Source organism: Arachis hypogaea, chromosome 9 (genome assembly GCF_003086295.3).
Source record: "Arachis hypogaea cultivar Tifrunner chromosome 9, arahy.Tifrunner.gnm2.J5K5, whole genome shotgun sequence".
NCBI classification, from domain to species: Eukaryota; Viridiplantae; Streptophyta; class Magnoliopsida; order Fabales; family Fabaceae; genus Arachis; species Arachis hypogaea.
Genome location: NC_092044.1, coordinates 117,567,533 through 117,711,711, shown reverse-complemented (window position 1 = coordinate 117,711,711; position 144,179 = coordinate 117,567,533). Strand labels below are relative to the sequence as shown.

Genomic DNA, 144,179 nt, shown 5'->3' with positions numbered 1-144,179 from the left:
CTAATTATTAGACCAATTTAAATTTATTAATAAATTTTGTATTTTATATCAAAGCTTTTAAAAATTTTATTGTATATATTCACGGTTTTTATCACGTTTTAAAATTTTGTCTTTTTTACGCATGGACAAGATTTTAATTAAATATCATTAAATAAAAATTAACTAAGTATTTTTATTTTTTAAATTTTGTATTTTTTACGCATGAACAAAATGTCAATTAAATATCATCAAATAAAGACTAACCAAGTGTTTTTATTATTTTTTTAATACTAGGCTGGATATGTGTAATATTTGTCAAAACTAGCTTCAAATTAAATATGGTTAATGAACATATATACTTTATTATTTTTATTAAAAATTAATTGAATTATTTTCTATGAGACAAAATGAGATAGCTGCTGGTTATTGATTAGCAGGAAGCTTAGAGGAATTTCAAAATAGAATCAGAAATGAAAACAACAGATACACACGTGGCCAGTCCCAAATGGTCCACGTGTCATTGTGTGATGCAAGCCGCTGATTGATTCTCTTACTTGAATGATTGGAATCACAGAGCATGGCCTGCGTGGCTGGCCGCGTGGCACAAAAAGACTAAAATATCCTTGCATTATTTTGGGAGAGTTTGTAAAGATAATGGATTTAGATTATGAGATGGATGGATATAAGTGGGTGAAAGGGTTTCCGTGCATTGAATTGAAACCATATCATTGCATGAATAATTGATACTTCGCTATGACCCTTTGGCCACTCCAAGTTTGTCACCTAAATCACCTTGCTTTTTTTCTTCTCAAATCCCATAAAATAATTCAAATATTAAAGGCTTGTGATATGAATATGATCCTATATTTTTCTAAATATGGGATGGGATGTCAATACTTTAACAAAAATAAAATATGATGTGAGATTCCATGAAGAACATATGTTTCAAAGTGTTTTTCATTTTAAAAATATTTTATTAAAAAAATAAAAATTTAGCTAATATATATCGAAAAGACACAAGTTAAAATTATTATTAATTAAAAAATTTTAAATATTTTATTTTAATAAATGCACAATATTTACATTAAATTTTTTTATATTTTTTATAATAATTTTTTAATTAGTAATTTTAATATGTGTCCTTAATGCACATTAACTAAACCCAAAAAATAATTTACTTTTGAAACATTTGATGAGTCTTATATTTATAATAAAGTTATTAATCTTTATGGCTATCTTTAACATTTTATAAAACTTTCTTTTTTTTTGTTTTTAAGAATTTAAATTCCACATTTAAATTATTATATATTCCAAAAGAGTTAATGAATTTTACTTCCTACAAAAATAATAATAATTTATAATTTGGATTTCTATGAAATTTTTCTTATGTTTTTTACTATTTTTTTTTAAGTAGATGACATGATATTATTGATTTCTATTGTTATTCCTATAGTGCACAGGATTACAATAAAAAAAGATTAAAGCTTCGATTAATCAATCGGTGGATAGATGTTAATTAATAATAAGAGAAAATTCCAATTTTTTTTCAGACATGCTAAATCAATATTTTTTTTCCTCTATTTGTAAAATATACATTTTTTTATATTTTTAAAAAATATCTTCTTTAATCCATTTTAATTTTTTTATGTTAACTAATGTTAACTTTAATTTATCTATTTTTTAAGAAAAATAATTTTTTTTTTATAAAAATATCCTTTAACAAAAATTTTATTTTTTTTTCATTAATTTTACTTACCAAAATATCCTTTAATAAATTATTTTTTTATTGATTAAATTATATTTTTACTAAAATATTTTTTAAAATTAATAATTAAATTATTTTTTTAAGATACCCTTTAATAATTTTTTAATTATTAAATTGTGATTCTACTAAAATTTTTTTAATAATTATTTTTATATCTTACTATTAATTTTTTGATATCAATATATATTATTTTAACATTAAATAAAAAAATCTTATCACTATTAATATGTATAATAATTAATATATATTGATATCAGAAGATAATTTTACCAAATTTTTTTTATTTAACATTAAAACAATATATATTGATATTGAAAAAATTAATATTAAAATATAACCATAATTGTTAACAAAAAATTTGGTAAAATCATAATTTAGTAATTAAAAAATTATTGAAATGTATCTTAGAAAAAAATTTTAATTATTAATTTAAAAAAATTGGTATAAATATAATTTAATCAATAAAAAATAATTTATTAAAAAATATTTTAATAAAAAAATTTAATGACAAAAAAATAAAATTTTTGTTAAAGAATATTTTTAATAAAAAATAATTTATTTTTTCCTAAAATAAATAAAATTAACACAAAAAATTTAAAACAAATTAAAAAAATTAAAAGTTATAAAAAAATATTATTTTAACATCTCTCAAAAAAAACTTCTCTAATAATAATTATATATTTTATCGTATGGTATAATACCTTTTACATAGGTTTCATATATATTATTCTTTATTATATATATAGTTTGTATTATTCATTTTAAGATTCTAGATAGTGAAAAGGTAAAGCATGAATGAGGAATAATATGACGGTGCCGCCGCAATTGCATGCATGAGTTCAAAAAATTCAATTCTGGAAGCTTTCTCCGATCACAAATATGCACCAGCCACCTTCCTCCGCCGACCGTCCGTGTCCATGAATCGACGATAACATTGTGTGGCGGCCATGCCAAATGGCTCCAAATACTTTAACATTACCAAAAGTTGGTCATCCATCACATTTTTAGAATTGAATTTAATTTCGGAATATCTTTGAACATCATATCGACTTATCTTTATTCCTAATTATTCCTAACACCAATTCTGTAAAATAGTATATATATATATATATATATATATATATATATATATATATATATATAGAGGTGAATTCTACCCAATCTCCTCTAAAATAATATGTAAATTACCCTTCATGATATGTCACACTTTAATTAGTCATTATCTTAACTATAGTTGGGTTATTTTGTAATTTATTATTTTAGATGGGTAATTATAAATTTTTTTTAAATATTAAAATTATATTCCGTTAATTGAAGCACGTTCTCACGCAATCTCTTTCTACAGTGCATCATTCCTTAACGGGTCATTGAATTCTCAGCGCCAACTTCATTTTTATCTCTTATCCTTTCACTCAATCCCTTTTTTTGGCCATGACCCATGAATCACTCCTTACCAACATTAATATCATTAATGGTTAGTTCAGTTATTAAATTTTTTTCATTAAAAAATAAATATTTATTTAATTACATGATGGAATATATATTCATATGTAAAATATAATATAATAAAATAAATCTATTAAAAATACTTAAAAATATATTTAAAATCATGAACATATAAATATAATAATAAAATTTGTACTCTAACCAAGTAAACATATTTTTTATCATACATAAATTATTTAAAAAATAAATATATTATTAAAATTAATAATACAAATTTAAAATAATAAAATCCAATTTTTTTACTGTATTTTTATAATATTTTAATTTTTTTAATTTACAATTTATTAGTACTTTATTATTTAATTAATAATTAAACAAATTATTTTTATAAAAAATTATTTTTTGTATTATCTTAGAGAAGAGACCAATATAATAGTTTAAAAAATAACGTAAAAATAAAATTTTAAATAAAAATATTTAATATTAAAATTTTTAAATACTAAAATAATTTGTATAAATATTTAAAAGATAAATATAAATATATGCATAAAATAAATAAAACAGATAAAATGGGAGTACTCATGAGAAATAAATAATTATTTTTGTCTTCTTTATTTATTTTAAACATATATTTCATATTTATATCTTTAATATCTATACAATTTATTTTTGTATTTAAAAATTTTAATATTAACTATTTTTTATTTAAAATATTATTTTTACATTAATTTTTAAATTGTTATATTGGTCTCTTCTTTAAGATTATACAAAAATAATTTTTCATGAAAATAATTTGTTTAATCATTAATTAAATAATAAAATAATAATAAATTAAAAATTAAAAGAATAAAAATATTATAAAAAATACTTGTAAGAAAGTTGAATTTTATCATTTTAAATTTGTTATTAATTTTAATAATTTATATTTTTTAAATAATTTATGTATGATAAAAGATATATTTACTTGTTTAGAGTACAAATTTTATTATTATATTTGTATATTCCTGATTTTAATTATACTTATAAGTACTCTGAATAGATTTATTTTATTATATTATATTTTACATTGAATATATATTCCATATATTATTTTTAATAAAAAAAATTTAATAACCGAACTAAACCATTAATTATGTTGGTAAGGAGTGATCCACGAGATAGCAATGAAGTTGGCGCTAGCTATACTGGGAAGAACGGGAAAGTTACAAGCCATGGGAATTCAAAAAGAGATTGCGTGCAACTAAGTCAGCGCTGTTTATCGGATAGAATTTTAATATTTTAAGAAATTATACAATTACCCATCTAAAATAATAAATTACAAAATAACCTAACTATAGTTAAGATAATAACCAATTAAAGTGTAACACATCATAAAGGGTAACTTACATGTTATGTTATTTTAGAGGGGGTTGGGTAGTATTCATCATATATATTATAAAATAGACGTGCTTATATTTGTGTGACACATTAAAATAGAGATGTACGTACGAATTACTTTTTATAAAGATGTATTTATTTATAGTGACATGATATTGAGATAGAGATATAGAGATATAAAATTATATTTGATAGATGAGATATAAATAAAGATATTATATAGTATATTTTGTATTTATTTTGACAAAAAATACATAGACACTAATAAAAGTCATAATTTTTTATTTTTGTTAATTTTTTATCTCAAATTTTTTTAATGAAAAAATAGAAAAAATTTTACTCTCTTCATCTGAGAGATGTTAAAATAACACTCCTATTTTTTCTATTGATAAATATAAATTTTCCTCCCTTATAAGTTTTAAAATCTCTTCTTTAATCCATTTTAAATTTTTTGTGCTAACTAATATTAACTTTATCTATTTTTCAAGAAAAAATAATTTTTTTTTACAAAAATACTCTTTAGCAAAAATTTTATTTTTTTGTCATTAAATTTTTGTTACTAAAATACCGTTTAATAAATTATTTTTTTATTGATTAAATTGTATTTTTACTAAAATATTTTTTAAAAAAATTTAATAATTAAATTTTTTTAACATACTCTTCAATAATTTTTTAATTATTAAATTATATTTTTACCAAACTTTTTGTTAACAATTATAGTTATATTTTACTATTAATTTTTTATATCAATATATATTATTTTAATATTAAATAAAAATATTTTGATAAGATTATTTTTGGATATTATTATATATCAATTGTTATACATATTAACAGTGATATATTTTTTTATTTAATTTTAAAATAATATATATTGATATCAAAAAATAAATAATAAAATATAAAAATAATTATTAACGATAATTTTGGTAAAATTATAATTTAATAATAAAAAAGTTATTGAAGGGTATCCTATAAAAAATAATTTAATTATTAATTTTTAAAAAAAATATTTTGATAAAAATACAATTTAATCAATAAAAAATAATTTATTAAAGGATATTTTGATAAGTAAAATTTAATGACGAAAAAATAAAATTTTTGTTAAAGGATACTTTTTGTAAAATACAATTTATTTTTTTTTTGAAAAATGAATAAAGTTAACATTAGTTAATAAAAAATTTAAAATAGATTAAAGAAAAAGTTTTTCAAATGTTATAAAAAAGAAAAATGTATATTTTACAAAGAAAAATGTCATTTTAATATTTCTCAAGAGAGAGAAGTAAAAATTGAACTGAAATTTTTTAATTTCATTAACAGTATATTATTCAAAATTTGAACTGAATAATTATAATACATATATGATCAATGAATTATAATTCAAAATCTCAGATGAAATAATTTTTTTATATTCATTTAAGAGGTTATAAATTTAAGTCTTTATATTTTTGGTAAAAAATAAAAATTATAATATATATAGTATAAGGATTTAAATTTTTAAAATTTTAAATTTTATTTTAGAAGATAAAAGATAAAATTTAGAGGATCTAAATTTATAGTATAATATATGCTCCTATATATATAGTTAGTCCTAGGTTTTGTATTATTAATTATGGCTCCACTAATGGAAGTGGTGCATGCCCCAAATGAATCTTTAATTTGTTACGTAGAAGTTTGATTAATTTTGGAAATCTATTGAGTCATATGTGTTCGAAAATTCAATTATTGGGCGGCAAGTCTCTCCTAAGTATCACTTTGTCTTATGCTTCCACGTATTATAAGATGAGATGCAATGGTTAACCACTTAACGTGAAGAACTTTCGTTGTTCTAATTTCTATTTTTTTATCTATAATTATTTTGTTATATATATATATATATATATATATATATATATATATATATATATATATATATTTATTTATTTTTTGTAGAGGAAGAAGTTCCCGTATTGATTGTCTATAATTACATACAGCAGAACACGAATTATTAGCCACCTGAAATTTTAAAATTCAACCATAATAGTTTCTTATTATTTGACAAAATAAAAGGGACATGTTAATTCATACTCATTATATATAATAACATCTATAAGTATACAAATTGCTTATTAGTGGTACTAATAAGTAAAATAACATGCAAATACATGCTTACTATATATATATATATATATATACACACACACACACCCCTTTATATTAGTGCTTGGATAATTTTTGTGATTTGTAATCATCAAATAACCATTAATAATAATTTTAATGGTGTAAAATTTCATCTAATAACTCATTTTTTTTATTGATACATGCTGATTAGAATTTAATAAAATTACTTCTCCCTAATTTTTTTTTAATATCATATTAAAAAATTATTGTTATATTTGAATTTTTGAGAACGAGACTGAATATTTTTATGTCAGAAAATGGTTATTAATTCCTCTTTTATATTAACTTGTCTTTTTAATTATTTAAAAATAATCATAACCTGTATATGTAAAAAATAATCATCAGATTAACTATCCATATAAAATATAATTAAAATATAAAGATATATTAAAAGTATTTAAAATAATATTTGTATTTTTATATAAATATATAATGATTAATTTAATGGTATATATAAACAAAGAGAACAATAGGCTAAAACAAACAATTATATGAAGGAGAATACTCATAACAACCAACCACCAAAAAATAAGGGAAGGAGAAATGAAATTGGAAGTTAGTTATAAAAAATGAGCATCCATAAAAAAAGATGTTAAAGAATGTGAGTATTTTTTATCTGTCATTTTTCTCTTCACTGTTAATTCTTTTTTTTTTATATCATTTTTATGATACTTCTCTTTTATTTATGGACCGGCTTGGGCCATGTACATCTCTATTGTTTACAAGTGTGTTTTTGCGTTTGTTTTCCCAACAAAAGTATTAGAAAAATATGTTCAAATATATTTTTTAATTAAAAAGTAAAAAAATTTTAAAAAAAGTTTCACAAATAATCATAATTTCAAAATAGTTTTTGTAATAATAAAGCTCGTCCAAATAAACTATATCATAAAATCCTGAAATTTAGAAAAGGAAAATAATAGAACATAATGGTTTACTTGCTTATCTGCTCTGTAAATTTGAAAGAAATAAACTAATTAATAATAGTTTAAATTAAAAATGCAGTAATATTTGAAAACAATAGTCAACAAGATTTGTGATCTGTGGATCAGATCTGAGTCTTTGTCTCAGGCTACATCATGCTTGATTATTTAAACTTTGATTATTATGATGAGTATATAGTAAGTATTTTCAAATCACATGGGAACACGAATCCTTTCATTCGTTTATAAATGTTTGCAAGAGGAGGATTATATTTTCAAGTTCTTAGTTAGACCAAAGCTAGAATTGAATATTCGGTGTTTATATTAATTCAAACGTTATTGTTGAGTGATTAATTCAAGTATCCTTTGCGGATAATATATATCCATGATGGAAACTCAGGTGCAGTCGAATTCACGTGAAGTTGATAACTAAAAATCGTTAAATGATTTGATTGATTTGACTAAATTTTCATCTAACGGCTCTCATCTATCAACTTCACGTGAAGCCGACTACACCTGAGTTTTCATGTGTACCAACCAAAAACTTTTCAAAAATCAAAATCATTATCTATACTATCATATCAGAAAAGCAACAATTTAAGTTGATCGAATGATTAAATTTACTTATCTATTTAAATAAAAGTTGAAAAATCAAATTTTAAGAAAAAATTATCTGAATTTTTAGTTGGATTAATTTAAAAGAAGAAAATGATTGTTTTTTAATCAGCAGTGATCACATAAATATAGAAATACTTAAATTACTTATAAAAAATTTTGACGCTTAAATTAATATTAGTCAAATATAAGAATTAGAGTTAAATAATATATATTTAGGATATACTTTTTTATTAATTTGGAAGAAGAATTTTGAGAGAATTCGAATAGAATTTATTTAAATTTAGGCTTGATCTTATCAAATATATGATCTTATCTCTAAACTTAGTTAGAATTAAATGTTAGATTATAAAATAAAATTCCTTTGAAAAGAGTTAATTGAAATGAATTTCTTTAAAATATATTTTTAAATTAATATTTTCATTAAGATGTTTAAAAAATCATGTTAAGATATAAAATAAATTTATCTTGAACAAAATATAAAAGGCAATTTATTTTATCCTCAAACATTTTTATATTGAAAAATATATTTTCTAGAGTACAAACTAATTTATTTTGTTTATTTTAAATGATTTCATGTCTATCCAAACATAAAAGAAACAAACAAATAATTTCTTTATTAAGACGATTCCTATTTTCTGAAAATAATGGAACGTAATCAAACACAAAATTTGAGTTCACTGTTTGGTATAATACTCAAATCTTTCATTTTAAATAAGCATTTGATAAGTCTAGCGCGGTGCAGTCATATAGTAGTAGTATTGTTCTGTGCATTTTGGGTAATTTTTTTGATATGAGGTTGACATGTGAGTTATGCTGAGTTATGGAATATTGGAGAAATATACACGTTTGTGACGGTTTTTAATTTTTTGTTTTATTGGGAAGAAATCGGACCGTCCGATTTCATTGTAGAGAGAGAGGGACACAAATTGGATGGTCCGATTTGTGTGGAGTAGAATTTCGTGGATACTGAAGTCGGACTCAAAATTTTCTGCTAGTACACAAATTGAACCTAGAATTTTTGGTTAGTACACAAATCGAACTCAAGATTTTCTGCCAATACACAAATCAGACTCAAGATTTTCAGTACTTCTAATCGGACGGTCCGATTTGTCTTGCGCAGTCCTCATATCCTGGTAAAACACCATATACCTTTATAATTTTGTTATACACTAACATTCTCTCCGTATTAAAATTAAAAAGTTTGTGCATTTTCAATTAGAAGAAAATACCCAATTTTTTTTTTCTCTTTGATCGTATTGGAAAATGGTCTTCAATTTTTACGGTTGGAAATTCAGCAACAATGACTATACTATATAGTGTATCCACAGGGAAAAGAATAAAAAGAAAAAGGAGATATGAAATTTTATGTGCCGACAAAAAGTTAATATATCTAAATATGATTTGTCTATACAAAATATCTCTTAGATTACCCTTGATTTGTTTTCTCTTCAAGAGTGGAGCACTTTCTGGAGCTCAAATCCTGAAGCACCAATCAACTTAAAATTTAGTGCCTACGACATAGAATCATTTGACATTTGACAATCTCCCAAACGCACTCAAATGTGGTTTAGTTAAATGTCAAGAAGACTATCTCGTCTAAGTGGGAAATTTCATTTGTTCAATGCTCTTGCAAATTGTAAAATTTGTTGTTTTGGGGTTGGGCACACCATGTCCAACTTGCCTATATTAAATTTAAATTAATGTCACGTTGCTAAGTTCAATGCATGTTGCCCGCCTTTTACACTTTGTTGGATATAGAAAAAAAATAACAAAAAAAGAAAATAAAAAAATGAAAGGAAAAAAAAAATTATTTGTATATTATTTGGATGAAAAGAAAATAGAGAGAATTTTTTTTTGGTTTGAATAAAAAAGAAAGTAAAAATAAAAAAATTATAATAGTATAAAATTATATTAATATTTTTATAATAAAATAAAGTATAAATATTTTTATTTATTTATGTTTTATTGTATTTTATAAATATTATAAAATATTATAATTTTATATATTTGATTTAAATTATTTTTCTAATACATAAATAAATAATATTTAAATATGAATATATTATAATAATATATTAAAACTATTAAAACTAAATTTATATTAATTATTATTAATAATAACATAACTATGGGTAATCTTGTAAATACACAAAAAATAATATTTTTTTATTTTCTTGCTTGTAGTGAATAATTTTTTTTTTTTTTTGGTGAGACCCACACAATTATTTTTTTTTTATATCCAAATTCTTTTTTTTCTCTTATTTTTCCTTAAACCAAACATAGTATTAGGATATCATTCTTGTTTCCAATTTTCTTTTATAGCTCTATGCCTTTTTCTACGGCTCATTGTCCTTTCCCTTGTCACTTTCAACTTCAAGTTTCAATTGGGAGAATGCTAGAGTACCAATATTTTTAATATAAAAATGATACATTAATTAATAGACTTAAATAAAAATAATAATGACCTAATACTTTTTTTTGATATTTTAGATTTGAAATCATTAAAAGGGTAACGAGTTTGTTTAACACTTAACAATAGTTTATATTGGTTAAATGAATATGTTCATTGACAATGAAATAGATATATAAAGAAAATAATAAAAAAAAGTGGGTTAAAGTTGAAAGATAAATAAAGAGTAATAATAACAGTTAAAAAAGGAATACATGCGGCTGCTTGGAGTAATCGTTAGTAATTAATAGAGTTGGATAATCAGACAACCAATTGGCTAATGATAACGAATTCTTAATTTAATAGTCTCAAGAATAAAAAACAATACGTCTTTTTCATTATAAAGGACAACTTTATTTATTTTTGAAAGTTGAAAGGACACTATTTATAAAGCTTAGCAACGTCCCTATATACTGTAAAGTATAATTAAAGTTATGCGAGAAACTCAGAATATTCGGGAATTTGGATAAAGTGGAAATTAAATTGGTACACTCATCATAAGCCCAGTAGTCAGGGTCCACAAACTTCTATTTGGGCCAATTAGATTTTATAATCAGCCAAGCTAATCTTGAGAGGATGCCCAAAAACAAAGTTTAAGGTGGTTAAAAAATCATCTTTCCTCCACGTTGACCAAAAATTGCAAGAATCCTTTTCCGTTAGAATTTGTCGCCGGAAGTATATTGGAAATTCCTTGGTACATTCCATAGTTTTCTTGAGTTTACTTTGAAAATTTCAGCTACTTACTCTTTGTTCAAAACCAAATTGTAGAAGAATTCAACTCCTAAATTTCTAGAACAAAATTAATATCTTACAATCCTTTCAAAAGCTATGTTTACTTTAGGATTGAACTCCAAAATTTTAGGATTGCTTTATCTTTTGAACTGGTAGCTTTTTCAAACCATAGGCTACACAACTGTAAATATTTAATTTAAGCAACAACTTTTAACTCCTACCATAAACAATAATAAGTAAAAATCTTTCCTTTAAAATAAATCCCGCCCCAACAAATAAACGGGCAGGCTGGCCGAGAGGGGGATTTGCTTGATGATTACTACAAACTGCCAAGCTCAAAGACACGAGCTGTTCCATCGTATGAAGCTGAAACAAGGTACTTGTTATCAGCAGACACACAAAGAGCATAAATGGCATTTGAATGCCCCCGGAATGTGGTTGTGCATTCACCGGACCGGCTATCCCATAATCTTACATTTCCATCCGAGCATCCAGTGGCCAAATTTGAAGCATCAAGCCACGCCAAACATGTCACTCCACCCTGTTCACATGGTGAGGTTCCTTCTATCAGACATACAGTCAAAGTATAGCTGCAAACAGAGCTTGGTTTGTTCCTAGATATGCGAGTTTGCATTTGCACAAAGCAGAATTCATACAAACCTCATGGTTACAAGTGGAACGGGATAAGGAATGTTCTACATCCCAGATGACAAGTTTTTTATCCAATCCCCCAATTGCAGCCCAGGAATCACTACCACAATTCAATGGAGCAAGTTACTTTATGGTTATATGGCGAGTGACAACATCAACCAGCACATCAGATATTTATAAGATGGAATTATGTCAAAAAAACTGCTTTACTCAGAAACTAAGTCAAGCCACTTTGCTTTGGTTCATGGAATTATTTAATGATCACAGATTTTATTTTATATGTAAACAATAATTCTGTCTAGAGTGAGGTATTGTTCTCTAAACTAATTCCAATCATGCAGCAAAGCACAAACACGGGCCATGAAAGGTTAATAGTACATACCTTGGTGAAAAGCCAACACATTCAATGGACCCTGAATGAGAAATCGGGGTATTAATAACCTGTCAACCACAATACTCATGCTTCTTAGAGAGCTTGCAGAAAACTGAATTTAAATGCTTAAACTCCTTAAACAAAGAATTAAAAATTAATAATTACGAAAAAAAAATGCAGTTGCAGAGACAAACAGAACAATGGATAAATATTGAAAGTGTTTGGGTTTGAGTCATACACAATTACACCATTACTACAGGGCTATTATGCAAGGACATAGGTTTACGAAGAACTATACTTTTACCAAAGCCAAATATAGTTGGATCAAAGATTTTCTAACTCTCATCATCTTGCTAGTTGCTAGGGAAGAGAATCACCAAGCCACATTTCTAATAAATAAATTTCCATGAACAAATCCACCAAATAGTTAAAATCTCATATATCTGAGCATAACACAACATGCCAATCTTGAGCCATACAGGGGATTAGCTAGCAGATAGCTACCAATTGATGTCGAATAGAGCATTGCTTAGACTGACCTTGCTATTGTGAAAACATAATTTCAAGTAAATTAACTAATAATTGTGAGGAACTGCTCTTGCTCAATTCTCTTTGAGAGACCATGTTTTCACAAGCTGGCTCCCATTAGCTGTTGAGAGACCATATGACTCCATGGGCCAACAGTATTCCCTCAAAAGCTTCCTATCCACTCAAATCATTTTAAGTGACATCAGAGATTATCATTCTTTGGATGAAGGTATTTGGAATCAATAATTGGATAAGACGAATTTATGATGAAATTTTACTTTGAGCAACTATTAGCTCAGTGGAGTTAAGTAGCATCTCAAATTTATAAAATTGAAACCACATGAAGAAAGTTTTAAAAACATTACTTTATTATGACATGGCCAAAAGATTTATCTAATTAGTGAGAAATCAAAAACCAAGACAAAGACACAGAAGAAGACAAGTTGAATGATGAAAACAGTGTACGGTTATCAAACACAATGAAACCTAATGATATATACCTTCCCAGTAGAGATATTCACAATATGAGCAGATCCAGATCCATACTTGGAACTGGAATCGGGATTGGCACCGGAACCGGTAAGGGCAAGGGTTGATGATGAACTTATTGACAAGCATGTTAGTCCCTCAGCATGATACGGGTGTCCTGTAAATCATAGTTTACAAGGCTAAGCAAAGATAAAAGCTAAAAGCCAAAGAAGCACGCTGAAGAGAAGACAAAGAGAGGGGGGGGGGGGGGGGGAGGGTTCAGATTTACATACCCCGCACCACATGAATGCTTTCTCCACTTTTTGGATTCCAGATTCTCAAAGTTGCGTCCTCTGAACCGGTACATATTATTTTCCCTAAGGCACCAAGTAAAACAATATTGAAACTTTTAAAACACAGCATAACATTAATATGAACTTATAGAAGAAAATGCGCTAAGAACAAAAGAAGGTCTCACCATCAGGAGTAAAATCACCACAGGTCACACTAGCACCATGACCAACAAACATATTAGCAAAAGCAGCTCTTTCAGCATTCCACATCCAAACAGTGGAATCCTCTGAACCAGCTAAGAGTATGTGTCCTCTCGGATGCCACCTAAGCCACTGAAAGATATCATATCGAATGAATTTTTGTAATAACACAGAATAACAAGCAACAAAAAGAACAACCTCTTTTACCTCAATTCCCCCTCTAGGACCCTCCAGTGTGCCTTTCAGATTTCCCAAAACATCCCATACTTGAACAATTCCACCTAAACATCCCGAAGCAAGAAACTGTCCATCGTGGCTAAAAGCTAAACTAGATACAGAATCCTTATGACCTGTTTAGAATTAACATGAAAAAACAAACTAGACATCAGCACCACAATCTCAAGCTTCACACAAATATGTTTCTAGTGCGATGGAAATACCCTTTAGCTCAGAATACCAAACTTCATCGCCAATATTCCAGAGAAATCCTCTGTCATCTTGACCCCCTGTTGCCACCAATGTTGCATCGCTTGGGCTGCAAGCAGCTGAGTACAACTCCCGAATCTTGTGCTCTGTTGAATCGCTTGGTCTGCATGCAGCTGAGTACAACTCCTCTGCACAGGAATTTAATTAAAATAAATAAAAAAGTGCACACACACACACAATTACCATAAATTGTATACAATAGAATAATCACATTCAAAATCTAGTTAGAAATGTTACCATTATGACGAATGAACGTATGCACAGAATCCTCGACGTCAACTGTGAAATTTTCAGATAATATCATTCAGCAAACACACAAACAAACTTAAATGCAAGGAAATTAGAATTAGGTTCAAGGTAATCAAAGTCAAGAATTCTGCGACACTTGTGGAGATAAGAATTGTAAACTCTTTACGGGTAAAACCACGAACTCAACTTGGGAACTACATTTTTGTATTCTAAAGACATTTTACATTATTGGTTTGTATCAAAATTATTCTAAGTAGTATTTTTCAACTTCTAACCAAAAAATATATAGTGTATAGAGTTCCGCCATTTCTCGTAAGGCCTGATCCTTGAAAAAAATAATTTAAAGTTCATTCTGTGTGTCTTCTTGAATATCATATATAGGGAACTGAGAATGGTTAGTTAGTATATCAATAATAGCAGGTGTGGCGTAAATCAGGGAGAAATTTGTCTAAAAAAAATCATTTAATTTTATTTCAAATTGTAACACATTCTTCTAACCCTAAGATAACTCTAACCAAGTGGTTTTTAAAGTTAAAATGGAAAAATTGCAATGGCGCCGAAAGAGATGATTTAAATGTGATTATTTCATAGTATAAGAACAAATTAGGAGGCAGTTAGTGGTATAAAACGCATTATTGTTAAAGAAGATTGTAGAGTGGGCATGCAAAGCAAAAGTCAATGTTATGGATGGTGAAGCAAACAAGCCATTCTATGAACCTTGTACGGTAGGGGCAGTATAAATGTATAGTGTACAAGTTAACTCGAGAATTCAATAAAGTTGATAAGGCGGAAGGTGATACCGGAATGTTCGGAATCAGAATATTGGTCATCATAAGCATCTGGAAGGTCTTCGTCGTCTATGGAAACTTCATCCAGAATGTCACACTCATCAATGACAAACTCATGGTTGCCATCATCGTCGGCTGCATTCATTTTGTGGCACAATTTGTAAATTGACGACAAGGAGAGACGATGTATGCGTAGTTGTGTATGCACTAGTGCACTACAGAGCCACTGAAGCCACCCACAACATCAAAATTCCAGCATTCTAACCAACACTGCAAAATAAACAATCAAACATTCAAACCTCAGCTGTGGTGTGAGTTCGGTGTGACTGTGCCCTAAACCCCTGATCCAGTAATTGGGTTCAACCGGGCCGGAACGAATGACTTAGCCTTAAATTAAACCTAACCCATTTGAATTAACAGGATCACTCATAAACCAGATTAATTATAGTCCAGACTAACCGGATCTCGTCGATTTTTTCGGACAGAACCGGCCCATTCATCCTTCAAAGATTATTTATTCTTCAAATTAGCCCTCAAATAATTTTTTTACTCATATTAGTCCTGAAAAATAAAATATAAGTCAAATTGGTCATTCCATTCATTAAATGATAATGTGTCACGTTAAGTGCTACGTATCATGATGATATGGTAGGTTAATGCCATGTGTCACGAGATAATTGATTGATGTGTCAGATCAGTAACTTCTAGCACGCCACGCGTCACTTGACATGTAAAAAAGCCCAGACGTAAGTCATTTTCACCCCTAAAATTTTAAAAATTAATCAAATTAGTTTCTATATAAATTTCTTTTATTTTTTTTCATAATATTAAATTTAAAATATTTTTTGATAGTATATTTTTTTTAGACCTTAATAAACAAAATTCTCTTTATAAAAATAATTAAATTATTATAAAGTTATTTTATCATTTGTATTTGGATGGAAACTCAGGTGCAGTTGACTTCACATGAAGTTGATAACCTAGAGTCATTAGATGATTTGACTGATTTGACTAAATTTTCATCTAACGGCCCTTAACTAACAACTTCATGTGAAGTCAACTGTACCTGAGTTTTCACCTTTAAAATTATACATTTTCAAATTATAATTTTTTTATAGTAAAATTTTTTTATTTGAACGAGTTTATCAAATTATTGTTGATTATATATATAAAAATTTAATATTTTAAATTTCACTAAATAATATAGTAGTCATTTTAAAATTTAAATCTTTTAAATTTTTTAAAATTATCATTTTATTATTATTTAATTTATATGGTAGAACTCATTAATTGAAAGTTTGATTTGAGAGATCACTTGTTGAATCTTAATATTTTAATATAGTTTTTTTTTAAATAATTATTATATTTATTTAGTGAGATCTAAAATATTAAAATATTTAAAATAACTACTATATTTAACTAGTTTTAATATTTTAGATTTTACTAAATAAATATAGTAGTTATTTTAAATGTATTAATCTTTTAGATTTCACTAAATAAATATAGTAGTTATTTTTAAAAAAAACTATATTAAAATATTAAGATTCAACAAGTGATTCCACAAATCAATTTTTTAATTGTTGAGTTCTACCTTATAAATTAAATAAGAATAAAAATTATAATTTTAAAAAATTTAAAAGAATTAAATTTTAAAATGACTACTATATTATTTACTGAGATTTAAAATATTAAAATTTTAAATATATAATCAACAATAATTTGATAAACTCGTTTAAATAAAAAAATTTCACTATAAAATAATTACAATTTTAAAATACAAATAACAAAATAACTTTATAATAATTTAATTATTTTTATTATTTGTTGTAAAGAAAATTTTGTTTATTAAGGTCTAAAAAATAATATTAAAATTAGGACTATAAAAAATATTTAAAATTTAATATGATGAAGAAAAAATAAAAGAAATTTATATAAGGACTAATTTTATTAGTTTTTAAAATTTTAGGGATGAAAATGACTTGTGTCTGAATTTTCAAATATTATTTTGATTATAAATAATTTTTTTACATGTCAAGTGATACATGGCATGCTAGGTGTCATTGACCTGACACGTCAACCAATCATCTTGTGACACGTGGTATTAACCTACCACGTCATAATGCCACGTAACACTTAACGTGATATATCACCATCTAACTAACAGAAGGACCAATTTGACTTATGTTTTATTTTTCAAGAACTAATATAACTAAACAAATTATTTGAGGACTAATTTGAAGAATAGATGATCTTTTAGGGACAGAGAAAGTAGTGCTAGATTTTCATATCATGTTTGTGGTTAAAATAGAGGATCGAAAATTATTCTATATATATACACTAAAATCTTCATTTATAAGTTACATATATAAACGAAAAGGGTAAATGAGTCTATTGAAGATGGTAATTTTTCATCTTATTGTTTTGTCGATTTTTAACAAATCGATAGACGATAGTGGTTCGATTCTAATAGTCTGGGAGCAAAATTAATTCTTCTGTATGAGTACCAATTTTTTAGAAATACAACAAAGCGTCTTCGATTAGACAAGTTTTGACAATAAAAAATAAAATAAAATCGTAAAGATTGATAAGTACAATTCAAAAATTAAAATTTTTAAAACAGAACAATCAAATAGATGACAAAAAGAAAAATTTGCTTGAAAAATTAAAAGAAAAGTAATAACAATAATTCAAATTAGGTGCAGAAAAATGAAATGAGCACGAAAGAACAAATAAAGAACACTTGAAGAATAAACTTAATTGAAATGTTAAGTTTTACAGAAAAGAAAATGAATTAAAGAGGAAAGTGGAAGGAATCCTACAGAAAATATAACTCGATTGCAAACTCAGGAAATCGATGAGATGTGAGAATGCGTAGAGTGTTTTTTTTTGTTCTGAATGAAAGTTCCAACCCCTATCCACTAAGATTTCCTAGTATTTATAGGCTAATCTTACATAACTGATCACTAATTCATAATTAATTACAATTTAATTTTGGCATCTTCAAATTTGAAGTACCTTTTCTATTGGTAACCGTTCCTGCTGCATAATTGTTGACATTCTCCATAATTTTCTCGTGCAATAAAAACTATTAACTTCTCACTTCTGCAATTAATTCATTAGCACTTTTCGAAGACCTTACTCAACTCTTCGAATCGAAACCTTCTGTTCGATTTATTTCACTCGATAACATCATAATTGAAATTCATATCAACACCATATTTTTTCCGATTAACACTTATATACTGAAATGTAACATGTTAGGCTTGATAAAAAAGAATGTTGGGCGACTTGTTTATTCAAAGGGACAAAATGCCACATCAAAGCTTTAAATAGAAACATATAATATAAAAGAAGCATGCACATATCGAAAAGAATCACGAATTATTTGACTTTAACTTTTCAATTTGACTATTTTACTCATTGATTATGTTTTATGGCCTGACTTTTAAAAAAGCATTTTACTTTTTTAAAGCAAGAATATCACCGATTTCATAATGAGCTGAAGAAATACAAAAGTAGTGAAATTAAAGAAAATAAATGCCAACAGCAATAAGTGGTAATTATTTATTGAAAATGATGCAATTTCAATTTTAAATAATAAAAGAAAAGATTAAATGTCAAGGATCTAACTGACTAACTGGAAGTTAAATAGAGTTTACAAAGAAGCAGAGAGAAAATAATAATGGAATTATACACAATCAGTTCTACTTCAATGAGATATACCTTAATTAAAAAAAAATCAATTTATATACCTCTAGATTTTGGGATACATAGTTATGAATTGATTTTTTTAATCCAATTATTCCTAGTGAAATGTTTTATTTAACTATTTTAATAATGATGACCCTTGTTTACTGACTATTGCCGGCTAATTTTTTTGGATATTACAATTAGAAGAGTGTAATACATTAATATTACACTAATTTGATGTAATGCATTGATATGGGAGTTTTTAATGTTATAATAAATCGTGACTTACGATTTCAAAAAGATAAAAAAATTTGTGAAAATGAGACTAACGATTTCAAGTAAAACAAATTTTTTTTTTCAGAATTTCTACAACCATAAAATCGTTACTCTCATTTTCTAAGTTGATTTTAGCCATTGATTGTTGATCCAAAGCTTTCTAATTATTGTTCCTCTTCACTCAAATCGTTGGTAACGATTTTAAACAAATCGACACTAAACCAAATCGACACTAAACCAATTATGAGTCCCATAGTTAGGCATTACACACCCAAAACTTCATTTATACGTATTACACAACTGTAATGAACATATCAAAAATAATTAGCGACTATTGCCATAGTTCAGTTGACAAATATTATTTATTAATAGTCTAATTTAATTTCTGATTACGCATTAATAGCCTGGTAATAATAAAACAGACATGTCCAAATTACAATTTATCATTTTCATTAACCAGTCCAATTAGTTATAATCCCAATTTAACCGCATTTATTATGCGTTGTTAGCAAGAACTAGTCTAGGTAAAACATTGAATGCCAGACTCATAAGACTGAGATTAAATAAAAGTAAAATGTGTAAATTGGGCAAGTGTGAAAGATGGTTGTACAAAAAAGATTAAGCTTTGATTGTTTCATCTAAAAGAGAAAAGAAAAATCATCACTTCATCAAAACTGCATTAGATGATACAGATATTGCAACTTGACAAAGTGAACCTCCTATGCACAAATGTAAAATGAATATAATGCAAGTGACTTACATGAAGATGTAATCAGAGGATATGGTACTTCCAAAGGAACCAAAAAGAAAAAGAGAAGGAAAAAATAATAATAATAATACTAATAATAATAATAAAAGTAAAAAAGTGAGGAAAACTTTTATAGTTAAAAAATAAGTCATAAATAATTCCATTTTTTTTTTTTACTTCTCAAACTTAAGTACTATGCTAAGGTCACCTTGGACCAGATAACTCCACTGCATGTAGATTCTCAGTAGAGTCAACTATCCAATCAGAATTAGGATGAGGAGCAAGTTCCACTTCCTGCCGGAGAACTTCCACTTTTTGCCACTCATCCCATCTTTCCGCCAAGCCATCGCCTTCAAGCATTCGCACCACTTCCGACATCTTCGGCCGGTCCATTGGGGAGCCTTGTGTGCAGAGCAGCGCGACTTGGATTAACTGCTCTACCTCGGCTTCTATGTAATTGTTATGTAGATCAGGATCAACCAACATTTCAAGCTTTTTCTCCTTCAGAAGCCCTTTTACCTATTAACATGTTCAGGGAATTGTGATCAGATGGATGTAAAGGTAACTTAACCTAATTGATGAAATTTCACCCCCCCCCCCAAAATCCCCCATTTAGAGATCAATTCTCAACCACAATTAATAAAACCCTAAACATACCCAATCAAGAAGCATAACATCATCATCATTTGCAAGTCGAGCAAGGTCAAAAGCTCTTTGTCCGGTAATAAGCTCCAGAAGCATGATTCCATAGCCAAAAACATCGGTTTTCTCTGAAGATTTACCGGTAGATAGGTACTCCGGAGCTATATGTCCAATTGTGCCCCGTACGGCAGTTGTCACATGGGTGTCCTTGTAATCCATGAGTTTTGCCAGTCCAAAGTCCCCAACGACAGCCTCAAACTCCTCATCCAATAATATATTTGCAGCTTTCACATCACGATGAATAATCTTTGGATCACAGTGATCGTGCAAATACGAAAGGCCCCTTGCTGATCCCAAAGCAATTCTTTTCCTTGTTGGCCAATCTAGTGGTTCTTGATGTGCAGGACGCTCTGTAGGATAACGAAGACACAAGATAAGAAAAAGAACCGAAGCTGTTGAGTTTCAAACACAAGAAAAACCTCAAGATTTGGTATCTAGAAGTTCCTTTGAAACCGTAGCTACTGAAACTAAACCTGGCAAAACAATCTTATAATGCTTGTTCTCATTTTTCACCACTATCTTTCTTTTGTCCAAATCATTATTGTTCCCCACCCCCCCCCCAAAAAAAAAACAAAAAAACAAAAAAAAACCCAAATCAGAAAAAAAACTTCCCATAAAGAGGAATGAAAGGAAGCAACCCATGGAAAGGGAATAATTGTTGAAACTCTGTACAACCCAAACTGAGAAGATTATAATCAATTCATTGGCATCTCCATGAAATGACAAGTCACTGTCTTGCAACCCAATATAAGAGAAGGATTTAATTTTTATTGCTTACATGTTTAGTGGATTCTAGAACACTAGAGAGAAAAATGCAAAGTAATTACCTCTTAAGCATGAGGCAACACTTCCGTTAGCCATGTAAGGATAAACAAGTAGCCTTTCTGTCGGTGTCATACAAAATCCACGTAAACGTAGGAGATTTCTATGCACAGCCATGCTGATCATCTCTACTTCAGTTTGAAACTGAAGCTCCCCACCAGGTGTGCGTTCCTCTTTCAATCTTTTCACAGCGACCAATGAACCATCTGCCAGACGTCCTTTGTACACCTTACCAAATCCTCCTCTCCCGAGAATGTTCTTATTGCTGAAACTGTCTGTCGCAACTTGCAGTTCACGTAGTGAGAACCTCTTAAGTTGCCCAAGATGGACCTCGGGATCCTCCTCAGCTACAAATATATTAGGTAAGTGAAACTCTATCCTTGAACCAAGTTAAACCATTTGTAGTTTGTTCAACTAGGATTGCTCACCAGGCACATCGAAGAAAAATTCTTGCGGCTTTCTTCGACGCCACCATGCAAATGCAATTGCAGGAGCAGCAAATAATAGAGCAGCGCCAGCAGCAACTCCTCCGGCTATTGCCCCAGTGGCACTACCACCTCCTGCAATTAGAAACGGAGGAAGGTTAATAGAAACCATGTGGATGAAACAGATCTTAAACAATTTGAAGGGATGCCAAGTGCACAAATAACATTGTCACCGAAAGAAACAAAACTTCGAATCAGTAAATAAGGATACCAGGGGCAGAAATTGGGGGAGGAGGCACAAAAGGGGGAGGAGGCGAAAATGGAGGAGAGCCTGGACAAGGATGTCCAGTGACTGGTCCACATAGACCCAAGTTGTTGGCAAAACTGCAAGCAAGAAATACCCCAACAAGAAAAAAGAATTACAAAATAGAATCATTTTGAGTGCAACAATAGTTCAAAGTTCAGTGCAAAACCTGATGGGAGTGAATAATGAGAAGGAGCCATTATCAGGAACCACACCAGACAGATGGTTATTAGACAAATCCCTACATTTTGATGTGCAAATTGAGAACAATATGTCGGCATTTTATACAATATGAAAAAGGAAATATGCTTCAGATTTGGAGATGAAGCACTTACAGAACTTGAAGAGATGAAATATTAGTCAGTGACATTGGAATAGGTCCCGTCAAGCTGTTGTTGTTAAGCCGGCTATCCTTAGACAAATGTATCAAGGAAACAGTATTAAGAACTATCCAGATACCAAAAATGATAGGAACACTAACAGATATTGACAGGCACCATGCCACCATGTCATGCTTTGACCATTCAAATCACCACAAAGTTATATTGTTATCTTTTCCCACTTTGGTTCACTTGATAATTTATTTTAAGGATTCATGTTAAAAATGGAAGACAGGTAACTAGCCATGTACTAGCACAAATGACATTAGTATGTATGCTTCAGTCTGTTGATGTCAGTAATACTGAAATCTAAGGATCTTGAAGAATGTTCACAAATTCACAAGATGGGTAAAGAAGCATAGAAGTATACTCACAGAAACCGCAATTTCGACAACTTTCCCAATGAATCAGGGATAGGGCCAGTGAAACTATTTAGGTACAGATCCAAGCTCACCAAGTTAGTAAGATTCCCCAGGTCACTTGGAATAGGGCCAGTAATGTTATTGCTGTAAAGTTCCCTGTCATGCAAAATAAGATGACTGAATCAGTATACTATAAAAAAGCATCTCACGATAATTTTATAATATTTTATGACGGTTCCATCAATCAAGCTGTCAGGCAAGAAAGTACAACCCAGTTGTAATTAGAGGTAAGTTGGGAACGACCTCCATTTTCTTCAAGGTTTCAAATACATATGTAAAAATAGATTAAGGCATTGATGTTTTGAGGCATAACATACAAATACTGCAAATTCTTGAGTTGACCAAGTTGTGTAACAAGTTGACCAGACAAACCAGCATTTCCAAGATCACTGAAATCATGACAAGGGAAAAAAAAATAGAAAGGAACATTAGAAGAAGTCTTGCATAAGGTTTCGCATACAGAATGACTATCTATAAAACAGATATTGACAAACAAGCAGCTTACACTCTTATGACACTGTTATCATTGTTGCATGTTACATGAAACCATGTGCAAGGATTCACAAGTGTGGGATCCCAACTTTGCAAAACATTGTTAGGATCCTGTAAATTTGTCCTCAGACTATGTAAAGCATCGCCTGTTTCAAAATGCAAGAACAAACAATTAGGTCCTGTATCAAGATAAAGCTATTACACAATGCACCAAGCTAACTGGGGCAAAAGGCTTCAAGCACCAAAACAAAAGTAGAAAAAGAAATGAAGATAATCACCAATAAGAGTACATTTGGTTAGAAGGTAAAAAGTGGGGGTCAACATGAAAATTTTCACCCCATTTTTCCCCTCCAACCAAACACACCCTAAAAGAAGTATGTAAATCAATGCATGATGATATCTTTTAGCTCAACTACCTAACAGATAAATAAACACATGAATAACTGCCTAAAACTTAAAAAATTATTTCATCTGAAAGGTTGTTTTGGCTAAGGGATTTATGCAGCGAAACGGCAGTGAATTTAATCGGAAGAGACTCTAGCAAAGGCAATTCTATGGCTAAAATTATTATTATCAAATTAGTAATCATTTCCATTGCCTGGTTTGAATTGCAGAATAGTCAGCAAGAAGACATTGTATTAAAAAAAGTACCACATAAGTCAAGATGTTGAAAATCTCTTAGGACTTAAGACTGTAAATAAATTATTCCATATGATCAAACTCTAACAATCCTTCCACAACCCTCAAAAACAAAGAAATAAAATGATTAAAAAATTAGACGAAGAAGCTATTCATGGTTGAAACACAGAGCTATGATGGAACTAGGTGCTAAAAGGGAAATCACAGGAACCCCGTTTAACCCAACCTCATCAAAATCCCAGGAAGCAAAAGGCAAACTCCCAAACAAGCATGAAATCACTTAATCTCTACTGCACAAAAAAAAAATTACAACACAGTAAAAGGGAAGTCCTAAATGTATGAATCAGCTGCAAAGATGAGAATTTGGTTTTGGTTTCACAGAAACAAACCTTCCATGTTAGCAGAAATGAGCCATAGTGGATGAACCAACAAGAACCACAAGATGAAAGCTAAAGCCCAGAACTTTCTCTCCATCTCAACTATGTAACCAACAATAGCAACAGCGAGAACAACCTCAGATCCAAACAACACCTCACAACCCGACACACCATCACAGAGAAACCCCCTTCCTCCTCCTCCTCCTCCTCCGCCACCACCACCACCAGAATAAGAAAAGAACAATGACCCAAAACCCTAAGTCCCAAATCTCACATGCAAGGAGCCCAAATCTCCAGCATTACCACCCACCACACCACAGTACAACACACCCCAAAACCCGATCTCATCAAAGTACACACTTTTTGGAGTAACCCAGAAACCCCAACTAAACCAAAAAAAAAAAAACAGAAAAATGAAACAAAAAAACCAAACTTTACTAAAACAAAATGAAAATCATGACATTATATCCCCCACCTTTTTCTTCTTTTTCTCTCCACTTTCCTCTCCCAGTTAAAAAAATAAAAATACAAAAAAAATCTTTATTTTTCCAAGTTTTATTTTTTCCTTCACTTGCTCTATTCTATAGCTAGCTAGCTAGCTTGTGAGGAACACACACAGACACTGAGCCACTCACACTCTTTCTCTTTCTTTCTCTATCAGCTGGTGTGTGTGAGAGAGAGAGAGAGTTAGAATTGTTATTTTAAGGGAAAAAAAAAAAAAACTTGAGTGAGGCGTGCACAGAGAGAGAGAGGGTGCCCGAACGGTGCTGACCGGTGCCCGAGCGCAGTCAAAAAAAAGAGAGAGAAAGATGTGGTGGAAAGTGACGTGACCCTAACATGGCAAGGGAGGGCAGCTAAACCCCGTTTCTGGTCAAATTTCAAGTGAGTTTTGTGGGTCCCACCCTCCCCCTTTTCTTTTTGGGGTGCTGCCATCTCACTCTTATTTCCATAATCCCCCTTCCTCCCTCTTCTAAGTTCTATCTACACTTTTAATTAATATTACTTACTTCCTATTAATTCATAACCTAATCCTATTATTTAATTGATAACTTAATCCTATTGTTTTCATTATTAATGAATACGGAAGATATTAACATGTATAATCATATCAACACTAATATATTAGATTTCATCGGAATTTTACAATTAAGTGTGCTTAGACAAAATTAGTGAGTATATATTAATATATTAATACTTTATTATTTTAATAACTTAAAAATAACAATAAGATTATCAAATTAGAAGTAAAATTATTTACTCCCCTTGTAAAAAATGTTATTATATATTAAAAATAATTATTAAATTAATTATTATATATATTATTTTATATATTTACAATATATTTTATATGAATTGTTAATTTAATAATTTATTTTTAATATAAACTTAGTATAATCGTAGTTAATAGAATATTTCTACATGTAATAATAATAAACTGGCTTCCTTTAACATTTAGTTAGAAGTTTATTTTTTTTATAAAAATTTAATTTTGATATATTATCAGTGTATGTATTTACTTACATAATGTCATATTATAAAAATAATTATTAATTTATTATTCGTATAAATAATCATTTAAAAAATAGATATAATTATATAATTATATAAAATATTTTACACTATAAACACATTAAAATTAAACATTTCTTTGTAATATATACAAAATGGCAACAATAAACATCTTTTAGGCAACTATTAAAAAGAGCATATAGTATGTCCTTCATTCTATTCGAATTTTATTTTACTTTAATTTTTATATTTTTATCTTTTATATTTTATTTTTAATGTCTAATTTTATTCTATTTTCAAAACTAGATACAATGTTACAACCTAATAAACGTATGAGAATTTGTATTTGCAGAAAGGGGTTATTATTAATTAAAATTTATACTTTAATTTGTAAATACTTTTATAGATAACTATAGTGGATGCATACCACAGTTTATCAAAAATTTTAAGTTTATTGTTTTAAAATGAATATTAATTCAGGGGTTATCGTTTTTCCTTCTTTTGTGATTGAATTTCTTATCTGATATTTATTCCAAAAAATATAAATGTCTATTTTTTTTATCCACATTTATTTTTTTATTTTTTTAATAAAATTTTATTTTATAATTTTTACCAAAAAAAGTTGGTATAATATGATTAAAGATTAATTTATAGGCTCAAAAAGATAATAATATATTAAAAAAATTAGCTTTACATCCAAATATTTTTGTTAATTAAATTTAATTAAATTAATCAAAATTCAACAAAATTTACTCAAAAAAATGCATATAAGTTGTGCCTCTTTTTTGTTCTTTGTCTTTTTTTTTTGCGTGTTTTTTTGTCGTTCTTCTATTATTGTCATATTCTTTCATCTCTTTCTCTTTCTAATATTATTCTAGTATTTTTTATTTTTTATTCTCTTTTTCTTATTTTTATTCTTTTAAGAGGATAAAAATAAAAAAAAAATAAATTATAAAAATATAAAACAAGAAGGAGAAGAAAAAAAAAAAGAAGAATAATGTTGAACAATATAAAAGTTTTAAATTTGTAAATTTTATCAAAAAAATAATACCAAAATTTTTTAACTTGATATAGAAAATTTTTGAATTTTTTACACCTAAAATTTTTAACAATGATATATGAAGTTATCAAAAACAAAAATAGCACTGAAAAATTTTCAACTATGATACTAAAATTTTTTTAACATATCTTTTTTTTCGTATTTTATCTTTTTTTTTCTCCTAAGTTTCAACATGTTCTTCTTCTTTTTTTTCAAACTTTGTTATTAATACAAATTTTTTTATCTTCTTATATTTTACTTAAAAAAAGGAAGAATTTTTATCTAAACGAATTTGTTTTTTTTTTTTGGTGACTAAACGAATAAATAAATAAATTAAGAAGACAAATAAGAATAAGAAAATTTTATAAAAAGAAGAAGAAAAAAACAATACTGATGATAATTACAACAATGATGATAATAATAAAAGAGGAGAAGAAAGAGGATGAAAAAAAGAAAAAAATCAAATAAATAAATAAATAAATGAAAAAAAATAGAAAAAAATATAAAGAAAGAAAAAATATCTATATATCATGAATTAGTTAGATTTGATTATGCAAAAAATTTGATTATTTAAAATTATTAAAGATACGAATCTTATTCTTGTATAATTAAAAATAAAATACGTCTTTATATCCTTTTGAATGTGCACTTAACATTAATAACCTTAATTAATGATTTACATAATTATAACTTAATTTGGATCACATACTTAAATGATATTATAACAAACAAACATAATTAAATCATTTTTGGCTACGTGTTTCAATTTAATCAATGTTAAGTAAATATTAAAAATTAGCTACTAAATAATCACTTAATTAGATAATATATGTACATTTATATATGAAAAAGATGATAATCCATTCTTAAATTAATAAAGTCACTCCTTTTTAATTTTATTTTTTTTTAAATTATCCACAATTCTTGTGAATATGACTAAAAAGTTTAAAAAAAATAATGATATGACAAATAAGGATTGAGAATAATTTTAAAAGAAGATAAAAAGTATAATTAATAGAAAGTGATATTATAAATTTGAAAATAACATTATTTTTTTTATACATAAATACATAATAATTAATTCAGTGACTGAATTTTAATATATATTTAGTATAATCCTTTTTAGAGATATTTATAGTTAGGCTAGATTGATATAAGTTTAATTAGATTTGGATCCAATTTTAATATTGTACTAAATTTATTTTGACTTGACTTTAGAGTGAATTGAAATAAATCAAATTAAATTGGGTTGACCTGATATAAAATTAGAATATACAAATTTATAAATATTATGTAATAAATTCATAAAACTTTATTTTTAAAAATTAAAATTAATACATGTCATATCATATTTATATTAAAATAAATTATTTAAAAACAAAAATAATATTATAAAATATAAAAAATATTACGTATTTAAAATATAATATTTTATGATTAATTTTACTATAAAATATATATTACAAAACACAATGTCAAATTGGACTAAATAATCTAAAGCATAATTCGATTCTGATTTAAAAATAACCCCGAATAAAAAAGACAAATCTAATAATACAAAATATATCTCGAATATAGACTGAATTTAAAAGAATCTATAACTGAACATTTCTAACCCTTTCCATTTATATAAACTAAAGGTACTTTTTCTACAAATGATAATTATTACTAAAAAAACATTATATCTAATCCAAGCTAAGCATGCACGCATTAAGTCGCTAATCAAGTATAGGTTATAGATACTAATTAGCAATTAGTAAATACCATATTAAATTAATTTACAATAATAATCATGGCATCTATATATGCAGCTCTTGTAACTTTACTAACATAGTGCCATGATTGTTATTATTAATGCGCGTTCTATTTATGGAGAGGTAGTGATTTGTCAATGCAAAAAGGGCATGAGAAAATTGGATTACTCCAATTAGTGGTATTCATGAGACAGCATTTATGAAACACTCCCTCTCTTTGTCTTCCTTTTCTCTATTTATTTTCCCCCTTCTTTGCATCTGTTTTTTTCATTGCTAAAAGTGATAGAGCTTGTTTCTCATTGTTTGGCATCACTGTGCATCTCTTTTCTTGGTAATGTATCTTATGTGCTACTATTATACTAAATGTAAAATACTATACCCACCCATACCGTAAATTTATTCAAGTAAAGTTTACATTAAAAAATCTCGTATATACATATATTTAATATCTACATATATATAACACAACTTAACCTAATATGATTTGTTTAGTTAAAAGATAATCAACTAATTACAATGTATAATTACTTTTAAAATTAAATGCTCAGAATTTATTATTTTTGGTAATTACTTAACCATCAATTAAATTTCTTTAGTCTAGTTCTTTTAATCTGATAATCTAATAACGTAATATATTTTATTCCATATTTTTTAATATTAATGGCTAATTGATGATCAAAAAACAATAAATTATAATAATCATCTAACATTTCTCATAATGAATATTATTCTCTATGACATAAAACTATTCATCTTAAAAACTTAAACTAATAAAAAAAATCATCATAAATAATTATATCTCTAAACTCTAATACTTTCTAAACTTTGCTTTTGCTTACCATATACAAAATATCCTCTTGCCTTCTTATTTATTTTATTTTGAAAGTTTACTGTTACTCAACTCGAAAATAAAAGGTTCACGCAACACATACAACCATATAAAGTTCAAGAAAATTATAACAAAAAAGTAATACATCCAAAGGACTTCAGTGCAAGTTTCTTTTCCATAATGTCTTCAAAGATCAATTTCTTTAATTTTGAGCTATTTTCTTATATATATATAAATTTGAGCGTTAAAATTGTCGAATTCAGCAAACTGAGTTTACAGTAACTTGAGTTACTCTATAATGGCCAAAATTGAAGGGAAGTAGCATAATTTAAACATTATGCATAATAACCTAAGTTATTTTGCAAATGTTAAACCTCTATTATAATAGATGGAAAAACATGTTTATTCATAATAATAATAATAATAATAATAATAATAATAAAGTTACTTTACACATATTAACATTTTGAAAAAAAGAATGAAAAAATTTTCATTGTACAGAGTAACTAGTTATTGTCCTGTCTATAGTAATGTAAATAATAAATGTCTAAAATTTAATTGAAAATGACCAATTGAATCCCTAAAATTCTTAAAAGTGCATCTCCGTTAGTTCCTTATAAAAGTGTCATCTAAACATTGATGATGCAGAACATTCCATTAAATGACGTCATTGAGGGAGAGAGATGCCCTAAGTGTGTGAAACGACGTCGTTAAACATATTCTTCCCTTCAAATAAACAATTCCACTGGTCCCCTGATTTTCAATGGTTCCCACCAAAACCTCAAAGAAACATTCTGTTCTTCTTTGTTCGTTCGTTCTCTGATACTTTCCACTCACATTTTCTCGTCGATGATCATCCTTGGAATCTATTCTTTCCGGACAATGAAAGACTTATCAACGAAGCATCACCTTCACACACTACCGACGGTGAAAGGTAAGGGTTCATGTTGATCATTCTCTTCCATTTTTTGTATTCTGTTGAGAGTTTTTGGTACTTATGTGTAAATGAGTAGTTTAAAATGTTGTCATTGTATATATAAATGAGTGGTTAGAATGTTGTAGTTGTTAGTGGCGCAAATGTTAGGGTTTAAGGTTTCTAATATGAACCTTTTAACCACTATAATCATAATGTGGTTTAAGTTATAGGCATTAGGAAGTAAATGTATCTGTTCTTATTACAAATATAGTGTTGATTTCTTGTTTTATGCAACATGGTTGTTTTGCTACAAAATAACCAATGTTCTTTGGTTTTACATTGTGCTGTGAACTTCAGATGCCTGATCGATTGAAACTTATTTTTCACCATGGTAGAAAGTTTGAGACAGATCCTAGTGGAAGTGTTATCTATACATCTGACTTGTATGATGAATGGGTTGGAGTCGATGAAGACTATCTTGACGTGTTTGCAGTGACAAGTTATTATAGAAAATTGGGGTATGACAAGGCTGAAGCATGTTGGTTTTTGAACCCTAATGATGGGTTGGAGTTTAGACTTATTAGGAGATTGCAAGTGGACCAGGACCTTAGGAATATGACCATACATTGTCATGAGAATGACAATGTCATCGACATCTATTTTGAACACGAACCTTCAGTTCTGATATAATTGATGTAATGGAGTTGTCTAAGACTGAAGATGATGATGATCATGCTATAAGCCAGAAGGTTAGAATGGAAGGTATGGAAGAAGTTAGAGTAGAAGATGTTGAAACTATAAAGGAAATCAGCACAATATTAAGTCAACTTGAAGAACCAATTACCTTTCATATCCCAGTTGAACTGAAATCCACTGCCCCAAGTCCACTATCCACTGCTCAAAGCCCTCAGCTTACTGCCCCCCAATCCACTGGCCCCAAGTCCACTCCACCAAAATCTACTACCCCCAAGATAAATGTCCCCAAACATTGCTTACAGGCCAAGTCCTCTAAATCTCTACCCTAACAAAATCTCATTGCTACCAAACTCATATCCCATAAAGTCCTCTCTCAACCCAACCTCCCCAACCAACAATGCACAAACTAAAAAATCTAGTGCATCGGAAAAAAAAAAGCCAAGCCTATTAACTTTAAATTCAACACATCTACAAGAATGTCTAGAAGGTATATCATAAGATCACATGGATGGTGGAAACAGGTAAATAAGGAGTCAGTTCGCTTAAATGTTGATAGCTCATCTGATTTTTATGAGTCTGCATAGAACAGTTTATGCAAACCACACATGCCACTTGGGTGTGTGGACTTAAGCAGTGACAATGATGATGATATTAGTCCTTCCAATGATAGGAGAAAAAGGAAGGCTGGTAATGACAATGAGAAACACAAGAAAAAGGCTATTGGTGATGAAGATATTCTTTGTCCCCCTTCAATGGATGCATCTGATTATGAGAAGGAGGTAGATGATGATGATGAGAAAGAAAACTTGCAATGTATATAAATTATATTTAATTATTATAATTAATGCCATTTAAGTATAATTACTTATTTTATTCTTTTTTTTTTGCAGGTGATGTAATGCATGAATATACGTGGCAGTGTCTTTCTTTTATGATAATTGAAAATCTGATGAATTGAAGACTCCACCAGACTTTGAAGACGATGCAAATTTAGCTGTGAATCCCATCTTTAATGATGCTGCCAAGTTTGAACATGTGAGATTAAAACTAGGTATGAAATTTACTATTAGGAATGCTTTTAAGAAAGGGGTTAGAAATTATACGTTGTAAGAGGGTAGGGGTGTTAGGTACAAGAAAAATGATATTACTAGATGTAGAGTGGTGTGCAAGAATGAAGATTATTTCTGGATGGTGTTTTGTTCTTATAACAAACGGAATGAAAGCTGGCATATTAAGACTTTTAATGATGATCACATATGTGAGAGAACTTTTAAGAATAGATGTGCAACTAGGCCTTAGGTAACTGATATTCTTGTTAAGAAGGTTAGGAAGCTCTCCATATTTAGACACTGTGAGATTTTTAATTACTTTAAGGCAAAAATTATAATACAATTGTCTAGGACTATAATTACAAGAGCTTTGGGTGATGCAAGGAAGATAGCGAGGGGTAATGAAACTACAGAATATGTTAAATTTGGAGATTATGTAGAGGAGCTGTTGAGATCTAATCCGAGTTCAACTATCAAGTTAAGTGTTAGTTCGATGTCTAACAGAGACAGTGTATTTGAAAGATTTTATGTCAGTTTGAATGGATGCAAGAAAGATTTTGTGGGTGACTGTAGACCCTTGGTAGGACTAGATGGTGCTTTTTTGAAGACCTATTATGGAGGTTGGTTATTGTGCACCGTGGGTTAGGATGTAAATAATCATGTATACCCAATTGCATAGATTATTGTTCATGTTGAGAACAAAGACAAGTATAAGTGATTCTTAGAGCTCTTGCATGAAGATATTGGAGACCAGACAGAGCATGGTTGGTGCTTCATTTCTGACATACAGAAGGTAACCTATAAGATTCAATTAGAAGCACGATATATGATTTTAAGAACCATTTTGAATTAATGAACACAATTTAAAGGACTATTTTCTATTAATAACCAAAAATTGAAGGACTATTCTGAATTAAGTTATCTGTGTTATCGGTGAGTGTAACACATATTGAATGACTATTTTGTTACCTTGTAGAGTCTGATCCCAGCATTGCATGAGGTTATGCCAGGAACGCATCACTACTTCTGTGCGTTGCACCTGTGGCAAAACTTCCAAAAACAATAAAAGGACTCACACCAAAGGAGCTTGCTTTAGAAGTTGTTAGAGCAATGATTGTTTAAGAATTTAATGGGCATATGTAGTCAATAAAGAGAGTGAATGAGAAGGCGTGGGCGTATTAGACAAGTTTCCTAAGCAGGCATAGACCAGGGCTCACTACAAGGACTTTTGAAAGGTTGACAATGTGTGTAACAACATGTGTGAGGTGTTTAATGTTGCCACCAAGCCATACAGATGCAAGCCTGTCTTGACTTTACAGGAGGAGGTTAGGAGGTATTCCACGACTAGTATGGCAAAGAACAAACTGAAACTCTCTAGCCATGTGGGATACTTACCTCCGATTTAACAAAGTAGACTTGTGAAGGAGAGATATCACAACAGGTATCATATACCAATGTGGTTTGCAGATACGGCTGAGGTCATGTTTGAAGTGCATGGTGAACCACATAATGTGGTGGTTGATTTGGGAAACCAAACATGTAGCTGTAGGTCTTAGCAATTATCGGGTAAACAATATTTTGTTTTCTTGTGTGTAATTGCACGATAGCATACCTATTCTAAGCACTTCATTGCTCAATTTTATTATTTACTAGGGTTACCTTGTCGTCATGTAATAGTTGCAATTTCAATGATAAATGGTAGGCCTGAGAATTATGCCCATGCATGGCTAACAATAGAATCATACAATAAGATTTATGAGTACCATATTAACCCAGTAAGAGGTCAAGAGTTGTGGAAGACCTCACAATACCTCCATTACTTACCACCCATAGGGAACAAGTCCCGTGGAATGTCATCACATTATGCAAGAAAAAAAGATGCACATGAGGCACCTATTGAGGGGAGCCAAGAGCACACTAAAACAAAATTGAAGGAAAAATATGGCAAATTTACTTGTGGGACATGTAGAGATGTTGGTCACACAATAAGGGGTTGTAAAATAGCAAAAAAGCAAAAATAAAAGGCTAATGAGCTAGCAGCTACTGCAAAAGATGTCGAAGATGCTGCAAATGAGAGTGACATAGGTGTTGAAGGTCAGGAAGGTGAGGTTGTTAGTGCAGAAGGTGAGGCTAGTGCTGAAGGAGGACAAACTAAAATTTAAACAGAAGTTGCTGCTGAAGGGGGTCAATGAGCTGAAAAAAAACCTGCAACTCAGGTAATAATAATAAAAATATTAATCAAAATTAGGGTTTGAGTTAATTAATCTAGATTGACTTGTGCCCCCCTTAAATAATTGTTGGGAGTTTTGAATTTTCTTGTTCCTTGAGAGGATATGTTTTTGGTTTTATATTATGATTCTAGACAGTATCCTCATCTATATAATGACACTTTTTTTGTCACAAGTCCTTCATCATTATTATTATTATTATTAGCATTACGGATGTTATTGTTGTTATTGTTATCACATGCTGTAAAGACTACAAAGAATGTCAAGAAAGGGCTTTTGAGGACTAAAAGTGAAAGGCGCAACAAACTCCCTATCAAGTTACTGCTGCAGCTGCTCCACATCCAATTGAGATTTTAAGAGAGACTATTCAGGGAACTAGTGCAGCAACCTCTGAAAAATTGGACTCCTTCTTAAAAGGGCCTTTCCAATTGGCGCTTAGTTTTCCATGAACTTGTGGTTTACATGCTTCTTATGTTTTTCTGAAGACAAGGTCTCCTTTATGTAATGACCATGGTTTGATTATTTTGTTGTATTTTTGAGCTATAGCAAGTTGAGTTGCACGTTGCTGGATTAATGCTTTGTCATAGGCTTCTCGACTAAATCGAGTTCGGTTGTTCTTAGCTCGGCATTTGCATCATCGGTGACATTGTGTGTTCGGCTGGATTAATGTTATACTTTAACTAGTATCATGGCATCACCACTGTATACTAGTTTGAAGGGAGTTTCTTTGGTTGATGATTGTTCTGTTGTGTTATAGCTCCAGAAATTTTCTGGAATGAGCTCAACCCATTGTCTTTTGGAGTTGTTCAGTTTTTTCTAAGTGCCTGCAAGATGACTTTATTAGTAGCCTCAGCAAAACCATTAGTTTAAGGGTATTTTACAGATGAAAATTGATGAGTAATTTTAAAGTTTTGTAAAAAGGGTGTGAATTTTTTATCTATAAATTTTCTGTCGTTGTCGGTTATAATGGAGTGAGGTATAACGAATCTACAAATTATGTGTTTTCACATAAAAGATATCATTTTTTCTGAATTGATTTTGCTAAAAGGTATCACCTCTATCTATTTTGTGAAATAGTTTATAGCAACAATTAAGAATTTAACCTGACCCGAAGCTTGTGGAAAATGGACGAGGATATCTAGCCCCCACTTATTGAAGGGCTAGCTTACCTCTGATGTGTGTAATTGTTCGGCTGGATTGTGGATGATTGGTGTGTGGCATTAACAATGATCGCAATGTTTGACATTGTTCATGCAATCTCTTTGTAGTGTTGGCTAATAATATCCTTCTCTTAGTATTTTGGAGGCTAATCTCCTTCTTTTATTGTGTGCACCACAAACACCTTCATGGACTTCGTCCATGGCTAGGTTGGCATCTTCTGTGTTTAGGCATTTTAATAACGATCTTATGAAACTTTGTCTATATAACTTGGTTCCGATCATGGTAAAGAAACTAGATCTTCTTTTTAATTGCCTCCCCTTTTGGATGTTCTCAGGTATGTTTCCTTTTGTAGATATTGTATGAATGGTCTTCGTCAATCTTCTTCCTATGAAATACTCAGGACACTTATTAGTGTGACACTAGGCTCATCCAGTGTTAATTGTGATAAGCTCGGCTGTTGGGTTATACTTCTAGTAGTTGCTAGTTTAAATAGAACATTAACTCGCTTGTTTTGCTCCCAAGGTATGTGGGAGATTTCAAATTTCAGAAAATAAGTGATAAGATTGCTGATAATAGAATTATATTTTTCTAATAATGTATCTCTTACCTGAAAATTACCTGTTACTTGTTCTATGACCAATACGAAATCATATTTGTCATTGAGATGTATGATTCCAAGGGTATTAGCTAATCTGAGACTAGCTATAAGTGCTTCATATTCTGCTTGGTTATTGCTGGCGTGAAAAGTGAATTGTAGAGATTATTCTAGGGCCATTCCTTCGCCATTTTCAAGTAGTATTCCAGCTCCAAAGCCTTTCATGTTTAAAGCTCCGTCGACGAATAACGTCCATACATCCTCACATGATGCGGGTTCATCAAGTGTGAGTTGTGCTATGAAATCGGCTAATGCTTGTGACTTAAAAGCTCCTCATGCTTGATATTAGATGTCATATTTTGAGAGTTCTATAGACCATTTAATTAATCTTTCAACAATCTCAGGTTGTGTTAGGATTTACCTCAACAGGTGTTCTGGCCAGAGTATGATAATATAGCTTTGGAAATAGTGTCTTAGACGTCTTGCTATGGTGACAAGAGACGGGTCTAGCTTCTCGAGTTTTGAGTACCTGAATTCAGTGTTTTGTAGTGATTTGCTGACCAAGTATACTAGTTATTGCTACTTACCTATTTCTATTATCAAGACAGAGCTAATAGCATGATTAGTAATAGATAAATATAGATATAGGGGTTTACCATGCTCTGAGTTCTGGAGGATTGGTGGTGAAGATAGTATAGCCTTAAGTTCTGTGAATGCCTGGTCACATTCTTCTGACCATATGAATTGCTTTTGCTTTCTTAATGTTTTAAAGAAATAGTGTGAACGATCTACTATCCGAGGTAGAAAACGTGATAGTGCTGCTAAACAGCCAGTGAGTCGCTGAACTTTTTTGATTGACTTGGGGCTCCTTATTTTCAATATTGTCTAGCATTTTCTGGATTAACTTTTATAGCTCGGCAGGTTAGCATAAAACTGAGGAACTTGCCGCCATGAACTCCAAAAGCACACTTTTTCGGGTTGAGTTTCATGTTGTGTATTCGGATTTGTTGAAAAATTTTCTTTAGGTCGTTGATATGATTGCCATTGGGCTTGGTTTTTCCTACCATATCATCTACATATAACTCTATGTTTCATTTGATTTGGTTGGAAAAATTTTTGCCTATTAGCCTTTGGTAGGTTGTCCCTGCATTTTTCAGCGGAAAAGGCATAACCTTGTAACAAAAGTTGCCATGGTCAATAATAAAGATAGTCTTATCCTGGTCAGCCGGATACATAAGTATTTGGTTATAACTGAAATAAGCAACCAGGAAACTTAAACATTGGAAACTAGATGAGCTATCAACTAATTTGTCAATACAAGGGAGAGGATATGCGTCTTTTGGACATGCCTTGTTGAGATCGATGTAGTCCATGCACGTCCTCCACTTATCATTGTGTTTTTTAACCATGACCACATTTGCTAACTAGTTTGCGAATCTGAGTTCCTTTATGAATCCAGCATTGATTAGTTTATGGGTTTCTTCTAAGGAGGCTTCCCTCTTATCTGTACCAAGGTGGTGTTTTTTCTGAGCTATAGGTCAGATGAATGGGTTGATGGCAAGTTTGTGGCAGATGACGTTTGGGTCAATGTTGGCATATCTGTGGGGATTCAGGCAAATAGGTCAATGTTTTTGCTTCAGTAATTTGATAAGGTGTTCTTTCTCTTGTCCTTGTAAAGCATCTCTAATACAGGTATGCTTATATTCATTTGTTGTCAATTTTATTTTTATTAAATTGTATGTTGGCATAGGTCGGTCTTACTGGTTAGTCCGTGGATCCAGGTTGGCCAAGGCAGGCAGACTTTCTGAGTTATGGATTGTTTGTACGTATTGCTGGTCTGAGTGTCTTGGAGAGTTTGCTTTTAGGCTTGCGTTATAGCATTCTCTGGCCTCTTTTTGATCGCCATGAATGGTGATAATTTTATTGTTCAATGAATAACACTTAATACACAAATGTAAAGTGGAAACAATAGCACGAAAAGCATTTAAAGAAGGTTTGCCTAGGATGATATTATATGGGCTTTTGCAGTCCACAACCAAATATTGAATGTCTAGGGTTTCGCAGTCAAGAAAATTGCCTAGTGTTATTTGTAACTATATATAACTTTGGATTGGAACGCGCTCACCTGAAAAACCTACCAGTTCACCTGTAGAAGGTGGAGAACTTTGTCACTTAGCTTCATTTTTTGGTATGTGGGGTAGAACAATATATCGGCGCTACTGCCTGGGTCCATGAGAACTTTTTTTGCCAATGGTTTATCGACTTGTAATGATATGACTACAGGGTCATCCAGGCTTTTGTCAACTACTTTGCAGTCTGAAGAAATGAATGTGACGTCTAGGATGTCTATATGGGTTGTATAAGTCGGTTCATAATCAGTAACTGACATTGTGGTTCTATAGGTCCTTTTCCTGGCCAAATTGCTACATCTACCACCTGCAAAACCACCAGAAATGTGATTAATAATTTTGCCAGGTGGGTTATGATTATCATCTACCTTTTTTCCTTTGTCTATGTGATTGATGGTTGATTTAGAATGGTGGCCAGGGTCTTCCATGTTCCGTTGTTGTTCTCAGCTATCGAAGCCTTGTCGAGCTAACTTTTCGAGAAGGTCTTTTACTATAAATAGTCATCCATGGTATGACCATATTTTTTTATGAAAGATATAATATTTAGACTTGTCCACATATCGTTGGTCCTGGTATGTCCCTACTTTGTTTGGTGGTTTGATCAGCTTGGAGTGTAGGATATATTTGATGATGTTCTCTCTTTTGGTATTAAAAAGGGGTATACATGTCAAACTTTGGCGTTAGTTTGAATGATTTTTGATATATTTTATTGCTTGGGTAGTTGTTCCGCTTTTCTCCTCTCTATTAGGGTTATGCCTCTCTACTTTCTGGATTTGTCAGAATTTTTCTATTTCAATATGGCTTGTTGCCTTTTTGCGAAATTTGGCCAATGTCTTTGGCTTCGTGATGACTATGGTCTCCTGGAATTTTGTAGGATGGAGTCTACTCTTCAAGGCATGCAAGTGGACTTTCGGATTGAGATTGGGTATCTCTATGGTCGCTTTGGCAAACCTCGTCATGTAGTCTTTGAGACTCTTGTGTTAACTTTGCCTTATGGTGTTGAGGTAATTCGAGTCATGCATATAAATCTTTAACACAGCAAAGTTGTTAACAAAAAGGTCGGCCACCTCGTTAAAACTTGATACAAAACCTGCAGGTAAATTAGAAAACCAAATCAAGGTAGCACCATCTAAAAAAGTAGAAAAATATTCGATAGAGGATTGAATCAGATTCACCATTCATGAACATCATCGCGTAAAATTTAGTGACATGCATGTTGGGATCGCCTATTCCTTCATAAGGTTTTAGCGTCATTGGTAGGGTAAAATTTTTGGACATCTAAAAGTCCATAATGTCTTTCGAAAAAGGATTGGTCCTCTTCATGGTCGCCTTTGTTGAGGTTGTTATTATAGGCTTGGCTTCCGACGTGTATTCGTCTTTATCATCTTTATTCTCAGTGTTCTTATGTTATCATCCCTTACTTTGGCTGTTTTGCTTCTGACGTAATAAGTCGGTCATTTTTTTGTTCCCTACTCGTAGGGATTCATTGATGGCCAAATAGTTCAGCTTGAGTGGGGGGGGGGGGGAGGAAGGGGGTTGCTTGGTTCATCTGCCATAGATTATTTCTTGCAAAAGAGGGTAAACAATCGGACAGAAAAATAATAGTGGGGTTAAGTATATTCGGCCCCACGGTGGGCGCCAAATGTTAGTTGATTTTAAGGTATAGCTTGTTATATTCAACGCTTGAACTCGCTCCTCATTGAATGAGATGAAGTATACATTGGCTCTTCCAAGAATAGCGGTAGTGAGTACTTGCAAAGACATTCCAACGCCCAAGTTAAAGGGAGTGTAAGATAATAATAAAGATGATATTTAGAGTGAATTGTGTACCTTTTATTTTTTAGATCTTTTTGTATTTATAAAGTTGTTGTATTTATAGATGGTTATTGATACCCTCCAAACTATTGAGGAAATTAACCTAATTATTTAGTAACTATGTTTTAGTGATCCGTTGTGTTTGTTTAGAGAAATTCGTGGAGGGAGATTATCGTGTGAGTTTGGGTTGGCACGTGATTTTTCATTTCATTTAGATTTCGAACTATAGATTTCAATTGGGATCAATATTAATTAAAAAAAAAGATTCGGATCAATTTTAATTTTGACTCAAAATAATAGAAACAAAAAAAATAATTTATCCCATAAATAATTAGAGAAAATATGATGGATTGATCCGTATAAATTATATTTGATTTTATTGCACCAAACTTTGGAATTTCTTGCTGTTTTTCTTTCACAAATGATCGATGACAACACATTTGACTGGTCCTCAATCAAATAGAAAACATTAAAATTAAAATTAAAAGTAGTTAGGTTTGTCAAAGCAGGGATAGTATGATATGATGATGTCTTCATGATATTATAGTAGCAATTCACCACACGGTACTTTAATCCTACCTCATTTTAATTTTGCCGAAACTTTGATTTCTACCAGAATCCATCAAATCATTCGGATTAGGACAATACCCGTTTTGTATACATTTTTCAAAATGTCTGCAACGGGATTAGGTTTTGGACTTATACTAGCATAAACTAATAACAATTAATTTTGTAGATTATAGATCTTGCTGTGTAATGTATAGAATAATTTGTCGTCATAATAGATAAGATGGGACGACTATTGCCCCATTTTGTTTATTCACATACTCCTTGTTATTAATTATTGACTTTTTAAGCGTGATTTCCTTAATAACTTCCCTTCTAATTAATTATAAAGTGATTATTACAACTTAAAGTTGTGCCACATAAGAATTTTTTTGTTGGTTAGAATTATATGTGTTGACTAAAAATAATTTAAATTTAATTATGAATAAATCGAAGATATTTGTTTGATTTATATTGAGAAAGTGCTTAAGGTGATCGAAAAAAATTATTAATAAGAAAATTAGATTGATCGAAGATACATATAAAAAATGAGGATCCGTGAGCAAAGTGACGGGAAGATTAGTTGTGATAGTTGAAGACAGTTATCACATTGTTGTTGTAGCGGAAATAGTTATGTTTGATTTCCTTATATGTGGAGTACATGAAGGAATTATGATTAGTTGAAAATGACTATAAAATAGACATAAATTAAAAGGAATAAGAGTTGGAATTCAATTTTAGAAAAAGTTCTCGCAATATTACATTTCTAGAGATTTTCTGATCTTGCTCAAAATTCTTTTTTTTTTTTTTTGTAGGATTTCATTTACAGTCTTTAGTTTCATTTTTATTCCTCTTGCAAATTTCCTTTTCAGCACTTTATTTTCTCTACAAAGTCTTTTTCTTTCTTTTCTTTTATTTCAATCTATTCGAATTTTAAAATCTTTTGATCATGTAAAAGGCAATTTATTGCATTCTTTAAATTTAGTCATTTACTTTGCTTCTTTTACACCTTTTCCATTCTAAACCTTGTAGTTTTTATCTTTTATTTCTAGGTTCTTTCTTTTCGTCACTATTTCAATAAGAGTTTTTGATGCACAATTAAAAACTAAAATTCTTAAAGAAGAGTAGGTTTCATTTCCAGATCACTAGATATTGAACCAATCCAAATTTACTAAAAATTCGCATAACAACATGTATCAAGGATTATTTCTAAACTCATTTTTTATTTTAATTTTAGAGATGCTTATGAAGAATTCGTACTATGATACATATTTTTTGCTAATGACATTGTTGATTCTCTCATAAAAACAATAAAATATTTAACTTAAAGGTTAGATTTGTAGAATTTTTTTTTGAGAATGTATGATTTGTTCATAAACTGCAATAACATAGATATATGAAATGTAAGTTCAACATGAAAAGAAGTAATAAATATTAAGGTAAATTATGCTTTTTGTTTTTAATACTTTTAAAATTTTTTAAAATGATCTCTAACATTTAATTTGATTTAATTTTGTCCCTAAAGCTGTATTTATTTTTGTGGACAAGACACAAAGACTTGAGTAATAAATATCTAAAAAGCGTTTGAATAGAGAGACATGGACACTAGACACAGTATCTCCAGAATAGTTTTCTTTATTTCTGTGTCCACTCTTAAACGAATGACAATAATGGATACGAGATTTAGGAGGATGGATATAGATTTTTAATGATTTTTTTTTCTTTTTTGTCCATAGATAGTTACTCTTTTTTTAAAACCCTAATTTAAACTTCTTTTCTGCATCGTCGTTTTCGGAGAGGTTCTCAAAGAGAGGTATACCCATAAAGTATAGATAGATACTCTCTTCTTCCTGCTCTTTCTCTATCTTTGTATTCTTCTTCTTTCATCGTGTTCTTCTTCTATTTTCAATTGGGATAAAAATACCAAATTCAGCATCTATTGAATCTCCCAATTTACATAGTAAAAAATTCAGAAGCAAGAAAGTAAAAAATTAAAAAAATGCAAAATAAATTATTCCTAGAAAGTTTTTAATGTTGAGTTGGACAAAAAAGACTGAATTGGTAAAAGCAGAGTTTAGCAGGTATAACAGGTATCATTCCTCCAGCATCCTTCAGCAACTGGGAAAGGATTAGGCAGCAAGAAAAAAGTGAAAGACAGAGGAAAATAGAGGAGGGTACGAGAGATATGTCTATTTTAGTCATTTTACATTATATTTTAGTCTTATTCATGTGTATCGAAACATAATACACAAAGAATAATTTTTAGTGTCTCTTTTCTATTGTCTCTATCTCAGTGTCATGTTCCGTCTTGACCACAAAAATAAATGCAGCCTAATGTTTGAAATACTTTCAATTTTATCTCTATTTACCAGTCAACAGTTAGTTACATTTTGTTTTTCCAATTTTAACCTTCTCTCGTCTAACTGTAACTATTTTCAACCCCTCCAACTCTTCATCTCATCACCACCACCACAACAACCACTACCACCGCCACCGTCATCCCACCCACCATTACCACATGTACTCTCCTGCATCAAACTTTTTAATTCCAAGTCATCAACTCACTATAGCTAAACTCGTTCTTGACTCAACTCACTATGATGCCAGAAGCTCGGAGCAACAGAAATAGAAACAATGTTTTCGAAAAACACCAACGGATGGAGGTGCTTTGCCGACGAAGAAGCTAAGCTATGAAGCTTAGAGAGAGACAAAGAAGACGATTCTCCGTCAACGTCGAAGAGAGATTCCCGAAAAGTGCGGAAAGATTCGAAATTAGACTAAAAAACGACGAGAAAGCACATAAGCAATCTGAAGAGGAAATCACAACAAGATAGTTCAGATTCAGAAGACAAGAAGTCGCATAGGAGGAATAGGAAGTCGCGGAGGAGGTATAGCAGCAACAAGAGCTCCAATTCCGATTTGGATTCAACTTTAGATTCGGATGAAGGAGAGAGGAAGAAGGGGAGTGCGGACTAAAGGCATAGGTGGAGGGGCAAATCGGAGATAGAGGGGAGGGCGAACCAAAGGGGTGGGATAGTGCGGCATATAGGTGGCGTGAAATCTGTAGGAGAGAAGGCAGTAGTGATGAAAGTGATGGTGAGAGAGTGTGAGTGAAGGCTAGAGTGATGGAGATTGTGGAGGCATTTGGGATTAGAGTTTTTTATTGGAAAAAAAATTGACTAACTGTTGACTGGTAAAAATTTGATATTAGGGATAAAATTAAAACTATTTCAAACGCTATGGATAAAACTGAATCAAATTAAATGTTAGAGATAATTTTCAAAATTTTTGAAAATGTTAAAGATAAAAAGTATATTTTACTCTAAAATATATAAATGAAAATTTAAAAAAAAATTATCACACTAAAAGTAAGACGATTTAAGTATTTCGAGTGTATTATTAAAAATAATAAAAAAATTGAAAATGATGTGTAAATTAGAGAATTTAAGAGGGTTGGTTAAAATGACAAAAATGTGTTTAGATTTATATGCAATAAAAATATACTTTTAAAACTTATTTGAGTATGAATTTAGCGTGATCTAATGATAATATAAGGGAAAAAAATTGAAGTAACGTATAGAGTATCATCGTATGAAAGATATACAAGTAGCGAGAAATAAAAAAAAAGATGAAAAATTATAAATAAAAAAATTATGCTATGTGTACACTAAAATTAGTCATCAAAATCAGTTATTAGTATAAAATATATGTTAAAATATAAATACATATTGAAAATAAATTAAACTACACATATATTTATACACAAATAAATTAATGACTGATTTTAGTAGCTGATTTTAATATACAAATAAATTTTTTATAAATAAGGTGGTCAAAAGATTATGTGTAAATAATGTTTATTATTAAAGATATGATATACGATATAGAGATATATAATGGGTGATTTAATTCATAACAAATCTTATTTAATATGATCAAATTTTATTATTGATATTACACCTTAATTTATCTATTATTACCACCCTGGCTTAATAAATTTAAGTAGTAATTTTATTAAAATATTACTATTTTTGTTAGAAAAATAATAATTTTATTCTTATTTATGATAATAACACTCTTTATTACATTATTTTTTTATTATATATTAGTATAAATTTATAAAAAAATAAATAGTATTATCAAAATACAAATGTCATTATCATTTTTTATTCTCACTATTAATCTAATCAAATTAAAATCGAGTAATTTCAATTTCTTTGTTGATATTGCATATAATAAGGAACACCCACCAAAATAAGGTGAAGAAGCAAACACAAGAGGCGAAATTCCAATTAAGTTGTGATTGATGAGAGAGCACCAGCCAACCAACCTTGTCAACGTGATTAGTTCTTTGGGAGTACGCAGGACACAATCATCTTTTTAATCAAGCAGTATTTTTTGGATTTATTCATGATATAGTTCTATACTATATATGATTTTTTAAAAATATTATTTATAAACTAAAATTAACCACTAAAATTAGTTATTAATATATTGGTATATAAATATATATATAATTTAATTTATTTTTAATATATATTTATATTATAACATATATTTTATACTGATGATTAATTTTAGTGTACACATACCATAACTCATAATTTTTTATCTTATTAAAAGTATAAGATTAATTAGTTGGGGGTAGCTTATAAAGTTAAAACTTAATTACTTCACCACCGCAACCATTTTCAGATAAGTATTAAAAAGAAACAAAAATACTAAGTGTCCAAATTTTTTGAATAACTAAATTTAATTAAATTATTTAAAAATAAAAATTTATTTGCACACCACTTCTTTTTTTTTAATAATCATTGCTTCTTCGTCCTTTTTTACATTTTTTTTTTCTTTTTTCCTTCTTCAACATCATTGTTTCATTATTGTTGTCGTCGCTGTCTTCATTGTCGTGTTTGTCACCACTGTCTTTCTTCTTTTTGATGTTGTTGTTGTTTAATTTTTTTTTCCTTTTCATCCTCTTTTATTATCATTATCATGGTTCTCATCGTCTTCATCTTCTTCTTTTCTTATAAATATTCAGAAAATTAGAATACAAAAAGTTTGATTTATAACAAGTAAATTTTAATAAACAACACACAAATTTTAGTATATAGCACAAATTTTTAACATTGACATTTAATTAATAAAGTACGCATAACACATAAATTTTTGTGAGCAACACAAAAATTTTGTTACATAACATATAATTTTTTATGTATAATATCAAAATTTTTGAAAGACTACATATCCAGAATATTAATTTACCCAACAAACAAAATATATTCACAGTAAAAATTTGTGTTATGTGTAAAAATTTGTGTGTTATGTATAAAAATATGTTCCATGCGTAAAAATTTATATGCTATATCGATAAATTTGTATTATGTGCAAAATTTTGTGTATTAATTATGCTTCGAAAACTTATGCACTATATCAATAAATTTTTATAAAATTTATGTACTACAAGAAATGCAAAAAGAAGGAATAGTGACGTATGCGCGCATTTTTTCTGTTAGATTTTGTACTAATTTAATTGGACTTAATTATAAAAAAACTTGTATACCTAGTATCATTTTAAAAAAATAGGACGAGAATAGAAAAATGACCAAAATTAGTATAATAAAAAAAGTATGTGCATATTAAAATTTAATTATTAAATTAATTTTTATATATTTATATATAAATAAATATATTATTTAATTTATTTTTTATTTTATTAATATCTGATTTAGTAGTTATTATATATATATATATATATTGTTAGTGTAAATCAAAAATATTATTTATATATTAAAATTAATTATTAAAAATAATTATTATGTATTTTATATAAATATATATTATTTAATTTATTTTTAATATATATTTTATATTAATAATTAATTTAATATATATCTAATATAGTTTTAATAAAAATATTACGTCTAAAAAATTTGTGGAGAAAGATGATGATTTGATTAAAAATGTAGAACCGAATCGAATCTGAGTATATATTTTAAAAAAGAGAGTTTATCTGTACTTTTATTTAATTTCAACGTGCAGCATGCAATTTCAAACTTCTCTAATAATCTGTAGTGAACCTAATTATTAGGCATGGAATTAATTTGACGATAACATCTCAGTTATAATTTGATTTTCTTTAAAGCATAAGCATTAAGATTAACCTACAACAAGGGAGGAGCTGAGTTTAGAAACACAAAAAGGAATATAATAAGAAATAAGAATATTAATAATAAACGTTTTGGTTCATGCAATCATTTTTTTTATATCTCTTATTTCGATACAATAAAAATTCATTCATCATTTAAAACTAATAAACTCACTACTAAATCAACCTAATTTAGTTTACAATCGTTTTTTTTTTATCAAGTTAATTCACTGTATATATAGTTCTATCATGAAATAAAATACAACATTTAAATTGATTAAGTCTCACAATTTATTTAATAATAAAAGAATGATTAATTTAAACATAAAAGAAAAATTAAAGCTAAGTGAGTTGAAAACATAAATAATATTTTTTAACTATTTAGTAAAATATTTTAGCATGTTCAGTAATATTTGAAAAAAAATATCTTTTTACTTTTTACATTTATTAAAAAATAATTTAATTTTAGTACAGCCTTTTTAATATAAAAAACTTTACAATATATCTAATTATATATTATTATGTTAAAAAAATTTTGTTTACATTCAAACTTTGATAATTATTTAAAAATATAATTGAATAAATATATAAATTATTTTAAACTATCGTAGTATTAAAATAAAAATTCTCAAAAATGATGCATATAAAAAGGAATATATTCTATAAAAAAATTTGAGTATTTTAAAAATATTAGTATTTAAGTAATTTTAATATTTAACTTAAGTTATAAAAAATTATTAGTTGAAATAATTATTTGCGAAAGATTAAACCGATTCGAAGAGTTGGTAAAGTGTCGAGATGGAAGCAGAGACTAAAAGAGATATACGTGCAAGTTTTAAATGGAAATTATTTGGCAATAGATTCGATTTCGATACTTTGGTAAGTCGAGCAGTTACTCAAATGGAGAATCGAGCAGTTACACGAATGGAGGGGATCGAAGGCCTTTTTTAGGCTGCGTTTGGTTACAGAGATAGGACACTGAGACATGGACACAGAGACATAAAATCATGTTTGGCAGAGGAGATATGGACAAAGACAGTGTGTCCAGAGACACTAAATTAGTGTATTTTGTATCCATCCTGACCCAAAAGACACAGAGACACTAACAAAGAACACAACTTATTTTTCATTCTTTTTTTATTATTTTTATTAATTTTTCATAATTATATTTTTTTATCATTATATTTTTCATTTCTATTTTTTTGAATGAAAAAAAAGAATAAATTATATTTTCATAATTTGTTCTAGTTAATCACCAAAAAGAGTATAAGAACACAAAATTTTATCTCTGTTCATCAATGTCTTATCCTGTCATGTTCTCAGTGTCTTATCCTGTCATGTTCTTAGAAACAAATGCAGCTTTAAGAATTTTGATGGTAATACTCTTAGATAAAAGAGCGGGAACGGTTACCTTAATCTCCGTACACAAAGGGGCACGAATTCTTTAATGATCAGTTATGGAAAGAGGACTATAAATAACACTCAAACGCACTCACATCTCCAACAAATTTCTGAGTCTGCATTCGAGTTTGATTCTGTAGAATTTCTTCCATTGTCTTTACTTTTCAAGTTTACAATTTCTGCAAATGTTCTATTTTATCGTTTGATTTATTTTCAGAGCATATTTTAATTTCATTGTCAAATTTACATTTCCGTACTTTTACTTTTCATGTCAAAAGTCCTTTGACTTGATCGGAGACATTTTATTTGTTTTATTTAAAATTCAATATAAACCATTTCGATTTCTGTCAATTTTACTTTTTGAAATCTTTATTTTACATTTTTTCAATCTTTTACACCTTTTGAGCTCATTTTTTTTTAATAATGCTCGTCTAATTCGAGAATCTTTGATACATTTATAGAAAAATTGGTACCTGCGAATGATCAGTAAATTTTATTTTCAAACCATTAGAAACGAATCACCATCAATTTGTTAAAAATCGGTAAAACAAAATATATAATATATTAATTAATTAATTAATAATTAAAATTACTATCGATATTTTAAAAGTATTTGAAAATTTTCCAATTATATATATATATATATATATATATATATATATATATATATATATATATTGATCGTTGCAACTGCAAGTCTTGTCATGCTGTGCAATTAGTGGTAGTGCCCCCACTTTGAGAAGTTGAGACTTTTGAGTCACATTGTATAATGTAGACACAAAAAATATCACGATCGAAATCATTCATCCCTTGAAAGCTGTACCCATAAAGGAACTCTCGGGTGCCCAATATAGTTAGAAAAATAAATAAATGAAATAGAAGATTATAAATTTATAATTTATAGAGTAAGTTTTAGCATGAGAAGCTATATCCACCGTTTAAGGCCCCCCCAAATCAAGGTCAGCATTTTTGAAGAATAAGGCGGAAAGAATACAGTGGTGTTTGCACCTAAAACTTTTCTTTTAAAATTAAATATTTAATTTTAATTTTTTTTATAAGTTTGACAAATATTTTTAGACACTATAACAATTATTTATGGATAATAGTCTCATATTTTAAGATTTTTAAGACGAAATTGCTGGATTGTACATTTGTTAAATAAATCCTAAGAGAGATCGTTGCAGCCAAAATAAATGTCTTCCATGATAATGTGAGTACAACTATTAATTATATGCAATATAATTTTTAATAATTTAAATACAAATATAATTATGACAAAATTCTCTAAAATAAGTAAATTAGTAAATTGAAAAAAAAATTATTATTATTAAATTTATAATTTTATTGTACGTGAATTTTATTATTTTAATTAAAGATTTAATTTTAATGTACTGTTAGAGTAAAATAATTTTATATATACTGTATTTAATTACATAATACCACATTAATAAAAATAATTCTTTTATATTATCTGCGTGAATGATCGTTCAAAAGAATAATGTAGTTACACAACTGTATATATATTGTAAATGCATAAAAATTAAACTCTTTAATCAAAATTAAATTGTCATTTAATTTCATTTTACCAATTTCTTTCGAAGAGTAAAGAGTTTGATCCTAAATTATTGTAATTATTGACGATTCTGTAGTTGAATATAAGGTGGGGTCATTCTTAGTAACTCATGCACGAATTATCAGTTCGGTGTAAGGATACATTTTTTCCCTATCTTATTATGCATGTTCTTGATACGAAATAATAATAATAATAATAGATTAAAATTAAATACAAATAAAATTATTTTATTTTTTATTTAATTTTTTGATATAACAAAAAAAACAAATAATTTAATTTAATTTGTTCATATATAGTTTAAAAATTAAATAAAAAAATTATTTAATAATTTAACTAATTTTTTGATACAATAAGTGAAGAATGAACTTATTTAACTTCACTTGTTTATACTATAATTTTATTATAAAACTACAAAAGATTTTTTTTTTCTCTAATCTTTTTATAATTACTACAATAATTTAAAAGATATTTATAATTTTTTTATTAGATTAAAATAAAAAAATTGTAAATCTACTACTATAACGTTTAATCTAATAACTAAATAAATAAAATCAAAATATATAAAATTAAATTAAACATTTTAATATTTAAAAATATAAATTAATAATTATTAAATAATATTTAAACTTTTCATATTACAAATATTTAAAGTACGTATCAAGTTTTACTGTTCTCTTCTAAAACAATTATCAATAATTTATTCAAACAAATATATTTGATTTTTCTATGAAAATTTAAATCATGCATTGTCCTTTTATTGATGGCTGAATTATACTGGTCAAAAGGTTAAAGATCTACCTCTATATATGTATATGTTATTATGGTGCCCTATCATAATGTCTTATTTGGGATCTTACTATAATGACTTTTGTGAAGTGAATATGAAAAATTTTCATTTGATGTAAATTATTTATGATGTGCTTTATTTCAACAAATTGTGGTTCAGAAAAATGCAAATTAATTTTGAATAACTGAATTCTTCTCTGATATCACGTCAAGATCATGTTGTAATCTTCATATTTTTTAATCCAAATTTGTCTTAATTAAGCATTTGTTAATTTCCTCATCACACTCGTTAACCAAGAAAAGGGAAAAGCAAAAAAGAAAGAGAAGACAAAAGACAGTAAATATCAATTAAAAATATTTAATAACTAAAAATTAATAAAAATAACTAAAATTTATTTTATTTAATATTTATTAATTATTATAACAATTAAAAATATTAAATAAAATAAATTTTGATTTTTTTTGTCTCTCTAATCCCTAACGTTACCGAACATTACCGATAGGTAATATTATGCATTTATTGTCTCCTTTAGTTGTTCTAACAGCAACTTGGTAACATTCAATTAACAGCACCACAATTTATTTATTTATTTATTATTTAATTCACGAAATGCACTCTATAAAGAGGTTTAGAGAGTAAACATCATCCAACACAATGTTTAGAAAGTTACTTATCATGGCCAAACAACTCACAAAGAAAATGAAACAAATTACCAAAAGAAACCGTCCGCTATCTCATATAAAAATTGTTTTTTGATATATTAATAGTATAAAAATATTTTATAAATATATTTAATTACTTATTATCATATTAAGATTCTTTTTTACAATTATTGATAAATAATTATTTAAAAAAATAAATATAATTAAATTACTCCTATAGTAATATATTAAAACAAGTCTCTTTCGTATATTTGTATTTGTGGACAATAAAAGAGGATTCTTATTGTAATAGTGAATTACATCCCAACCATATATATGAGATAGGATAATTTTAAAGTAATCATGTTAGGTTTATTTTAAAAATTAGTTACTGAAATAGTCATAAGTAGGCTCGTAATGAATAGGATATGATAGAATTTGAATTCTACTTTAATTTTATTTTATTTGTAGGTTGAATTTTTTTTTTTAAATTTTATCCTATTTTATTTACAGATTGAGAATTTTTCAACCCTAATCCTATCCGCACTTTAAAATTCTAAATTCTATCCTATTTGACTTTATTTACAAAAAAAAATTTCAAGCAAATATAAAATTCAACTATTCTAAATTTCATAATATTAATAAAATAGAAAATAAAAAACTAAGTTCAAATTAAAATAAAAAGTAATAAAATCTTAAAAGAATTTAACATAAAATTACAAATAATATAATCATCAACTAGTTTAGTGATTATTTTAAGTTTTTATAAGAGAAAAATTGTGGATTTATAACATTCACTAGTTTTTATAACATTCACTTTTTTCACTGTATACATAATTTTTACATATATATTAATATATTAGGAGTACAGATAAAATAAAATAGGATATACCTTGAATCTGTACTTTACCTGTAGCGGATTAGATATATAATCCTACCTGAATAAATTGATTTAAGTTAGATACCCACAAATAAGGTATAAATTGTCAGTCCTAATTATAAATATATAAAATATATATTAAAATTTAAAATATATATTAAAAATAAGTTAAATAATATATATTTATATATATTAATTAATTTAATAACTAATTTTATATACAAATAATATTTTTTATTTTAAAGAGACTTACGGTGAAGGATTTTTCCCAAATTAAGAGGGAATCCTCTTCTAATTACATAGAAATCTTTAAAGATTTCTTCCTATAATTGGAAGATGCTATTATCCTCTATAATAGAATAATTCACTCTCCACTCTTATTATCTAATATCCAATACGCATAATATACATACTGTAGTCAAACACTTTGATTTAGATTTTTTAAATTTTAAATTTTATTTTAAATAATAAAATATAATTTTTTATTATTTATTTTATAAATAAAATATAAAATATAAAAAAATTTATTTAAGAATAAAAAATTACACTTTATATAAAATTGTATGACAAAAAAGATATAAATTCTTATTAATTTCTATTAAATGAGTAAAAGAGTAAAAAAAGAACAAAATTAGAAAGAAGGAATAAAATAGAAAAATTAGAAAAGATAAAAGAAAGGTACAAAAAATAACAGAACTCGTTTTTATTATAATTCACAAGTAATTTATATACATCACATAGTGCATGTTGCTGCGTAACAAACTTTTAAAAACGTAATTTTTTAGTTTGTACAAATTTGACAAAATTTTTTATAATTTAAGAAGTTTTAGATTTGGCTTTTGTGTAGTGTACCCAAGTGTATTTACTCTTATCAACAACAATTGTTAAAAAGTATTTATAACCATGAATTGAAAGAATGGATATGAGACTCCAAATGTCAAGATATAACATGTCAAAACAGTTACTTGATTTTGAAGTGCTATAAGAAAAAGGTAATCTCTTTTGTTTAGCTAAGTGACAAAAATGACATGAATTTATTCCTTCATTATAATCGATAAAGGGATGTATTTTATGCATTATTTGCAATCTATTTAGAGGTACATGACCTAATCGAAAATGACAAAGTGCATTCACTTCATTAGATAATGCATTGCTAATTTGAGTGTGGGTGCCATTTGTTGTGACAGCTGCAGGAAAAGTGATTAATGATTTGTGTGTGTCATATATATGATGAGGATTGTGTGAGTTAAAAACTTGATTATCCATTGTATAGAGTCCATCTGCACACTTAGCTACTCCAATCCTCTTTAAAGAAACTCAGTCTTGTATCTCACAAATGGTATCATTTATAAGCATTTGGCACTTTAGTCCGTTAGTTAATTTTGAAATCGAAATTAATTTGAAGTCAACACTTGGAATAAACAGCACATTTGAGAGAAATAGTTGGTTAGAAAACCTAATTGTGCCAACAATGCTACTAATTGTGTAGCTTCCATTAGACATTTTAACAACTATAAGATTGATTTGGTGATAATATTAAAAGTCACTCAAATCAAAAGTTACATAATCTATAGTCCCAGTGTCTATGACCCATCGAGATGATTTTGCAGCGACAAAGAATGAAATATTGCTACTATATTTTAAAATGATGACTTTACCTTGGTTTGAAGGAGTGGTGTTTGGAGAATATTGAACCTAGTTTGTGATTTGGGATGTTGTTGAACCTCTTGTCCTTTGAGAATCATTATAATAGCTTCCTTTTGCTGAGAAGCTAGGTTAAATGGTGAAGAATCATGAGCTTCTTGAAGACAATTGCTAGGGTTGTTAGTGCTAGGATCATCAGTTCTCTTTTCACTTGGTGTCTCAATAGCAATGTGATTAATGTTGCTGAATTGCCTTTGCCTCAAGTGTGGTGGCAAACCATGCTTCTTGTAGCATGTGTCAATGGTTTGGCCCTGGCTATCACAAAACGTACATTGTATTCTTCCTCGTCCTCTTCCTGTAGCTTGAGACCTTCCTCTTTTCCTGTTTCTCCCTTTATTTATATCAATCATGCCTTGACATATGTGCTGGTCCTTCTGAATCAGCTGAATTTGCTTTATTAAAAAAAATTCGATTATTACATGTCATTGAACTGTCTTTTTTGCTGAGTTAACATGGAGAAGGCAGTGTTGATGTCAGGCATAGGATTCATCAACATGAGTTGTGATCTAACGCTTGCGTACTGATCATTAAGACCTCTAAAGAATCGAGTTGTGTAATCTTCACTTCTGTATTCTCTCGTTATTCTGAGTCCACATGTACATACCTGAGTGCAAGAATTGTAACTTGTAATTGGTCGAAAATTACTCAGGTCCTCCCAAATTGATTTCAATTTGGTATAATAAGTTGTGATGCTCGCATCCCCATGCCTCAATTGAAATAATTCTTCTTGTAATCCAGTCACTCTAAATTTATCTCTTTGATAGTACCTATGTTTTAAATCCTTCCAAAGATCAAAAGCTACATTGTTCCATATGACGCTTTCAGTTTCTGGACTAAGTGACAGGTTTATCCAAGAAACTAAATAGGTATTGTATCTCTCCCACGCTTCGAAGAGTGTATCATCTTCATTTACTTTTGTGGTTGATCCCTCGATGAACTTCAATTTGTTCTTCGATTTAAGAGCCAATAGCATTGCTCTACTCCATGAGCTATAGTTGTTGGCATTCAAAATAGTCGAAATTAGAGGTTTACCAGGACTTTCACTTGGATGAATGAAGAAAGTGATTGCTGGATCTTGCATGGAACTAATCGAGCTTTTGCCAATGTGAGCCTGAATAGAAGAAATTTGGCTCAAGAAGTTTGTAATTTACTGAGCATCCATTAAATTGGTTGAAGCCACAGATTGATCTACCATTATTACTGAACAGAGTGTTCAAAAAAAGAAAAATTGATAGAGAAAGAAAGGACTAAAGAAAATGAATAGAAAAGGAAGGATAAATGTCAATAAATCCCTGTTATTGCTGGATTCAGATCTTCTGCTCTCAGTCTCGTTAATCGGAGTACTTATCTCTTCTCCACGTTCACCGTATCATATAAAAATGCACGACATAAAAGATATGAACTCTCGTCAATCTTTATTGAATGAGTAAAAGAGCAGAGAAAAGCAAAATTAGAGAGAATAAACAAAAAAAAATCAAAAAAAATAAAAGGAAGATACAAAAAATAACAGAAAAAAATATTCTCATTATAATTCACAAGCAATTTATATACATCACACATTGCATGCAGCTGTTAACAAACTTTCAAAAATGTAATCTTCTAATTCACTAACTTTTCTAATAAACTCTAGTACAATGCAAGAGAATTGCTAAAGTTTAAGTATTTCTTAAATAAAAAAAAAATTGAAACATTCCTTTCTGGGATAAGTATATGATTAAAAATTATTGTGATACTAACAAATATTTTTGTAATTTATTTAATTAAATTAGTATAAACTCAGTAAAATCTAATGTGTATGTGTATCACTTACTCTTTTTTTTGTATTTTTTTTTTTATTGTTATAACACAGACATACTTACACATAGTACATAAATTTATTGATATAACATAAATTTTTTTACACATAACTCAACAATTTTGTTGCATAATTTAAAAATTATTTTAAGATAAATTACTTAAATAAACTGATTGAGTGTGAAAACTATCAGATTGTCCTAAATAGAAAAGGACAATATTTTTATCCTCTCGTTTTTTATATAAATCGCAGGTTTACTACGAGTTTTCAAAAAATTATATAAAATCCATATGACTACACGATTCATGCACTGACATTTTGTAGTGACCAAATTCTTCTTTTGAGCAAAAATCGTAGCATCAACCTTGGTTTTACGAAAAAATAATAAAATATGAGTGACTCCCGTGATTTATGTGTACGAGACAAAAAATATTAAACAAGATACAAAAAAGAGAACAAAAAAAAAATAGAAAAAAAAGAGAATGATGAAAAAGATAATGAAAGAGAGGTTTATAGGTGAATTTTTCTTTTCTCAATGATTGGTTAAATTTAGTTGCACAAAATATTTGACCATCTCGTATTTTTGTAAAAATTAAAACTATTTATTGACAAAACTAATTATTAATTTTAATAACAAATAAAATTGTCAAATAAGTAAAAAGTTACATAAAAGAAAATGAAAATTATCGGTTTAAAGAAAACGAAAATTCTCAGTTTTTTTATATTTTAGGATTATGATAGAGAACTTTAATTCATTTTCTTAATTATTAGATGAACAAAATTTTAAATATATATTATCTTTTAAAAACATTAAATGATAAATTATTCAATTTTTTATTTAGAATTTAGAAAAATAAGTAATAAGAATTTGAGTTAAAATTCTTCAAAAAGGTTTTATATATGAAAATGATAAAAGCCACGTATGTGTGTGTTTTTAAATGAAAAAACGAGTGGATAATAAAAAAAGATATAAATGTTTGATATATGGTGCTTCCAACCATGAGGACAAAACAAACACAAACCCAAACCTTGAAAATTTGTGGTGTTCATAGAAAGAGACACTTTCTTAGTTACATATATAACATGTACCCATCCATCCAATCCATATATCTATCTGCCTAACACTATCAAATTTCAATTCCAAACCAAATAATAATATCAAAACCCACTAATTTTGGACATTTACGCAAGTGGTTGATTTGGTAGAGAGCTACTTTCCCAACCCCACGTGTGTGAAATATTTTAAATTTTTTTCTTTCTTTTCCCCGTCCCCATATAACTTGGATCTCTATGCAAATCAAATAATATAATGTTTTGTTGTTATAGAAAAATAAACCTAGTGGTCGCATTCATCAGACATTCGTTTGAGGGGCCCATGAAAAAGTCGATTGCCTTTTGAACATGGACCAATATATTAACACTATTTTTACATTTTGGGCCTAACCCAACATCTTTTTCATAATCTCACCACGTGTATACGTACGCCTCTACTATGTTCCGTGTTTACAATTAATTAATTAATTCCTTAATTATATTTATTTACTCGAGCTCCCCTTTAATGCACTTTGACATGTATAAATCGATATTAAGTTGGTCTAAGTATTTCTTTTTCATTTTTTGTTTTTAGTGGTGATCTTTCTGAATAAAAAGATTAATTGAATTCCTAATAATAAGATTTAGATATGGGTGATAAAGGTAAAAAACAAATTTGAAAATAATACAAAAGTATTGTAGGATATTGTTGGTTTTTATTTTTATTTTAAATATATTTTTTCAAAATTTTGTGAAATAAAAAATAATAACAGTACAAATAATAAAATTATATTGTTATGGTTTGGATAAAATTATATTTTTACTACATTTAGTTTGTCTTTTATAAATTCTAAAAGTAATTTTTTTTCTTCGTATATTTGGGTTGCTCATGCATAAGTATGAATGAGGGTTTTTTGTTTTTGGTTAGAAAGTATGAATTAAGTTCAAAACCATGAAATGGGTTCAGAGTCATGTTTTAGTCTTCCATTGGATCTAAGATTCAGGCCCATATTATTAAATGATAAACGATCTAATCGAACACTAATTATAAGGGCCCTTGGCCCTGATTATCCAGCCCTAAGAAAAAGTGGCAAGCAAAAAGAGAAAGATAATTTGACCCCCAAAAACAAGAAGCAAATTTCCAAAAAAAAAAAAAAAATTTAATCAACCATTATTTTTCATGCATTTATCACATATTTAAGTCAATATTAGTTATTTACTTATGTTTTCCTACTTAAAGTATTGACTCCTAAAATTCTTACAAAAAAATATATTATACGAGCATATAATTAACATATAAATATTTGAAGAAAAAAATTTATCATCATATGTTAACAATATTACAAAGTAAGATTATCCGAGAATATTTTTCGCACGGGAAGATAAATTATCTTCTATGATAAATTTACTTATGAACTTTTTTTATGTTTTTTATTTAAATATAAATATAATATTTGAATATAAAATTCTAAATAGTCAATTTATCGTCGGATCACTTACATTCTCATATTTAATCTTATTTGTATTTAATGCATGTTTAAAAATGACAGATATTCACATAATATAAAATAAAATTATTAAATAATTTAATAAATTTAATTAAAATATTATTTCATTTTAACTATTAATTTTGTATAAAATTACTTGAACATCAGTTTTTATCTTAAAAAATGCATTCTTATGTAAATTTTAACTATATATTGTACTGATTAAGGATTTAGTATTTCATATGTAAAAATATAAAGAATAAATCATTCGACGGTATATAATAAGAATAATTTATCTTTAGATTTCGCTAGGAAGACAATGGACTATTTGTAGAATGTGTATAATGGCTATTGAGTTATGAAATGAACATCCCCTATACTATTTAGAATAATCATCCGACCTTTCGGATCTAGCGCTTTAATACCATGTCATGATACCACTCTTTCCAAAAGTTTCAGCTGGTGGAAAAATGTAACACTAATGATTATATCTCTAATACTCTATAAACCTCCATTGTACACATTGTATAAATATTTCATTGGCTCCTCGTACTTTCCCTTTATCTTTCAATTTCTAGAAGATACTAAAAGCAATTGCGGCTAATATATATAATACGAAAAGAATTTCTAATAACTAGTTTAGGATGAATAAAGTCAAATCATTGAACTTAACAAGTACTTATAAAAAATATTTAGTTTTTTTTTTTAAATTGAAAATAAGATTCGAATTCAAAATTTTTAAATAAAAATAAAGAGATTACACCATTTGAATGATAAGTATATATATATATATATATATATATATATATATATATATATATATATATATATATTTAAGATAAATGTTATTTTATTAGTATAAAATAAAAAGTGTTTTTATAAAGAAATATAAAAGAATTGGATATTTCTATTTATCATCAACTGTGTGTGACTGAAAGATTAAGAGTTTAGAAAAGAGTAAAGTAAGAGTAAAGAAAATTAGCAGCATCTATCATATATGGTTCATGAGTTCACGCACTAAATTGCTAGCTTCTTTCACTATCTCTGGTGCCAGGCTTATTACCTTCTAAAAAACACACTGATTCCTTGCTTTTCAAGTGCTCCAACATAGCACTGCTATGAGGAGGGTCTTTTGTCTACCGTCGAATTGAGCCGCTGACCAGGATAAGACTTGTTGCCACCAATTGAAAAAGGTCTCTTCTTCTCTCATCCATAGGTTAGGGGTTATTAAACTTAGCCTCCATATTATTGAAGACAGGGGCATTGGAACAAAACATGAGAATTTGATTCAGCCTTCAACATGCATCTTGGATAAGTGGCAGGAGTGGATGCGAACCAACTGTGAACTTGTTGCAACACCGGAAGCTTTTCATGAAGACTTTTCCATTGAAAAACCTTAATTTTATGAGGTAATTTAAATTCCCAAATGCTATTCCAGACTCTGTTGTTCTATATGTTCTGGGGCCTCAATGACATAGAAGAATGAAAGAATTCATAAGCAATTTTGTATCCTGACCCAACTTCATATATACCAGATTTCGTCCAGCATCAATTAACTTCATTCTCCTCTTCTGTTGGTTTGATTGAAAAAATTTTATTGTATATATCAACTAAAAAAATTGACTCAATCAAATTTCTATTTTAACTTCTATCAGAATTTAATAACACACTAACTAGTAATCTATTATAATTTAGATGAATGTTATGATACCTAAAAAATGATGTCTATTTACTAAAAAAGATTAAACGTTAATATTTAATTTAAAAGATAGATAAATAATTTTTAAAAAATTAAAATTTATTATAAAAAATAAATTAAACAAAATTTAAGTATCAACTCATAAACACCATAGAATTGACCTATAATTTATACCACATGCTCAAGTAAATATCCTATTAATTAATTCTATTAGAAATTTCAATAACTTTATCTTGACTAGCATCACCAGAAACAACTGGCTCTCTGTTTGCATTTAAACATTCATTAATTAATCTCAACCAACATACTCTCGTGAGATGATTATGTTTATTTAAATTTAAACATTAATTGAATCTCTAACATATGTTGTCATTCTCTCAATTATCTTTTTAATTTTTAATAAAATATTATATTTTACTTTATATTTTTTAAATAGAATAAAAAAACATATAAGAAAAATATTAAATAATAAAGATCAGAATTTTACCAAATAATCAAAATAAAAAAAAATTAGAGGAACCACTACTCCTCATATAATATACTACTATTAAAAGATTACTTTTAATTAGACATTAATTATTTTATATTCTATAAAAAAATTAACAACAATTATATAATTATTAATAAAAAAATTTTAATAGACATAAAAAATAAATATATATTTATTATAAAAATATAAATTAAATAAGATATATAATAATTATTATATTATTTTTATGAAAACTTTGTCACTAAAAATAATTTTCGTTGAAGCGTATATGCGCGTTTGAATACTTTCCTACAAAATCAAAAGAAGAAATCTTTCAAAACTTGCACGCTAATTAATGTTCATCCGAGAGAATGACAATATAAGTAGGAAGTAATAACTGAGACTGGGTGAAAAAATGACAAAAGGATAACGCTGAATGATGAGTTAATATCTATGAAGTACGGATATTTCGTTGAGTTATCGTATTTACGTGTCAGATATATTTTAGACGTGATATTCATCGACATTCGTTGGACACACGTGTCTGTTGTGTCTAACCGTATCTTAATAAAAAGAAAAAATTCTTTTCCAAACATGTTTGGACATATTTAAATACCATCACGTGTCAGTGTGTCTAGTCTTATTCTTAACATATATTTTTAATTAAATTTAGATATAGTATATATTATTATTTATTAAAATAAAAAATATTTTAAATACTTGATATAATTAAAATAAAATATTAAAAATAATTAAAAAAAATTATAATTTAATATTAATAAAATATCAAAATATTATTACGATTTATCTAAAAAATATTTTATATTATATATATATATATGTGTCTCCTTATTTTATAAGATTTTAAAATTTATGTGTCGACGTGTTTTGTGTATTTAATACGAAAATTTTATTTCCTTATTTTTTATCTCCTTATTTTTTTTTTGTTATCGTATTTACGTGTCAGATATATTTTAGACGTGATATTCATCGACATTCGTCGGACACACGTGTCTGTTGTGTCTAATTCTTTCCTTCTTTTTTTTCTTTCTCCGCTTCTGCGTGTGTGTGTACACTTGAGTGGAGTGAGTGTTGTGAGGGAGTGTAAGCGGCGCTGTGTGTGTGAGGAGAGTGTAAGATGGGAGTGATGTTAAAAATTAGGGTTGGGGTTTTAGATAAAAGTAGGTATAAGGGTAATTTGATCCTTTCCAATAAAAAATAGAGATAGTATATAATTGAAACCAATTTTATTCAATAAAAGAAATTGATTTTGAAAAATATTTGATTGAAAAGATATGATTTGAAAAAGATTTGATTTTGAAAAATTTTGAAAACTTGAAAAAAATTTGATTTATCTTAATAAAAAGAAAAAAATTTTTTCCAAACATGCTTGAACATATTTAAATACCATCACGTGTCAGTGTGTCTAGTCTTATTATTAACATATATTTTTAATTAAATTTAGATATAGTATATATTATTATTTATTAAAATAAAAAATATTTTAAATACTTGATATAATTAAAATAAAATATTAAAAATAATTAAAAAAAATTATAATTTAATATTAATAAAATATCAAAATATTATTACGATTTATCTAAAAAATATTTTATATTTTATATATATATATATGTGTCTCTTTATTTTATAAGATTTTAAAATTTATGTGTCGACGTGTTTTGTGTCTTTAATACGAAAATTTTATTTGATAAAAATTTTTTTTTTATCTCCTTATTTTTTTTTTCGACGTGTCGGTGCCCGTGTATTATAGGTTAATACGGAGAACATGATGACTCATTGACTCATCCTTCAATGGAGTAGGTAACAATAACATAGCTTTTATAACTCTCTTCAATTCTTTCTATATGGCAGTATGCATTTAATTCACACTTTGGATTGCTACCTGCGAAATGTGGATAGATACACCTACTATTGCTTTTCTTTTTCCTTATAAATTTATTAATTATTTCTTACCAAAGATTCTCTTTTTTTTTTTTTCAAATTGTTTATCTATATATCATTATTTTACTATAAGTTAAAGTGATCTTTTTTATTATTCTGGCGTGCTGACTAAGAACTCATCAACATCTTATAAGAATAAATTTTATAAACGGTGACAAATTAGCTATTTTAGTTGTAAGAAAACAAATGGTGTAACAAAAGGTTTTGAATCATGCTTTGATGTTATGGTAGTTTTGCAATTGCACACAAGGGGCGCACTACTATAAGGTCATGCATATGGAACCTCCTTGGTTTCTAGTGTTTGACCCATTTCTACATAGTCTAAGAATATATGGTTAGAAGAATATTGTATTCAACTTTGCAAGAATCAATTATTGTACTTAAATTTAAAGTCAGTATAATATAATATATATTTATATATATATTTCATATAACATATAAAAAATTTAGATAATCATTATTCTTTTTTCATTTTGTCTTACATTTCAATTAACATAAATCAAATTCTCTCTCTCTCTCTCTCCATTAAAATGACCCAAACATTACCCTATAATTAATATATGTGGAAAAATAAATTAATAAAACCAACTAATATATTGAAAATTTAATAACAATTATGTATTATTTACGTAATCATATTTAAAGACTAATATAATAATTATATAACACAATATTAATGCTAAATCACATCCAATACCGGACCTATTATTTGATCGATGCATTCTAAATTTTTTTTTTCAAACACAAAAATCTCAAAATTAGAAGTGATAAAAATTTATATATATATATATATATATATATATAATTCTTTTAGAACTTATATATCTTGACCTTAATAATTACAAAATTTGAAGAAATGAAACCTAATTAAAGCAAATATATATGTATGCGAATGGTTTTTAGAACAAAATATCGAGGACAAGAAACAAAAAATAAAGACATATATAAAAATTAGTATTTTAATTTTATTTAATAATAAACTAAATATAAAAAATATAACAAAAAAATTAATGATAATAAAAAAATAAAATATCTTTTTTATTAATATCTTTATACCTATATCACATCTGCTAAATATAAATATGTATTTATGTGTTCTTATCCCAATATTTCGTATCAAATAAACAAATGCAGCATATATGTTGGTGGCACACCAGGAACAAGCATATATATATATATATATATATATATATATATAGGAGAGCATTAAAGTTATAAAAGCACAAATTTTAATAAATTTGAGAGACTAAGATAAGAAAACTGAAGCAGAAGAATAATGGAGATGTCATCATCCTCAATGAAGAGAGAAGAAGCTGATGATAATAAGAGAAGAATCACTCTTTACAACCCCTGCTATTTACTTGAAGAAGCACTCAATGCTCTTCTCAAGTGTCTTGGTTTTGAGACTACTACTACTGCTGCTGAAAACAACAAAAAAGAGGAGAAAAATGTTCATCTGAAACCTCATTCAGATGCAGATCTTGGCGATGATGATGATATTTCAACCCTACAAATCTGTGAGTGTGATACCAACATGAAGGCAAGTTACCAACAAGATGAAGATCCACCTTCTTCAACTTCTCAAGATGTCATTACTACTGTACGATATCTTCCATCTCACCCTTTAATATTCCTATTTGTCAGTCCAAATAATATGTACTATAATCTTGTTCTATTTTAATTACTGGGGCATATAATTTTCTAACCCTGTTTTTTAATTTTCCTACAACGCCCAAATCTTTTAGTTTATCTCCAAAAATTAGAATCAACATATGATATGATAAGTTGGCATAGTAAATGCTTATTATTTTTCTTAATTAGTAATTTTACATTAAAGTTTTAGTATGGAAAGTTAGTATTAGAGGAGAATCATGCATATTCTTTGTATAATTTTAAATGTTCGAACAAAATAGTCTTCAGAAAAAAAAATCCAAAAATTAAATTAAATTTCCATTTATTTTACGTGTTTTTAGAAAATGAAATATTTTTTTTAATGAATTATAACTCAAATAGTATAATCTTTCTATACTCATATAAAAAATAACGAATTTAAATCTTTCTATCTTCGATAAAAAAAATCTTTTTTGACAATGTTTTTATAATACGAATTAAGAAGTTTTATATCAATATTTTTTATAATACTAATTAAGAAGTTTTATATTTTGTTTAGGATTCAAGTTTGGCTGCAAGGCGGCGACCTGTTGGCGATGGACGGCCGGGACTTAGCGGTGGCTCAGGTCCCCAGCATAATTAATGTGTTACAAATTTATTTAATTAAGTTATAGCTATTTTAATTAGTTTTTCATATAGTATAGTTTTGTGATGTGACCTTTAGTTTCATTTTCTATATTTTCATTCTTCTTCTTCTTTGTTTAAAGACATGGTTAGTTGTACATGGGGTGTAATTAATATTGTTGACTAGTTATGCCGTGCATATGCAGTAACCCTGGCCTGTAATATTTGAGTACATTAAATACTTTAATATATGATATGGCGAGTTTGTGAAAGTAGCTCTTTATGATGTCTAATGAGAATTAGGACCCAATAGTAGTAATAATCTTATTACTAGGTCTGTGGTGGAGGTTGCAATAATAATAATGATAGAACTCATAGAAGAGTGATATGGGTTATGCTAGATACCAATAAAAGTTACTCGCATAAAAATACCAAAAACATCTTTTCATGATGATTTTTATTTAAAAATTGTAACTTATTTATTTTGTAACATTTTAAATAAAGGTAACACTTTTACTTTAAATAAAATTAAGTCCTACAATCTATCATCTAATGGTCAAAATAATATATCTTCGCATAATGACAATCATTAAATCTTTATTGGAGTAGCCACCTAAATAAAATTCTGTAGAGTATAAGATTTTTTTACTTTTTCAGTTTTTCTTTGCATAGCACTCTTTTTTATTTTTTTGAGAATTTTTAGTAGTAATTTATTTGGATTTGTTCTTAAATTAAAATATTGTAATTTATAAATGATAGAAATTATAAATTTAATAATGACTAATATTCTCATTTTATTACTTTATCGATTTCCTTATTTTAGAAAATTTACTCTATTAATGTTTTCACCTTAGAGAATTTTTTCATTTATTTGTTGGTAATTTACTATGGCTTGATGTTGCATGTGTGACTGGGATGGTAGTGACAAGTGCGTTTGTAAAAAGTTGGGGAATTGATTAAAATCAACACACATATAGATAGCCGTTGTTTTTAGAAATTGAGACGGGAATATTAAGTTTAGTAGTTAGAAAAAAGATAAAAAAAAAATTTATTTTATTTAATATTTATTAATTATTGTAATAATTAATAAATACTAAATAAAATAAGTTTTGATTATTTTTTTATTAATTTATTTTAATTTCCAAACATTTCTATTACTATATATAATTACATACATTCAGAATCATTTTATATCTTCGGATAATCAAATTAAAGAAGTAGCATACATAATCTATACAATTTTGATGATATTTTTATTCTTAAAACATAACTAGAGCAAATTAAAGAACAACAACGTAACTAGGAATGAATGAATAATTAATAAAAGAATGAAGTTAGATGATGTAAATGTGTATATATTAATTCGAATTAAAAAATGTTATTTATACATTAAAATTAGTCATTAAAATCAAATACTAATATATTTGTGTATATGTGGTTAAATTTATTTTTAATATATATTTATATTCTAACATATATTTTATACTAATAACTGATTTTAATGTATTTGTAACGTAATTCATTGGAATTAGTTGCAGGGTGGCATGTCTGGAGGGGTTGGCAGCATTTGTTGTCCAGGATTGTTACCATTTTTGACGATGAAAGTCATAGCCATGCCCCAACTTACATGTCGCTCTAAATGACAGTGCATGAACCATACACCTGATTATTCAAAAAACAAATTAATTAAAAATGAACATACAGAAATCAAAGTAATAATCAGCAATAAGTAATTTAATTTCTACCTGGATTTTTGGCCTGAAATCTTATGGCTACCCAACCATTTTTAGGTACAGCCACTGTATTCTGATAAGGAGGATCAACGAGATTATATGTGAAAGGATCTTTGTCTTTGTTATAATTTCCAAATCCCCATCCAACTACGTAGAAACTATGACCATGAAAGTGCATTGGATGCTCAGTACCAGCCAGCAAATTAGTTCCTTGAAGAACAAGCTCCACCGTGGACCCATACTCAACCACCTTCACCTCTGTATCTACCGATGGAGTTCTAAGAAATGTGGACAAATTGGAAGCAGTGAAATTAAATAGTAGTGGTGGAACATCTGGAAAATTTTCAGTGAACACACCACTGATATTGTTATAATAAGCCTGCAAGATGTTAACGTTGTTATTTTTTGGTAGAAATTGGAAGCTGATGTTGTTCATGCTTGCTGCAAATCGGTTATTTCCACGAGGGCCTTTGCAGATTGTAGCATTTGGACATGGTAATGAGTTAACTGAAACTGTGTAGAACAGATTGGTTGTTATGTTCAATGGCACGTTAATTGGATGTGCTTCATCTGCCAAGCTTCTCATTTGAGTTATGATGTTGACAGAGGAATTGGTGTCATTGAAAGATGGAAGTGAAGGCATGTGAGGAGTGCTTATTCCCTTCTTGTATTGAAGAATAGCAGTGGTTGTTGTGTTATCAAATCTAACATTGAAAGCACTTGAATAGGCTTTGGCAGCCATGTAATATTGATCCAAAGGTTGATTAGCTTGAACCAACACATCCATGGTTTGACCTGGTGATATTGTTATGTAATCCACTTTGAATGGTTTCACATAGCTTCCATCGCTTCCCACCACTGTCAATTGATGTTTAGCAATTGCAAAGAAGAGAAGGTCTTGCATTGCAGCATTGATCATTCTCAGAAGATAAGTCTTGCCATATTCCACATTTAGTTTGAAGGTCTCTGCATTAAACAAACAAATTAAATTAGTAAAAGAGAGAGTCATAAATAGAAAAAACTCAAAAAGCAGAGAGCAATACCATTGGCAGAACATGGATGAAGATCACCAGGTTGACCATTGATAGTGTAAGAATCAGAGATGGCAGCATCTGCTCCAGTTGAAACAAGATCATCAAAAACTTTGACAACATCTTGCTTCCACCATTCACCTAATATCATTGGAACCTCTCTATCTGGCTTTGGAAATGGATATGTATGTCCAGGCTTGGGTTGAATGACAATAGCACCATGAACAGTAGCACGAGACCAATCACTATGAGCATGCCACCAAAGTGTGCCTTCCTCTTCAGAAAAGATAACCTTTTGAGAGAACATAGCACCAGGTTGAATGGGACACTGAGTAATGAATTCAGGGCCATCAGACCATGGATATCTTGGTTGGTTCACTCCATGCCAGTGAATGGTGATGTTATAGTTAGCTCTGTTATACACATCAACAATTATGCTTTCTCCTTTCGTAACATACAATGTTGGCCCTGGAAATTCTCCATTTACTGTTAAGATATTCTTTGTGCTGCAAAGTTTTGTGAAGGAAGCATCTCTCACCTGCAATATAATTTAATTTGTTATATGTTATGAAACGGAAAGTCTAGGGCCAGCAAATTTATTAAAATTTGGACAACACTTAGCCAGTAAAAAAAATGAGTGATTCTCTGTTATTAGATGAAATCTCACACCATTAAATATACTGGATTTGGATGTTCTAAAATTTAAATTTCACTTTAGAGAGTAAAGTGTGATCTCTCAGCATTAATTTCATAGGTGGGACCAAAAATAAATATGAAAGAAAAACTATTCAAAGGTAGAAGATCACACTTTACTCTCTAAAGTGAAATTTAAACTTTAGAAGATCCAAATTTAACTGATTGATGGCTACAACTCACAAAATCTGCTGGCACTAACATTCCTCATTATGAGATGCAATAATGCTAATTATATATATGACTTAATTAAGTAAGAATCTAGTTAATTAATTATAAGCATATATATATATATATATATATATATATATACCACAAACTTGTAATTCCTCAAAGCCTGGATAGTGACAAGAACATTTAGGAACAAAATTCCTAAGAACTGTAGGACCCATGGTGTGATTATTCTCATATATATTATATATGGAGAATAATATGATGATATAATATGAAATTGGAAATGCTAGCTTGTATGTTTGATATGAATTGATGATAGGGACATTGGTTATGCACGGTATTATATAGTATTTTCATGGCTTATGATTACGCGTAAGAATATGCTTTGACAATTGACATGCAGCATTTGACGGCTTAATTGCTTGCGCGCGCATGCAGCCATAGCACGCAAGAAATGTTGTGATATTAAAAGTATGTAGATAGATAAGGAATGTATATCGTCTTCATACATACATATATCCTTATAATATCAACTACATACATACATACATACATATATCCTTATAATTATCATGCATGGATGTACTTTGATCAACATAATTAATAATTCCAACTTTGAACAAAAGAAAGAAGGTTAATACCTAATAATGATTTCGTGTAGTTGCTTTCGTCGTCATAGATTCCTATGCTATTTTTAGTGACCATAAAGGAACTGTCAATACGATTTTATTTATTTTTTGCTTAGGTCGTTAACCAAATTTAGGTAGATTTGACTCCGACTAGTCTTTGAAAATCAAGACATATATCAAGTTATTATTTAACATTTGAAACATTATTACCATCTTGTAAATTGAAATACATGTGCAAGATAAATACTTCAAAATATACAGTATAAAATTGGTTTACGATGTAGACGAGAAACTGTAACAAGAAAACATTCCTTTGATCTTGTGACCACGTGGCACATCATCACTACTAAATAACGAAAATAGGGTGAATACGGATCAGATCGGATCGGATATGGCCAAAATTTCAATCCGATTCGCACTAAAATTTTCGGATTAGATCGAATCCAATATCCACAGTTTTTAAGGTTAGATCCAATCTGCAATCGGATCGGATATCGGATATATCCGCAAAACGCAAAAATATTTTTAAAAGTATATTTTTGTTAAAAAAAATCAATAAAATTTATTTTTTTATTCTTTTAAATATGTTTACTCTTAAAATAATATTAAACATACTTTTTTTGAATAATAAATTAAAATAATACAACATATATGATAATTATTAGTTGAAATAAAATATAAAAAGAATATTTGCTTATTTATTTCTTTATTTTTACGGATACGCAGATATGCGGATACCAACACAAAATCTACAATCCGATCTGACAAGTGTACGAATTCGATCCAATCTAAAAATCTTACAGGTTAAATCCATCCGTAATTTTCGAGTCGGATTTAGATAAATTTCACAGATATGCAAATCGAATTTGATGCATGGACACTTGTAAACGAAATAATCATTCGACCTTGAGAAGGTATACAGTGTTGATGAAGCCAACTCTAAATTTATAATTAACGTCTATCCAGTTGTTAATTGAGTAGCACATGAGAAATTGATTGATCGACGATCAAACTACAAGTATATATGTATGTATGATAAGGATCTTATTATATTTTGACCTGCTACTTTTGACTTTGATCTGAATAAAATAATAGTAATATAGTTAAGCATAAGTTGTTTTATATATTTTGATGATGACGACACATATGATACGCAGGCGTCTGCAAGCCTTAAAATGCTACTTTGCTCATTAATTCAATACTCTCCGCCCAAATATCATAGCTCGGTCAAAGCCAAGCTATATACCCAAGTTAGCTATACAAAAATTCTAAGCTATATAATGTCTAGTATGCGTAGGTATACTCTATTTGCGAATATCTAATATGGACCAATTTATTTGGATAGGGTTATCTTTTCTATTCATTGTAAATAAAATAAGATAGGATATAAATTTACTTACGGGTAAGATATGATACGAATTTAGAGTATATCTTATCCTATTCTATTTGCACTCTTAATATATTATAATATATATAAGTTATGTATGTAGTGAAAAAGTGAGTGTTAAACTCACAATCTTTCTCTTATAAAAATTTAAAATAATCATTAAATTAGTTGATAATTATATTATTTGTAATTTTATGTTAAATTTTTTTAAGATTTTATTGTTTTTAATTTTAATTTAAACTTAATTTTTTATTTTTTATGTTATTAATATGTATAAAATTTGGAATGGTTAAATTTTATATTTGTTTAAAAAAATTTTATTTTTCTACGGATAAAATTGGGTAGGATATGATTTAGAATTTTAAGGTGCTGATAGAGTTAGAGATGAGAGATTCTCAACCCACAAATAAAATTAGGGTAGAGTCCAAACTTACTTTACCGATGCCAGCCGTAAGTACACGCGTTGATTATGATGATGATTAACTTCTCGTTAACTTGGGTGAAACAACTTACTATGTGTAATTATATATACATACTTTTCTTACTGAAATAATTAAACAATTGTCCCCTGCGGGGGAAACGTAAAAATTAAAGCAGACAGATAGTGAATGCATGTTTTCGAATATATATAATATATAGTTTATTATTTGTCAATCAATTCTCAGGAGTCAGGAGCTAATTAATCAAACATATATATATAAGAAAGGTTGACTTGGCTGATGGCCATGTTCTTCCCTCTTCTAAACCTAAAACTAGACAATAACGGTGGAGAGTTAAGAGAAAAGGAAAAATAGTAAAAGCAGAACCCAAGCACGGTTATTTGAAAAATATATGTACAACAGCAGGGGTCATTACATAAGGAAATTAATTTCAAAACAACTTGCAACATGGTGAACATTGTAAGATGAAAATCTCCAAAAAATCATCAAAATACATGTAGTTAAACCCCTTGTTTTTGGTAGTGAACGTTGAAGTATGTAGAAGCAAAGAAACCACAAAGTACTAAGTTTATATACCCTGGTTATATATAGATCAACAACAATGACTTTTTCCTTTTGTAATTGGCCATTTACGTTTAAGCTTAATTGTGAGGTTAAAAATTTCCCTTAAATACAACAATTCACTACTCTTTATTATGTGTTATTCCAAGATAATGACAATGGTTTAATGAAAAACTAAAAAGAATGAAGCAATAAAAAAACTAAAAAAAGAATGAACCTAATTTTTGTATTAATAAATGAATATTTTGACAGTGTGGCATGTCTGGTGGTGGTGGCAACATCTGCTCTTCAGGATTCTTTCCATCTTTGACAATGAAAGTCATAGCCATTCCCCAACTCACATGTCGCTCTAAGTGGCAATGCATGAACCACACACCTGGATTTTGTGCCTTGAATCTTATGGTTACCCATCCATTTTTGGGTATAGCGATGGTATTCTGATAAGGAGGATCAACAAGATTATATGTGAGAGGATCTTTGTCTTTGTCAAAGTTTCCGAATCCCCATCCAACTACATAGAAACTATGACCATGCAAGTGCATTGGATGCTCAGTACCAGCCAGCAAATTAGTCCCTTGAAGAACAAGCTCCACCGTGGAGCCATACTCAAGCACCTTCACCTCTGTATCTACCGATGGAGTTCTAAGAAATGTGGGCAAATCGGAAGCAGTGAAATCAAATAGTTCTGGTGGAACGTCTGGAAAATCTTGTGTATATACACCTTGAAGGTGGTGATAGTAAGCATTCAAAATGTTGTTTCCCGATGGCAATTGGAAGCTTATGTTATTTACACTTGCTGCAAGGCGGTTCCCTGGTATATGAATTCACCGAAACAGTGTAGAACAGGTTGGTGCTTATGTTCAATGGCACCTCAATTGGATGTGCTTCATCTGCTAAGCTTCTCATTTGACTTATCATGTTGATAGATGCATTGGTGTCATTGGAAGATGGAAGTGAAGGCATGTAAGGGGTTCTTGATGAAAACGATGGAATTATGTGTTTTCCCTTTTTGTATTGCACAATGGCAGTGGTGGTTGTGGTGTCAAATGAAACATTGGTAGCACTTGAATACACTTTGGCAGCCATGTAATAACGATCCAAAGGTTGATTAGCTTCAAGCAACACATCCATGGTTTGACCTGGTGATATTGTTATGTATTCTACTTTGAATGGCTTCACATAGCTTCCATCGCTTCCCACCACTGTCAATTGGTGCTTTGCAATTGCAAAGAACAGAAGGTCTTGCATTCCACCATGCACCATTCTCAGAAGATATGTCTTGCCATGTTCCACATTTACTTTGAAGGTTTCTGCAACCAATAAATTCAAATTGAAAAGTTAACCAACATTGGCTAAATAAAATTGACTTTTGCTTCGTAACACAAGTAACATAAATGATAAAGAATAATGGTGCACATCTAAGTCATTTTATGAACTAAGTCCAATCAAATTAAACAGTAAGATTTAGAATAATATTAGTCACAAGTTAAAATTGACTTTCGCGTAGTAATACAAGTAACATAAATGAAAATTATAAAGTGTTATTATAATTAACATACCGTTGTTAGAGCAATTATAAAGATCACCAGGTTGGCCATTAATAGTATAAGCATCTGAAGCAAGAGGATCTCCTCCCCCCGTTTCAAAGTTATTGAAAACTTGGACAATGTCTTCCTTCCACCATTCACCTAATTAATAAATTTCAAACTCTAACAATTAGAAAAGTAATTATAAAACATAAAGTGATGAAATCAAATAAAACTCATGTAAGTATATACCTAGTACAATGGGGACCTCTCTGTCTGGCTTTGGAAATGGATATGTATTTCCAGGCTTGGGTTGAATGACGATAGCACCGTGAACAGTAGCACGAGACCAATCACTATGAGCATGCCACCAAAGTGTGCCTTCCTCTTCAGAAAAGATAACCTTTTGAGAGAACATAGCACCAGGTTGAATGGGACACTGAGTGATGAATTCAGGGCCATCAGACCATGGATATCTTGGTTGGTTCACTCCATGCCAGTGAATGGTGATGTTATAGTTAGCTCTGTTATACACATCAACAATTATGCTTTCTCCTTTCGTAACATACAATGTTGGCCCTGGAAATTCTCCATTTACTGTTAAGATATTCTTTGTGCTGCAAAGCTTTGTGAACGAAGCATCTCTCACCTGCAATTTTTCAAAAATCTTAGTATATGCTTTAGTTTTTAACTTTATAATAATATAATAGGCATGGATGAATATATATTATTTAGCATATGATATAATAATGAAGTTTTATTTACATCTTAATGAGTTAGGTGGTGTTAATTAAGATTATCAAAATTAATCTCTAAAATTTTTAAAACCAAATACTTTTATCTTTTAAATTTTAAAATATACAAAACATTTTCTAATATGTATCTTCATTAGATAGTACAGTTTTTGAATAATTTAAACAATTTTAAAATATTAAAACAATCGTTTCGACTAACTAAATCAAATTAAAGAGACTAAGAAAGACTATACTACCTAATGAAAATAAATATTAAAAATTATTGTATATTTTAAAGTTTCACAGACTAAAATATTTAATATTAAAATTTTTAAAAATTAATTTAAATAATTATTCTAAATAATTAAGCCCCAAAACTTACCACAAACTTATGGTGCCGCATCGCCTGGCAAGTAACTTGAATGACATTGAGAAACAATAATATTATTCCTAAGCTAGTGAGGATTTTCATTGAGAATCTCTTATCTATGACGAAATGCTTGATCTAAATTAAAATGTAAGTTTATAATATAATAGAGAAATAAATAAAGAATGTTGATATGCGAATGGTTTTTTTGTGTTTGAAGCTTTGATATGAATTTGTTTGGAAGAGAGGGGGTATATATAGGGGTGGCTTTGACAAAGCTTTGATTACGCGTAAGAGAATATAATTGGAATAGTATATATAGCACGTGAGCTTTGTTGCCAAGTCGTAATTACTAAGACGACAAAATGTTGCGGCTCTAATATGAAAAATTAGCGCGATACAAAAAGAACCTGATGTGTAGCTTCTTTATCCAAATAATCATAAGAACTAACAGAAGGTCAATTTTGACTTTGCATACGATGATAAAGAATTTTCTTATTATTTTATACGAATGTTTCTAGTTGATTTTCAACAAATAATATGTATCTCCTCTGTACACATAAAATCTGCATAAGAGTAATTACCATATTGGTAATATTAAGTAGATAAAAAAAATTAATTAAAATTTATTTTATTTAATATTTATTAATTATTATAATAATTATTAAATATTAAATAAAATAAGTTTTAGTTGTTTTTGGTTAATTTATTTTGATTATCAAATATTTCGGTTACTAAAAATATTTAATAATAAAAAAAATTTAGTCAAAATTAATTAAAATTTATTTTATTTAACATTTATTAAACTAAAGTTGACTATTTTCTTTTATTTCTTTGGCATTACTGTATATTAGGAAAACAAAAAAAATAATCCAAACTTATTTTATTTAGTATTTATTAATTAATACAGTAATTAAAAATGCTAAATAAGGCATTTTGATTAAATTTTGTTTGTTACCAAATATTTTCAATATAATATATAATATCAACTACATACATACATACATATATCCTTATAATTATCATGCATGGATGTACTTTGATCAACATAATCAATAATTCCAACTTTGAACGAAAGAAAGAAGGTTAATACCTAATAATGATTTCGTAGTTGCTTTCGTCGTCATAGATTCCTATGCTATTTTTAGATGACCATAAGGAACTGTCAATACAATTTTATTTTCTTTTTAGATGACCAAATTTTTTCGATCGAGAAAAATATAGAGTTTCCGGTGTTAGAAACAGCATGGAAATAGCGAAAATATTTGGGGAGAGCAATTTAGGTAGATTTGACTCCGACTAGTCTTTGAAAATCAAGTCATATATCAAGTTATTATTTAACATTTGAAACATTATTACCATCTTGTAAATTGAAATACATGTGCAAGATAAATACTTCAAAATATATACAGTATAAAATTGGTTTATGATGTAGACGAGAAACTGTAACAAGAAAACATTCCTTTGATCATGTGACCACGTGGCACATCATCATCACTACTAAATAACGAAATAATCTTTCGACTTTGAGAAGGTATATATACGGTGTTCATGAAGCCAACTCCAAATTCATAATTAACGTCTATCCATCAATTGTTAATTAAGTACGTAGCACATGAGAAATTGATTGATCGACGATCAAACTACAAGTATATATGTATGTATGATAAGGATCTTATTATATTTTTACCAGCTGCTACTTTTGACTTTGATCTGAATAAAATATAATATAATAATATAGTTAAGCATAAGTTGTTTTATACAGAAAAAGTCTATACAATCAATAGTTTTATTAAAATTTAGTTAGTATTTGACTATTAATAAAAATAATAATAATAATTAATTGATAATTATAAATTATAAAATTTATTGATTTTTAATAATCTTCGTTTTATATATTTTGATGATGAGGACACATATGCTATACCCAAGTTAGCTATACAAAAATTCTAAGCTATATAATGTCTAGTACACACGCGTTGATTATGATGATGATTAACTTCTCATTAACTTGGGTGAAACAACTTACTATGTGTAATTATATATGGTGAATTATATATACATACTTTTCTTACCGAAATAATTAAACAATTGTCACATGCAGGGGAAACGTAAAAATTAAAGCAGACAGATAGTGAATGCATGTTTTCGAATATATAATATATAGTTTATTATTTGTCAATCAATTCTCAGGAGTCAGGAGCTAATTAATCAAACATATATATATAGAAAAGGTTGACTTGGCTGATGGCCATGTTCTTCCCTCTTCTAAAATAAATTTAAGGTAGATTATGGTATGCGTATATTAAAATTAGTTATTAAAAATAAATTATTAATATAAAATATATATTAAAATAAAAAATATATATTAAAAATAAATTAAATAATATATATAATATTTTTAATTTAAGATAAATATGTTAAAAGTTTAATTTGTTAGAATAGAAAATTTTGTTGGGTTTATTTGATCAATGGAAGAATTAGGTCAATTTTCGCACGTATTCAAATGGTTTTGTTGCCACTGAGCTGCATGATAGTAGTAACATCAACAGAATGATCAGGGTTTAAGAGTTTAAGCACTCGTATTAAAGAAGTGAAGGTTATTAATGACCTAGAGTGAAAGATGGTAGGAGTTGAATTTATGGTTAATTTTTTTAATGTTTTCACTGAAATTGATTTATTCTTAAATGTTACAGTGTTTGCTAAAATAATTATGTAAGAGATATTTTAATTTTGTTTCATAAAAATAGAATAAAAGATAGGATAGAGAAAAAAAACTTGCACTATTATATATTATGACTCAATCACTTAGTATAATGTGACTTGTATTTAATCATAGCGTAAAATTTTTACTATAATTTGTAAAAATTACATACACTAATATTTTAGAATTTTTTTTTGTCATATCAAAAAACACACAATCTTTTAATTAGACTTATCACACAATCTTTTTTGGTGTCTATGCTTTTTGTGTCTAAATTACCTAAAAATAGAAATAAAAAAAGATAGAATCTACTCTTTTATTTTTGAATTATATACCTAAAATTTAAGCACATAGAAAACATTATTTTTTCAAAGAACATGCAATAGCCACTGGTATAACAAAATATATTATTTCCCAAATAAATATAACCTTTTAAGTTTCATGCATGTCTACATGTTTCTTGTGATTATTATTTATTACATGTTCAATTTGAAATGATTGGTTAGTTATCCAAGGAAGCTACATTACTAAAGGAAACATTGCAATATGTGGTAATACGCATTTTGCGGCGGTTTAAACAAAACCGCCGCAAAATGTAAAACAATAATTCACCGACAGTCTAAAACCGCCGCTAAATGTGATATTTTTGCAGCCCCATCAATAACCGTCGCCATATGTGCCGCCGGTTGTCATTTTGTAGCAGTTTTATAAAACCGCCGGAAAATTTCTGCCGCTATCCGCCTAAATTGTTGTAGTGTATTATGTGTGCAGTATCAGTTAATAACTTAATATACTATTTCTATGTTAACATTCCAATCAATAAGGTACTACTCAAATGGCAGAAAAACCAGTTTTCGGCGAGTATAAATACCATAAGCCTCCGATTGATGTTTGGCAATTGCAAAGAACACAAGGTCTTGCATTGCACCAAGCATTCATAATAATGCATGTTTTGTTTTTTCTCTATAAGCAATGCATGTGGCTAAAAGAAGAAGTATTCATCATTTCATCTGCCATATGAATCCCTCATATATGAGCCCAAAAAAAAAAAATTTCAATATTTCACCAAGATTATCAAGGAAACAGCATGGAATAGAAATTGAATAGGCGCACATAATATATTTTCTGGAATCCTCTTCTCTGCACTACTTATTTAATGGAGAAGAAATTAGTACATGATGCACATTTATTTTTAAAAATTAACAATTAAACAATTATTTTCCTTAGAGAGAGTCTTGGAAACTAATATTGTAATCAATATTTAATATAAAAAACTCAAAAATCTTAAAAATAAAAATATTTGAAACTCAATGAAAAAAAATATAAAATTCAAATTTAACAAACACTCGTTTTAAATAGATTTCATACAGAATTTATTTGGTATTCTGCTGTATTGTTAGCTGAAATCGGTTCCAATAATATTGATTTCCTAACATTATTCTAATAGAAATTTTATAAGTGTTGAAATGTTATTTGAACCAATAAAATTGGCGGAATTCAGTTTTAATGTATGTATAAATTATACGTAATTGGTTAACTTTGTGAGAATGTTGGAGACTAATATTTTTAGTAAAAAAAATGAATATTAAATTTTTGGGGCAAAATAATGCAAGAATATCCAATTTATGAAAATAATACGCGTATTTTATCTACCTTTTCTTCTCTTTTACAATGTTATTTTGTGAATATTTTAATATTTTATTTAGGTATCATGATGCTAGCTAACTGATGATCTTAGAGTGGAAACTTGATAATATCCTTCAAATAAAAGATAATATATAACATCTCAATTATTAAAAACTATACAAATAAAAAATTTTAAAAATATAATTATAATTTTTTTTTTCATAAAAATCTAAAGAATGAAAATTAAGCAAAAGTGATAAATGATACAATCAAATAAAATTTGGATAATAATAATAATAATGTTCATCCCTAGCCCAAGTAATAAATCAGGCTCAAAATAAGTTGCGAGACCCAATCTTAAATATTGGTCTTCACCGTCTGTCCGACTTTCTCAAAGAGGTCGGAACTAACCCCAAGTAAGCAGTCCACATTTATCCACGAGTATAACCGCTTTCTAAAATCTATCAACTACTTTTAGAAGAGATATCCCAACAATTTTAAGATAAAGAAACGGTTATCCATCATTAAAAGTGGAACGACTTCAACAGTAGTTATTGTTCTACTACTATAAATATACTAACACATTCAGGTAAATCTAAGTTCTAATACTCTAAAGTCTAAACCTACTTAACATTTTGCTAACTTAGACATTGAAATGTCATTGCAGGTATCATCCCATTCACCGCCGTGCATACGAATCAACTCGGACGGAGACTCTCAAGCGCGCTGCAAGTCATAGATTACCTTTCTCCTTTCTTTGGACCTTTTATCTTATCCCAATTCATCTATTTTAGGTTATCCACATAATAAATAAATAAATAAATAGCTGGAACATGATTCATGAATGATGCATGCATGATGCATCAAGCTTTTTCATCCAGCTTTCCTTGTAGCGAGGGAGAGAATACCCACAAAATTTGGTGTGTCGTCATCTCGTCATTATTATTGTTTATTTAGGAATGTGAGCCCCAATGTACGTAGTAGATTATAATAATTGAGTTAATAATATTTAGATTCGTCCTAAAATTTACATTCGTATTTTAAATAAATTTTTAAAATTTTAATAAACTTAATTTAATTTTTTAAATTTATATTTGTAATTTATTTTAATCTTTTATTTTAATTTTTGAATTAATTTTTATCACAAAAATATTAACAGTACGTTAAAATAGACTAATACTATCACGTTGAATTATGGAAATATAATGTTATTTTGTTTTTAACATTTAAATAGTAAAAAAAACGCCGTATGAAGTGTTTTTGAAGAAAAAAATTGTTTAAATAGTTTTAAAAGAATCATTTTTTGGCTAGTTGAGTACTACAAAAAATAGCATTATTTTCTTATAGCTCAATATGACAATATTATTAGTCCAACTTAATACACCGTTAATATTTTATGTTAAAAATTGATTCAAAGATTAATGTGAGTTATAAATATAAATTTTGAAGATTAAATTGAATAAATTAAAATTTAATGAACTATTTTAAAATGCGCATATAATTTTAGAGGATAAATTTAAGTATTAACTCAATTTTAATTTAGGAGATAAGTTTGAACTTTTTAAAAAAGTTGAAGAAGATAAAAAAAAAAAAAAGAAAGATGTTGGGCAACGGTTAGTGTAACACTGTTAATTGTAGAATTAGTTATAAAGAGTGTGAGAGAGTCAGTAAATTTTATAATTTATAATCATCAATTAGTCATTATTAATATTTTTAATAATATAAAATTTTATTTAATAATATAAAATTACTCTTTTTTTATTGATTAAATATTAAATATTAATTAAATTTTAATAAAAATTCTGACTCTCAACTTTTAGATATTTGTGAAGCGAAGGGTCTAAGCAAGTTAAATGCAATTCTTCTAAGTTTTTCTTTATACCAAAACATACGGGAAATATTCTTGATTCGTTATTTTTTGCTAAACTTTAGATTCTGTAGATAATTAATTTTCTTTTGTCACATTGAGACAGCTTAATTTAATAATTGATAGTTATCCTTTCCGTTACGAAATTAATAATTGTTACCATCATAATGTTTTTTTTGTTTGGTCGTGATCAAGTCAGGTTCGACAGTAACAGGCCACAGTAATTGTTACATGCAGGGTTGTGAGATCAGGTATATAATCTATTTTTTGGACTTAAACTTTAATGGCTATAATAATCATCTACAAGCTAAGGGCCTAAGGTGCAGTTCATCTTGCTTTCTGATGCTACTGTGTTACCAGATCAAGTTACCTCTGAAATAACTCCAATAATTTTGTGCCCATTTGATGCGCCATTTTTTTTATTAATGATTAAATTTAATTAAATAAAAATTATAAAAATTATATAAAAAGAAAAATTATTATTTTATTCTTTAATATTTAAGTGAATTAATACTAAAAATAATTTTTAAAATTTGATTTTTGACTTAATTTTATTTTTTAATTTTCAATTGATTCAAATTATACTCTAAAATTTTGAGGTGTGACTCAAATGGGTTTTTTTGTCTACTTTCATCACCAAAACAATAATGTATCACATTTAATTGACACAGGACACTTTTAACCGTTATATAACGTGACAAAATTTTTATAGGCATAGTCCTCCGAAATTTGGGATTTGAACATAAAAAACTAGCCCCAAATCTTTCAAATTGAACCGGTTTTGGTGAGTTAGAGAAGATGTTGAGGAGTAGCGGCGAAGCTTTCCAGAATTCAAGTAGATCTCGTTCGTATGGCAGTTGGATGAGAAATGCATATTATGACAGAGTGGAAAGGTTCCGCATTGTTGTGGCTATAGAATACGATCCATTCTTTGCTAGTCTGGTACAAATGCTAGCCCATAAAAATTATTTTATGAATATCCTAATTATAATGTGAGTTGCTTGAATGCTTGCTATTTGATTCTACGTCTTTTTCACTAAATGTCTTCTTAGTTTTGTATTGTTCTTTTTTTCAATTTTTTTGTGTCTTTTCTTTTGGTGTTTCAAATTGTTGGAAAAAGATGATATAGTTTATCTGTATGGACAGAAGTAAGTAAAGATGATGGTATGATTAAAAAAAATAAAACTCAAATCAACCAAGAACATTAGAAGATCAATCTGTGATGGAGAATTATTAGTGCAGTTGAAGTTGAAATTAGAGCTTTAAAAATATGAAATATTATTCTATCTATCATTATTATTGTTCTGTTTGGGCTTGTATATGTAGGTTATGGTCTATAAAAAAAAAGTAGTAATTAAAATATGAGATGGCATGTAAAATCACTATATATATATATATATATATATATATATATATATATATATATATATATATATATATATATATATATATATTTTTGCAATGAAATGATGAACCATGTCTATTGTAAAAGCTGTGTATTTCTAAAATAGAAAATAAAATATGCAGATTACATATAAATATGTTGACTCAAAAGTTATACATATTATGAATTGCAACAGATTAACTGTTGTAATATACTAAAATAATTAAACTAAAATAAAATTTAAACATAGTAACTAATAAAATTTATAGTAGTTAATCATAGTATTGAAACAACAATAGCATTAACTGCTATGATATATCAAATGTCATATCTAGAGTATCATCAATCATAATTAAATTTCTCAAACCAAAAGACAAAAAATGCAAGCAACCAAATCAAAAGTAGAAAAATACGTTGCTACTAATATCCAACTTAAATCCTCCATTAAACCCAACTTCTCATAAACTAAAAAACAGAAAAATGCAAGCAACCAAATCAAAAGCTCCAAAGCTATCAAATACGTTGCCACTAACATCCATATATCCAGGCCAACACATTACTGACAGTTGATCATAGCGCCAATACAATGAAAAAAATTTTTAAACCGTAGCACCATAACGCAATCAACTATCATAATCAATCCAAGTTTTCGATTGACTTATTGATTTAGCAAACAATAATATCATTTTTGTGATGATAAACATAAGTTTATTTTGGGTTAATAATCCAAATATATTATTGATGTGTTGTTTAGTATATGCAGGCATGTGTTCATAGCACAGCCCAAATCAAAGAAATCAAGGAGCTCAACTAGAAAGTCCAAGTACTCCTAAGACAGCAAATTGAAAGATGAGTCAATTATCCAGCCCAATGCTAATCAAAACAAAAGAAAGCAACCCTAAGCTAAAATGCTATGTTGCTTCGGGTAACACCTAGAAAAAAAAGAGGAATTCATTTTCTTATTTTATCACCAAATATCTAAGAAAAAAAGTTGCTCTACTTCTCATTAGGCACTAAATCAGAAGAAAGAAAAGCAAATGTCTAATCAAAACATAATCAGAAGAAAAAAGGTAATTTATTTCCATATATATGCAAGAAAATCGCTTGATGGTATCTTCTTTCCTCTACACTACCATTTCAAGAAATATGAAAAAAATTAAGGTAACTTTTCTCTGCTGTAAATCAATGGATAATATTGTTTCTTGGAATAAAAGCACAAAATTAAGCGCTTGAATTTATCAAATCCATTAAGAATCTATTTTCAATGAAGCTGCGTTACTTATCTCTGATGCATGCAGACCTGTAAATAGAAAAGATTCTTTATGAAGTGAGTCTTAGGTGTTGAAATAGAGTTCAATACAAAAGAAAATTCAATTCAATTTTGAAGACAAGAAGAGAGAACCAGAGTTTTAAGTTTCATTGAGAACTTTTCTGTGAGAGTTTAACGTTTTGGACAATGTAGTGTTTTAACATTAAAGAAATATTCTGCCAAGATGGAGAACTTTATCAGAGAGTGCTAAATCAGGTTCATCTTATAGCATCAAGACTTTGAATCATCATCTCTTTTATAGTTTACATTTGAGTATTCTGGTTATATGTAATGTCTTTCTTTGTTTCTATTCAGTGAAAGAGGCATAGAAAAGAGGCATTAAGAAAAAGTCAATAAGAGAAAAGGCATAGAAAAAAACTTGAATAGAAAAGTCAAGATTTATTTCTGAACATTTTTATTTGTATTTCTATTTTGTGTCTGATGTCTGAGTTGTATCCCTTACAAGTTGGGTAAGCACTTTACTGTTGAAAGTTAGAGTGAGTTCCTAGTCAAATCTGGCTTGGGTAGAAGTTGGATTTGTCCTAGACAGGATTTGGCAGAATCTTAAAAAAATTAGTGTATGTAATATTATTTAATATGATAGTAAAAATTCTACTGCTGTGTGTGGTGGAGATTGGATGTATGTTGCATTGCATGAGGTAACTGAACAGGATATATGGCTGTGTCATCTTCTTCTTCCCTGCACTCATTCTATTTTCACGATTTATGAGACAAAATAAAATTGTCTCCTACATAATCTATCTTGCAGACAAAGCAGAAGCTAAGTTACACTTTATGGTTTGAGACAAAATTAATCAATTTTAAAAGAAGGCCATAGATTCAACACCCCATCTCTAAGTGAACAAAAACCTTCAATTGATAAAAAATAACAAGAAACAATGATCAACAAACCTCAACTAACAAAAGATATAAAAACAGAACATCGAAAGTTGAGGGTCACGATTTTATTACTGACCTGTTCTTGTACAAATGGTTAGTTGTTCACAGGTTCTTTGTCTTCACTAGGGACAAACGAAGCAGGTGAGAACAACTTTTAACTTGGCCTACAGCGACGACAATGGTTCTTCAATTTCAAAGCATATACAAGAGGAGCAAGAAGAAAAAGGATCAATTGGATTTTCTGTTATGAATGAACAATGAATTGGGGTTTAAACTCCTTGTAGTGTCACACAACTTTCGTTTTGCAAATGTTTAGGTGGGAATAGTAAAACGACGTCATCTAATCGGTGTCGGATGTTTTAGGGTGATGGAAGTGGATGGAAAGGCCAGTTTGAGTCACGCTTCAAAGTTTTAGGATACAATTTGAGTTAATTAAAAATTAAATGGCTAAATTGAGTTAGAGTTCAAATTTCAGGAGCCATTTTAAGTATTAACTTACGTTTAGGCTAAGTATTAATTTGGTTCGTAATGTTTCAAATATTTTATTTCAGTCTTAAAAATTTTCGAACGTCTTATTTCAATAAAAAAAATTAAATAAATTTAATATTATCTCACCGTTAAATTTAATATGAACAATTAGCATATTGAAGAGTTAATAAAGTTTGATTTTAGTACGTAAGTAAAATCAATTCACAAACAATCACCAATTTAAAATTTTTTTCTTTGATTTTGGATTGTTGTTGATTGATTGACAGAATTTTGAATTTTTTTACAAGAAGGAAATCGAAAAGATGAAATGCTACAAGAAAGTTTTGGTTCTATTTCTCGAACACAAAAAAAAATATGACTTAATAATAACGTTGTTAGTGTCTATGTCACTCATTTAATTAACTATTTGTGTCAAATTTAATAGTAAGACAACACTTAACCCGTTTAAAATTTTTTGAAACAAAAATTAGACGTTTAAAACATTATGGACTAAATTAAAATTTGACATAGACGTTGAAGACCAAAAAAATACTTTATCCTAAAAATTTGATAAACTTTATAAATAAAAAGTACATGCATACATATATTTTAATATATAATATTTTCAAAATAAAAATAGAATTTTTTGCTTTTAACTAAATAAATATAAATAATATAAATACATATAAAAATATTTTTATTTATTAAAATTAATTATTATACAATAAAACTTTTATAACATTAAGGTATTATAATTAATTACAAAATATAAGATAATTAAATTAGTTTATACTACTTAATAAATAATTAAATTATTTGTTAAGAATATATTATTATATAATACAATTTTTTAATCCAAATATTTGTAAACAACGCATGCGCTACTTTTAGGATTCCATAAAAGTCTTGGATGCACTAAAAGATAAAATAATTAAATTATTTTATATTACTTAACAAATAATTAGGTTATTTGTTAAAAAAATCTAAAATTATTTACTTTTATTAAGAATATAATATTATAATATAATTTCTTTTCAAATATTTTTAAAATATGTATTTTATGTAAAATATTATATATAATACATAAAAATATTCATTTTTTTACTCTTTTAAATAAATATTTATAAATTTTTTTATACTCTTAAAAATAAAAATAAAAAATAAATATTATTTTTACTTTTTTTAATATAGGTAAAAATTTACTTCTATAAAAAAAACAAAAATGATGAAAAAAATAAAATTTAAATTATAAAAATATAGTCGGTCCTAACTCAATCATACATAAAGATTTAAGAATAAATTTATAAGATTTATATATCATGTATAAACTTCAGTTGTTAATCCAACTTAGTCAAATTAAGTGAAACAAATACAAATAACACAATTCAAGAAGTTAAATATTAAATTTTATTTTCTTGAAAAAATTAACCTTTCTATATAATTATATATGTAATCTTTTAAATAAACATATTTTTTAACAAAAATAAACACTTAAAAAATTTTAATATAATATCATCTGTCAAGTAATATAAATAAAATCAATAAGCATGGAATAGGAGCATATATACTTGGATAAAAAAAATATTCTATTAAAATATTTAAGTATGGACAAAAAAATTAGATTAAAAAAATCAATCTTAAAATAAAATCATTTTAGCGCATCCAATAATTTTATCCAGTCATAAAAGTAGCGCATCATATGATGATACATTCATAACAAATAATCTAATTATTTGTCAAATATACTATGAAATTTCATTATTTTATATTCTTTAATTAATTATAATATTTAATATAAAAGCAAAAGATTACGCTTACTTTTTCAAAAATATTATATATTAAAATATTTTATAAATATATACACTAATAATATATTCTATAATTATAAATTCTATCAATATCCTCTTATAATACTCATTTTTTATAATATTATTTGATTTTTATTTAATAAAATTTAATAGTTCATAAAAATTAAAATTAGTGTATCTAATATGCATAAAATTATTGGATTTATTTTAGATACATCCCGAGATTAATATAAATCCATTTATAAGCAAAATTTAAAAAATTCATTACTTGATCAGAGTGAATGATAGTATATGTGCTCTAATAAATTTATTAATAAATAAAAGAATAATACATTATTTTTTAATTAAAATAAATTAAATAATATATAAATATATGGTGATTGATTTTTAATATGTACATTTTTTTTGGTTCAATAAAAATCAAACTCAAAATTTTTAAGTCATAAAAATTATGATATTAAATAATAAAATTTATTTTTAAAAAAATTAAGCTAATAATAAAAAATACACGAATGATTACGCAAATTTTTATTATTACTAAAAAAAATATAATTAACTATTTATGTGATAGGAGAAAGATCGATAGAAATGATAGGAAATTGATGTTGCTGCAGGTGCTTTGTATTTGTGTCTGAAGCCTTCGTTGCTGGGGTTGCATGCTAGAATGGGTTTCCCATGTTTTCAATTAAAATACGATATCGACAAATCGTAGGGTATAAAAGCGTCTTTTTCTTTTCTGAAAATTAATTTCTTCCCATTTGTCTAAATAATATGGTATTCTGTTAAACTGAATGTACTATATTAAAATAGGCTCGACGAATAACATAATAATTACAAAATTAAAGTTGTTTTCATTTCTTAGTTAATCAATTGAACACTAAAACGGTTAATCAATTGAACACTCTTCTTTAATTTTGTAGGTAACAAATCCAGCTTCTAGATTCAATTTCTGTCCTTAATTGGAAAGAATTAATTAACACGCCAGGCACTAAAACCAGTATAATTAATTATATATCTTAGTTAATTTATTAAATAAAAAGTAAACACCCAAAATAATCTTGCTTATAAACTAAATTATCTTATAATTTCTAGTTTATTAATTATATTATTTTAAAATTAAAATGATTTGATTAAATTAATTTCTCATAATATCCATGATTCATATGTTTTTTTTTTTTTTTTTATCTGTAAGAATAAAACCACTGATAATTTTTATTGGTTGAAAACATTAGATTCTTAGTGAATGTATTGAAATTTGAACGAGTGAGGATTAAGCTACCATTACCTACATATACAGCTTGTCAAACGGTCAAGTTGGTAGGTTGATTTAATTTACAAAGAGATGAATAAGCAACAATACTATTTCTTTGATTAGATAATAAAGAACAAATTAAATCCAAAGATAAAGATAGATATTTCGCGATGTCACATCTGAATGTAGATTATTCGTTACTGAATTCCATATATGCTAATTAAAGTAAATACAAATCCCAGATCCTGCACCCACCTGATTTAGAAGCTAATAAAATACCAGGCATTGGTGGATTGCATTCACATATATGTATATATTTCACTTTAATAATGTGCAGCAGATCATTCCCATCAATTTTCTACTATTTCCTTCTAATTATTGTCTCTATTTTATTATATACAAAAAAAATTATTCATAAAAATAGTCAAGCAGTATTTATAAATGACATATTAAAATTTAATTTGATAAAATTTTTATTTTTTAAAAATAATTTGTAAAAACTAATTTTTTAAATGATATTTTTTTAAAAATTATAACATTTATATTTAATAAATTAAATTAAAAATAATTTGTAATAAATATAAATAACAATCATTATATTTAATAAAATAATTTTTAAAATTTAAAAATATTATAATAAATATTAATATAAAAATTAAATTTAAATATTAATTAATATATAAAATTATATTAAACTTTTTAATTTTAATAAACACAAACCATATTTTAGATCTACTTAAAATGCTGCAATAATCTTCAATATTAACTTGCGTGCGTCGTTGAAATTCATTGAATCTCTGAGCAACTGAGATAATCGGTTATTAGCATAAAGCTTCACAAATAAACGAAGTCCATTTTTTCTTTGAAGGTCAGACATAAAATAAATAGGAATTGAAACATCTAATTAGTCTTCACAATTTTTAAATAAAGAATGCATTTAAATAATTTTAAGTGATATGATATTGATAAGACCTCTTAATAAAATTTGACTCATTTAAAGAATTAAAAAAGTTGTTAGACATATTATTATTAGAAGGTCCAATCCTATCTCTACTCTAATAAATATAAATAATAATATATAATGCTAGGTACGATCCTTCACATGATCGATGAACAAATCCGGTCAACAACTCGGTTCATAAACATACAGCTAATCTTTCATTAATGATTTTCGGTTTTATGGTAATTAATTGGCTTTAATAATTTTTCAGTGAGGGGTTTTGACCTAGACTTTGATACATATGAAGCCTAGCTTATGAATTCTATGTAGCTTAATTAACAATTATGAAGTTGTAACAAATTATTTGCTCCAATTAAAAAATAAAAAATGTATTGTTGTCGCTATTTTATTCCTTTAATAGGTTAGGCTGGGTTCTCAAACATGAATGAATACTATGAAGTATGCAATATCAGTTAGAAAACTTGTAATGTTGATATATCAATTGTATATCGTCACCTCTAACATATAATTCAATTAACTTTCTTCAAAAATGTATTGGTGTCGCTATTTTACTTAATTTCCTCATCCATTAGCTTGATCAATACACTACGGAGCTATAAATTCTTCATTTTTCAAATAAATATGGTCCCGAACCGGGGTACGTAAACTTTTTGAACTCCTTCATAAGACCATATATAACACATTAACACATAATTGTGGAGTCACTTGTTTTCTACAGTAGAAGATATAATTATTAAGGTATTTCGTTTTATTAGTTTAAATTTTTATCAAAACTTATTTCAGTATAACGCAAAAATCTAAAATCCAATCATTGTTAATTCTAAAAAAAATTAGTATAAGATAAATAAAAAAAATAAACAAAAATTAACACGTAAATTAAAAAAAAAAGACTTTTATATAAGACTTAAAATGAGTTAAACCGATTCATTAATTAATTTGAATTTGACTCATTTACAGCTCAATAAACCGAACTCATGAATTTATGAGCCAAATATTAATTCGAAATTTGAGCTCATATATTATGGGTTTGTTTGGACGTTATTTTCGTAAAAGATCTTTTTTTAAATGATATTTTTTTAAAAGATCTTTTACAAAAGTAAAAGTAATTTATGTTTAGATATCTCATATAAAAAGATTTTTTTATCTATCAATTATGTGCTTTTTTGGGCACCATTATGCTGATAAAAAAAGATCTTTTTTCAATGAAAATATTTTTTTTTTACTTTTTAGCGTATTTGACAAATTTCTAGTAATAAAAGTAAAAACACTAGAAAAATAAAAAATATCTTTTTTGAGAAGCTGTAATTTACAGTTTTTTTTAAAGATTTTTTTTCTTAAAAAAAGATGTTTTTCATGTAATAAATAAACAAAAAAAATACTTTTATATTGTTATACCCAAATATAATTGATAGATAAAAAGATCTTTTTGCATGAGATACCCAAATATAAAATTGTATTTACTTTTCCACAAGATCTTTTAAAAAAAGATAACTTAAAATTTTTTTTTTCTTAGAATCTCACCCAAACAAGCCCTATATTTGAATAAAATAAGATAAAAGTATTTTTTTGTTCATTTATTATGTGAAAAATATATTTTTTTAAGAAAAAAGATCTTTTAAAAAAAGATGTAAATTGTAATTTCTCAAAAAGATATTTTTATTTTTTTAGTACTTTTACTTTTACTATTAAAAATTTGCCAAACACATTAAAATTTTTTTATCGAAAAAAGATCTTTTTTTATGGATTTAATGGCGCCCAAACAAATACTAAATGAACCAAACTCAAGTTTAAATATATAAACTCAACTGATTGACTCATGACTTGATTATATATTACTTATTATTTTATTTAATTATATTAATAATATATTATAAATTTTTTACTTTTAATTTATAGTAATAATAATATATAATTTTACTTGTACAAGTAATTTTTACGTATAATGATGATAATTAATATAAATTATAATTAATAAATAGATAACATATATAATTGATAATTTTTCTTATACATAAATTATAATTTATTTATATAGAATTATAAATTATATTTTTGTTATTTGAATCTATTCATAATCTTAAACTAACTTATAAACTTTTGGTGACCCAAATTTAAACTTTATAAATAAACTCAATTGTTAATCAATTAAATTCAATTTTCATAAATCAAATTTGACTTTAACCTGACTTAATTTAACTCATCACACTCTTAACTCTATTCTTATGTAAAATAACGTTAGAGATATAATTATTTTATAACTTTAATAATACTTTTTAAATATTGCAAAAATTAATAGCCACTATAATGACATAATGCATGCAGATGATATATATATATATATATATATATATATATATATATATATATATATATATATTCACTTATATATTTTAAGTGTTTTTTTATTAATTTATATCTATCAGTATGATAAATAAAATAAACAAAATAAAGATTGTCAATGTATTATATTTTTTAGTCATTATTTATTTTTTATTTATTTTTATAAAAAATATTATATTAAAATATGTACTAAATATATAAATTTTTCAGTTTATCTATATATTTAAGTATTTTGGCAATTAAATCCAACTAAATTAACCCAAATTTAAAAAAAAAAACTATTTTCATCATACTAACATATACATATACGCGTTTTAATAATAATAAATATATTTTTTTCTATCTTTGTCTTCGTCTTTTTCTTCTCCTTTTCCATTTCTTCTTCTTTCTCTTCTTCCACTCCCTCCTCCTCCTTCTTTTAAAAAAATTATAATCTACGTAATAATTATTTATTTATTTATTTTATCTATTAATCATGGAATCTAATAGTTATATTTTATATTTAACACTGTTGACTTTTTAATTATGAAACAATCTTATCCGCGAATAGCCGCTGTAAAAGTTAGCAATTCATCATTATTATGGTTTTAAGTCTAAAGCAGCTTTATTTTTAATTATTGGTTTCAGAAAGATTGGTTGATGAGGTCTTAAGGAAGCTCCCTCAGTACAGCAATCGATCTCTAATGCTCTAATGTATACGCTACCTTTAACTCAGAATTCCACTTCATGAATTTCCCTTCCCGTTTAATAATTTCCTTAAATATTAATTTTACTTACTCTATCATTAATTACATAAATGATATTGTACTATTGTATGTCCCTCATGATTTAACACATGAAAATGAAGCCTCACCGGATATCATTGACTAAAACTAACACACCTTATCACTATCTACATTCTACACGACTTCATGCATCTTTATTAAATTAAATTTCCTCCTCCATAGATATGTATATAAATCCCTCTCCAGCCTAAATATATTTCCATAACACTGAAGCCACCTATTATTAGCATAGGCAGTTGATCAATATATATAATTTTCATTTCATGAAAATGTTGTTGCTTGGCACTAAGAAAATGTTCCTCCAAATTCTTTGGTGTTTTTCACTGATTAGTCTTAGTTCCCAAACGAGGAGTCATTACAACTTTGTTGTGAGTTATATTACTCCTTGTTAATATATTACTCATAACATAATTAAGAATAATATATATATTTATAGTAATGGCTAATTAAGTTTATTATTGTATTCTCACAGGTGAGAGAAGCCCGGTACACAAGACTGTGTTCCACAAAGAGCATTTTGACGGTGAATGGAAGATTTCCAGGGCCAGCTATAAAAGTCTACAAGGGTGACACAATCTATGTTAATGTTCACAACAGGGGAAAAAATAACATCACTATACACTGGTATTCTATTTTTCTCTTTCCTTCTTATAAATTTTGATGATATCACAAGGGAAAAGCAACAATTTACTCCCTCCTTTCTTAAATTATAATCTTTTAATAAAACATAAAAGACATTCTAAATTAATTCTCATTACAAAAATTCAATACAAAAAGATTATTGGAAAGGTATAGGTACACAATAAAAATATTAAATAATGTGAACAATAGATATATCGGATGTTCAATTCACTAAGTGTGCAGGTAATTATTCTAATATTAAAATTTAGATGAGTAATTTCGAGTGTAGTGTATTTTACTTGAATTGAGTTAATTTTAAGACTTATTATTCATGTTATTCAAGAAAGTCATTAGTTATTTAGTATAATCTAATATTATTACATTATTAGGAAATAGTAATATATGTGTATATGTAGATGAGGAACAAGAGCATCTAAATCATTTAAATTTTGCTTCATAAAAAAAATACATATTTAATTAATTTATGTGATGAAATTATTCTTTTTAAAAGTTTAAATTGTCACGCAAGAGTTGTGTATTTTTTTTTACATAATTTCTTTCTTTTTTTTTTATTGTTCTCGTGTTAAAATTTTTTCGTTTAGACTTAATAAGGATTAAACCGACTTTTAGCATACAAAAACTGTTATATTATGTATATAAAATTGCTCCTTTAAAATCTTAAACAAATAAAAAGAGGGTGAATTTTATGGTACTTTTCATTATAATGGCTAAATTGTCTAACTTGGCTTTTATAAATAAAAAATAAAATGTATAAAATAAAAATAAAATATTTAAAATTTATTAAATATTATTTTTTTATTTTTTTTAGTAAGTTAGACATTATGTCTTAAACACCATAGTATTCACCTAAAAAGAGATACATAAATAATTTATAGCAATTTAAATTAGCCGATATGAGTTATCATATATTATATCTATTTAGGAATATAATATTGGATAAATATTTTAAAAGAATTAAATTTAAGTAGGTTAATTAGTTATACATATATTGGCAGGCATGGAGTGAAACAACCAAGAAATCCATGGACAGATGGTCCTGAATACATAACTCAATGCCCCATTCAACCAGGAAGGAGTTTCAGACAAAAGATAGTATTTTCAACAGAAGAAGGGACCTTATGGTGGCATGCTCATAGTGATTGGTCAAGAGCCACCGTCCATGGCCCAATCTATATCTATCCAAAGAAGAATAGTAGTGGCTATCCTTTTCCCAAACCTCACTATGAGGTCCCCATCATACTTGGTATAATCCTATACCTTTGTCTTGTCCTTCTCAATTTTGCCAATTCAGATATATGAATGCATGCTTGCCCCTACTGGGTAATAATTCTCTTATTAGTTTGTTAATTATTGAAAGAAAATTTTAATTATTGTTTAAATGTTGATATATATATTAAAGGTATTTAATTTTTTACTTCTTTTAATATTTAAAAGAGTATTTTAATTATTATTCTTGTAATATTGTATGTGGACAAAAGCATCACTATCTTAATTGAATATATGATTTTTTTTAAGGTATTAATAAAAGTTTGTATTTATTTTTACTTAATTTTTCATTTGAAAGAATGTTTAAAAGGAATTAATAATGATATAGCTTACTCTTGCAAGGTGTAACATTGAATGTAGAGTGTGCAGTGGAGAATTCACCACTCTTTCTTGAAGCGTATCACATAACTATACCCACAAGAACAAATCTTTACACCTAAAAAACATAAAAAAGTTTCCTTTATTATTATTATTATTATTATTATTATTATTATTATTATTATTATTATTATTATTATTATTATTATTATTAAATGTGTATTATTTGGATATAATTTTTGGTAAAGTAAAAACGGTTATCATAAATTTAAAACGCAAGAGTAAAAAGAATAAATCAAATAATGTTATTTATCTACAAAAATATTTATTTTTTACATCAAATGATGAGAGATATCTAAAATTAAGTAAAATGTTATATAATTTTATTAGAAATATAATTATTTGAGTATTTTTTCTAAAGTCTTATTAATTTAATTTTTTTAAAAATAATTTTAGAATATGATATCAGAATTTTAATAATTTAATAGGTTTAGAATTTAATTTTTATTAATTCTAAAATAAATTATTTTAACATAAAATCAATAAAAAAATTGTACAAAAAATTCACACAACCCTAAAAAAAATTAGTACTACAAGAAAAATGTTTAATATCGTAAAAAAAAAATCAACAGTAAATAATTTATCGTTGGAAGGAATTTGATGATATAAATTTTGCCACTAACTTAATACTGGCAGATTTATTGTGTCCAATGATAGTTTTCGTCAAATTTAACAACCAAATATAATTAGTATGAAAATGAAATCTAATAAATATTATTGACAAAATTTTTTAATGGAACATTTTTTTTAATTTATTTATCCTAGCTACTATACATGCATGCATACATATTTAAATAATTAGACTTAATTAATTATCTATACATATACTTTGACATGCATATATAGGAGAGTGGTGGAAGAGTGATCTCAACAAGGTCTTCACACAATTTATTAAAAGTGGAGGAGCGCCAAACAATTCTGATGCTGTCACCATTAATGGCCAACCTGGAGATCTCTATAATTGCTCAAAATCTGGTACACATCAAAATTTCCCTTCACATGCAATCATTAACACAACTACTATAGTATATATACTTTACTATCTTTATCACTAACAAAAATAACTTTGTAATTAAATATATTAATCAAAATGTAGGTATTAGAAATATATTATTCATATTTTTTCTTTTATTAGTTTAAACCTTTAGAAAAAAAAAATATATCATAAGAATAAGTAATGTTAACACCAAATCCCCCCTGTAATTTGAATTTTCAGGGACATTCAAGTTAAATGTAGAGCATGGCAAGACCTACCATCTGCGCATAATTAATGCGGCAATGAATCTGATCCTGTTTTTCTCAGTCTCCAAACACAACCTAACACTGTTTGCTCATGATGCAATGTACACAAAGGAATTAACAACTTCTTACATTTGCATAGCTCCTGGTCAAACAATGGATGTATTATTGCATGCAAACCAAAACCCTAACAACAAATATTACATGGCTGCAAGGGCTTATTCAACTGGGGTTGGAGTTCCATTTGATAACTCCACAACCACAGCTATAATCCAATACAATAATAATAATAATAATAATGAAAATTCAACTCCTTCCTTTCCTTTTCTTCCAAGCCCTAATGACACAAAATCAGCTTTTGCTTTCATTAGAAGAATTAGGGGCTACCCTGAAGAAAACCCTTTTACATGCCCTTTAAATATCAAAACTCACATACTTACCACAATTTCTGTGAACACTTTTCCATGCCCTAGAGGCCGATCACCATCCTCATGCCAAGCACCGAATTCGACGATTTTCGCCGCCAGCATGAACAACATAAGCTTTGTAACCCCACGCACTGATATCCTGGAAGCCTACTACTACCACATCAATGGAGTTTATAGAAAGGGTTTTCCGAGTTTCCCGCCATATGTGTTCAACTTCACTGGGGATTACTTGCCTCTTGAACTCAACATACCAAAGAGAGGGACAAAGGTTAAGGTTTTGAAGTACGGTTCAACGGTGGAGCTTGTTTTCCAAGGGACCAACTTGGTTGCTGGCATAGACCATCCAATGCATATACATGGATTCAGTTTTCATGTTATTGGTTATGGTTTTGGGAATTTCAACAAGAGCGTGGACCCCAAGAATTATAATCTTGTTGATCCTCCTCTTCAGAATACTGTCATTGTGCCCATTAAAGGCTGGGCTGCCATTAGGTTTAGGGCTACCAACCCTGGTAAGTACCATGTGAAAAATCTATTTACGAATAGATAGAAACTAGGTGAAAATTTAGGTGAAGTCCACTTCACGTAAAGTTGATATGAAATTAATATTTGAGAGTTGTTAAATGATTTGATAAGATTGACTAAATTATTGCTCTCAACTATTAATTCATATGAAATTAACTGCATTTGAATTTTTATTTTATGAATATACTTTTTTTTATTGGCTGAAGTATTTGCAATTTTATAATATAATATTAAAATTTTTGTAACAAAAAATTTAGAGAATTCGATCTTTATTATCTAAAAAAAAGAAAAAGCTCATCCATGTTCACGTTTAAGTTTAAAATAAATGTTTGCGTGAAAGAATGTGTTTGAGATATGATCTTTTGTATAATTCTTTTTATTAGTTTAAAATTTTAGGATAAATAATTTGTGTGACAGATATTAATAAATTGTATGGTTTGAATTTCAGGAGTGTGGTTTATGCATTGCCACCTTGACCGGCACCTCTCCTGGGGCATGGAGACAGTGTTTATTGTGAAGAATGGCAAAGCCTCAAATGAAACATTACCTCCTCCACCACCAGACATGCCTCCATGTTAAAGAGTATATATTCTTGAACACCCTTTGAATACTATCCAATGCAGTAGTTATTTTTGGCTCCTTTATGAGACTTCAATTTATACATACGTACAATAATGCCTTTTTTATAATTTCTTTCAAATTCTTACACTAGATCTCATCTTTCTTTTTCATCAGGGAGCGTGAAAGAAAAGAAGACTAAATGCTCAAATTTCTTCAGTCCTTACACATTACTAGTACTAGCTAGTACGTATATTGTAATGTTTTTATTTTTTATTTTTATTTTTTTATATGGCTTTGTGGGGAAGGGGAAAGAGAGACAGAATAATACCCTTGAAATGGAAAAAAATCCGCGGCCGAACTCTGATCTGTGTTAGCAGTGTAAATGAGTTATGGTTTGGAGTAATTTGAATTGTATTTGATTTGGACCAATTTCTGTTACAATTAGATGTGAAATGAAATACATTATTTCATTTTGTTGAATATTATAATTACTTTACGTCACGATAACATGCAAAGTGATTCAATTTTGGATCGCATCGTCCAATAAGAAAATAATATATATTATATCTAGATTTTATTGCCAAAAATCATTACAACCATTTTTAATTTGATGTAAAAGATCTAGATTTTACATTATTTGTGTTAGTGTTGTAAGGGCGAGGAGTGTTGAAGTTAGTCACACATCAAAGAAAGTAAGGAAGAGTAAAGAGTTTATAAAATGAGAGACCCATTTACTAGACACCTTAAGGTTTTGAGTTGGATGTGGTGGCTTCTCATCTTATGTTCTCTCACTTGATTACTTTTCGAAATCTCTCCGGTTGTTCGAAAAATCCCCACGGTTTGGCCAAACAATTTGTGGTATATATTACACCATTATTTTATGGCTTTTTCCCAAAAAGTTGACTATATTATTATACATTTCCATTTGCCTCCCTATTAATAAAAAAGAATTAAACATATATTATCTCTTAATAAACGAAATTTACTAATATACCTTTTTCATTTTTCTTTTGGTGCCATGACCCATTAGTCCTACTACTTGCACTAAGCAAATATTAACTGTATATTTGACTTTATCCAAATAAAATACCAACAAGTATTTGAAACCCTATATTATTAAGTTATAATATTCATTTATAATTCCCCTTTGTTGAAAATCAACTAGAGAAACTGCTAAACGAACAAATAATAATTCCATGGGCGCGGCTTCTTAAAAGTTAAAAAGAAACATTCGTATAAAATAATAAGAAAATTCTTTATCATCGTATGCAAAGTCAAAATTGACCTTTCATTATTTAGTCAGTTCTTATGATTATTTGGATAAAGAAGCTACACATCAGGTTCTTTTTGTATCGCGTTTGTGTTCAATATTAGAGCCGCAACATTTTGTCGTCTTAGTAATTACGACTTGGCAACAAAGCTCACGTGCTATATATACTATTCCAATTATATTCTCTTACGCGTAATCAAAGCTTTGTCAAAGTCACCACTATATATAAAATACATGCATATATATACCCCTCTCTTCCAAACAAATTCATATCAATGCATCAAACACAAAAAAATCATTAGCATATCAACATTCTTTATTTATTTCTCTATTATATTATAAACTCATATTTTAATTTAGATCAAGCATTTCGTCATAGACAAGAGATTCTATGAAAATCCTCACTAGCTTAGGAATATTATTGTTTCTCAATGTCATTCTAGTTACCTGCCAGGCAATGCGGCACCATAAGTTTGTGGTAAGTTTTGGGGCTTAACTATTTATAATAATTATCTAAATCAATTTTTAAAAATTTTAATATTAAATATTTTAATCTGTAAAACTTTAAAATATACAATAATTTTTAATATTTATTTTCCTTAGGTAGGATAGTCTCTTTTAGTCTCTTTAATTTGATCTAGTTAGTCAAAATGACTGATTTAAAATTTTTTAAATTATTCAAAAACTATATTATCTAATAAAGATAGATATTAGAGAATGTTTTGTATATTTTGAAATTTAAAAGATAAAAGTATTTGGTTTTAAAAATTTGAGAGATTCATTTTGATAATTAATCCATTATTAATTAACACCGCCTAACTCATTAAGATGTAAATAAAACTTATTATTATATCATATGCTAAATAATATATATTCATCCATGCCTGTTATTATTATAAAGTTAAAAACTAAAGCATATACTAAGATTTTAAAAAAATTGCAGGTGAGAGATGCTTCGTTCACAAAGCTTTGCAGCACAAAGAATATCTTAACAGTAAATGGAGAATTTCCAGGGCCAACATTGTATGTTACAAAAGGAGAAAGCATAATTGTTGATGTGTATAACAGAGCTAACTATAACATCACCATTCACTGGCATGGAGTGAACCAACCAAGATATCCATGGTCTGATGGCCCTGAATTCATCACTCAGTGTCCCATTCAACCTGGTGCTATGTTCTCTCAAAAGGTTATCTTTTCTGAAGAGGAAGGCACACTTTGGTGGCATGCTCATAGTGATTGGTCTCGTGCTACTGTTCACGGTGCTATTGTCATTCAACCCAAGCCTGGACATACATATCCATTTCCAAAACCACACAAAGAGGTTCCCATTGTACTAGGTATATACTTACATGAGTTTTATTTGATTTCATCAATTTATGTTTTATAATTACTTTTCTAATTGTTAGAGTTTGAAATTTATTAGGTGAATGGTGGAAGGAAGACATTGTCCAAGTTTTCAATAACTTTGAAACGGGGGGAGGAGATCCTCTTGCTTCAGATGCTTATACTATCAATGGCCAACCTGGTGATCTTTATAATTGCTCTAACAACGGTATGTTAATTATAATAACACTTTATAATTTTCATTTATGTTACTTGTATTACTACGCGAAAGTCAATTTTAACTTGTGACTAATATTATTCTAAATCTTACTGTTTAATTTGATTGGACTTAGTTCATAAAATGACTTAGATGTGCACCATTATTCTTTATCATTTATGTTACTTGTGTTACGAAGCAAAAGTCAATTTTATTTAGCCAATGTTGGTTAACTTTTCAATTTGAATTTATTGGTTGCAGAAACCTTCAAAGTAAATGTGGAACATGGCAAGACATATCTTCTGAGAATGGTGCATGGTGGAATGCAAGACCTTCTGTTCTTTGCAATTGCAAAGCACCAATTGACAGTGGTGGGAAGCGATGGAAGCTATGTGAAGCCATTCAAAGTAGAATACATAACAATATCACCAGGTCAAACCATGGATGTGTTGCTTGAAGCTAATCAACCTTTGGATCGTTATTACATGGCTGCCAAAGTGTATTCAAGTGCTACCAATGTTTCATTTGACACCACAACCACCACTGCCATTGTGCAATACAAAAAGGGAAAACACATAATTCCATCGTTTTCATCAAGAACCCCTTACATGCCTTCACTTCCATCTTCCAATGACACCAATGCATCTATCAACATGATAAGTCAAATGAGAAGCTTAGCAGATGAAGCACATCCAATTGAGGTGCCATTGAACATAAGCACCAACCTGTTCTACACTGTTTCGGTGAATTCATATACCAGGGAACCGCCTTGCAGCAAGTGTAAATAACATAAGCTTCCAATTGCCATCGGGAAACAACATTTTGAATGCTTACTATAACCACCTTCAAGGTGTATATACACAAGATTTTCCAGACGTGCCACCAGAACTATTTGATTTCACTGCTTCCGATTTGTCCCCATTTCTTAGAACTCCATCGGTAGATACAGAGGTGAAGGTGGTTGAGTATGGGTCCACGGTGGAGCTTGTTCTTCAAGGGACTAATTTGCTGGCTGGTACTGAGCATCCAATGCACTTGCATGGTCATAGTTTCTATGTAGTTGGATGGGGATTCGGAAACTTTGACAAAGACAAAGATCCTCTCACATATAATCTTGTTGATCCTCCTTATCAGAATACCATCGCTATACCCAAAAATGGATGGGTAACTATAAGATTCAAGACACAAAATCCAGGTGTGTGGTTCATGCATTGCCACTTAGAGCGACATGTGAGTTGGGGAATGGCTATGACTTTCATTGTCAAAAATGGAAAGAATCCTGAAGAGAAGATGTTGCCACCACCACGAGACATGCCACACTGTTAATTCAAGCAACTAACAACAAATTAGATTTGCACATACTCAAAATATTCATTCATTGATACAAAAGCTAGATTCATTCTTTTATTAATTTTTTTATTGCTTCATTCTTTCATTAATTTCTATTTGTTATTCTTTTGTTTTATTCTTTTCAATTTGTAAGTCACGTTGCGATCATCGTAATAAAAATTGGATGTAACTGTGTCGTTATATATTGTTCCTTCATTCCGAGATATCCGTGGTATATATAAGCAGAGTGTTAGGATTTGGTTGAATTAGTCCCACATTGCTTAGGATAGCAAATGGAGTGGGTGGCCTAGGCTATAAATATGAGGCTAAGTTCTCCATTTGTTTTTGCACCAGTCAGAAACACTTTAAGCTTGTATCTGATTTTTCTTTTCCTCTGTACTCTTTGATTAGAGAGTGTTGTGAGGTGTAGTTAGATATTTGCTTTGAAAGAGTGTGGGTGTACTGGGGTGCCGGTGAGAGAAAGAAGTCTATGTGTTGTAACAATTTTCACATAGTGATATTCTCTGGTTGTCATTTGACAACGGCCGTGGTTTTTTCTCCGGTAATTGGAGTTTCCACGTTAAATTCTTGTGTTGTGATTGTGTCTATTTTATTTCTCTGTCAAAGGTGTTTTCTCAAGGGGGAATTGTGTCTTATTCCCAACACAGAGAACGTAACCCAAAATTAAATCATTGTCATTATCTTGGAATAACACATAATAAAGAGTAGTGAATTGATGTATTTAATTTCATACCAAAGCTTTAAGGGAAATTTTTAACTTTCAGCCGATAAATAAACTTTTGACATTTTTTACAATCACTATCTTGAACAACATGAAAAACCACCAATCAAATAAAAATACACTACACTTTAATTTAATGCTATTAATTAAATTAATTTTTTTAACCTTATTAATTCACATTGTTCAAAAAAGTTGTTAGTTACTTGTACTTTTCCTTGTACTATTAAGCAGATCTAATAGTAATATACCTCAATAGTAAAAAGTCAAAATTATTCTCTTTTCTGTACGAAAGGAAGACCTCACAATTAAGCTTAACCGTAAATGGCCAATTACAAAAGGAAAAAGTCATTGTTGTTGATCTATATATAACAAGGGTATATAAACTTAGTACTTTGTGATTTCTTTGCTTCATTCTATATACTTATTAAATGTTAATAATAAGAACCAAAAGAAGAAAGATCGGGGAGGAGGGAGACGGGCAGTAGTATGAGTGTATGACAAGGGGTGCGAGAGGTGGGGTGATTGAGTGGCGGTGGCATGCATGGCAGTGGGGTGTGGAGGTGATGGAGGAGGTGAAGCCGATGTTGAGGATGACAAGATGATGATGATGATGGGTGGGTGGCTGGCTATGAGAAAAGATGAGGGTGTGTGGAAGAGAAAATTTTACGTTTGTCGTAAAAAATAATAAATTTTTTAATATTTTTTGTGTGAGAATAATAATGTTGATGTGATTAATTTTACAAAAAAATATTATTTTTTTTAGTTAATAATAATTTGTATTTATATTTATAAAATTTTTGTATATAAAAAATATATAATTTGTATTCATATTTACTAGCTAAAATCTATAAATATAAATCAATACTGTTGTACTTATATTTTTTAAAATTTATGCATATAAATTAATAAAATTTATTTATTATAAATAATATAATATTTCTGATGATCAAATAATAACAAAAATTATTAAAAATTGTTGATTTTTAAAAAAAATTTATACTTACATGGTATAAAATTAGAAATATAAGTAACTTTAGAAAAAAAATTATTTAAACCATAAAAATTATAATAAAAATAAAAATTTAATTTAGATTTATTAACACGATTGTTCCGGGGCTTACCTAGAACTGGACGGTGGTTGGGCTTGTTTGTGAGGTCCAAGCGCTAGGGAAAGGTGGTCTCCGACTTGGTTTACGTTTGGGAGCCGCCTCCGAGTTGTGTATGTGAAAGAATGGGGGGTGGTACCTGCAAAGACACTCCGATGTCTAAGTCAGCAAGGGTGTAAGCAGGTCTAGAGAGTATTGGGCTTAGAGATACCTGATGGATGTCAGTGTATTTATAGTAGTGAACCCATAACCACCGTTGGAGTAGTTTCGCCTTTTAAAGGGAATAACCGTCCCTTTATCTTAGGGAAGTTGAGATATGGCTCCTGAAAGTGGTTAGAGAGATTTTAGGGGCAATTATCCTCTTGAGTGAGGGTTTATCTGCCAGCTGATCCCTCGTTCCCGACTTCTTTAGAGCAGGTCGTGGTAAGCACCGACTTCGTAGATTGAAGGTCGATGTAGGGTGAGACTCAATCTTTTGGATTGGGCCAGGGTATGAACAGTGCCCCTACTCGAGCCCAATTTCTTTTAAGATTTGGGTTCGAGTATTCTACTCGGGGTCGTAGCCGACCTAGGAGGGAACCGACGTGACTTTTCGTGGTTTTTGATTTTCACAGTTACGTCTAATCAAACGTCGCGTCCGTTAGAGGTTCGCATAGGGATTGATTACCTTGGTAACGGTGCACTCATTAATGACCGCTTCTGTTTTTACCATTATGCCCCTAACGTGTTTATAAATACTTTCCCTCTCTTTCGTTGTTTCGTTTCTGCGATTTTTCGAATTTTCTTCTTCTCATCCGTTCGTGGGGCATTCCTTGTTTGAAGGCTTTCATCTTCTTCTACCTTATTTCCAGATAAAGGTTAGTCTTTTCTTCTCTTCTCTTTTTTCAACGTGCTTTCTGTTTGCATGCTTTTATTTTAGAGAGAGAATTTGATTTGTAGGCTTCTGTTTGATTCCGTACCCCCCTCCCTTAGAGACCATGTTTTTTATTTTCTTTTCTTTTTCCTATGTAGGTTTCACTAACCCTTTTTAGGAAAAGAAATGCCTTCCGTAGAAATTCTTGCTCAGTGGGTCGATGTCACAGTCTTAGGGGAGGAACCTTGGGTTTACACTGATTTTATTACTGATCTTCGCACTCGTCACTGGCTCTGCACCTCTGATGAGGATGAGCCAAAGTATGAACTGCTTGTCCCGGGTCCAGAAGACCGGGTTTGCTTCGGTAGGGCTTCGGAGGCAGTCCCTCATTTCTTTTATATGTATGAGAGCATGATCACCCGCCTGGGCGTTTTTCTTCCTTTCTCTGATTTTGAGATTGCTGTTTTACGTTACTATCGTGTTGCACTACCCAGCTTCATCCCAATTCCTGGGGTTTTCTGAAAATTTATCAGTTTGTCAGCCATGCCTTAGACTTTCCGACTTCTTTGAGGATTTTCTTTTTTCTTTTCCACATGACCAAGCCCTTCAGTGGGCAAAATAACAAGCAGCAGTGGGTGTCCTTCCGAGCTATACAAGGTCGGAGGGTCTTCACCCTTTTTGATGAATCTTTCCATGACTTCAAAAATTACTTTTTCAAAGTTCAAGCCGTAGAGGGTCACCACCCCTTTTTCTTGGATGAGAATTCTTTTCCTCGCTTCCCTCTGTACTGGTTAGAGGCCTCCCCCTGCGAGAAATATGATTTGGATGACCTGGATGAGGTGGAGGCAACCGTTGTGGGGTTCCTCCGAGAAGTGTGGGGGAGGGCCCCATATTTGGATACCAAAAAATTTTTCCAAGGGTCGCCGACCTTTGTCCAGACACAACTAGGTAGCTTTTTTTATTTATCTACTTTATTTCTGACTTGTTTTTACCAACTTGTTTCGCTGACTTTTGGCTACTAATTGTTTTCTTGCAGAGATGGCGAAGAAGAATTCCAGTGAGTCTTACCAGAGAGTCCAGGAGGCTAAGGCGAGGTCACGTGCCAGGGCTGGCGGCGCCAGGGTAATTAGCTCTCCTCTTCCTCCTCCTCCTCCTTCTTCCCGAAGTTTGGGGACTCCTTCTCAACCCATCGTCATTTCCTCCTCGGCTTCTTCTCAGTCGCCCCCTCCCCCCGACCTTCTCCAGAGCCAGAGAAGAAGAAGCGTAAGACTTTAGAGTCTAGCTCTTCTTTTGAAGGTAGGCTAAGGTGGATGCTCCTGCATTTATCTGGAAATACATCTTTTCCCATACCCGTATAGGTATGGATGATGTTTCTATCCGGAACCACCTAACTATTCTGGCTCAGGAGAATATTAGGGGGACGGCGGTGTGCACCAAGTTTCTTGATATGTTTGAGAAGACTCCTCTTAGCTCTCTGGGTTCAACCTCGAGGATTGAAGAGTTGGAGGAAAGGCTTCTCATATATCAGAAAAATGACAAGGAGTTGAAGGAGGAGATCGCTAAGTTGAAGGAGGAGAGGGACGGTTTTCGGGAGAAGGAGAGCAAGTTACAAGTCCAATGCAATATGGAGGAGGGCTTGAGGAAGAAGGCGCAGGAGAGTTATTTAAGCTTGTTCAAGGACCTCGTGGAGGTGAGAAAGGACTTGTTGAATTCTCGGAATGCTTACCCCGAGTTGGAGGACTCTATTGCTGAAGGAGCCGAGGAGGCCTGAAGGATTTTTAAGGAGCAAGTCGGAGTCCTTACTCCCGACCTGGATCTCTCTCCTTTGGATCCTGACAAGGTCGTCATTGATGGTGCCATAGTTTCTCCTCCTGCTCCCGAGGTTGTCTCTGAGTCAGATTTGAAGACTCGGGGGCAGAAAATCATTGAGTCCCCTCCTCGTCCAAAGGATGCTCCGAGTTCCTCAAGATCTCACAGAACCTCCTCTCCGTCTCCTATGGATACTTCTCTCCCTGGACCTGATGGCGTTCCGACTGCTCTTCCTGACTCTGGTGGTGATCCAACTATTCCTGGTGGTGATGTTTAAAAATTTGTTGGCTATATGGGGCCCGGCCTGTGGGTCTCTTCCTTTTTAAACTGTTTTTATGTTTGTGGTGGTAGTGGTCTATTGACATTCCTCTTGGCCTTTTAAGGCCGCAAACAAAATATTTATAAATACCCTTTTTTGGATAAGGGTTTAAGTTACCTTTGATGTGCATGCTTTTCTTTTGGTACTTTAAAGAATTTTTTCGACCCTTTTGAAAACCTTTTTCTTTGGCTTGTCTGTCCTCTTGAGCTTTTTCGCTTTAAGGACTTAGGACAGTCTTTTGGCTTTTTAATAGGTTTTTCGATCTCCTTTCCCCTATCCCTTATACTCAACTTTGTGGTTTGTTGAGTTCCTATGACCTAGGTTATTTTTGCGATGCGTTTTTTCTTCTACTCGATTTTTCATTTCGACTTATGAGTCGGAATGTCTCCGAGTTTCTCACGATCAACTTTTATAACCTCTTTACACCGACTTGTACCTCGTCATTTTATCCTGACAACCATCTAGGTCGGTTCATGGGATTTTTACGCTTTGTCGAGCTTAAGTCGGCGCGTTTCGTAGAAAGAAAAACAGACGGGAAGGAATTTATAAGAGATACTGTGAAAAATCTTTATTTATTTGGGAAGGTACTTTACTGCTACTAAGGGCTTTTGATAATCTATTTTCCCTTAGCCTCTACTGTGATGCCTCGTTAAAAACCCTTCTTCAGAAAAAATCCTTTGATTTTTGGGAAAAAATCGTGAAGTTGGGAAAAGAGTACATCAGGGAGTAGAGTTCGCTTTTACCTATAGTACATTTTCAAGTTACAAGCATGCCACGACCTTGATAACTCGGTGCCGTTTAGGTCGGTCACCTTATAATAACCTTTTCCTAAGACCTCACTAATTTTGTATGGTCCCTTCCAATTAGCAACGAGTTTTCCTTCCCCCAATTTGTTGACTCCAATGTCGTTTCTGATCAAGACCAAATCGTTTGGGGTGAAGCTTCTTCGAATGACTTTTTTGTTGTACCTGGTAGTCTTCCTTTGTTTCAACGCTGCTTCTCTTATCTGGGCTTGTTCTCGGACTTCGGGGAGCAGTTCAAGTTCCTCTTTGTGCCCCTGTATGTTTCCGATCTCATCATGGAGGATCACCCTTGGGCTTTGTTCAATGATTTCCACTGGTATCATAGCTTCCACACCATAGACAAGTCGGAAGGGCGTTTCTCCAGTGGCAGATTGTAGTGTCGTCCGGTAAGCCCACAACACTTGGGGGAGCTCCTCTGTCCAGGCTCCTTTTGCATCTTGTAGTCTTTTCTTTAGTACTGCCAGTATGACTTTGTTGGCTGCATCGCCTTGTCCATTTGCTTGTGGATGTTCCACCGATGTGAACTGGTGTTTGATCTTCATACTGGCCACCAGGCTTCTAAAAGTAGAGTCGGTAAACTGGGTTCCATTATCTGTGGTAATGAATATGGTATCTCATACCTTGTGATGATATTTTTGTAGAGGAACCTCCGACTTCTCTGGGCTGTGATGGTGGCTAATGGTTCTGCTTCTATCCACTTTGTGAAGTAGTCTATTCCCACAATCAAGTATTTGACTTGTCCTAGGACCTGGGAAAAAGGGCCTAACAGATCCATCCCCCATTTTGCAAAGGGCCATGGAGAAGTTATACTGATTAGCTCCTCGGGGGGAGCCACGTGGAAATTTGCGTGCATTTGGTATGGTTGGCACTTTTTCACAAATTCTGTGGCATCTTCCGGGGCTTACCTAGAACCGGACGGTGGTTGGTCTTGTTTGTGAGTCCCAAGCGCTAGGGGAAGGTGGTCTCCGACTTGGTTTACGTCTGGAGCCGCCTCCGAGTTGTGTATGTGAAAGAATGGGGGGTGATACCTGCAAAGACACTCCGATGCCTAAGTTAGCAAGGGTGTAAGTAGGTCTAGAGAGTATTGGGCTTAGAGATACCTGAAGGATGTCAGTGTATTTATAGTGGTGAACCCATAACCACCGTTGGAGTAGTTTCGCCTTTTAAGGGGAATAACCGTCCCTTTATTTTAGGGAAGTTGAGATATGGCTCCTAGAAGTGGTTAGAGAGATTTTAGGGGCAGTTATCCTCTTGAGTGAGGGTTTATCTGCCAGCTGATCCCTCGTTCTCGACTTCTTTAGGGCAGGTCGTGGTAAGCACCGACTTCGTAGATTGAAGGTCGGTGTAGGGTGAGGCTCAATCCTTTGGATTGGGCCTCTCGTTAGGTCCTGGGCCTTATCATTGGGTCAGGATATGAACAACGGTAAAATGTAAAAATTTACGTAATAATTTCAATTAAAATTAAATTTAAAAAATTAAAATTTAGTCTAATATTAAAAATAAATTTTAAATGTTATTAAATATAAGAGATATTTTTTTGTAAATTTTATATAAAAACATATTTTATATTATCATTTAAAATTTAATTTTAATGCATTAATATAAAATAATTTTACACATAAATAAACAATTATATAATGGTATGTCGAAAATAACTATTTTTTAGAGATATGTATACAACTTTCACATAGAGTTTAGGGATAGAAATGGATTGAGTCGAATTTTGCCTCAAACGAATTTGATCTATGTTATAAATATATGACCTAAGTCTATATTTATTATCTCTCAGTTTTTTTTTCTATTTCAAACTCGACCTATTTAAAAATTTACAAACCCACAAACCTATTTAAAAAATTATGTCTATTACGTTAATTATAACTCAAAAATAAGAACAATAAACTTAAAAAATATAAATTAATATTAGGTGTATTCTGACTAAAATTTATAATTTATAATTTATAATTTATATTTTATTTATATATCAATTTTTAATAACATATCATAACTATTTTTATAAACTATAAACATAAAATTTTTTTTGAGCAAAAAAAAAAAGACTACAATATATTTTTATTTTTTACTTTTTTGGTAATTGAACGAGACTTAAGCCCACAAACTATAACGACGCAGACACAAGTTGGGGTAGTCTAACTCCTCTAAGATCATTCAACAGTGGTAACGGATATATGGGGCCATGGAGGCTTGGTTCTAATTTTTTTTTAAATTAATAGTAATAAATTATTAAGTATAATTTAAATTTTTAAAAAAATTATTTAATATTTAGTCTAATATAAATAAAAATTCAACATCTAATCTAAATATTAATGATGTCTAATATTTTAAAAATGAGTAACATTATTAAAAAAATTAAAAAATTATTATTATTAATATTTTTTAATTAAATAAAATTTTACAAATTTTATATAATGGATTCTTTTTCTTTTTGTGACTATCTTTTTTTTTTTTTGACTATTCGTTTTGATTCATTTGATATTAATTCTCTTTATTTCAACTGTTATAATTGAGAGATCTTCTTCAGCTATGAATATTGTGAAGAATAACTTAGAAACAAAATAAAAGATAAATTTCTTGTTATTTATCTTTTAATTATATTAAAAAATTGTTGAAAATTTTGACACAAATTTTATTATCGATAAATTTTATGATACGTAGAATCAATCACTTCATTAGTAAAAAGTACACACATATTTTTTGTATTTTAAGTCTCCAATAACATAAGTGTTTTTAAAATGTGGGAAAATTGAATCCTACATGGAAGAGTTAATTGCTTCCTTTTTATAATGGTTGCTTGGCTAACTCTTTAATTTGGATTTTCGTTACCCCTCTCCCCCTCTCTGGAGTTCAATTTGTAAACATTTTCAAAAGTTGTTAGCTAGGTCAAAATAAATGCAGTGGAAGTGGAACTAGTTGGTAAAAAATGTTAAACTCGAGTTTCAATTTTTCGTTACTAGTATAAGAGTCACTTTTATGAAAGGTTTATAAATATTTCTGTAAATATTAACTAATCTAAATATAGTCTTAATTTTAATAGAATAACTAAAACTACCGAAAATTTTGGTTTCAAAAATATGAAAAGAACATACCGTGATTGCTGGGTTTTGAAAAGGAAACAGAGGCGCTGAATCAATGCATAAAATGGGCAAAGAAATGTGGTTGATCAATTAATTAAACAAACATGATCAATTTGACTTGGAATTCGAAATGAAGTCAGCAATACATAAATAAGGTGCCCTCCACCGGTAGTTATCATTTGTTGGCACCGACTATGTTGAAATTGTAGCCGGATAACACAAATAGTATCCAAGAAACGGTTAACTAGGCCCGTTCATTATTGTTTGCAGCTTTTAAGGAAACACATATACGTAGACTCTAGAGTCTTTTTTTTTTGTGACTAGAGTATAATCCATGCAACCAAGGAGGTAGAGATCACTTACCACTATGCACTGAAAATAGTGACCTTTTATTTTTTGATACAAATTCAGGTGCAATCAATTTTACGTGAAGTTGATAATTAAAAATCGTTAGATAATTTGACTAGATTTTTATCTAATAGCTCTCAACTATCAACTTCACCTGAAGTCGACTGTACATAAATTTTTATCTTATTTTCATAAGAGAAAAGTTTTTATATATTTTTTATTGTATAATAATAGTTAATATTTAATATTATAAATATTTAAAAATAATACTTATACAATAAAAATTATTTGCTAAATCAATTGTGATATATTCGTATATAAATATACATATAAATTTATTTTATTTTTAATATATATTTTATATTAATAACTAATTTTAGTGTATATATAATATAATTAAATATGTTAATTTTTTTAGCTATAAATTAAATATAATTAAATATTTTAAAATGTATCTATATATATAGTAATTTTTTATTTTAAGTTTTTATTAACACGTATTACTCATTTATTTATGGAAAAGTATAGAGAGCCAGCAGTTTTGTTGAATTTTGACCAGCATGTAACCAACAGAAAAATGTAAATCATTGAATGAAATCTCATATTAATCTCACATTATTAAATTATTATTGATGGCTATTTGTTGCTACCAATCATAAAAATTGCTGCTAACATTGCTCGTTTATTTATTTGTGGAAGACAGTGACGAGAATGTTAGGTTAATTACTTACCGGTAGCAACCGACCTAGCAAGTAGCTAGCTAACTAGCTAGAATGGCTAGAAAAATCTTGCACATCGAAAAAGCTCATGCTTCCATGAATGACCAAACCTTGACGCGTTGCTCCGCTATCATTTCGATGCATAAAATTCATCCATACAATAATTTCACAAACTCCACAATATCCAACAACGATCTTTCTAACTATATTTTAACATATTTAGTTGTACCTTTAACAGAATATATATCCATTTTATATTTGTTCATTATTATGATACACATGCATGGACTTAGTATCTTAAATTTAGCTTTATCTTTTTTATCTCTTCAAATCTATCTTAAATATGTGCTTTCCATGGTAAACCAAAGTTGCATTCACATGCACATGCATGGAGTATGTTTAGGATTTAATTAATTAAATGAAGTGCCACACTTTGCATGGTCACGCATACAAAGTATACATATTTGACCACGTTTTATTAATTGAAAGTTAATAAGGAACAAAAGACCGTTTTATTTCAAGGTCCAAGATTATATGTATAGTAACAGATGGAGAAGTATATTTATATGTATTGCTTACGGTATACATAAGTTATAATAAGTACTGCTACTACAATATAATACATCAAAGGATATATACCTAGAGCTATCTCACATTCTCTCACACATTGTTCAACTAACCTTGAAGGCAGTGCCAACTTATTTAGAAGTAGTTCACATTGGTATATTTTACACAACAATACGCATAAGTCCTAGTGAAAACACTCATTTTTATATCGTCAGTCGTGTTTTTTTTTTCTTTTATATATTCGTAGGTCAAAGTTAAAGATACGAATATACAAAAGAAAATAGTTAAAACAACTGTCAATATAAAATAAAAAGAGTATATCTTTATCAATATTTATTTATAATATTAACCAACCCTTGGAATAGCCACAACTTTTAGAGGGGTTTTCATTTCACAAGAAAGCTTGAGCACTTCGGTTAGGTCAACAGGGTTAGCCATGTCTTGCAACCATTCAAACCGGTGAACCAACTTAGCCACCCAAAGGGTGACAGTGGCAAGGCCAAGGTTCTTGCCGGGGCAAACCCTACGGCCGGCACCGAACGGTGCAAGCCTAAGGTCAACGCCCCTTATGTCAAAGTCAATGCCTCCTTGAGCCTTCAAAAACCTCTCAGGTTTAAACTCCAATGGATCCTCCCACACGTTGGGGTCGTGAGTTATGGCCCACATGTTCACCATTGTTGTGGTGTTCGATGGGACCACCATGCCATTGCTGAGCTGGACATCTGACGTGGACAAGCGGGCCCATGAAAGGAGTGGACCAATTGGGTGCAATCGCAAAGTCTCTTTCACAATGGCCTCAAGATATGTTAGTTTTGCCACGTCAGCATCTGTAATGTTGTTCTTGTCCCCAAGAGAATTGTAAAGCTCATTGCGAAGCCTAGCCTGAATTTCTTGGTTCAAAACAAGCTCTGCCATTACCCATTCGGTTACAAGTGCTGTTGTGTCTGTGCCACGGAATATCATCTCCTGCAGATAATTACACAAAGGGTAAATATAGTAGTTAGATAATAAAAATACTAAATAATTTGAATAATAGATAAATTAGATTTTTAATAATGTCATGCTGATGAGGAAATTTTTTCAACGAAAATCATTATTTATTTATTATAAATTTTAAATTTTCTTAAAAACAATTTTTTAATTAAAAGATAATTAATATTCACTGTCTAAAAATTACTTTCTTATACTTTTCCCGATAAAAAATATGGCTAGTTAATTACTTAATTTACAAGATAAATTAAGTAAACTAATCTTTTGTAGAAAAACATCAGACACTTTTTGTTTTTGCGTGCTGTGTGAGAGTATGTTGTATCCATCACAAAAACCTATGACAATCACAAGACACCCACGAAATTTAGCCACGTGTCAAAATTCAATATTTTCATGAAAAAAAAACACTCTATTTATGTCTTAATTAAAATCACCCTTCCACACAACTGCACTAACTTTTTAAATCTATCTCTGTCAAACAAAACTCGCGTATCACTAACTAGGGAGGGGATCTAAGGATGCTTAATGTTTTGAGACTTTAAACTAAAATACGGTTATAATCATTTTCCTAAGATACACGTGTTAATGAGATGCATGTGCATGCATGCAATGGTCAACAACCTTTAATTCCTAAGTCATTATAATAATTAATATATATATTGATAAAAACTCAGGTGAAATCAATTTTACGTAAAATTGATACTTAAGAACTGTTAGATAAAAATTTAATCAAATCAGTCAAATTATCTAATAACTCTCAGGTATCAACTTTTACGTAGAGTCAACTTCACTTGAGTTTGTACCGTATATAATGCAAATTAAAGAACACAAACCCATAAAACCGCAATCATATCGTCATCTTGGAGCTTTTCATCCCCTTCCAACGAGAGCAGCACATCCACGAAGTCTGATCCATCAGAAATAATCTTCTTGTCCTGATGACCCAATCGATGTTCATCCAAAACCCTCTTCACAAACCTCTTTACGCGAGGAGTAAGAGCGGAACACCGTTCCTTGATGTGAAAAGGGTCGTAGAAGAACCTCATCCATGGAACATAATCACACAAGTTGAAAGCTCCTAAGAGCTCAAACCCTTCCCTCACCATCTCACGAAGCTCCTCAACTTGCTGATCGCTATTCTGCTTTTGTTCTTCCATGTTGTATCTTTTTCCAAAGACGGTTCCCATAATGTTGTTAAGAGCCGCATCTTGGAGGTGTTTTCTTAGGAAAACAACCCCATTTTGTGATTGTTCTTGAGCCACAGCTTGCAACATGGCGGCGCAATCATGCCTGCGACCGGCCTCATGGGCCGCGATGCGCCTAGGAGAAAAGAGATGAATGGATGCAATCTTTCGAAGTAAACGCCAGTATGAGCCGTTGGGCGCAAACCCAATGGCTCTACTGAACATGAGGCTCTTTGCGGAATCTTTAATGGGACGATCCGCAAAATGGGGTGAATTCAAGATTTCGCGTGCCATGTTAGAATTTGAGGTGATAACTGCAGGTGTGGAGCCTAAGCTGAAGGCCATGAGTTGTGTAGCGGAGAGGGTGGAAGCAATGGAAGCTAGGGTTCGGTGTGGAAGGCCATGGTTCAAGCTGAATAATATACCAAAGATCGGGAACCCTTTGGGCCCTGGAATTGGGACAGGGCCCATTTGGTTCCGGCCGTTTCGCCAAGCTACTCCTCCCATTGGGAATAATGCCCATGCTAAAATTCCAATGGAGAGAAGTGCAATTGAGGCTACAAAGATTAGATTGTTAAGTATGTTATTATGTGTTCCTATTATGGTTGGGAGTGTAAGCACCCACCAATTTGTGTCTAAGGTGGTTGAAGATATCCCCATTGTGTAATTGACAATGAAATCGAGAAAAGGAGGAAATTGTTGTTGGGGTGAAGAGGAGGGGCATGAGGATCTTGGTATAAATAGTTGTGCATGTGCATGTATTTAGTAGAAGTTTAGTTGGTAGTGTAAGTTTGAAGATATTTTTTGTGATTTTTAAATTGGCAAAAGGAGTTTGCTTGTAATGGAAGTTAGAGGTACGTGGCAATTTGCTGAGGGTATAAATGCGGCCAAAACCGTATACTTGTTCCTTTGTTTATTATTTTGCTACATTTACTCCTTCAATTAGTGTTGAAGTGGCCAAATATACTTCGCTACATGTGGTCTTTCTTATTGAAAAGAGTCCTGCTATTTGCACCCTTGATTTTGGTGTATATGTGTAACGGTGACATATGTCACCTTATTCAAAAGAAGAAAGTAAAATGTTACTTCGTTAGTACAACTATATTAGAGCCATCTATTATTTAGCAACAAATCTTAAATAAAATTTCGATGTACAGTCAATTAATTCTTAATTTGTTAAACTAAAATTATATGGATATCAAGTGTTATATGCTAGATATAAGATTATGAGAATCAGATTGATTATTGAACTGTTTTAATTATTTATTGATTCAATCAATTCTAAGTATATAGTTTAATTAAAAAAATTATTTTAAAATAAAATAATAAAAAAAGTTATAACTAATAAACATCCTAAAATTAAATATTCTAATATAAATTTTAAAATATATTCTAAATTTAAAATACTATATAAAATATTATCAACTAAAATCATATATGATGGTATCAAAATCACGAGATAACTGTATTAAGGAGAATTTTACAATTTAAAATTAACTGAGCAAATTATTTATCAACTTCCTACATCTCTTCTTTGTTTTAAAAAACACTTTTAACATTTTGTTGAGCTCTTAAAGTTAATTCTTTTTGATGTAAATATAGAAGGAATGACTTTGACTTTTTTTTTGATTGTCTCCAACCACTTGCTGACTCAAAGTACGTTGTAGTTCTTCTTGAGTTATTACTTTATCAATTGTATCTTTTATCTTATCACCACTCTCTTTACTAAAAGTTATTTTTCTTTTGTTTTTATTGTTCTGAATTTTTTTCAATAAACTTTTTATTTGTCTCTCCACATCATACGAAACTTTAGGATATTTTTTCTCATCTCCAATAATCTTTGTCAAATGTTTTTTTATTCTGCGAATTTTGCCTCCATTAAAAATTTGTAGACAAAATAAATATTTATATTGTGGCTTTCTATTCACTATTTGTAAAGCAACATATTTTTAAGTTAGATATATTTTTTTTTTTCGTAAACTAGAAGAAGCTTGTGACTGACTATTGTTAGAATTAGGAGGATTAAGATTAGCAATATCATTCAAAATATATAGGAGGATTGGCAGACAAATTATCATCCATAGATGTATTATTATCCGTAGTTACTTCTTGTTTAATACTATCATCCATAACTGAAATCAATAAATTATCAACACAGTAAAAAACAGCAGTAACAGAGTAGAACCAGAAATCAAATAATCATTTAAGAAATAATCATCCATAACTGAAATCAATAAATCAACACACAGTAAAAAATAATCGCTTTTATCAACATAATCAAAAATACCAGCAGCACAACAGAGCCAAAAATCAAATAAATCATCAATAAAAATTCAAAAACAATAATAAATAATCAACAAAAATCTTAAAATCAATAAATCATCAACAAAAATAAAAAAATAGCAAAGCCAGAAATTCAAAATAAAAAAAAAAGCAGCAGCATAGCAAAGCTATTTTTTTAACAATAAGTTCAACAATAACACAAAATTTCTATAATCTTATCAATAATTTCACTTTTAGAAATTAAAACAGATAATAAAAAGAAAAACGTAATATTCTTAGCACTGCCACTAACCTTCAATAGCAGTTGAGCATGATGGAGAACAGGACAACGACGAGACGATGGCGAGCAACACGAAGGCGGCAGACAATGGCAAGTATCACAAACAGTGAAGTCGTGGGGAGGATGGATGCTGAGCTGAGACAAAACAAAGCGAAAAGTGGGTTGGAGACAGGTCAAACAGGGAAGTCGATTGCGAACAACCATGGACGGCGGTAGTGAAACCGTCGAAGAAACTATGGTCACTTTTTTTTTTCTCAATTGGACGAAGGAGGGAGTTGAAAGAAAATAGGGAACGTGTTCAGTACTTTTTTTTAATTTAACAAAACAGCGTTGTTTAAGAATGATCGATCAGTTTTTAATTTGATCTAATTAATCGATTCTTAACCAATTTAATAGTTTTTAGTCGATTTCGTCATAAGATATAAAACTAGACCATTAAAAATCGTCGATTTTCAATTAGACCGATTTAATCGACCAATTCGATCAGAACTTAATCTTTTGGATTAAGTGATTTTGTTGTTAAAAAAATTTTATTTTCTTTACCTATTTTATTCCTTTAAGTTTATTCAGTGGCATGATGTGGAACACCTAGAAAACACTTCTCTCGTAAGAGTTACCAAAATCCTCATAGCAAAGACATGGAGTGTTCAGAATAAGTGTCCAGACTTTTTTGCCAAGAAGACTCAATCTCTGCCCGCTAGTCTTTCGTGTTTCTTTTCCCTACCCTAATGGCAGTAGGGCAGAAATTATGCGACTTGTATATAGTAATTTCATTACTACTTTAATTAATAAAATAAATATCTTAAGATTATTTACCAATTTAAATCTTGACGCAAATAAAATTAATATTATACTATTTTATTTGTTTTTTATAAAAACTTATAAATAGGTATAAATAAAATAAAGTTTTAAGATTTTAGTCTCATATATACCAAAAGCATCTTACAATTTTTATCTATTAGAGAGTTGCTATTTTATTCTACCACTAAAAATTTGATAGATTTTAACTAAGAAAAATTATATATATAAAAAAAGTCATGTATTAGAATCAGGAATAACAAACCAATACAATAATCAATAACTACATCAAGATCAAGAAAACAAAATCATTTAATTGTATTCATGGATCTAATTAAATATGCTTTCACTTTAAAATATATCTTTTTTAATAATTTAACATAAATAATGGTCTTAGGTTATGGGTCATAGTCTGTATGTGTTCAATGTAGATAGAATACTAATCCTTGACTCATGGTTTGTGTTCAAAAGAGAGCTATACAACAAGTAAAAATAAAATAGAAGAGTAAGCCAACACCAATAATACAAACTTTATAATATATATACTTAGCACGATATAAAAGCATATTTAAACTAAAGGCTACTTTTGATAGGTTGCGTGAGATTTAATCAAATTCACTTTCATTTAAAATAATAATCTTTAAGCTAGTAATAAAAATAAGTCTGAAAAGATTGAGAATCAATTTTTTTAGTTATTAATAATTAGTTCATATTTTAAACAGAATTAAAAAGTAATAATATTGTTATAATGGGTAATCGGAGACTGATGGACTGAACTCGTTGGATTAGCCCAATCGTTTGAAAGAGGGAGCCCTTTAACTAGGTTTACGTCTGAGAGCTTCCGTTCGACTTGTGTACGCGCGAGGGAATGGGAGGTGATACCTGCAAAGACACTCCGATGCCTAAGTCAGCAAAGGTCTAAACAAGTTTAAGAGTATTGAAATTTAGAGATACCTGAGGAGTGTCAGTGTATTTATAGTGGTGAACCAATAATCACCGTTGGAGTAGTTTTACCTTTTAAGGAGGATAACCATCCCTTTATTTTAGGAAAGTTGGGATATGACTCCTGGAAGTGGGTTGAGAGATTTTAGGGACAGTTACTTATTTAAATGTGTGTTATCTGTCAGCTAATCTTTACTCCCAACTTCCTTAGAGCAGGTCGAGATTAGATCCGACTTCTTGAGAAAAGGTCGGTGTCGAACGAGAGTCAATCCTTGAATTGGGCTTTTAGTTTGGACCTGGACTTTAGTATTGGACTAGGGTATGAACAAATATCTATTGGCTATTTAATTTAACAGAATTGCTACAAAGCCAACAATGAATTTATTAGCTAATAATATTTAAAAATATTTGTTAAAAATATGGTGTTAGGTTAATGAATTAAAAATAAGATTTAACTAATTTGTGTTTTAAGAGTATATTTTAAAAATATAATAATAAAGTTTTTTAATATTTTTGATGTATTTAATATATTAAAAATATAAAAAAATTGTAATAATTTTTATAAAATATTTTTTTATGATATGCTTAACTTACGTTCTTAGGACATAAATTAACAAAATTCTTAAGAATATTAGATTGTTGATTAAAAGTGTTAATCATTATAAATTACAATTATTAATTCTAAAATTCTTTTAATTTAATATTATTATATTAATATATGAATTTAGTCTTAATACATTAATAATATAAAACGTTTTATATAATTATTTAATTATATTTATTTTTTAAAATAAAATAATTACTTATACAGTAAAAATTAAAAAAAATATATTATATTACATAATTATATATATATATATAACTGTTTTATGCGAAATGTATCAAAAAATTAAATTAAATTCTTACAATGTGACTGGTTAATATAGGATAATAGTTGAAAGAAACCTCACAAATTTCAACATCCGATTGTGCGCTGCGCACATTAAAGTCGGATCCCGGAGCTCCGAATTTAGTTACGAGGCGCGCGCGTGTGTTAGGGCGGGAAGCCAGGCTGCACCGTGCAGTGCACAATTACATATGCTTGATGCGTTTTCCCAACACACCCACTTCGATGCCGCACGTGCCCACGCGCCATTCAAGACTGCACAACTGCATCACTACCTTACGCACCAAGTAACTTGTTTTCACACTGTACCTAGCTCTATCAAATATCAATCTTCAACATAGGACTATGTCTTTCTTCAAAATCAAGTAGTTTGCTATATATTATATAACACGGCTTATTATATGACAATATGAAATCAAGGTATTCAATAATTAAAGAACTTTAATTTTGGTTGGTCAATGAATTGCATAGATTTTGAGTACTTATCTATCTATAAAGACTACTCCATTATTAGCATTACATATGTTTAATGTTAAAATAAAATGGCCCTACTACAAGAATTTATTCAATACGTTTATCGTATATCTTTTCTATGCAATAATGTAGACTAACTTGATCTTTGACGATTATATATTATTATTAATGGGACCATTGGTTGTTCAATGCATCTATGGTTGCAAGCAGATGGCTCTATATTGATATGTAAGGAGTGTTTATGCTCCGCTTATATTGTGTATTGCTTTCATGGACACTTTTTTTTTTTTAATTTAGTGAGACTTTGCCAATATAGGTGCTGGTATGTTCAAAAGCAGACAGTTTTATCTTTACTAAAAGACTAAAATTTTTAAAATTTTATAAACATTGAATGTATTAAAATTATAAAATTTGTATCAATATTCTTTTATTAATTTTTGTAAGTCTTGACGCATTTTGTTAGTCAAATTCTTAAAGCTATGTAACCTAACGAAAATGAGTTGTTAGTTTTTGAATTTTGTTCGTTAAGTTAGGGTTCAGACCCAATAAACTATTTTAATTTTCTCAGATGTGTATACATATCTTCTCTAGATTTTTTAAGTTACAGGAAAAAAAAAGTAGAAGAAAGACAGAAAAGTGTCCGAGCAGCATCATGCTTCTAGAAGTGCGAATTAAAAATGTACAAAACCCCATGCAAGATGACAAACTTATCACTAAGGTAGAGTTGGGTTAGGGAATTAAGATTTAGTATTATATTTGGTGATGAGAGACTGAAACTAAAATTTTAATTTATTTTAAAATTTTAGTTTTTTTGGTATTTTTAAAAAATTAAAATATAAAGGATTGAAATTTTGAATATAATTATTGAAAAATTAATAATATTTTTTATCAAAATATTTTTGTGTAATTTTTTAAATTTTAAATTTATTTATTAATTTTTATATTTATTTTAAATTAAACATAATATTGAGACATAACTTAATTCAATATATTTTTCACCAAACACAATACAAAAATTTAATTTAGTTTCAATTTCAATCTCCTTTTTAAACGCATTCTAAAAATTACTACTATTTTTAATAGGATTTTTACGAGAATGCATGAATCTTAGCACATATATTAAAAGTAGGATTTTGCTATTTGTATCCTAAGGGTATTGGTTCAGCATACCGTAAAATAAAATATTTTAATATTATTTATTACAAAAATAATTTTTTTATATTTTTAATGTATTAAATATATCAAAAACATTAAAATATTTTTTATGGTATGTTTAATTAATGTTCTTAGGACCAGAATAGCAAAATGCTTAAAAATATTATCAACACAAATTTTAAAAATTTTTATTTTAATAAACATATAAAAAATAATTTAAAATTTTATATTTATATTTTTTATATATAAATAAATTTTTATAAAAAAATTAATATGTGTGCTTAAAGCATATTAATTAAACTTTTTTAAAACATTAATAATGTATATTTATGTGCATACAATTTAAGAGAATGTTAAGAATTAAGACTTTATTTTAGTGTGAAAAAAATTATTAATATTAATTCAAATATAATACAAGAACAAGAAAAAATATTGTTCATCTAAAGTTTTTCTACAATTTATATAAGTTGATATTTTTTATGATGACTAAATTTCACCATAAAATCTAAACATAAAAATTTAAATTTTATTTTATTCTATCTCTATTTTTAAGTAAATTAAGTACAATTTTAATAAGATAAAAATTCATATATAATTAATTTTATGTAAAATTAATAATTAAAATTTATTAAATAATAACTTAATTAAATCTATTAAATTATTTAATTATTTTTAATTATCAACTTTTTACAAAATTAATTGCATTTAAATTTCATCTTTTAACAAACACCGAAGAATTTTCCTACCTTTAATAAGAAGATTCAAAAGCCAACGTATTTCCTTGCGAAGTGTGCTCTTGATTTGTGTGTTTAAAAGGGTTACAATAATTGCATTGGTTCGCACGTAGGTTACGCTGAAAGAAAGTTTACCACTTGCATTTTTGGGAGATTGCCAATTTACACAAACAATAAAAGCTCCTGTTCCTATGAAAACAATAACGTTTTAATTTCACTGTCTATTGATGATATTAAGAAATTCTTGGTGCCAGTGAAACACCATTTACAACGAAGGAGAGAATCGATTTTAAAAGAATTTATTTATTTTGTGCTCTAAAAATATATGCTAAAATTATAAATTAAAAAATATTAAAACTATCAAAAATTTAAGTTTTTAATATATTTATTTTATATATATTAAATAAAAAAATTTAAAATTTTTTATTAGTGATAAATTTATTAGATATTTTTAGAACATATATTAGCTAAATATATTTTAAAATAAACTTTTTTTAAATAAAAATTTCTATTATTTATGCAAATAAATCATAGGATAATTTACTATAATATGTAGAATCTATTATTAACAAAATGCATAAAATAGAAAGGTGAATGCTATGATGTCTAAAAAGTGGTATCTATTTACTAAAAAGGGTTAAAAATTAATATTTAATTTAAAAAATATAAAAATAAATTATTTTTAAAAATTCAAAATTTACCACAAAAGATAAATTAGGCAAAAGTTAGGCAACAATTGATAGGCACCATAAAATTGACCAAATGAAAAATGGATATCAAAATGCATTTTTTTTTCCATAATCTATGTAAACCGCGACAGAGGTCCCGCAGTTTATGAATACACGTAATCTGCTATAGGGGTGTCGCAGATTACGTGCTAGAGAAAATATGCATAAACCGCGACAGAGGTGTCGCGATTTACGTATGAATGACTATTGTGCATAAACCGCGACAGGGGTCTAACAGTTTATGCGTTAGTGAGCAGTTTGCATAAACATAAAATAAAGTAAGTATATAGTTCACAAAAACATACATAACACACACCTAATTCCATGGAAATAAACTAAGTACAAACACATATAATACAAAATTACATGACAAATTTGACATACATAGGTATCATCAATGAAAACATTAAATAGTAAGCTACGGCTCCTGCCTGTCCTCATCCTCCTCGTGAGAGTCATGTCCAAATGCGCCCAGAAGATGCGACCCTGTACCACATCGAGCGGCCTGTCTCACTCTGGCTGGCCTCTGGCGCTGCTGTGCTGGAGGATCGACGGGCATGCCCACGCCATATGCAGATGGAGGCGTCCTTCACATGCCCAACTAACTGTCATACGGGCTGCCAGCAGGCTTATTCAGATTTACATGAAACTGAGGCTGGAACCCATGAGGGTCAGGCATTTGCGACTGGTACTGCTGCATGTCCTCCATATCTGGGTGGTACCCCTGCGGAACGTCCATCTGGGGCTGGGTTTCCGGGACCTGATCCTATGGGGTCTGCTACTGAAAATGTGGAGGGTCGTCATCCCGGATGAGATCTGCAAAGTCGGAATAGAACTGTGAATTCCCAACCGCGTGGTCCATATCCATCGTGAAAGTCGGACCCGCCAGGTCATCATACATCTGTCCATGGATCTCATGGTATATCTGGGAGCTCGAAACATGTGTAATAGGAACCTCCTGGATCTTCGGCCCTGCCTGCTTAGTGGGTCTATCACAAGGACCACCAGATGCGACCCCTGATGAACCAACCCAACGCTGAGGACCACCACGTCGGACACGGTGATTGGCATGTCCGACTCCGTCGCCACCAGATCTGTCATCCTGAATCATGTCATCCAGCCATTGCCACTTCTGGTCTGTAGCCCGAGTACCAACGCGTCGTCACCGCTCGACGCGCCTGTTATCAGGCACGTCCGGCATCGGAACCCTAGAAGGCGTTTGTGACGATCCTCTCTGAACAACATCCTGACTGATCTCCTCGGTCTTAGGATCGGCAATCAATGAATCCAACCACAGACACCTATGGGCACTCTATACCACCATCGCAAAAAGTCTGCGAACGGCCTGGGATCAGGAACCCGGGGGATATTCAGGATAGCATCAACCCTGTTCTGCCAACTAAGGTGTCAAACTTGATAGTAGCTCGGGAACCATCTGTCCCAACCCCTCTCATCCTTGGCATGGAGCCAATCTGTATTCGAGGCCGGTTCAGACTCGTGCTGAATACCACCCAGTTATGGCAGCACCCTATCCACTTGGTGGCACTCAATGACGGCGAAGTATATCAAGCAAGTACATGCACACCATAACCGACTGTGCTCATCTATGAGAATCTCTGGATGAACAACAGCCATCACGTTGAGCGAAGCATAAGGCTCCCAAACAATTTACAGACGTTGACAAAATACATTTATTAGTCCATTAACTAACAAATATATAGTTAATTACAACATAAAAATTGAAACAAAATGAATAAACTTACATCTCGATCACCTAAACGGTCCAACGCTAGGCGACACTGGACGACTCTCTCCTCCTTGCGGTCGGATGTCGGCAAGTAAGTAGCCCACCTGAACGAATACAATGTTATACAATGTTAACAGGTAGAACCATAATAAAAAAAGTTACAGTCAAGTCTAACTGTATAGATATGTATACCTAGAAGCCAATGGGAAGGAATATGTGTCGAATTCCCGTGGCCTGAGGCTAGAAAACCGCCAGAAAATCCATGACTGCAGTAGCTGTAGGGGCCTGCCAAGTTTGTCACGTTTCTGTTGGCCACCCGACACATGCAACGATATAGCCAGGCCAACGCTGCCGACCCCCAGCTATAACTGCCCATGTCATCAAGCCTCGCCACAAAGGGCAACTACCATATATGAACCTGATTTCCACTCTTGTCACCGAACAATTGAGTGGAAAGCAGCATCATAATATAAGCCCGTGCATATATGCGTACGGTCTCCTCCGTAGCATCATCTGCCAGCACCTTGAACCTCTCATGAAACCAGGTGAAGTGGACTATATACTACTTTACCTTATTATGTGGTGGAAGCTCGCCAAACAGTTCCTGAAACCACTCCCACGCGAGTTTGTCTTCTTCCATAAGCTTCTCAAAATCTGTAAGGCACCCTGATGGTTTTCAGTGGCTAAGAGAAGGGGAGTTGAATCTTAGCCCCCTTTTTCTATCAATTACACTTTCTGGTCTTTGAGGAGACTTTTTTATTTTTGTCTCGTTCCTAGCCACGAGAATTTTATTTTTGTCTCGTCACTTGGCACGAGATAATTTTTTTGTTTTAGCTCCTGTGCAATAGAAACAGAAATGGAGTAGAAGAGAGAGAAAATTACACCCAGATATATCCTGGTTCAGTTGCTAAGTGTAGTGCAGCCTACATCTAGTCTCCATCACAACAATGATGGAATTTCACTATAATCTTCCTGATTACAAACTGTAAAGTGCTAACCCAACTTACAAGGGGATTCCCACAGAATCATGAAACACAATGCTAACCCAACTTACAAGGGGATTCCCACAGAATCATGAAACACAACACAGATGTACAAAGGAACTCTAAAGACATATATGACTTTTTTTTTAATTTTGCACTCTCTGTCTTTTTCCGCTCTATGATTTTTTCATACAAATCTCACTATTTGTCTTTTTCCATGAGACTCAAGACATGAGAAAATTAAACAGAAAAATACTAAACAGAATACATTGAAGGAGAAGAAAATCTATAAGCTTAGGTAGCTATGAGAATCCTGTGCCTTGAACTCTCACTGCTTACTTCTAACTCCTTGAATCAAACCATGGCTGTTCACCCTTTTTATAGAAGGGGGAAGCTTCCACAGTTGAAATAAAACCAAGCTTAACTTTTTTTCCTTCACACGTAACCGGTTCGGCCAGAGAGAGAGAAGAGGTAACCCAAGCAAAATCCAACATGCAAATACCTTTAGTTCTTCCTTGGTCATCACTCTTCATCAATCCGAGCGCTCCATCCTTGACTTGCTCTCCAATATGAACTTTTGGCTCTTGGTGCTTCATGATGATGATAGCTTTATCTGCTCCAATCTCTGCCTCTTCCATCACGTAGCCACCCTAGCTACTTCCTGTGGTGGTTGAGCAGAGTCAGAGACAAGCCATCCCTCCAAGGATCTTCTCCTTGTTGGCCAAGATCTTTACTTCCATTTTTGGTATGGAGGAGCCAAGATCTCTTCACAATATCTTACCACAAGTGAATGAGAATTTTAGTCACAGCATACTTTATGTTTTCTTTTTCTTGCCATCATTAAGATGGTCTTGTTGCTTGCTCCATCTTCTTTTCGGTAGGTATGTGTAGCTTCCATGGTTGCTGGGTAATGACCGAAACAAGATGAAGAAAGTGTGTGTGTGTGAGAGAGAGAGAGAGAGAAGAAAAAAAAAAGCAAACAATGGATATTAATACATTAATTAAGAAAAATGATTTGCTTTTACTTCCTTTAGCTTTTAGGTAGCATGCCTCATCAAGTCAAGCCATCTAATCAATGACAGTTTCTCTCTCATAGTTCCCATGCAATTAATGAAAATTGAGTGAATTTGAAATCCATCATATGGCAAAAGTTGAGATCTGTTGGAAGGCATAAGGCAAAGAACAACATTTACTTTTTTGATGAATTATTTTCGGATCATGCATTGGAGTTTATAGCAAAATATGTTTAACTTGGGGTTGGAGCAATAATGGATCAATTTGACCCAAGTAACATAACAATCAATTCAGCCATATAGTATAGAAACATTCAATCAAGGCTGAATGTAAATTTTGATTTGGGCTTGCAACATTTGTTTTATTTTTTCTTTCGACCCAATAATAAACCTGCATCACAAAATTATTAATTAACATATGTTAAATGAAAATCACATTAATAATTTTGTAATTAATATAATTAATAATGTCTAGTCATCACAAATATTAATTTAGAGTTTTCCAAACTCATCACACCCGGATACAGGTAAACTATCCATGGGCAGCCTTAGCTAGTATGCTACATCCTGCAGCATGATAGTGCACTCTCTAAAGGGCATATAAAATGTATGCGTCTTAGGACGCCACCTCTCAATGAAAGCACTGACTAAGGGCTCGTCCAACCAGAACCACCTGGCGTTGAGCCTCGACAGGTGGTACAAATTAGCCCTCTCCAGATAGGATACAATCCTGTCATGCAAATGCATGTTCTGCTGCCTCCGGGCACTATAAATATACCTAGTCGGCTGGAGCATGTGACAGAAGAAATCAAACATATAAAAAATTCCACACTAATTTAAAGTATTCTAACACAAAAAATACAATATTAAAGTTTAAACAGGTAACATATAGTTCCTATTTTCTAATCATAAAATTCAATAAAAGGTATAAACGATTCAAGACCTTAATCTAAATTAATTAAATACTAAATTTTATGATTTAAAATAATAATGTAAATCTAAATTTAAATACCTAAATCACAGTCATAGGAAAAATATTATACGAAATACATTAACTAAAAATAACTAAACTAACCTCTTTGTTTATGCTGCCAGCAACGTGCGCAACGCCGTTCAGCCTGTAAAGACTGCGTGCCTCCGCCATAATCCCGTCTCTGATCTCAACTCGACCAACCCAAATTTTTCTCTCTTTTTCTCTTTCTAGAAAACCTCTCCTTCTCTCTCTAAAAAAACTTTTCAACCACCACAAATGTAATCCGCGAGACTCCTAAAGCGTATTTAGCCTGTCGCGATTTATGCATATTTTCTCTAGTACGTTATTCGCAACACTCTTATAACAGATTACTTGTGTTCATAAACTGCAGAATTCTTGTTACGATTTACATAAATTATAAAAAAAATGTATTTTAGTATCCATTTTTCATTTTATGCATTCTGATAATAATAGATGCTACATTATTTATTATAATATATTGTCCTAAATCAGACTATAAAAATTTATTAATATACATATTTAGTTGCATTTTCACATACTAAAATTGCAAAACTTTAGAATTACATAATTTCCACTAATACTAACAACGAAAACGAAACAAAATAGATTAGTCATATTTTCATTGGAGTTGGCAGTGAAAATAAAATGGAGCTTGTGATAAGGATACAGAGGCTTTTTGAAAAATAGGTCACATTCAATTATATTTGAAATGGGATTGGTCTTTATTGTTAATATATCTTATTGTTAGTAATCTATTAATTAAATAATATAATTATGATAAAGTACTATATATTTTAATTTTTAACGTTCGGATAAAATTTTAGGTCTAACATTTTAAACGTTTTATTTTTATCTTACAAAATTTTAAACAAGTTTAATATTATATTTTTGTTAAATTTGACATACACAAATAATTAATGAAACGAGTGACATAAATATTAATAATGTTATTGTTAACTTATATCTTTTTTTTATTAGAAAAATATAAATAAAACCATTTTGTAATATTTTTTTCGATCTTCTTATAAAAAAAATTCTAAAATTCTATCAATAAATCATTAATGATCTAAAATTAAATTAAAAGAAACCTTTTTAAGTTGGTAATCGTTGATGAATCAATTTTACTTAAGTATTGAAATTAAATATTATTGACTATTCAATATACTAATTATTTGTGTCAACTTTAACGATGACAGTATGTATAAAAATAATTAATCTAAATATATATATATATATATATATTTTACTCTATTTTTACTGTTAGTACCAACAGAAACTATATATATAATTTTAATTTTTATAATTTTAGCCTGCAAAAATACAACTGAACATGGATATTAGTAAATTACTATAATCTGTTTTATTTGCGTAAATAATTATTTTTTATTTAAAGGAAAAAAACCTTTTTAAAATAAGTCCCACCACCAATTTAGCAGAATTTTTCTTATTAGTTATTAGGATATTTTGAGGTTATTAATATAACAATTTTTTTTATTCTTTTAAATAACTACATTATAAATGTATTGAATTTAATGAAGGGTTGTTTGTATTTTTTTTTCTTGGACTATTTTTCAATCATCATTATTATGGATTAAAATAATAATTTGTATCATAAAATTATTTATTCTAAAAATTTAATTAAGTTAATATAAGAATACAAGAATATTATATATTTCACACCTATGCTCATGCAATAACCTTTTTGTATGAATTGTATTAATTTTACATTTTTTATTTGTCTGATAATGATTTTTTTTCTCTTTTGGATAATAAAAACTGAATTTTAAATATTTTAGTCGTAATATTTTTTATATCGTATTATGAAATTATTTGTCACAGACTTTTAAAGTAGTAAGAAGAATAAAATAAATAATTATAGAAAGACTTTCGCTCTCAGATTAATAACACCACTTTTTTTTAATTATATTTTTTAATTTTCTTCTAAAATTATCTACAATCTTCATAGATATGATAAAAAAATTAAAAAAAGTTTATATGCCAAATAAATATTAAACATAATTTGGAAAAAAATTAAAAAATATAATTAAAAAGAAATAATATTATTTTTTAATTATATCTCTAATAATTGTATACATGCTTATATTTTTATTTGTTTGTCAGATAAATTGGACAATTCTTAATGTTAGACATTACATATTTATATCATACATTCACACACATGTTTAAAGACTATCTATTGCTTGATCATAGCCAAAATTCAAATATGAAAGCTACATATTTAGTCATTCAATCAAAAGTATGCTATGCATGGCGATATTTAATTTGTAATAATTTCGGAGTTACTATGTATTGGGCCTCCGCCTTTAGATTAGTCTTTAACCTTGTTTTTGACAGGTCTTAGCTTAGAATTGGGCCTCCACCATAGCAGGGGTAGTATATGTTCTAGCCGTGCACCAAAATATTAGTAATATCGACAGATAATTAGTATATAGCTTAGCACATGATGGCAACGTCTAAAGGGGTGTATGTGTTTTTTTTTTTTTTTTTGGGTAGATAGCTATGGCTTTGGGCTGCCTAAGATATTAGACGGGAGAGTATCATTAATTCAATTATTAATAAGTAAAGTAGCATTTTATAGGCTTGTAGCATATAGGTAGAGCTAGAAGTGAATCAAGCCAACTCATGAACCAACTCGAGTTTAATTTGTTAGTAGCTCGATAAGCTAAACTCGTGAGTTGGTGAGCTAAACTTGAGCCTAAAATTAAACTCATAAATTAAATGAGTCGAGCTTGAGTTTGGATAAGCTCAGCTCGTTATGAAATAGTAATATATAATTATATATATACTTTTAATAGTAATATTTAATATATACTTTTAATATTATATATATACATATGAAATAGTGATATATAATTATATATATTAATGATTTTAATAATTTAAAATTTTATATTTATTTTTTATATATATTTTTTATGTAGAACATAAATAAAAAATTATTATAATTTATTGATAGATAAATAATATATAAAATTTATTTTTTTATATTTTTTTAAAATATATAAGTTATAATTTATTGATATAGGATTATAGATTATGTTTCTATTATTTGAGCCAGCTTGTGAGTTCGAGCCAGCTCGTGAGCTTTCGGTGAGCCGAACTTGAGCTTAAGAAATAGGCTCTATTATTAATGAGTCGAGCTGTGAACCAAGTTCAATTTTTGTGAGCCGAGCTTGAGTTTGGTCTAACTCGACTCAATTCGGTTCACTTCCAGCCCTACGTATAGGTGTAACATATGACAATATTATCTGAACTTGCAGGTAGTTATTTTGTTTTATTCGTTTGAAGTGGATAATTATTTTTCGGGTGTGGAGCAGATTTTTAATAGAGTGGAATTTTAGACAGAGTATGATAAAATCGGATTTAGATAATACTTGTTTTAATATATTATAATATATATAAAATAATTAATATAATACTTATGTTATATATATAATGATGATTATATAACTTTTGAAGTTTAATTTTTATTAATTGGATTTTAATTAATTATAAAGGTGTATGGTTCATGCAGTGCCATTTAGAGCGACATGCAAGTTGGGGAATGACCATGACTTTCATCCTCAAAGTTGTGTTGTTCTTTATTCCTTTTTTGCTTTACGCACTCCAGTTGTGTTGCAAGAAGAAAAATATCACCAAAGTTGTATATAGATTATCTATGTCACTGCTTTAATTTGATTATGTGATGAGGATGTAAAATGATTCTAATATAATTGTATATTGCCATTTTTCAATAAAAGTTTTTTGGTTTTGATCAATTCCATCCCCAAGCATATAATAACTTCCCTTCCAATCACATGCTCTTGTAGCAACAAATTATTACTATCATAAACAACCATAATAAAATTCATATACACATAACATATAGTACTAATCAAAAGGTGAAAGCTCAACTGAAGTGGATTTCACATAAATTAATATTTTAAAATTTTTAGATAAAAATTTAGTCAAATTAATCAAATTATCTAATGATTTTTAAATATCGACTTCACATGAAGTCGACTGCAACTGAGTTTTTACGCTCACTAAATCCTTGTCTTGCAAACTACTTCATATGTAATTACATAACAAAATCTACTCACATGAACAGTAGTCTTTTTATAAAGATAATAATAAAAAATTATTAAATATATCAAATCATTATTTATGGCATATTTAAGGAGGACAATTCACGTGAGTAGTCATTTAATATACAGAAATTGGAAGGGCACATAGAGGACTAAGTCTCTTCAATGTTATTCCATACTGCTCAGTCATGTCAAGACTTTCAGGGGTGACACCCTCTGGAAGTTTCCATTCAAATGAATGGACCAAGGCAGCCACCGCCAAAGTAATCATCCTGTTGGCAAGGGCCACTCCAGGGCAGATCCTTCTTCCCGCGCCAAATGGCAAGAACTCGAAATCCCTCCCTTTGAAATCTATTTTCGACCCCAGAAATCTTTCGGGCCGAAAAACCATTGGATCATCCCAGAACTGAGGGTCTCTTCCTATAGACCATGCATTGATCAGAACTTGGTCACCCTTGTGAATGGTGTAGCCACCTACTTCGACGTCGTTTCCGGCGACATAAGGCAAGAGAAGGGGCACTGGTGGATGAAGTCTTAGAGTTTCTTTGACTATTGCTTGCGTGTATTCAAGTTTAGGGATGTCTGATTCCTTGACTTCATTGTTGGTGGTTCCAATTACTTGGTTGAGTTCCTTTCTTGCTTTTTGCATTTTTTCTGGGTTGTGTAGAAGCTCTGCCATTGCCCATTCTATTGTTGATCCTGAAGTGTCACTTCCCGCAATGAACAAATCCTGTTTAATTTGGTGTTACATTTTTTATTACCGCATCCATAATGCTTTAAATTTTGTCGTTGTAGAAAACGACGAAGAATAATATTGTCAATGATATTTATTGTTGTTGTTGAAAAAATAGCAAAAAGAACTTGTTTTCAACCATCTAAACAACGTCTATTATTTATTTTGTTTAGTCCCAACTCTATATAAGCCAAGAATCAGCCAACTGATAACCGGATATTGCTACTAATAGGCACACAGATGTTTCTTTTTCTTGTAAATTGGATGGTTTTGAATATGATTTCTATGTTTCATGTGTTACACATTATAAAACATAATTAATTATATGGAATCAACTAATGAATGATCAAAGCATCTGTTCCGTGATTCTCTCCTAACACTAACGTGGTCAACAATAATTTAACAAACAAATTAAATTATAAATTAATAAAACTAATTATAATTAATTATGTTGTTTCATTCTTGACTGATTATTAGTTGGTTCCATATACTTTTCCTACTATATACTCAAAAGTTTACGTTAATTTGTAACACATCATGGGGGTTGGACCAAATCGAACCTACTCTATTTATTATCTTTACTCTTATTAGATATTAGAAAAACCACTCCCAACAAGAAACCTTATGAAAAGATTATTGGTGGCAATGATGACGACCTACTTTGACTGATTTTATATAAAATAACATAGTTATGTATATAATAAGATAAATTACCATACTAAAATAAGTGATGTGATATGCATTATAATAGGATGTTGAAAAAAAAAAGGAGAAAGTTACGTCTTTGGCCAGAATTAAGCCGCGTAGTTTCCGATTTGGTAATAAGCAGAATTCTTTGAAATTTATATATATTCTAACATTATTTTTAGTTCTTTAGTCCTTATTAAAAATATTTTAGTACTTAAAAAAATCAAATTAAAACACAACAAAGGTGAATACTGATGAGCAAAGGAGATAGAATACGAATAATTTTGTTGAATAATACTTATATAACCTTAGAGATATTTTTTGTTGTTGTGATATACTGATTATAATAAAAGAAAAAAGAATGAGATTGATTACCAACAGCATAGGCTTGATGTTATCGATAGTGAGAGGATCGTAATCCTCGCTATCATCGTGCTGGTGGTGCTGGCAATGATCAAGTAACACATCCAAGAAGTCATCACCACGCGCAGCGCAAGTGTCTCTGTAACTCACGCGCTTCCCAATCATTTCATCGAACAGTTTATGAATCCTCAAATAAGAAACTCTCACGTGCCGCTTTATTCCCTGCAAGTCCAACCACTTCACCGCCGGAAAATAATCCGACGCGTTCACCTTCCCGGCGTCCTCCATGATCCGCCACACCACCTCCTTGAACTCCCCCGCGCTCTTGAACTCCGGGTCCACCACGTCCTCCGAGAACACTGTGTTCGACACAAGGTTCAGCATGGTGGCGAACGCCAGATCCCCGATGTTCACCGGCGTTCTTGCGGCAGATTTCTGGTGGAGGTGTTGCACGAGCTGCTGCACCTTGTGCTGCCGGAGGTGCTGGAGAAGGTCGAGGCGCTGGGCGGTGAAGATCTTCGTCGTGCATAGACGGCGCCGGCTGCGCCACCTTGGACCGCCGGGGGACCAGGCAAGGGTGTCGAGGACGTTGGGCTGAGCGGTGATGGCGTCCGGGATTGGGCGGTCGGAGAAGGAGCTATCGTGCTTTTGGAGGATTTCTTGGGCGGCGGAGGGCGAGGAGGCGATGACAACGGTGACGGAGCCTAGTTGAAGAGACATGAGGGGGCCGTAGGTTTTGGAAAGAGTGGAGAGAGTGGCGTGCGGTTTTGGGCCGAGTTGGTGGAGGTTTCCGATGATAGGTAGGCCGGGTGGACCCGGTGGGCGATTCTTTTGTCTGCGGCGGAGGATGATGGTGGGGAGTAGAGAGAGTGTGATAAGTAAGAGCAAGATGTGGAGCTCCATACTCAATTCTATATTGTGGGATCCCAGCCACTTTGTTGTTGCTTCCTTAATATACTTGTACGTAGAAGTTTAAAGCCAGAATGGATAAACAACTTAATTAAGTTTCTTTTTGAAAAAATAGTTTAAATAATAGATAATTATATTAAAAGTAATTTATAAAAAAATTATTTTATGTTTGAATTTTTTATTTTAAAAGTATTTATTTTATAAAAATATGATAAAAAATAGTAGTATTAAGAGAAAAGTTTTTTTTATTTTTTTATAAATTCCTAAATAGTTTTTTAGAAAGTCGCAATATGGTTTCAAAAATTGTATTGGATATGAATACTACTATTTTTTATAAGTCAAAAGCTAAAAAAAATTACTTTTGAAACTTTCCAAACGGATTCTAAGTGCACTGAGAATTATTAAATAATTTAATAAATTTAATTAAAGAGGTAAATACTAAATCGATATTCGAAATATTATTGACAAAATAGTCCCTAAAAGATTTTAAAATTTGACAAACGTATCCCCAAACTCGCCGGAACAAATCTCCAACAAGTACAATGCTGACATGGCCACTAACCTGGCAAATCATCCCCCTAACTCTAATCACTTCCTCCCAAAGCAGACTTTTCCTCCCAATCACAGCCCTCCCCTTACCCAATGCAACCCCCTTCCCTCTTCCTCCCATCGCAGCCCCCCTTTTCTCTCCCTCCCCATCACAATCTCCCTCCCCAACACACATTCCTCCTCCTTCTCCTTCTTCATCACAGTCCTCCTTCCAAAGCATACTTTCCCTTCCTCCCTCAACACCATTACTTGCAGCAACAATCACCTCAATATCAACAGCAAGCAAGCAAGCAACAACAATAACAATCCCAACACACACTTTTCTCTCTCTCTATTGCAGCAACAATCTTAACAGCAACAGCAACCTCAACTGCAAGAGCACCATCAAGAACCACCGTCACCACCATCAGAGCCTCAACAAGGCCTGGAATAGCCGCATCCCCTTAACTCCTCAGCTTTTCTCTTTTTCTCTCTTTCTCTCTTTATATTTATATATGCATATTGCGTGTTTGTCTAAATGTCTGTGTGTGAATAAATATTGTTATTGTTATTGTTATGATCCTCCGAGAAAAAAAGGAAGGAAAAAAGGAGAGAAGGAGGAACAAATAAGGTTAGGTTCTGAATGTGCAAGTTCTTCTGTTGATTCTGTTTGGGATTTTAATGTTATTGTTTCTGTTGTTATTGTTGCTTTTGTTACTGCAATTAGGGAGGTAGAGAAAAAGGGGAGTGTGTGTTGGAAAAAGGAGCTGCAATAGGAAGAGAGAGAAGAGAGCTGCGATGAAGAGGAAGTGTGTATTGGGTAGGGGAAGGACTACGATGGAGAGAGAGAGGGAGCGGGAAGTGTGTGTTAAGGAGGGAGATGGAAGAAGGGGTTACGATGGAGAAGGAGATGGAGGGGGAGTCTGCGTTGGGGAAAGGGATTAGGGTTTGGGGATGATTTGTGAGGTCACTAGAATATGGTGGCCATGTCAGCATTGTGTTTGCCGGAGATTTGCTCTGGTGAGTTCAGGGATACGCTTGTCAAATTTTAAAATATTTTAGAGATTAGTTTGTCAATAACAAAAGTCAGATACTATTTGTTCAGCGTCAAAATCTTTCGAGTATTGATTTAGTATTAACCTCTTAATTAAATTATTATTTAATAATTTTTAATTATTAATTTTAAACATTTAAATTTTCACCTGTATATAAAGCCATAAATTTGTTATCTTTTTTCTCAATAATTTAGACTTGTTTGTCATCTTAATTAACACGTTGACTTTCACTACTTGCCTAACTAGTTAGCTATTTCACTTTCGGAAACGATTGGTTAGTTTCAATTTTTTTGGGGTGAATTTTGTAGTGTTTATAATTTGTTGTTTAATTTTTATTTAATTATGATCAATTTTAAATATTTAATAATTATTTATTTTTATATTTTTAAAATTAAATACAAATACTTTTAAGTATTGTAGTAATTACTTTTTTTTAATCAATAATCAAATGTTGTGAATGATTAATTATTGGCGAATGGCGAACGAAATTAATTTCTATTTTTTCACCGATATATGACAATTGAATATAAGTTCCTAATGTATGATCATCTTTTTTCGTCTAACAATAATATGAACTATTTTTATAATATGAATAATTTGAACAGCTTAAGTATATTCAATATATTTTTTTGTTACTTATACCCTTATTCATTAATTATACTTACTTGAGCTTTTAATGAAGTTTAAAATTAAATGAATATAAACATTTTGAATATTTTTAAGACAATTTCTCAATATGTATATATATAATGCAAATTGAAAATGTATCGTGCATAAGATTTATTTTCATAAAAAATAGTATATTTAGAAAATTATGACTAATTTTACATTTGTTGTTATCATATATATTTAATAATACATATTAATTAATATACTAAAATATTTATTACATATATTTATAAAAATAAAAATATTAATTCTTTTTAATAATAAGTGAGCTACTCAGATAAAGACGCTTAAAACGTCTTTTTTTAAAGATGTTTTTTAGTAATTAAAATTTAATATATATAATTGATTAAATTATGTTATTTTTGTCAAAATTAGATCAGATAAATTGATTTAGTCGAAAAATTGGTAAATTAAATCTTGAACTGGTCTAAATTAATATTTTTTTAATAAAAATGACTATAATAACTTTATTATAGAAAATAATTAAAATACTTCTATTATATATATATATATATATATATATATATATATATATATATATATTTTAAATTTTGAAAACCCTAAATCCTAACTCTATGACGGCACAGAGAGAAGAGAAGGGTTAGGATTTATGATTCTAAATATATATATATATATATATATATATAATAAAAATATTTTAATCATTTTTTATAATAGAAATATTGTAATTATTTTTCTTAAAAAGTATTAATTTAGATCGGTTCAAGAAATAATTTTATTAATTTTTTAGCCAAATCAATTTATCTGATCTAATTTTGATAAAAGTAATACGATTTAATCAATTATATGTATTGAATTTTAATTATTAAAAATATATTTAAAAAAATACGTTTTAAGCGTCACACGAAATAGGTAACCAAGCATAAAGCATTTATTGATTCTGTTCAGTGTTCACTGGCCGCCAACCTTCATTTAACTCTAAAACCGCCAAGTGCAACATCGATCATCAAATTTAAAACCAATTTCATTTGTATGTAACATCATCTGTGTGGCTATCACATGATGCACGTACCAACATATGTATTATCTTTGGTACCTGTTTTGTCTTATATATATTTCTTGAAATATATCACAAATAAATAGGTAATTTAAATATGAATCAACATATCACTCAACTATTATTAGATATATATTAAGTATGAGTCTTCTTAGAATGAATAGTATGTTGGAACATGGAACATATATACTACAATAATGGTATTTTAGCACATCCACAAAGAAATATAATCACGTATGGTTTGTGACTTTGTTTTATCCAGATACCTGAAAAGTTTCTTTCTTCATGACTTATGCCAAGTGGCAGAAATGAATAACACACAAATGAACAAACAAGGCACATGCATGCCTTCCAATGAGAATTCTTATTTGAAATGCTATTCTAGATAGATCTCGAGGCGAGTCAAGCAGTTCATGAACTAGAGTTTGACTTATTTAATATACTATTATAAACTAAGCTCATGAACGTGTGAATTAAATTCAAATTTGAATTTTTTTATATATTAAACGAGTTAAATTTAAACTTAGTAGATAAATTTAAATTTTATTAGTCTGTGAATTTGTTTAATTATATATATTTATTATAATTATTTATATTAATAAATATTTTGTATTTTATAAACACGTATACATATATAATTTATATATAATTATAATAGATGACATAAATTATAAATTATGTTTTTTTTTTTAAGTTAGCCAAGAAGGAGCAATGGAAGGTTGCAACCTCCCAATGAACCAAAAAAAGTGCAAGCGACAATTATTTTAAAAGGGAAGGAATAGTAAGTATCAGCAGCAAATGTAAAGCAAGTGCGAACCTATATATAATATAAATGTAACAATGCAGTGTGAACAATTATATATCAATCTTAACACACACAACACTTTTGCAGTCTCTATATATCCCTTGACCCCTCTGATTTTCTTATAAGTAGATCAACCTTACTATGAAGCAATACTTAGAATAAATGTTAGGTGATTAATAATTTTTTCTTACTTTTGTCTTACATTTAAACCAATACTAATTAACTCTTTTCTTTTCTACCCTAAAAATGTCGATCCCTTAGCATTCTTTATTAGAGTTTTTAGATGTACAATAATTAGTTTCTTGTTTTGGTATTTTGATTTATAATAATATTTGAGAGACTAAAAAATTAATTTAATTAAACTTATTTTATTTAGTATTTATTAGTTATTACTAAAATTAATAAATATAATTAATAATTATTAAATAAAATAAATTTAAATTGTTTGAACTGATTTTTTATTATCTCTTTAGTATTATCAAAATAGCAAGATGTTGTGAGAAAAAAATAATTATTTAAATATTTATTGTAGAAACCCAAAAATTTTTAGCATAGATATGTAAGTGTAGATAATTGTTGTGTTAAAAGTAACCAACATTAGCTCCGGTTCTCTCAATCATGTTTAATTGAATGAGCTGAGACTAGGAGAGAAGTAAAGATTAATATGGTTGCTAAAGTTTTTCTTTTTGGTTAAGGTAGTTTACTAAATTTGATTTTGAAAATATTTTTCAAAGGTTGTAATAGTTGGATTTTTTTAAAATAAATAAAATAAATATTTTAATTATTGAAACAAGTAATTTAGAGAATTTTTACCGATTTTTATAACATGTCTTATCTCATTTACGGTGTAAACAGAATAAGTATAGCCATATTTTGTTTACACTGAAACGAGATAAGGTACAAACCCAAGTTCACGGGTGCATAGGTGTTACGTGGGAAAGAACGAATTCTGCAGATCTCGTTTATACTGTAAACGAAATATGACTATAATTATCTTGTTTACAGTGTAAACGAGATACGTGCTAACTTAAAACGTTGACACTATAAATGAGATATAACATGAAAAAAATCAATCAGCTATAAAAAGATGTTGAACCTGTTGGTATTCACTACAAACATCTCAATCCTTATTCTCTTCCATTTTTTTTTTCGAAAAATTTAGTAAAAATGTCTAGTGGTAGTAGTTTCTTTGTTGTGATGGTGTATTCTAACTGTCACATGAGATGGAGTTGTATTTGGGATGTGAGAATCCTACGCTGCTGTTCACTCGAAGATCAAATTGTTTGTCCGAGTTAAAGAGTCTGATATTGACACATGTCGGTGGTGGGCAGAGAAAAGAGGTTGGAAGAGTTGGGTATAGGATGCTAGCACCGATGGGAGGTGGTGTATTTCGGTTTCGTCTATTCTGGCTCGATGACGATGAGTAAGTGCACCTAATGTTTGACGTCCACGGGAAAATCATGGTTGAACAAGTGATGGAGCTTTCTACGGAGGTTTGTATGTTGGTGGTGGTGGTTCTAGCAGCTCAAATTTTGTCCAGAATGACTCACCTCTTGCATCACAACCCTTGCACTGTGCTAGTCCAGTGGTAGACATAGATGTTGACGGTGAAGAGTCCTATGAAGAGTACGTTGACGATCACCACGAAAGTGATTCCTTTGAGGATGATGACGAGGATGAGTTCATACTAGAGACTCCCATTGGTGGATCAATTCGATACCTTTCGCCTGCTCCGTAACCAATTACGAAGTTATCAGTTGTATCCAGCCACTACCATACTTTGAATTTGGATGCGATTTATGAGGTAAATCCATTTTTCAATATGGGAGCGAATGATTACAACACCGATGGAGATGTGGAGTTTAGGGTTAGTCACAGATTCAGAAGCAGAGAGATAATATTGCAAGGTATTAGGAATTACAGCATTCAAGAAAGTGTTGAATACCGAGTTGTGGAGTCAGATCGGTTAAAATACCATGTGTTGCCGACAATTTATTGATGGTTGTCCTTGGAGTGTTCGTGTCGCCCTCCGACAGAATCTCGGATGTTGGTAAATGTTACAGTATTTTAATGCATTATCTAATTTGTCATCCTTATTTTGGTTAGAATATCATTCGATTATATTTCAAATCGTTAGGGAGGTGCGTAAATTTGGCAGACCGCGCACGTATTTAGCCTCCACCATGTCTCAAGATCATCGAAAGTTTGATAGCAACCTAATATGTAGAATCATCATTGGGGAGAGTCGAAAGTCTGGGATCATCTAACACGTTCTTCCCGGACAGATATTTAACCTGGCATGCCTGCTGGTACTTGCCCCAATACTCCAGTGTAGGCTTGACATCTATGGATGGCTGAATAGTGATCTTGTGTCCCTCTTCAAACCGGACCCTAAATCTATCATACCATTCCTGAAGACGAGTTGGCCACCACACATCCTCTCCCCGCCCTGTGTTGGTCAGAAACTTGTCAACATTCACTTGGTCTCCAGGCACTGACTGCTCCCCTCCAAACTAGCCTTTCACCCGATTAACATGGTAAAACTACATATTATTAAAACAGACAAGGGAAACAACAATGGGGGTGGCAGTGGAACGGGTAGGGGCGGGTTTTTGCCCTACCCGACCCCGCCCCGCCCTCCTTGCACTCCACTACTATCCGCTCCACCCCTACCCACGGGTAGTAGGCTACTCTACCCTAACCCGCCCCTATAGGTACCCGCCCCGCCCCTACCTGCCCTTATAAAAATTAAATGACGTTTAATTTTTATACATTCATATATAAATTAAGATACAAACTTAAAATTCATAACTAAATTAAAATACAAACTTAAGATTCATACAATGTCAAATAACATGAAATTAAAAAAAAGTTCATACAATGTCAACTAACTAAATTAAATACAAACATAAAGAAATTACATCATTAAAATATGAGTAAAACCCTTTCCGGTCCTTAACCATTTACCCGATGGACATTGCACCCCTTACCAATTATAAAAACACAAATCGGTTCCTATCCACTTTTGTATTTGTTCAATCCAGCCCCTAGAACCGGTTAACAACAGGTTAACGCTGACGTGTCATGTAACGTCTCTTTCGTAATAGGGACAAATCGCCCCCTGAACTCTTCAACCATCTCCCTCCTTTGAAACTCTTTCTTCTTCCTCTCCTCCCTCTTCTCCACCGCTACCGTACTCACACTCATCCCTCTCCCTCCGATCCTCCCTCTTCGCCACCACTACCGCACTCACAATCATTATTGTCATTAACAATATCATTGCCACCATTTATACACAATGATGAATGAAAATTTTATATTTTCCTAAACTCTCTCATTCTCCTCTCTTCCCTTTCCTTCCTCTATGCATTTTTTTTGCTTTCTCATTTCTCTTCATCACTCACCACTACCACCACCACCACTACAACATCATGAGTTTCATTTATTTTAACACTTAAACTTTTCTTTTTTTTAAATCTTTATTTTTCTTGTAATTTTTCTAAAAAACAAATGGATTTTTTTCCTCCAAGCAACCAGGGTACTACTTCTCTAGTATGATTATGTTTTTGATTTTTGAATTTTCGAATTCTGATGAAAATATTATTGATGACGATAAATTGTGATGAGTGTGAGAAGAAATGAATACGGTGATTTTGATGACGATTATGGTGATGATAATTTTGATAATAATTCTAGAGAGGAGGTGAGGCGGATTAGGGGTGTTGGGGTTAGGGTTTTGGAGTTGAGAGAGGCAATGGGAAAGAGGGAGAAGACGAGGGAGATCGTTGAGGGGCTCAGGGGTGATTTGTCCCTGTTACAAAGAAGACAAAATTACGTAGACACAGTTACCTGACATGTCAGCGTTGACCTACTGTCAACCAATCTCAGAGACTGGATTGAACAAATACTAAAGTGGATGGGGACCGATTTGTGTTTTTATAATTGTTAGGGGGCGTAATATCCATCGAGTAAATGGTTAAGGATCGCAAAGAGCATTTACTGTTAAAATATAAAAAGGTTTTCAATCCTTATTCTTGATCGCTTTTCACATCTTCATCATCATTAAAGATTTAGATAGAACAAGAAATCATATAAAGTAACAAATGCTAGCACCTATAAAAATCTAAAACACAACAGAAAATTACTTGACCAAACACAAAATTTCAATCACAAGAGAAAACAATAAAAAAAACAACAAAATATAATGTGAATTAAAAATGGAAACCATATACAAAATAAAATTAAGATCAAGTTTAGATAGAACAATATTAAATTGGTGAGAATGTTTAAGAATAGCATAAAACTACTAAAAAAAGCACAAACATATTTATCTGATATATCTGAATTGCAGCATAGGCATAACTAGGCCAAGTATATATGAGGTGGGCAAGCAGCAAAAGCACCTATCTCATTCTTCAATATTTTTTTTGCTTCATGCATATTTACCTGATATTTCTACTATATATTAGTCCAAATTAAATTAATAAAATATATAGCCATGTGTAGGATGCAAAAGGATGATTAATATAAAACGGGCTGGTTTTGTTACTTATATAGACATGATGAAACTAATATGGCGAGTATTATGATTATTGGCTCACCAAATGCGATATGAACAATAACAAAATCTGAACAATTGAGATATCATTAGATTAAATTAAATAATACGGAACAAATTAAATTAAAGAAAATTTATTCCAATTCATCCATTATTAAATATGGAAGCATTATTATTGAATTGAAGAACAAATTGATCAAGAATTTTTAAGAAAAAACAGAGAGCATAATGTCAAAGAAAAGGGGACATTCATATTCAAACATTTAGTGTAAATTTTTTCACACATTCATAATGTGAAATAGAGACAGAGAAAACTTACCAGTTACCAGAGGAGGAAGACGATGATAAAGAGGGCAGCACAGCTCAGCGACGAAGGGGCCACGAGACCGGCAGTGCAGTGACGACGAGTAGGTTTGGTAGTGCGGCAACACGGCGAGGGGTTCAGCACGACAACAGCGCGGCGACATGGCAAGGGGTTCAACAAAGAAAGGCTCGGCAAAGGGCTCAGCACTTCGGCAGGACGGCAGAGACTTGGCGAGAGGCTCATTAGGACGGCAGCACAGCGATGGCGACAGCTTGGCAGAAGGCTCAACGGCGCAGTGAAGGTAACCAGATCTGACCTTCACTGCGGAGAAGAGGAAGTGACTTTCGTTCTCTCTTGTCTGTTAAGGTTGGGGGCTGAAGGTAACTATGAGGGTTGGTTGTGAGGAACCCTAAAATTTAAAAAGTGTATATATATATATATATATATATATATATATATATATATATGCAATCCGGGGCGGGTAGAGGCGAGTTTACCCTGATCCCGACCCCACCTCGCCCCGCTCAGCCACCTGCCCCGATCAAAACTCGCCCCACTCCCAGGTCGGGTACTCACGGGTTAGGGTACTCCTGCCACCTCTAGACAATAGACATCCATGTCTCCCACTCTATCTTCACCTTCAATCAGTCCGAAGTAATGGCCTGCGTATGAAAGGTAAACGATTATAGTCAACAAAATAAAACGAATTGGCGTACCTCATTGAAAGGCAACCGATCTAACGTTGTGTGCCATCGGAAGACTCTCTGTGCATGGTAGTCCCTATTTTGCTAGGACATACTTATCAACCTGTTCACATATGCAACCAGTCACGTTATCATACTCTATTGAAGAAAAAGTTTAGTTACATAAACAGAAAGGACGAAAAACGTATACGAAAATAGTTACCTCACTGCTAGGGAAAAAATTCGGGATCTTGATAAACCCTATTTGTAGGGTTTATCTTATGCTTCATTTAAGGGATTTTATCACCTTTTGTCCACACTTATTCAATGAAATAGCATGGTTTTGTATATTCTCCTTTAATTGTGCTTAAGAGTGAAAACATAGTTTTTTAGGCCTTAAAATAGCTAAATTTAATTCACCTTGATTCCATTAGATGCCTTGATATGTTTGTTAAGTGATTTAAGGTTTAGGAGGCAAAGATTGGATCAAGGGAATGAAGAAAGAAAGCATGAAAAGTTGGAGAACTCATGAAGAAATGAAAGAACCGGAAAGCTGTCAAGCCGACCTCTTCACACTTAAACGACCATAACTTGAGCTACAGAGGTCCAAATGATGCAGTTTCAGTTGGGTTGGAAAGCTAACATCCGGGGCTTTGTAACGATATAAGATTTGCTATGGTTGAACCGCGCATGGTGACGTGTACGCGCATAGTACGCACACGCGCCGTTGCTGCCACCTGGTTCACTTAAAGCAAAACGTGGCCAGCGAATTCTAAAGCCTTGTGGGCCTAATCCAACTCATTTATGATGCTATTTAACCCAAGGAATGAAGAGGGAAACACAAGTTAGTTACCATTAGTCATAGTTTAGTTCTAGAAGTAGTTTCTAGAGAGAGAAGCTCTCACTTCTCTCTAGGATTAGGATTAGGATTAGGCTTAGTTCTTAGATCTAGATTTCAATTCACCTTCTTCTACTTCTATCTCTCAACTTTTTGTTGCTACATTCATCTTCTTCTATTCTTTTGTTGTAATTTCCTTTATGTTGTTCTTGTATTTTTGTTGTAGATCTACTTTTGTTTCTTCTACTTTCTTCCAATTCAATTCAAGGTAATTCATAATAGATGTGTTTCTTTTGATTGTTGTTATTAATTCTTTTCAATAATTGTTGTTAGATTCTACTCTTGTTATCAATTTACTATGCTTTTCTTTTGTACCCTCCAAGTGTTTGATGAAATTCTTGGTTGGATTTTAGAGTAGAATTTTATACTCTTGGCTTGGAAAGGTAACTTAGGAACTCTTGAGTTACTAATGTCCAAGTAATTGATGATTGGGAGCCATTTACTCTAGTTCTCACTAATTGAATTAGTGGAGAGTTAGGACTTATGGACTAGGATTGATATAGCTAATTTGACTTTCCTTTACTACTAGTTAGAGGATGATTTAATGAGATTAATCCTTGCCAATTCTCATATTGTGGTTAGTGATTAGGATAGAGATCCTTGACCACCAACCCTTGCCAAGACCTTTTTAGG

General features: G+C 29.6%; 7 protein-coding genes and 2 pseudogenes across 8 annotated transcripts; 3 read left to right on the top strand and 6 right to left on the bottom strand.

Moving 5' to 3' along the window:
• Positions 1-11,500: 11,500 nt before the first annotated feature.
• Positions 11,501-15,898, bottom strand: LOC112712511 (uncharacterized). 2 transcript variants are annotated; one of them, XM_025765414.3, is made up of 10 exons: positions 15,496-15,898; positions 14,684-14,725; positions 14,401-14,574; positions 14,168-14,310; positions 13,945-14,092; positions 13,760-13,843; positions 13,499-13,644; positions 12,480-12,538; positions 12,107-12,197; positions 11,501-11,987 (listed from the first exon to the last, which is right to left on the bottom strand). In XM_025765414.3, the coding sequence occupies exons 1-10, from the start codon at positions 15,626-15,628 to the stop codon at positions 11,766-11,768; spliced, it is 1,242 nt and encodes a 413-aa protein (XP_025621199.1). In that variant the 5' UTR covers positions 15,629-15,898; the 3' UTR covers positions 11,501-11,765. The 2 variants fall into 2 exon arrangements, with proteins under 2 accessions (XP_025621199.1, XP_025621200.1); XM_025765415.3 differs by having other exon boundaries at positions 12,480-12,510; positions 15,496-15,844.
• Positions 15,899-20,008: 4,110 nt separating this feature from the next.
• On the bottom strand, positions 20,009-25,612 carry LOC112712510 (somatic embryogenesis receptor kinase 2). The gene is made up of 11 exons (XM_025765413.3): positions 24,773-25,612; positions 23,758-23,890; positions 23,570-23,641; positions 23,205-23,348; positions 22,786-22,857; positions 22,620-22,691; positions 22,418-22,530; positions 22,150-22,281; positions 21,727-22,068; positions 20,855-21,249; positions 20,009-20,716 (listed from the first exon to the last, which is right to left on the bottom strand). The coding sequence occupies exons 1-11, from the start codon at positions 24,855-24,857 to the stop codon at positions 20,402-20,404; spliced, it is 1,875 nt and encodes a 624-aa protein (XP_025621198.1). The 5' UTR covers positions 24,858-25,612; the 3' UTR covers positions 20,009-20,401.
• A 38,100-nt stretch (positions 25,613-63,712) lies between these two features.
• Positions 63,713-65,111, top strand: LOC112712509 (uncharacterized). The gene is made up of 2 exons (XM_025765412.3): positions 63,713-64,204; positions 64,775-65,111. Exons 1-2 carry the CDS (start codon positions 63,881-63,883, stop codon positions 64,856-64,858), a joined length of 408 nt encoding a protein of 135 aa, XP_025621197.1. The 5' UTR covers positions 63,713-63,880; the 3' UTR covers positions 64,859-65,111.
• Positions 65,112-66,367: 1,256 nt separating this feature from the next.
• LOC112709608 (laccase-15-like) lies at positions 66,368-68,705 on the bottom strand. The gene is made up of 4 exons (XM_072202208.1): positions 68,610-68,705; positions 67,616-68,141; positions 66,585-67,538; positions 66,368-66,501 (listed from the first exon to the last, which is right to left on the bottom strand). Exons 1-4 carry the CDS (start codon positions 68,703-68,705, stop codon positions 66,368-66,370), a joined length of 1,710 nt encoding a protein of 569 aa, XP_072058309.1.
• A 2,887-nt stretch (positions 68,706-71,592) lies between these two features.
• On the bottom strand, positions 71,593-74,323 carry LOC112712508 (laccase-15-like; annotated as a pseudogene).
• Positions 74,324-91,632: 17,309 nt separating this feature from the next.
• LOC112712505 (laccase-15) lies at positions 91,633-97,037 on the top strand. The gene is made up of 7 exons (XM_025765411.3): positions 91,633-91,886; positions 91,991-92,142; positions 93,156-93,403; positions 94,651-94,779; positions 95,021-95,983; positions 96,445-96,578; positions 96,732-97,037. The coding sequence occupies exons 1-6, from the start codon at positions 91,782-91,784 to the stop codon at positions 96,573-96,575; spliced, it is 1,728 nt and encodes a 575-aa protein (XP_025621196.1). The 5' UTR covers positions 91,633-91,781; the 3' UTR covers positions 96,576-96,578; positions 96,732-97,037.
• Positions 97,038-98,114: 1,077 nt separating this feature from the next.
• On the top strand, positions 98,115-101,314 carry LOC112712507 (laccase-15-like; annotated as a pseudogene).
• A 10,088-nt stretch (positions 101,315-111,402) lies between these two features.
• On the bottom strand, positions 111,403-113,891 carry LOC112713119 (cytochrome P450 78A7-like). The gene is made up of 2 exons (XM_025765863.3): positions 112,881-113,891; positions 111,403-112,023 (listed from the first exon to the last, which is right to left on the bottom strand). Exons 1-2 carry the CDS (start codon positions 113,889-113,891, stop codon positions 111,403-111,405), a joined length of 1,632 nt encoding a protein of 543 aa, XP_025621648.1.
• A 16,456-nt stretch (positions 113,892-130,347) lies between these two features.
• LOC112712504 (geraniol 8-hydroxylase) lies at positions 130,348-133,220 on the bottom strand. The gene is made up of 2 exons (XM_025765410.2): positions 132,132-133,220; positions 130,348-131,066 (listed from the first exon to the last, which is right to left on the bottom strand). Exons 1-2 carry the CDS (start codon positions 133,020-133,022, stop codon positions 130,455-130,457), a joined length of 1,503 nt encoding a protein of 500 aa, XP_025621195.1. The 5' UTR covers positions 133,023-133,220; the 3' UTR covers positions 130,348-130,454.
• Between the last annotated feature and the right edge of the window lie 10,959 nt (positions 133,221-144,179).

Excerpts from the sequence above, each read along its gene's own strand:
- LOC112712511 (XM_025765414.3), bottom strand. The coding sequence starts at position 15,628 with ATGAATGCAGCCGACGATGATGGCAACCATGAGTTTGTCATTGATGAG. Across the intron at positions 13,645-13,759 it reads AAGCATTCATGTGGTGCGGG|GACACCCGTATCATGCTGAG; the intron begins GTATGTAAATCT and ends TATGATTTACAG. Across the intron at positions 12,198-12,479 it reads TGTGTTGGCTTTTCACCAAG|TGATTCCTGGGCTGCAATTG; the intron begins GTATGTACTATT and ends GAATTGTGGTAG.
- LOC112712510 (XM_025765413.3), bottom strand. The coding sequence starts at position 24,857 with ATGGAGAGAAAGTTCTGGGCTTTAGCTTTCATCTTGTGGTTCTTGTTG. Across the intron at positions 23,891-24,772 it reads CATTTCTGCTAACATGGAAG|GCGATGCTTTACATAGTCTG; the intron begins GTTTGTTTCTGT and ends ATTTTGAAACAG. Across the intron at positions 22,531-22,619 it reads TCATTATTCACTCCCATCAG|TTTTGCCAACAACTTGGGTC; the intron begins GTTTTGCACTGA and ends TCTTGCTTGCAG.
- LOC112712509 (XM_025765412.3), top strand. The coding sequence starts at position 63,881 with ATGGAGATGTCATCATCCTCAATGAAGAGAGAAGAAGCTGATGATAAT. Across the intron at positions 64,205-64,774 it reads CTCAAGATGTCATTACTACT|GATTCAAGTTTGGCTGCAAG; the intron begins GTACGATATCTT and ends TATTTTGTTTAG.
- LOC112709608 (XM_072202208.1), bottom strand. The coding sequence starts at position 68,705 with ATGAGAATAATCACACCATGGGTCCTACAGTTCTTAGGAATTTTGTTC. Across the intron at positions 68,142-68,609 it reads TGAGGAATTACAAGTTTGTG|GTGAGAGATGCTTCCTTCAC; the intron begins GTATATATATAT and ends ATTATATTGCAG. Across the intron at positions 67,539-67,615 it reads TCATCCATGTTCTGCCAATG|AGACCTTCAAACTAAATGTG; the intron begins GTATTGCTCTCT and ends TGTTTAATGCAG.
- LOC112712505 (XM_025765411.3), top strand. The coding sequence starts at position 91,782 with ATGAAAATGTTGTTGCTTGGCACTAAGAAAATGTTCCTCCAAATTCTT. Across the intron at positions 94,780-95,020 it reads CTATAATTGCTCAAAATCTG|GGACATTCAAGTTAAATGTA; the intron begins GTACACATCAAA and ends TTGAATTTTCAG. Across the intron at positions 95,984-96,444 it reads GTTTAGGGCTACCAACCCTG|GAGTGTGGTTTATGCATTGC; the intron begins GTAAGTACCATG and ends TTTGAATTTCAG.
- LOC112713119 (XM_025765863.3), bottom strand. The coding sequence starts at position 113,891 with ATGGGGATATCTTCAACCACCTTAGACACAAATTGGTGGGTGCTTACA. Across the intron at positions 112,024-112,880 it reads ATATGATTGCGGTTTTATGG|GAGATGATATTCCGTGGCAC; the intron begins GTTTGTGTTCTT and ends AATTATCTGCAG.
- LOC112712504 (XM_025765410.2), bottom strand. The coding sequence starts at position 133,022 with ATGGAGCTCCACATCTTGCTCTTACTTATCACACTCTCTCTACTCCCC. Across the intron at positions 131,067-132,131 it reads ACATCAAGCCTATGCTGTTG|GATTTGTTCATTGCGGGAAG; the intron begins GTAATCAATCTC and ends CAAATTAAACAG.